The sequence below is a fragment of the Thunnus maccoyii genome, chromosome 3, assembly GCF_910596095.1.
Source record: "Thunnus maccoyii chromosome 3, fThuMac1.1, whole genome shotgun sequence".
NCBI lineage: Eukaryota > Metazoa > Chordata > Actinopteri > Scombriformes > Scombridae > Thunnus > Thunnus maccoyii.
In genome coordinates, this window is record NC_056535.1 from 14,147,005 (window position 1) to 14,255,422 (window position 108,418).

At 42.3% G+C, this 108,418-nt stretch overlaps 4 protein-coding genes across 9 annotated transcripts; 3 read left to right on the forward strand and 1 right to left on the reverse strand.

The window, feature by feature from the left end:
* Nucleotides 1–5,550: 5,550 nt before the first annotated feature.
* On the reverse strand, nt 5,551–10,767 carry fam72a (family with sequence similarity 72 member A). Of its 2 annotated transcripts, XM_042405707.1 has the most exons (5): nt 10,521–10,767; nt 10,039–10,122; nt 9,723–9,800; nt 8,914–9,038; nt 5,551–8,812 (listed from the first exon to the last, which is right to left on the reverse strand). In XM_042405707.1, exons 2-5 carry the CDS (start codon nt 10,101–10,103, stop codon nt 8,718–8,720), a joined length of 363 nt encoding a protein of 120 aa, XP_042261641.1. In that variant the 5' UTR covers nt 10,104–10,122; nt 10,521–10,767; the 3' UTR covers nt 5,551–8,717. The 2 variants fall into 2 exon arrangements, with proteins under 2 accessions (XP_042261641.1, XP_042261640.1); XM_042405706.1 differs by having other exon boundaries at nt 10,039–10,767.
* Nucleotides 10,768–10,837: 70 nt separating this feature from the next.
* srgap2 (SLIT-ROBO Rho GTPase activating protein 2) lies at nt 10,838–64,406 on the forward strand. 4 transcript variants are annotated; one of them, XM_042405701.1, is made up of 24 exons: nt 10,838–10,958; nt 12,458–12,631; nt 41,200–41,392; nt 46,559–46,721; nt 49,565–49,627; nt 50,461–50,676; nt 51,064–51,192; nt 52,175–52,396; nt 52,493–52,594; nt 52,767–52,964; nt 53,116–53,200; nt 53,796–53,823; nt 54,094–54,124; nt 54,881–54,941; nt 55,157–55,234; nt 55,352–55,486; nt 55,598–55,703; nt 57,411–57,635; nt 58,571–58,650; nt 59,037–59,235; nt 60,361–60,498; nt 60,768–61,014; nt 61,111–61,221; nt 61,304–64,406. In XM_042405701.1, exons 2-24 carry the CDS (start codon nt 12,565–12,567, stop codon nt 61,862–61,864), a joined length of 3,438 nt encoding a protein of 1,145 aa, XP_042261635.1. In that variant the 5' UTR covers nt 10,838–10,958; nt 12,458–12,564; the 3' UTR covers nt 61,865–64,406. The 4 variants fall into 4 exon arrangements, with proteins under 4 accessions (XP_042261635.1, XP_042261638.1, XP_042261636.1 ...); XM_042405702.1 differs by lacking the exon at nt 10,838–10,958 and having other exon boundaries at nt 11,823–12,631; nt 59,055–59,235; XM_042405703.1 differs by lacking the exons at nt 10,838–10,958; nt 12,458–12,631 and adding an exon at nt 40,232–40,298.
* Nucleotides 64,407–65,959: 1,553 nt separating this feature from the next.
* On the forward strand, nt 65,960–77,075 carry ikbke (inhibitor of nuclear factor kappa B kinase subunit epsilon). The gene is made up of 21 exons (XM_042407527.1): nt 65,960–66,489; nt 67,005–67,104; nt 67,342–67,479; nt 67,802–67,931; nt 68,009–68,190; nt 69,906–70,066; nt 70,229–70,339; nt 70,458–70,637; nt 71,769–71,965; nt 72,783–72,841; nt 72,938–73,029; nt 73,176–73,277; nt 73,543–73,600; nt 73,797–73,909; nt 73,995–74,071; nt 74,176–74,215; nt 74,313–74,414; nt 75,953–76,049; nt 76,308–76,399; nt 76,495–76,566; nt 76,655–77,075. The coding sequence occupies exons 2-21, from the start codon at nt 67,006–67,008 to the stop codon at nt 76,719–76,721; spliced, it is 2,169 nt and encodes a 722-aa protein (XP_042263461.1). The 5' UTR covers nt 65,960–66,489; nt 67,005; the 3' UTR covers nt 76,722–77,075.
* A 1,424-nt stretch (nt 77,076–78,499) lies between these two features.
* Nucleotides 78,500–106,766, forward strand: rassf5 (Ras association domain family member 5). 2 transcript variants are annotated; one of them, XM_042407349.1, is made up of 6 exons: nt 78,500–79,792; nt 93,414–93,532; nt 102,466–102,579; nt 103,452–103,785; nt 103,882–103,997; nt 104,182–106,766. In XM_042407349.1, the coding sequence occupies exons 1-6, from the start codon at nt 79,003–79,005 to the stop codon at nt 104,323–104,325; spliced, it is 1,617 nt and encodes a 538-aa protein (XP_042263283.1). In that variant the 5' UTR covers nt 78,500–79,002; the 3' UTR covers nt 104,326–106,766. The 2 variants fall into 2 exon arrangements, with proteins under 2 accessions (XP_042263283.1, XP_042263284.1); XM_042407350.1 differs by lacking the exons at nt 78,500–79,792; nt 93,414–93,532 and adding an exon at nt 95,992–97,016.
* The last annotated feature ends 1,652 nt before the right edge of the window (nt 106,767–108,418 follow it).

Consider the following 108,418-nt stretch of genomic DNA (forward strand, 5'->3'; position numbering starts at 1 on the left):
GTGAAACAGAAAATATAAATATACACTTTTTCACAGTTAATTGTTGTACTCACCATTGTCTTTACTCCAACATGTATCTGTAACATTGAGGTATTGTATCTGGCTTTCACCCTGCCCAGATCGCCCGACGGTAGCTTCCATAAATGGTACAACTACACCATCTAGTGTCAAGAAGAGCAGCTTGCAAAGAGCAATTTGTTTGGAAACCAGAGTATCAGATTATTGCTTAATGAGCCTTAAAGGTACAATCGATGATCCAAATGTAAGCAAAAAATGCAGTAATTGGCCTTTTAATACAGAGACTAGTGTTATTTGTGTTTTCTGTTGCTGTTCATGATTTGATTGCATTGCTGTTTTTTGTCAACACTGCAGCAAAAAAGGCAAATATAATAATAATAATCAATGTAGAAATACACAAAATGCTTATTTTTCTATAAGTCAAGCTTTTTAAATATGCATGTCAAGTGTTTTGGTAAATATTGCATATTATGTTGTGCTACTGTGGTATTTATGTGGTTCTGCTGAGCTCACTGGAGTCAGGCGTGCATGTTTCCTTGATTTAAGAAGATTTATATTGCTTAATAAAGGGTGTTATATTTCATTTTGACTTTCATAAAATTGCATTTGAATATTTAAAGGTGTTTTTGTTGACACAAGAAGCACTGGGACCTGAGGGATTAGAACTCTGTTCTTGGTTGTGCAAAGTCACAAGCAGCAATTTCTGCTCTCTCTTCAACTATCCTTCCCCTTTTTTCAGACTGTTGTGTCTCACAGATATTACATGTTTTGTGTGTATTTGTTTTTTTTCCCTTCTTTTTCACAATGCTTATCACTACTTCTGTGATCTTTTGTTTTATCTGTTTAGGTTCTACCATCTACAGAATGAGCTGCTGCATTTTTCTCATCTGTGATGAATGTTCAAGTTGCTAGCCTTGAGTGATCACATTGCCTTTTCTGAGTGAGTTTCATAAAGTTAAGCAGGATATCTCCTTCATCAATGTTCTAGGATGACTTTCGTCCACTTTTGGACCGATAATGTTCCCTCTCTCTTTTCTTTGGTTTTGTGTCATATATAATTGCAGATGAAAAAAAAGAATAATATGGGGTAGTTCTGACTACATAACAAAACTGTTCAGTATTAACTTGTTAATAAAACAATTATTCTGTAGAGAGAGAATAAAACCGCTCCTCTTCAATTAAAATGCTGTCTTTTTTCTGTTCCAGCCTTCTATCTGTGAAGGATGAATCAACTTAATTATAATATTTTATTATAATAAATATAATAATAATTTAATAATACAAAGATGAAAACCTGTTAATTATTACACAAGTAAATATGAAGGAAAAATAATTTGGAAATTTCACCATTAATTTTTCCCCTCCTCATTTATTCAAACATTTAATTCTTGTTCCACCATTTACCAGTAATATGTTTCTATTTGTTCATCTCATTATATTACAATATCTATCTCTGCCTAAGAGTCCCTATGATTTTCTCTTTTTATGTTTATTTATTTGTAATTTACTTAATAGATGTTTTATTCTATTATTTAAAATAATGGAAAAGTCCCCCACCTATTCAATCTTTAGCAAAGGACCAAAATGTTTGGGCATATGTAACCATGACAACCTGACTTTTCACCATAATCCCTGTGACTAACATTAACCACAGTCATATCAAGAAAATCTTTTCTTACAGGTCACAACAGTGGTGATGAGAACCTACAAAAGCCACACGTTCAGCTTACATGCAGGTCAATGAAAACACATAATGGTCAGCACCTACCATTGAAGGGAGCCCTGTGTATTCCACAGAGACGCAAGTGTGTTTCTTTTTTAAGCTTTATTCTAGGTGCCTTAACTGTCTGTAATGTAAAACAAATGTTTACAAGTGCATAACTCTTAACAAATGAAAAAAACTAAAAACTAAACTTGTATTTAAGATGACTCACCAGAGGTCAGCTGGTCCATGTGAATGAGATTCTTATATTATTTATGTATTTGGACTAGGTTGTGTCTGTTGATCCTTCTGTGTGTGTTATTGTACATCACATCCAACAGAGAGCGCCAGAGTGCTCTATGAGAGTTTTTACTGCAGTCATCAGGAGATACCGGACATGTATACTGGATTACTGTAATGAAGTACTACTGAATATTTGAATATTGTTAAGTCTGAGTATTTAACTAAGTAGTTGCTTCTGTTTTTGTTAGTATCCAGATGCTGTTGATTTTAGTTGCATCCATCATACGCACCAGTTAGTTTTGTTCCACCAGTTAGGATGGGACAAATTACATCTTTATTATTGTCTGGTGACCTGACATTATTCCCAGTATCGCTCCAAAGAAGTCTTACCTGAGCAAAAGTCTAATCAACCCATTATTAAAAACAAGAGGAATTCTTTCTCCTATGTTTTTCCTCATATTAATGAGTTATGTTTGAATTTGGCTTTAACGAATCCATTGACATAAATTTTATCATGTTATCATTACTCAGCATCAAAAAACTGTAAAATGTTTGATTTGCAGCAAGGATCGTGTTCTTTCATTTGGAAAGATTTTGATTAATGTTTATTTAATTACATCCTTGAGCGTTTTTGATTAAGCAATATGAACCTTCTCTATTTGTTTTAGTTTAACCTGAGGCACTGAATATTTGAGTGGTAACCTTCCTGCTTTTTTTTTTTTTTTACATCAGACATATGGACATGTCATGGCAGGAAAATCACAGGTGTAATTGATAACATTAATCATGGCCCCATCCCATTAGTTGTTCCAGTTCCATGCTTGCTCACTGACATAAACATAACAGAGTTGTTGTTTATGTTTTTAGTTACACCATTGCTTCCTGCAATTAAAGTCCAAATTCTACTGTGAAAGAAAAAAAGGTCAATCTCCATGTTTTCTTAATTAGTTGATGAGTCTATGAACATGCTGTCATTTAAAAAAAATAAAATAAAATAATGCTAGTGAACACCAGAATTATTGTAGAATGCACCTGAGTGTCAGTTTCAATCAGCCCATTAAACCCACTGTCCTAAACTGGTGGGGCCAATTGAATTAACTGCACTCAAGGAAACATTAGCCCCACTCCATGTCATGTGTCTGGCAGCTGTTTATGTAAAAACAATCGTACACCTGCACATTTAGCTGCTATATGTTCCACACACCTGTCCAGCATTCACCAGACTCTAAACACACTCTTCAATCAAACAGCTGTCACGTTAACTCCATACCTGTCTGCTTGGTTTCCTTCCTCAGCTCCCCGCCATCTGCGTGACGCAAGGATAGTCAACCTGTTCGCTGGCCTGACAATCTGTTTGACAATACACGCATTATTTTTTTTAAGATGTTTCTTTCATTATTGTGTATGTCTATGAATTGCAAGCAGGTCAACCAAAGACTGATGTTCCCTTCTCTGATTGTTTAATTTGAATAGGTTTTAGACACATGAAGAAACTTTATTTACCAATAAAAAAACAAAAAACAAAGATTATTTGTGTGGCTGAATATGTTTATTTTTTGATTACCAGCCTTGTTAATCAACTTGGGACTCCCCAGATTTATCCTGCAGCCCCTTGAGGAGCCCCGACCCCAGGTAGGGAACAGATAACAGGTGTATTCTGTTAATAAGTGATATTGTTGAGATCATGGAAGCCAATACAATTATTTTTTTATTGATTTCCAAAACTAAGTTTACTCACTCATTACTGTATTACTGTATAAAAAACTTTCCTGTAATTCCGAACCATTATATGAAGTGATTTTACCCCTCAAAACCACATTTTGTGAATGTTTGCACTTGAAAAACAGCAAATTATTCATCATTATTGACAACATGTCACATATTTCACTTGACCATTCATAGCTACTTTATCATGCCTCTCTGTGTTGTTTATATGAGTTGGATACCTGTTAGGCGTGTATTTGCAAGTTGTTCTTTGCTTGATTACTCAGCTTGGTTGTCACTGAGGCAGAGAGAAAGCATAATGGGTCTAATTGATCCCTTATTTGTCAAGGGAAAGTAATCATGCACTGAGCGTTATGCATACATTCTTTTATTCAGCAACACCCTGTTTCACATTCATGTCCTCTCCTGTTGACCACTGGGTATTGTGAGGGTTCATTGACAGTTAGTTGAGAGGTTTTTAGTTCCCTATTACAGGAGGAACCCTTGTTTCCTGTCCCCTGATATTTGGATCTCTGTGGAGAAGTTGCACAGAAAGCAACAGGCTGTGACAGCTCATTAAGTGGTATCAGATAAAACAAACATAAAGCTGATGTGTGGGCATGATTTGTAATTTGGGCAAATGCTACAACAACATGTGAAAACAGGGCAAGCCACAACTATTTGTTGCTGTTTCTTTTTCTTTCTTTTTGCCATCACTACCTAAATTGCCCTGTGCAAGTCCAAACAGCAGCAGCAAAAATGCTTTTCAAGAAGGTATGAAAAAAAACAAATGACCAAACTTCAGTCAGATCACTCCAAAAAAGGTTTAGTTTTCTTGCCACATGTGAAGTTTCGAAACTCCACGCTCAGTTCTGAAAAGAACACAGTGCACATAAGGACAAATTAGGTAAAATTAGATGATGCTCTAAAAACACACACAGATTGCAAGTATTTTAGGTTAAAGTCATTTTTTCTCCTTTTGCCATCATCAGAGCTGCACAGCCTTTTGAATGACACTGATGATAGAGCAACTCCCCCATTAGAGTACACACAGACACACACCCTAATACAACACAGGAACATGGGTACTGTCTGAGAGCCAAAACAGAGAACACAAAGTGATGCAGGCTTAAAACATCATTCACTGGAGGATTACCTAGTTTCTTAAGTGTTCATTCATTTCTTCTATATTATACTTTTTTTTTAATTTAATACTAGTGCTGCTTCTGTCTACTCGAAACATAGCACATATTGCATGTCTGTCCATCCTGCAGGAGGGATCTCTCCTTTTGCTCTTCCTGAAGTTTCTCCAAGTTTATGTGTTCATTTTTGTGTGTTTGTTTTGTATGTTATTCAGGCAGGAAAGCTCTCTTGAGACTAACTTGTGATTTGTGGGTTATGAATAAAAGTGACTTGAGAATTTGATACATTTCCTGTCATCTGTGCACTATGAATGAGAGAGAACTCAGAGTCATGTGTTAATGATGTTACACTTGGAAAGTAAAATATAGCTCTTAACAAAGTTAGCAAAGTTTACAGCATTTGGTAATGGCATTTTTCTTCTTACTCACATAACATGATCTTCTGTGTCATGCAGTGTGATGAGAAGTATTTAAAAACAAGATAAAAGCATACAAATATGATTTTCTGGAACTTTTCCCAAAATGCTCAGTAGTGTAGCTGGAGTAAGCAACAGAGGTGGAAGCAAATTGGGATACACACACACACACACACACACACACACACACACACACACACACACACACACACACACACACACACACACACACACACACACACACACACACACACACACACACATATATAAGTAAATACAATAAAAAAGGCTTCTCAGATATGACAACAGAAGTAGAAAATTAAGATATTTTGAAAAAAAAAAGTTTATTAATTTAACAAGCATACAAAACAACAAATCAGTTTTTCAAACTACCAATGCAGTTTCAGTGCAATTCCAAAATATACATTTTCAGCAGGGCATGTTAATCAAAGTCATTCACATCAGAAACAGCCATTTAATTTTTTATTTTTTTTTTGATTATCATCATTTAATAATTGTCCTAGCCAGAGGAAGCTCGCAAGTGATACCTTCATGAGGTAAAACTGTACACATCCAACCTTTCACATACAAAACAAAGCACTACATCACAAATGAAATATTAAATACATGAACAAAAACATAAGTACTATAGCACAATACAAACCGATGCATTTGTAAACAAAGTTTGTAAACAAAAAAAAAAAGGAAGTATGTGGTTATAGATATTTGGTTTGTGGATTTAATAAATATCTGACTGATATACTGTATCCTATCAGTTTACCACAAAGACAGTATTTGGTGTGCAAGTGTAGCAGGCTGTCAGTTATAACTTTAAGGTGAAGGACATGAAATTCTGGACAAAGTTTCCCCTCCTATGTGTATATTCCATAACTAAAGGCTACAGCATAGATGAGCATAGAGGCCAATTCATGTAAAAAAAAAAAAAAAAACAACAACAAAAAAACCCCAAACACTTCCTTTATCCTTTTCCTTCAATTAAGAAGCTACATTCTTGCGTTTTTCGATAATGTTTGCCGACAATACAGGCAAAACTCATTCACTCACAGAAGGACAGTTGACTTTAAGACTGGATCATAGTATTAGCAGGGCACAGCAGTGAAATAACAAGAGCTCAAAGGATGGCACTGCCATAAAAGGACCGATGTGAGTGAAGTCCCTTGAGACTAGAGGATGAAGCTTGTGTCTGGCACAAAGGGCTGAGCAGAAGGCCTGGTCAGTTGGTGATGATGACCAACTAACATACAGCATCTACCTGGAGTCCACAGCTTGACAAAGGTTCATTGTAAGCAATCACATCATGAGTAAGGCCGATAGAATACTGAGGGTTGAGAGTTTTGCGGTCAGCTGCACTGATTTAAGCTCAACTTCAGAACAAATAACTTAAAAATGTGAAATGCCATTCCGTAAACTGGCTCGAAATGACATAACTTATCTCTTTTGAGGAGTAGCATCTATAAATTCAATAAATATTGATATGTTCCATGATTCTTTGGAGTTGACTTTTTTTTCCCCTCTCTTCAGGTGCTACAATTATGCTGCTATATACAAAACTGAACAGTTGTGTAACAAAACAGAGCACGGACACCCACGGAAATCCACTTAGAACTCCTGTTTTTCTAATTTTGCTTAAAGATCCGCATGGAAGAATGTCGCAAAAGTGCACCTTTGTAAATGTCCATTCTAGCTTTCCAATATCATCAATCTGAGAACTCATCACTTCACCTATGAGTTAAAAAAAAAAAAAAAAAATCATCTTTAAATTCAGCTGCTCCAGGCCTTTACGGAGGCACACCCTATGCATAAGTTAGTATGTTAGTATCAGATACTGCTACAGTCAGATTCATCTGGGTGTTAAACACATACTGCTGCTGTCAGGTGTGTAACAAACACTATTAGCATATCAAAACATATCACTGATAGAGCGTCAGATCGTATAAGGTAATCTATATCAAATACGCCCTTAAAAGCAAGGAACTTATAGATATCATTTAATAATTGTGCTATTTCTCCAATATATGGGATTCAAAAAAAGCCCTCAAACTTTCAGTCAGCACCCAGCCACACGGAGAGAATACAAGCTTTTAACAAACATGACTGTTAATGTGAGTTTTTTTTTTGCTTATTACAGCGTCTTCAATGAACAGATTATAACTGCCATTAAAAAGAAGGTAGGCGAATTGTGGTTGCCTTGTAATAAAACTGGACTTAACAGAAACAGCGTGAAAAAGCACAGCATTCACTGGTTAAGTTCCATCGACTTATCGACTTATCAAACCACAGTCTCAGCTTTTCATAAGGCTGATCAAAACCATGAGCTCAGTGGAGACTCTGTGATGAAAGGTAGAATTGCACAAGATGAAGGAGTCTGTTATTTTCAGTCTACTTCAGCCACGTTTTATATAGTCCACGCAAAATACACAAATAAGAGAGAAAAGAATATGTGTGGCAACGTGTGCGTCTGTGCTTTTAACAGTGAAGAGTGGTGAGGAAGGCATGGTCACTGGTTAAAGAGTAATTCAACACTGAATTATGTAGGGACAAAAACAACCGCTATGCTGTCGTCTGCGAGTTAGGAGCGTGTTGCGTTTCTGGCCAGACCGCAATCAGTGATGTCATAGCAGGTGTTTTCCATCAGCTGTTAGAAGCAAAACACCTGCTGTAACATCACTGATTAGGGTGTGGCCAGAAGTGCATATTATTTTAATATAGAGCAGTACAGCGGCACTTTTCTGTCCTATGACCCTGTTTACACTTGGTTTTAAAATGTGTCTTGGGCGATTGGATCACAAGTGGACAGCACTAAGTACAAGTGGAAACGACCACCAAGACGCATTGTGATCCGCTCACTCAAACCATTTGCCGAGGTGGTCTGGGACGCATTTTACCACATATCTTTTGTAGTGTAAACGTTAATGCATCCTGATGCGTCCTGACAAGGACGTAACAGGAAAATATGTCATCAATGCAGGACGTGGTGGGTGTTTTGGTGACAGCGTGCAAACGCCAAATGACTTTGTCTTGTTGATCTCAACATTTGGAATAGTCCATACATGTATATTAGTTCTTGAAACATTTTTCTTTTTTTCCATTTTTCTTAGCTAGCCCGTGCGAAACAAATCTGGCGCTTGTGTGGTGACAGACTGATGTAATAACTGTTTGTGGGGCCCTTTGACCTTCTAGCAGAAATGACGCAGGCAGTAACAAAATCTAAACACAAGTGGTTAGCTGGACACTTTGGAGACATATGTAAGACACAGGTGTGAACGGCGATTTGTCTCGGCTGTCCACTTGTGTTCGGATCACTGAAACGCATTTTAATACCAAGTGTAAACAGCCGATATGTCATTCACTGTTAAATGACCCTTTAAGGCCTCTCTTTTCTCTCCTGTCTCAGCATGGTTTGTACACTCGTTTAGTTCCACCTCTCCAAACGTTGGTGCTCCAGGTCTCTCAAGTTGTCCATTTCCCTCTCTACCTAATGCACTCCTCCTCTGATGGGCTTTCTGATTCCTCATTCTCACTGTCATCCAGCTCAGGAAGATCTCCCCACAGGAGCAGATTCAGACCTGCAGACACCAGGCTTATTAATCACATTTGACAAAGTAAAACTGCAAAGAATTCCAACTGATTTTTGAATTTGAGTTTGATCAAGAGGAGCTTTACGGACCTGTCGCATCCAGTCTGTTAAGAGTAGACACGGCATCACTATTGAACATCCAGAAATGGCCGTTGTTACAGGAAAGCAGGCAGGGTTTACAGGGGGCCACAACATGATAGCCCACAACATTACCACTGGGAGAGAGAATAAAGAAGAAACGTGTGTCAGCACTTTACTGTGGGCACTTCTGAAAAGTGCTAACTCCACTAGTGGGTGTCTATTATCTAACAGATGTTTGTTTTCGAGCTGTGTACAACAACAAAGGCCCGGGAATACAAAAGGGACTCCATAAAGCCTAACTCACACCAAGCTCTGCTTTAGGCTCAAATGTAAAATAAATGCCAAATGACAGAATTGAATTTGAACAACAAATGTAATGAGACAGTCATTCTGTCAAAGTGAAAGTTAACTAGTAACTATTTTGATAATAAATTTATTGTTTAAGACATTGTTTAAGTAAAAATATCAAACATTGTCTGATTCCAGCCTCTCAAATGCAATCATTTGCAGCTTTTCTCAATTTTATGTAATTGGAGATGGAATATTATGAATTTTAAAACTGTTGGTTGACAAAACAAGGCATATGAAGATTGGGGGGGAGGGGCATTTTCACTATTTTCTGATGTTTCATAGACCAACTTAACAATCAAGAAAATAAGAACCAGACTAGCAGACAATTTAAAACGTTGTTAAATGGAAAACAGCTACATGTGCAACACCTACTTGTTATGCTGTGCTAACTGGGAAGGTTGTGCTTTTCACATCAGCAGATGTTCTTCCTAAAGCAAACGCTGCAGGGTACAGAAGAGCTTACATACCACTTGAGACATGCGATGTCTCTCAGTTTGCATTTGCAGCTTTCAGTCGAGTAGCAGCTGGCCACAAAGTCAACAGTTCTTGGGTGGGAGGGTGCGTGCAACGAGAAACAAACACGGCCGTGAAAGGTTAAAACCCATACTCATTTCATATTTTCATGCAACAAACCCTGTTAATCATAGTCTGGGTTCAAATATTGTGTCACTCTTTGCACCAAATAAACAGTTAGATGTCAGTTATCAACAGTACATCTTGCCCTGGCAACAACAACAGACATAAACAAAGGCCAGCAGCATTGCTATCTAGATCAGCTCTTACCTGTTGGGTGGTATATCAGTGGAGAACAGCTCAACCTCGGTGTCTGCAAGAAGCACTGCTTTCATGCCTCTCGTGCAGAGCAAACTGTCACAAAATATGCAATTCACCTGGGTCACACACTTGTTTTTGAAATTGGCGTTTGATGTAGACATGGTTGTGCTGCTAAAATGGAGGAAGTCTCGCTCTTTCTGCCCGCAGACAGCAAATATGCGGCAGGAAAAAACAGAATCCGACACGAATGCTGATCACTATCCGTCCAAGTCGGGACAATAATGATCGATTTAACTTCGCAAGCGTTAACGCTAGCTCTGCCGTCCTTGTGCAAACATTAGCCCTTTCCTATCGAGAAAACGGAAGGCAGCTAACGTTAGCTTCTTGAACAAACGCACGGAAATATATAATATCTATTTTCACGGACCGATTTCTATGTTAAAAAAGATGGTCAGTTGGGTTAATGGTAAATACACTTTATCGACGAATACCTAGCCTGATTTACACGACCGGCTCAGCATCCATTCAGGTGTAGTTAACAGCTAACTCAATAGCTGTCAGCTTTGTTTACAACTTCCTGATATTTAAAGGCACTTCCTGAAACTATCTTTAAAAGACCCCAGACCTGACACTGATTGGATACACACTCCACAGTGGCCGACACCATTGGACACCTTCGTCACGAAAGTTTGGAATTTAATTGGTTGTAAATTTGAGTTGAAAACCCCACGTTCGAAGGTCCTGGAAGCCTATTGGTGCAAATGCACGTCATTCAAATTCCGTTCGACCAATCGTGATGTGGGAAGTTTAGCTCCGTCCTGTAAAATTAGGCGGGGCTGTGTGCGGTGTCGTCGATGAAAAAAAAGTTGCTGCTTTGACGTACAAGAAGAAAGTTTAAATGAGGTGTTATCGTCGAAATGAAAGACAAGGTTAATGCATTTCCATTGTTGTAAATAATGTTATCAGTGAGTATAGACAGCTAGAGTTATGGTATTGTTAGTTAGCAAAAAAGCTAAGGTTAGTCAGTTTTGGACTAACAGTTACATTTCTATCCAGCTACAGCTGATGATAATTTGCTGTTTTTGTTTAGTAAATACTAAATGCATGCATGAGAACATAAGACACATTGTTACCTGTCAATAACGTTACACTCTTGAAAAGTAACTTTGAGTGTTGAATTAGCTAACCCACTCTGGAATATACAATCCTCACATTGCAGTTGGCCTATCATCCAGAGTTATTAAACCTGCTGTTGTCCAATATGAATATAACTAGGCTATATAATCACCTGTTACACGACATACATATCTATGGGACATGTTATGGTCTTTTTTGCAGAAATTGTGTTTTTTTTAAAATCTTTTTTTAAACAGCTTTATTGAAACAAGTAGAGTGTACAACAAGTTTACAGCACCTCGTGTATACAATTTGAGTCTACAATCACAAATACGCCAGGGAGACTAAACGTTGTAATAAACAACAACAACAACAACAACAAAAAAAAAACAAGAGTTAAACAGATATCTTGGAAAACTTACAGTGGTTATACGTTTTAACAGCTTTTTTTGTTTGTACATTGAGATATTGAATTGTGTTGTTTGATATGGACAGTCAGCTCTGGAAAGTTTGTCGTCTTGCTTAAGAATTTGGATTTGTGAATATAAAATTTGGTCATAATAGTAAGCAAATGAATCAAATAGAACAGAGAGATTCCTGTCATATGACTCCGAAAATACATTTTTTCAAAGTAATAAAAAAGTGAGGGTAGATATGATCAGCAATAAATCGTCACAGTTTACTCTACAGTTGTTTTGTATGCGGGCAAGACCAAAATAAATGCGCCAGCGTTTCTTTGAGCTTCCCCACAAAAAGGTACAACTTCCATCAATGTCTTTCTTGAGTTTCTGCAAATAATAGCAATTGTGGTTTATGTACCCACATGAACACTATGTGTGTGTGTGTTTGCATACATGCCTGTCCTGCGCACTGGGGCTGACCAGCAGCCAGCCCCTCCATCTCCACTCGGTTCCTCCTCTCTCTCGCTTCAGGGGGGGGGGAGAGGAGAGCAGTTTAGTTTAGACAGGCGGACGGGCAGCTGCTACACAGAGACCCGCTCCTGGGGCAAAAAAAACCCTAAGAAACTTTTAAAAGTGCCCGACAAGTTATCACTGTTTTTTGTAAGGGGGGGATGAATCTCTTTTCACTTGAAGTTGTTTGCACCATAACCGGTTTTGAGGAGGCGGTGAGGCGCGGCGGCGGATGGGAACATAGAGCAGCAGCAGAAGCAGCAGCAGCAGCAGCAGCAGCGCCAAACTCACAATGCGCCCCGAGTGAACAGAGACAGGGAGACAATACAGACCCGCGGGCACACTGAGGAGCTGCAATCTCTCATCTGGGCTCTCTTTTTTCCTTTCAAAATCTCTTCCAGCGTGGCATCCTTCTCCCCTCCCTCCTCCTCTACTGCTGATTTATTGATTGATTGAGACAAAATTGACTTCGCGACGAGGGCAAGTGGTTTGATCTCCGAACTCAGCCATGACGTCTCCGGCGAAATTCCGAAAGGACAAGGAGATAGTGGCCGAATATGAAACTCAAGTTAAAGGTAAAACTTTTTTTGTAAAGCTCCTCACGTGTTAAAAGATAAGACGAGCTACATCGATGTATTCAGAGATCCGTGCTTTGTTACTATATAATGTGTTTTCCTTCACTGGCTGATTGCATGGTTTTCTCTTTCCTCGCCTCTCCTATCCTATCAGGGTCGCTCTCCCTTGTATTTCACCATTTATGAAGTTTAATTATCATAATGCGGCAGTGGCAGATCAATAATAGATTGCTAAAAGCAATCATGAATAGATCATCATGATCAGCGTGTCTTCAAGCGTGTGGTCTCTCGGCTTTAATGCAGCACACAGATGGCAAACAAAGACAGGAAAAAAACGCCCAGAAATCAGTGTTTTTGTCCAGATGTGTGTTCTATATGGTTTTAGAAGAAAAGCTTATGTTAAAGTGGAGTGTGTGTTGGTGGGGTAGACTACCCAGAGGGCTGGGGTTTCGACATGGAACAAGGCAGGGCGTTTTCTCTCCCTCTCTGTCTGTCTCCTGCATGTCTGTGCTGCTGGTGTGCGCTGCCGTCCGCTCATGCTGCAAATGTGTGTTCCTGTGTGTGTGTGTGTGTGTGTGTGTGTGTGTGTGTGTGGTTTCAATGCAGATTGCAATTAAATGATCAATTTGTGCTAAAGGCTTTCCCATTGATCACAGTTTATTGGTGTCGCCCCTACCGATGATCAAGGACATGAGAGAGCAGTAGGGGTGGGAGAGCAGATTGTAGTGGTTAGAGAGGGGTGTTCAGTTGTTAACTGTTTATTGGCTGATTGGTGTGTTTGCGGATCAGGCAGGCACACCGTATTCAGCTTGGCACTGTCAGTCAGAGTGACAGTGAGTGCTTATCAGATCTATTGGTACTGTGGTGGGTAGGGTTTGGGAGGGTTGTGAAAAGCACAGAGGTGGCAGGAAGGGGAAAGACAGGACAGGATATTGCCCTCCTCATGAACAGCCTGTTTCCACTGTTGCTGCGATGCCAGATCACCAGATAAAATGGGCCATTACCTTCCTCATCCTCACCCGCTTCTCATGTCTGTTTAAGAACAGGACGCTCATCTTCTTCCCATCCTTGTCTCCAAAACTGCCACCCTTGTGGCCTTCCTGTCCACCCGTGGAGACGCTGCCTCATGCTGCGATTTTGTTAGAGAAAGGAGTTGTGGAGAGCGTTATCATAAATATCTATGTTGTCAAACTGGAAGTTCTGGTGTGAATATACAGATAGGTGACAAATTAAAGATAAAACCAACATGAAGTGCCAGAGGAAGGTGTTGGGCCCCTACAAGCCTCCAGAAAGGTTGTAATGTCCCGTGGCAAGTATCTGCTTTCTACTGGAAGGATGAACACCGTTTTTCCAAAAGATATTGCCTCATTTTGTGTCATGATGATGATGGTGGAGAGCGCTGACCAACTTGTCATTCCAAAATCTCCCATAGGTGTTCATTTGGGTTGGGATTTGATGACTGTGTAGACCACAGCATATGATTCACGTCACTTTCATGCCCATAAAACCATTCAGTGCCCCCCTCCACCTCCCCCACCGTGCCCTGTGTGGAAGGAGGCGTCTGCATTCATTATGTGTCTCCTATCCAGGTTTTATTTTAATTTGTCACTCATCTGCATAGTGCACTTAAGAGTTTGGGCAGGGGGTTGATGTGGTCTCATATCCTAACAGGTAGTCCATGTTGGTTTGGCTCTGCTCACTGTTTACCACTTCTTTTTTAACTGCTTCCTCTTGTTTACCTGCTTATCTGCAAACTCCTTTGGCTGTCACCACAGTGACATTAGCGCTGTTGTTTCAATGTCCCGGTGGGCCGCTGTTTACTGCTGTTTATGCTTGGCAGCCTGTGTAAAGGCTTTCTGTCCATGCTGCATTGTGAGGGCTGTCTGCCGTGTTTGTCAGACTGTGGACTTAATGTTTGTCCATCGACCCTTGGCATTGATTCCTCCTGTCAGTTACTTCAGTGCTCCCTGGTGAACAGCTGTGTTGTGCTATCACTCCTTTTCTTGCTCTGTCTGTCCACGGTTTTTCCTCATTCCCCTATCTGGAATGGAACAGATGAAAGGGTAAACCTGTGCATCCACATAACTGTTTGAGGTGTGTGTGTTTTTTCCATCTGTGTGGAGGCGTCTCCAGATGTTGAGTTTCTACTGTGACATTCCCAGCAGTCTTGCCTGCCCTGAGAGACACAGACAGTCTGTCATTACCCTGCACACTGCTGTTAGAGATTCTCTAATAGAGGGTATAAAGCAGAAATACATGAGGCAGCTATACGTGTCACGTCTCTGTCTCCCTATATTTCCTAACACGTGTTTGTCTTGTTTCCCCAAATCTTGAATAGGTCTGCTCTGCTCTAATCAGGCAGCAGGAATAGTCTTTACATGCTGCAGCCATACACTGCAGCAACACAGGGAAAAATAAATGCAAATCTTCTCATGGCTCACATTCATAAAGCTCTGCAGCATGAGGGGACGACACATGACGCACACATTCAGACAGACTGTGAATAAAACAGTCTGTCTGAAACACAAAGGTTGGTCATATTGGGGTTTAAGCATTTGTCCTGATGATTTTTAAGACTCATAGCCACATTAATGTCTGTAATTTGGTGTTTTGTTTGGCTGTGCTGTGAATGATGATGATGATGCTGTGCCATTGTTCCAATGAACAATGGCACAGCATCATCATCATTCTCTGTTATCACCATTAAATTCTGCTGTAGCAATACTGTACCACTTTCACAATAGTGTTGGATTTGTATTCTTGTTCTACACACATTTAGGTATTCAGAACAGATTCCTGAGATATTTTGGCCTTGTTGTTTCATGTTTTTAAACTTTGAAACTACACTGCAATTTAAGGTATTTCTCATGATGCATCTGTGTTGTTTTGTCTACCTTCTGTACCTTTCTTGTAGTAAAAAAAAAACTGCAAAGTTAATGTTAAACAATTCCACTAAGTAGGTGCAGGGATGTTATTGGACACTGTCTTCTTACCTGTTGACATGGGAACTAAAGAATATTGCTTTTCTAAATACACACACCTACAGAAACACACATACATGCACACTAACGCTTGAATACCACCATCTTTTTCTCAGTCTGCGTTATTTCTCACAGGCAGAGTGCTGATACTCTAATATGGGATTCTGGCTGATGCAAGGAATGTTCCTACTGCGCAGTAAAAGGGTGTGTGTGAGAGAGTGTGCGTGTGTGTATCAGTGTATGTGTGTATGAACGAGACAGTGACACAGAGTGACTGAAAAATGAAAGCATGAATGCCAAAGAGAGGAACAAAGAAAGAAAGCAAAAGAGAGCCAGAAAGAAAAGAGAGAGAGATACTAAAAAGCCTGAAAGAGAAAGTGTGTAAGTGTGTGTGTGTGTGTGTGTGTGTGTGTGTGTGGGGCACAATATAAAAAGCGTAGGAATGTTCGAACACAGATGTAAATGGTTATACACGGCGCTGAAGTGGAGTTAAGGAATGAGCTTATCACCTAACATTCGTAGTTCACAGAGCACTTATTTGGAATTGAATCCAGAAAGCTACTTTGCTTTTAGAAAGACTGTGAGCTTTGTCACAATTACAGTCTCCATACAGCGTGTGCAGCCTTTTATTCAGTCAATGCACATCGAGCAGCTATCAACATCCCTCGTTTACCAATCAGCAAGCTCGCCATACTCTTTAAATTGAAGTCTTTAATTCAGGCAATGGGAAACATTTTAGTGGAAAACTCGGCAGTGCTGAGTCTTAAAAAACATCTGACACATGTTTCATTTTTCAAGTTCATTTTGGCTCAGTGCTTCAGCATCTGTCAGTGTTTTAACCATCTGGGAACATTAATAAATGGCTGCCTTTGCAAAAAAACTACCACTGTAGCCACTGATAAAACGTATTGATTATGGTGTTTTTGTGGTCTGTCAGAGAAATATATAGTGAGATACTGTATGTATGACCATCCACTCTGATGGTGTGCTGAATAACTTGTATTGATTTTTATGCTCAGCACACACAGACATACAAGCACAAAGAGGCGTCCACAAGCAGTATTTCCAAACGGATGTTTGGAGACTATTATAATTTTCCAGACTGGCTAATAAACTCATTCAGCTCTGCCGATATGATGTTGATCGGTCTCCCTGAGGAGGGATGTGTGCCTGTGGCAATAAAAATAAAACTGTCTGCCTACGTGTACGTTACTAAGCTGCACATTTACAAGGCAGCCAGAGAAACATGATTTAGGATAAATGCCTGCTTTCACTAGCACACAATAGAAAAGGTGGTGACACAGCAGTAGGTTTGTCCGCAAGCAGGCTTATGGGTCTGTGCGTGCGTATATGTGAGGCTATCAACCTGAGCTGAATGTTTCTGTTTGTGAGTGTGTTGTGTTTGTTTGATTGATTGACATTTGATCAGGAGGAGCAGGGACACTGCAGAAGGGTCCTCAGACATGAGTGGCAGGGAGGCTCTGTTTTTCATTTATTAACAGCTTTTAACAGTTAAATCAACTACTACATGGATAGCAGGAGGCTGTAAGAATAGAGAAATGATCAAACCGAGGGAAGATGGATACAGCATGATTGTTATTGCAACACGGACCCCTCTTTCTGTGGTTGACTTCACAGCAGAAAACATCGGCCGTGTGGTTGGAAGGATGTGGGAAGACATCTTTAAGCTAATCAATCAAAGGTACTTTTAGGACTTTGCGCATGTGTGATCTTTTTAACAACTCCTTGTCAATTAGAGCTGGACTGTATTGACTGAGTCCAGTGGTGCAATTACCAACCACAAGTCAATCCCACAACTCTGAACGACATCATTTACTCACTACGCACTGTACAAGTGGGTGGAGGTCTGTCAGCGTGTGGAGCGGAGAGGAGAGGAGGGGGGGGGGGGGGCAGATCAGTGTCAGTATGTGTTTATATTGTGAGCTGAATTAAAATTGCTGACGGAGCTTAAAATAATCAGTCAGGAAGGATGTTAGTGTGAAACTGAGGTTCAGGAGTCAGGCTCAAACACACACAGATTGTACAGGGAGTGTGTGATGCTTCCTGTTTAGGCCCACGGCTTTGTGTCTGGGCAAAGGAATCAACTGCCTTTCACACACACACACAACACACATTGCGACTGTGTTCAGGGTGTTAGGATTTTCAGCTCTGCAGTCAATACACTTGCCTATTAGATTAGAGAGGATCTGTGAGATAAAGTTAGAGATTTTGAAGAAGTGGATATCCTCTGTTCCCTTATAAAATCACAATAAAACAATGTGCTCTATACCAGGTGTCCCACCGTCTTTTCGGTTTGTGTGTGTACACAGTGGCGTTTGCCATGTGCTGTGTCAGCAACTGACACGATGTGGCTGAAAACACTCATTGATTTTCTGTTCCCTTCTACCTATCCACTTCCTCATTCTTCAGTATTCGATATGATAATTCACTCCAAAGCTGCTGTGGCACCTGAGAGGAAAAAAACAAAACACAGTGCTAAATTTACTAAAGCCGTAAGTGCTGAGTTGGCCTCCTTCAGTGTGGGTGCACACATACACAGAGCTCTGCTTACAAGTCTGAGTGTATTATTGCGATTTGGATTTAGACGTCTAATCCACCCGTGCCTACTCTCCCACAGTCTGTATACAGTCAATAGATGAGAGCTAAAAAAGAAGGATGTCTGCTATGATAAGTGTAGCTTCTACCAGCATAATATGCAGATGAGCTGGTACAGTCATACATCAACACCCACCTGGCATATCAGATGCTACACACAATTGCTTGATTAATGTCAGTGACAGAGAGATGAAGGAATAGATTGAGAGGGGTGGAGAGTGAATGATGAAGAGAAATAAACATGTGAGAAGAAAAACGCAGCCGGTGGAGCCAAGTGGGTAAGGTCAGAGTTCAGCTGCACGATGACTGCTGCTCATTGGTGCCAGATGTTCCAGATGCTCTGATTGGGCAACATATGTTCTGTCTGCCCTGGTTGGCTAATCCTGACACTCTGGCTGCCACCCCTTTTATGAGGCCTTCAGCACAGAGACATGTTGAGATTGGCTGAAATCTCCCCTCCCTCCTTTCAGGTGTTCCTCCTTTGATGTAGAAGTGTGTATGTATATGTGTGTGTGTGTGTGTGTGTGTGCACCCACATGAACTTGATTTGTATGCCCAGTCAAAGGATTGCCTCTTGTGCTGACATTTTGAAATACAATGAAGCTGATGTCAAATTTATTCATGCAAAATACACACACACACACACACCACATATACACACACAAAACACAAACCTCTTCAGCCTGGAAGACTTTGTAGTTACCTTCTGTGGGTTTTTTGCATAATGTCAACTGTAAAATTCCACTCAGACAGTTGGTTTCTGTGGGATGGTGAAGTTGAGTAGTGTTGTGGTGGAGAGGAGGTTATTGCTCTCTTGCCTGTGTGTGTGTGTGTGTTGGAGTAGGAGTGGGTGATATGCATAAAAATTATTACAGTACATGTGATTTTATGTCCCCAATAAAAGTATATCTCGTGCTCTTGTAAACTTTCTAGAAATTCACTTGTGAAGCATTGTACAGATAAAATAACCACATGGGATGAGTGATTTAAACACCTCACCAATTAAGTTATTTAATTACCTTGATACAAAAATCCTGTTAATTCAGTATTTTTTAGTCTCTTAAACTGTCCTACAGGTGGGTCAGTCATTACAAATGCATGAGGTCGAGCCAAACATTGTTCAAACCCACAAAACGTTTTTCATTTCTAGTGGAGATGATTCCCAAAGTTTCCAAAGATACCATATCTGTCGAGCTTAATTTTAAGGAAATGTGTCTAAAATGATGAACAAGACATCTAGAATATTTCCATTTGATGGAACGATTCAACCATAAAAAACAAGGAGGATGAGGTATGACTATTTCACTCAGTTTAAAAATCATTTTGCTTCAATTCAGTGATGGAACAAGCTGACACACAATATATCATGCAGTCAGACAGAGTGGAATAAGATGAATTTTCCAACATTAAAACTACCTGGGGGAAATAAAAGGGGGAAACTGGATATTAGGTATTGAAGCAGTTTTTCTCATTGATTCGCTGCAATGGCCTGATACAACCAGATACATTTAAGGGATAGCTAGCTGGGAATAAAGTACACAGCAAAATCTGATGGTGGACACATTTTTGTCATCTCACATTATCCAACTTAAAGGACCAGTGTGTAGGATTTAGAGGCAGCTAGCGGTGAGGTTGCAGATTGCAACCAACTGAATACCCCTCGCCTCCCCCTCCCCTTCCAAGCGTGTAGGAGAACCTACGGTGGCTGTGAAATTTGTGAAAAACGCAAAAGGCCCTCTCTAGAGCCAGCATTTGGTTTGTCCATTCTGAGCTACTGTAGAAACATGGCAGTGCAACATGGCGGGCTCTGTGGAAGAGGACCTGCTCCCTATGTAGATATAAAGGGTTCATTCTAAGGTAATGAAAACACAGCGATTCATATTTTCAGGTGATTATACAATAATTAAAACATACTAATGAATATTATATTCCATTTCTGCCTGTTCCTCTAGATGCCACTAAATTCGACACACTGCACCTTTAAAGTGTGTGTGACCTGAGCCCATAGTTAATAAAGAGGTCTTGACCTCTGTCAGGGTGCCTCATTCAAATTTCACTTTCTTTATCTGACACACACACACACACACACACACACACACACACACACACACACACACACACACACACACACACACACACACACACACACAGCAACAGCAGAGCAACCGGTGAGAGTGTGTAAGAATGTAAAAAGCAGAACCGTGCTTTGGCCTTCCCCCCTTCACACACTCTCTGTCAATCCCCTACTCCCTCTCCCTCTTTTTCAATCTTTCTTTTTCTCTCAGCCTACATCCAATGAACAATCAGACCATTGTGAAAAGAACCGCTGGTCTTCAACTCAAACGCTCTGTTTTTCTCACTCCTTCTTTCTCCCCTTCTCTTTTCTGTCACTCTTTTTTTTCTCTCTTTCTCTCTCTCCTTCCTCTCTCTCTCAAGATGTCAGTCGTGATGAAACGTGACACACACTGCCTCCTACGACAGTTTTAACCAATAATCCTCACTTTATAATTTCAGCCTTTGTGAAACATATATTGTGCGTGCATGCATGAGCTTCTACACCGGACACTGACTCACAACCAGCTGAGAGAGGATGTTTGTGTGTCTGTGTGTGATGATGAGAACATCTTTAAGAACAGAGGGATCTATATAAAGCCGAGCAGGGCAACGACAAATCCCACTCATATCCTCTAAAACAATCAATAGAGCAGACATCCAGCTGTAAATAAATAGGAGAGAGAGGCAGAGCGAAGGGAAAGAGAGAGAAAACACAACAGTAGAAAGGTTGGACAATGCTCCCGCGGGACACCAGAGGAAACAGGTTGTGTTTGAACAGCCCTCATACGTGGCCAGAGAGCAGGAGGAGAAAAAGCAAAGGAGCCTGACCAAGGAGGGAAAAGAAGGGAAGGAGGGGGGGGGGGCAGGAGGAGGGTTCTGGGAAACATGCAAGAGGAGGCCTGAATAGAAGAGAATTTTTGAGTGGTATAAAGGAGGGAAGAAACCCCGCTACTACTAGACTGTAGGATCCATCTGCTCAATTCTGTGTGTACAGTATGCACTTATATTAGCCTTTTCACTCCTCATCTCCGTCTCCTCTCTCTCTTCCTCTCTCCTTCCCCCCCTCCATCAGCAGCTTCCCTCTGCACGTAGGCAGAGTTGGTTGCTAGGGTTACTGAATTGCCCCCATTTTTCTGGGTTTGTGAGGAGCAGAGGGAAAATGAGAAAGAATAATGTAGATTTGTCTCCCATGTCTGGCTAATCAGGTTAGCACTATACACATACGCACACGCTTCAATTCAATTTTGAACCTGAAGACCATGCTCTTTTCAGGTTTTTCTTTTTTTTGGGTTTTGCTTTGCATTCCTGTTCTCCTTATTTGCTCTTCTCTACCCCCTTTTATTCCTCCTTTTCATCGCTTTCTTTCTCCATGGTGTCACCGCTGCTGTTTCTTCATCTCCCTCAGGCTGTGGGGAGGTATGCTGAGATGAAGGGAAGAGCGGTTTGATTAAAGGCAATTCTGAACTGTCACTGTTGTTTCCTGAAAATAATTTGGTTTGTCACTTTAAGCTTGATATTTATGAAAGCCTGAGGTCGCGTTGTAAAGTCGCATAAATATCAAACACTGTAAATGAGTAGCAACCAAGTGATAAGAGGATGGGTGGGTTGTGCTGGTATCAAAGAGAGAATTTCAGTATTGTGACAAGTTTATATGTGTGTGTGTGTGTGTGTGTTGGAACTGAGCAATCACTGCATGTTGGCACTCACCATTCGGGTTCACACCTCTGCTAATGCTGTTTTAATGAAGCCATTCATCAACCCTTCTCAGCTGAATCTGCAGTACACACACACACACACACACACACACACACACTCTCACACACACCGCCTCTTGCTTTCTCTCCTCTTTTCTTGTGCATAAATGTGTGTGAGGACACGGTGTTCTTCCCCCTGGTTGCTATGTGGATGCACCAGTTCTATTTTAGTTGTTCCCAGCATCAAAGCTGCTCTGGTGGAGATTTTCTCCCATACTCTCCCTGTGCTTGTTGCCGTACTCACGCCGCCTCGGAGAGAGGCTCGTTTAAAGTGCTGAGTTCTAGCTTTACTTTAAACCTTACTTTGAATGTGAGAATGCTGTAGTTTTCTTTCCCACAGTCACCTCACACACACACACACTTTTTGTACAATAGGATGATAAAAACAGCACACACTCTCAGCATCCTCTGCTTTTTGATCCTGAAAAAGCAGGAAGAGTCAGACCCTCTTTTCCCTTCTTTGGGCCCCTGATATTCCTTCACTTCACACTCAAACCAGATGCACTGGCTCTACATACAACCACACACTCATCACTTAAACAGCATGTTGGCTGTGCGGGTGATGTTTGGGTGTGTGTACCACTAACATGTTGACCTTAGCTGGAGGTTACATTCAGGTCACTGTTAGCTGGTTATGGAGCAGCAGGAAGTTGATGTGGAGATCCAGCTTCCTTCTGTCGTCTTCCTTTTCACTCATCCATGCAGGCGAACTTTTAATAGGCGGCCCTGCTGTGTACAAACAAGGAAACAGGACTGCGTGTGTGCAGAACAAAAGCAATAAAGGCTAAATGTCATACCTGACACAGTGATGACAGTCAAACTTGCATTGATCTGAATGGCTTCAAGGGCACTCTTGTTGGTTTCACTGCTCGCTGAGCATGAATCTGGCACTGTCTGACTTTGATAAACAAGTGAATCTATGAGGAAATGTGATTTAATCTAATGTTTTTGATATTTAAAGAACATTAAACAATGACCTCTATGGAAAGAGCAAGAAGGAGACACAAACAGAAAGACAGACAGTGCACAGAGTGTATGAGTTTGTAGAGAGAACTGGAACTGAATTATAACTTTAAATTATGTAAACTAAATGTATTTAATGATTGATGTGTAAGGAACCTTTTATTTGCCGAGTTTGAGTTTCTGTGAATGGTGACAAGGAGAAGACGACTAGTGACAGCAGTTTCATATGAATGTCAAACATGAGTTAAACACGCGTTCAGAGGATGTGCCTCATGTACATACTCGTCTCCAGTCTCATATCAGTACGTGTTGGAGGGTGTGGTTGCATGACTATGTTGGATTGCTTGCCTTTTTTTTGGATGCAGTACTGTATTTGTGTGTGTTGGATTGACATGTCAGTGCTGGTGCCATGTCTGATGTTGATGAGCCCAACCTGAAAATGTGGTTTACCTGCAGCAGACCTCGTGCTGGAGCTGTTGAGAAGCAGCAGCACATACCTCAGGCCTGATATTTATCACCCTGGTTTGCAGGCGCCTGTTAGCCTACTCTTTCTCTTGTTCTGCTGCTCACTGAGTGTGGCCAGGGGGAAACAGTGTCTGTGTGAAGAACATGCTGATATGTGCTCCTCACTCATGCATGTTTTAGCGTGTCCTGAGGCTGCGGAATATACTGTACTGTCAAAGTATTTCTCTGAACCTGTCATGTACGAAGACAACAGGTAGTGTTTGCATCTTTGCCATGATGCTGCGTGATAGATTTCATCTAACCATCCGCTAAGTGACAATTTTGACACTGTTGTCAGCTGATACTGAAGACAAACACATAAACTGAGTGAGCTTTTTGTTAAGTTCACCTGTACTGTCTAATGTCATTCAATACAATAGCCCTGCAATAAATCATACCTCTGTGAGGCTTCAGTTTTTGTTGACACAGTATTAGTGATGTGTTCATTCAATATTGAATCAACAGCCACTCAAGTTGTCATATACCTGGTGCAGTGATATCTGTGTGTTGGAACCACAGTAAATACAGTGTAATGCATTTACAATCCAAACTGGAGCAAGTCTTTATAAATGTGATAAGAGATTCCAACAATTGCAGTATATTAAGTATTTTAATGTATGGACAAAACGTAAGGGACATTTTAATTAAATACTTCTTTCTTTGTTTTTGTTTTCACACTGAAATCTAATCTTAGACGAGCCGTGTACAATCACCACTTCCGAAGAGTATTGGTTAGGCTATGCGTGCCAATATCAGAGTTGGAGGCTGTTAGCGAGAATCCCACAATACAGGAGCGTTTAGATGTTTTGTGGTGTGAGTACACAGAACAAAACTGTCATTATGAATTCCAAAACAGTCACGGTAAAAGTATTTTAATTGAGCAAGACGGCAAAGCAGAGTTTACAGAGCGCCTAATGAATAACAATCCAGTAGTATTCCATCATCACTGACAACAGAATGAAGTAATGTGTTCAAGGACATATCTGGTACAATTTTTTGTACTGGAGTACAAACCACACTATATTTTCACATATGCACAATGTAGCAGCGTATTGAGTTGAGGTTCAAAATTAGCTAAGCTAAGCTATGTAATAACTGCAGCTAGATGTTTTTCAACAGGTGAAGCAATGACACCATCGTATGTCGTCATCATCATCCGTTGGTACATTTTGATATGGCGACACCTACGAGGCACTATTGTATTGCTCTACTCAGGCCTGTGATTGAAAGGGAAAACTTTTCTGTCAGTGTCCCTCTCCCTGTGCGCTGGCCAGGCCCACAGTAGATTGTATAGACCATGTGCTGGCCTGCACTGTGGGATACCCCTCTCAGATTACAGCCTTCGCCTCTCCCCTCAACCCTCCCTCTGAAGACCCCCTCCCCCTTCACATTCCGACTCAGTCCATGTGCTTCAAACAGAGTGGAAATGGGAACATCCCTCCCCTTATACATGCACACACACATACTAATTCCTGTTGTGCAGTAGCCCATGCAGGACATGGGTTGGTGTGGAGATGAAGTATGCTTTCCATATAGATTATACACACTGAGGCACACTCTGTCTAGTCATTTTGTTAGAAAGTAGACATCTGCTTAGACTTGTGCTGAGCTGTAAGTTGAGTTAGACCAAGTGGTTTTTCTTGGAAAAAACACAGCGAGGAGCCTTCAGTATTGAGGTGATGGAGAATAAAAGAGGGTAGAGAAGGGGATGCCCTTTAGCACAAAGAACCTCACCATCAATCATGTCATCACACTGATGGCATAGTCGCTTGACACAAACATGTTCTGGTGCCCCCCATCACTCTTTTTTTTTTTTTTTTTCTCTCCCCCAAATCTTTCTTCTCCCACTCCCTTTCTCTCTGTGATTTCTTTCTTTCTGAGGGCAGTGTTGCGTGTTAAAGGTTGCTGTCTATGACACATATGCACATACACACAGACATTCTCTGTGTGTAAAGGTTGCAGTGGGAGGCAGCAGGCTAAGTGGCTGAGTGTGAGTAGGGCTCTTGTCATGTGCTGGTGGTATTCCCTCTGAGGAATGTAGAGGAAAGACTTTCCCAGTCTGGAGTGGTGGATTCCCACTGCTGGAGCTGAGCTTTTATTGAATCACTGTGGGTGTCTTTGTCTTACATATTCATTTTATCATCAGTTGTACATAACTTCTGAAAATGTCCTATCAGCAGCAAAATGTCAGTGTAAACAACTTCTGTCCATGCCAAAATCAAACTGGATGAATTGTCACAATCAGTGCAGTGGCAAGTAGGATCTGTTTTGAAAACGTATGATGTTGGTGGAGCCCTTGAGCAGCAATCCTTAAGATTTCTGTACTGGTTTATTCAGCAACACCTGTGGTTACTGGTGGTTCCAGCAAGGGCGTTTTAATTGTACAGGTCGCAGAGTTTTGTTCGAAACGACTCGAGTATTAGGGGCAGCAAACACATTTAGAGAGGCTACTCTGTCACGAATGCAATGGAGAAGAGCATTATGTGTATCTGTTTACAGCACTGCAAAACTAATGAGCGAACTTTTTATTGTTGTAATAAAGAAGACTAAAGATGTTTTTACGTTTTGATTTTTGTTTGAATTTAAAGATATGAGATATAATGTGTTTATTAGTGAGTTTTAGAGGTGCCGGTAGACAGAGCAAGGCTAGCTGTTTCCCCCCTGGTATCAAACTATTACTTAAAAGATTATAATTATAATGCAAGAAATGAATGAATGAATGAATTTCAGCATCCAAAAACATGTCAATACTGTAGTTAATGAGCTAAGACATGCCAAAAAACCACACTGAATTCCATTAAAAAGAAAGAAAAACAAAATTACCGTAATGTTTTTGCATGGCAGCCCTTTATTAATGCAGCTATTGTATCTCTGCACAACACGCTGACACTTAATGCCCATTGTTTTCAGTGTCTTTGTTACCCATAATGGCCAGGAAGGCTTACAGTATGTGTGAGTCAGGTCCCTAGCTGTATCCCTCTCCATTGTGTCCCGCTCCTGCTGCAGATGACAATGATGGCCACTGTCCTTTGAGTGAAAAATACATCGCTGTCATAGCTTAAATTCTACATGCATCCAAACACACACGGTACAGCTGGCCTCAGCACAGCTTCTACTGTACGGTACAGAGGCCATTTTGAATTCGTGAATTATTTTGTTGTCTTTGGTACAAGAGGGAGAATGTGTCCGATTTCTTGCTGGGAGAGGAGGGAGGGAGAGTCTGTGATTTTCTTTTTTTGTGTGTGTGTGTGTGTGTGTGAAGGAGCATTGGAAAAAAAAAAAAAAAAAAAAAAAAAAGGAGGGAGCTTTCTTATTTAGTGAGTGAGAGAGGAGTGTACAGCTGATGTCTGGGAGCTGAAGAGTCAGAACAGCAGGACTCTCCTAGATCAAACAGGCTTCCTCTGCGGATAAGAAAGAGAGCCAGCCGGGGAGAGAGAAAAACACAGGCAGGGAAGGGATAAAGGAAAGCAAGAAGAGAGCTCTTTGTAGTCTTTCAAATTGTCAAACAATAAACAGCACTAATGACCACCTTGCTTGTCTCCTTTTTAGCTCGTTTCTGTCTCCTGATGATCTGCGTGCGTGAGTCTACTGAGGCAAGTTTAGGACAGGTGTGCGCCACATGTCTCCCTCTGGTCTGCTATGACCTTAGACCTCTTCTGTTCCCTACCAGCCATAGACACTGTCTGGGGACCTGCTGACGACTCTCAAGCCTGCTGTCAAGAGGGACGATCTATGTAGATGTATTTACCACAGTCTGACAATTCCGCGTATGTGTGAATGCATGTTTATGATGCAGACGTTACGCTGCGTGTGAAAGTGCTCCCTCTTCGCGCCCTTCAACTCTGAGGCAGCATCAATAATTCAGCAACACATTGCAGAACACAGTGCTACACATAGCGATGCGTTTTCTCCCTTTCTCTCCCGCTAGATTCCTCTCAGTATTTATCTGCCTCCTGTTAGACTGTTTTTATGCCCCCATTTTGTTTCTCTTACCCCCTCCCCCAATCTGCTCATTCCTGCCCACTTTGTCTCTCTCTGCTCTCTGTCATGTTTCCATTACTGGAGCTGAGAACCTGTCAAACCTCTCACTCTTTCTCGCACTAGTTAGTGTCTATATTTTCTTTTCGCTTCCTCCCGTTTCCCTACTCTTTTACTTCAGATTTTTTTTTTTTCCATATATAAAAGATTTCATTCCTGGTGTGTCCACTCCCTTTCTTCTCTCTCCTCTGTCCCTTTCTTTTAAAACCTCTTTGAGGCAGTTTTGAGGGGCCGGAGAGGAGGCCGTGGAGGGGAGCTAGGAGGAAAGGGTGTGGCCGCCCACACTGCAGCACTCTATTGTTTTGCACTGATTCCGACACGTCCTCTCTCTGACACATACACACAAAATAGGACACACACGCTGTGAAGAGTCATCGACCCTGTGTTCCACTCTCCACTCATTGGAGAGGCGTATTCTCTCGGTATCAGGGCTGTCCGTTACCGAGTACAGATAGCTTTGTTTTCTATCATGTGTCCGAGACTCACCAGACACCAGGCTCCTATGGTGTCAAAGGGCAGAAAGATTGAGAGTAGAAGACTTAAGCACAGGGCCTGCCATAGGGCTGTCAGGAAGAGGACGTCAGACTTTTTAATCTGATAGTCCGATGCTTCCAGAAGTAGATATTTGTCTCATCCTTGACCCTCCTCCTCAGGGAGGTCAAAGCTCAGGGTTAGCTAGAGAGCAGCTACTCTCTATTCATCATCTTGGTCATGCACATTCCGATGAATCCTTGCTCGCTTGTCAATGAAGATTGAACACAGGCCTTCTGAGTTAACTGTGTCTACTTAATCATTTAGGCTGTGTTCAGACTGACAATAGTACTGCTTTAAATAAACACAAGGGGCTGTGTAGGTGTGAGCATGTTGTTGCAGGTACAGGTGAGAAGGTGAAATATAAACCAGGAAGTCCTGTTTTAATAATACTTCTATGAGTTTTAAGGCTTATGAGAAGCCAAAAAACACTTGCCAAGCAGGCTATTCTCCTTTTTTGAAGGAAGATTTTACAGCGCTAGAAATGTATCATGGCAGCATTAATTTTCTTCTGTCACTTTGTGTAGGAGGTAAATGGAAGAACTGGCACAATACTACAGTGTATTTTAACTTGCCAACACAATGCATCACTGAATGACGTACTGGTCTGCGGCAAAAGTTGAGCCAGGCTCATCAACATTTGATGACTTTGCATTTCTTTGATGGAGCCCTCTGCGGTGGGGCCCCATAGCGCCAACATGGTCGCCTCATTGAATACGAAACATGACTGGTACTACCGGTTAAACTAGCACTCATTTGGTTCAGTAAATGGTATGTTAGTAGAGTCTGTCATAATGCGAGTCAGGCTGCAGCCAGGAGCATTGCCTATAGTTTGTTCTTAGCTGACTGTGGCGATCATCAGACTGTGAAGATGCCTGTTTTGACCCATGAGATGTTGATATTTGAGCTATAGGGACAGTCATGCGGGTGGTATGTAACGCTTGCAAAGTAGGCTGTTATGTGTGAGAATGCAAAACAATGGCGTGTATGTGTTTGTGTGTTTGACCGGCACAAAGGCTGTGTTTATTGTGTGTCAGGGTGTCCCCGGGCTGACCTCAGGTGAGCGTTCCTCGTCCTGCAGTGGTTCACAAACACATCCTCTGAGAATTCTGGATGAAGTAGTTTATTTTGATCAAGTCCCATATCTGACAAGAGTGTTGTTGTTCCAGTTTTAACTTTCCAAGCACTGGTAAGATTTGCTCAAGGCTTACTTCAGTATTCTGCATTGCGGAAAACATGCAGCCTGTAACACTAAACTATACAAGGACATAGAGAGTTATTTGGGCAGTGAGCTCAAACTGACCTCGATTCGCCCTGCTGCAGAGAGATTAATTTAGTGTCCCACTAAATGAAACCCACTAAATGAGCGTACACTAAATCACACACCTGCTTTACAGGAGGCTCTTGCTGATATGCTGGTATATGCCGGTGTAGGCAACAATCGGTGTCAGTTTCTTACTTCCAAATTCATACATTTGTGCAAAGAAATGCTCATAATAAAGCAACTGAAACTTGCTATCAGAAAGCAAAAACACAAGCCAAACCTCATGTCTGGTTTTGTACTTTTTACTGACATTTTACTGGCTTCATGCTGTCGCAGAATACCAAGCTGTAAAGTAGTGTGAAAAGTGTAACGATATCCTGTTTTTTTACACTGCAGGCCAGGTCTTTATGCAAGTTCCAGGCCCTGTGCTTTTCTTTTATTTCAGTGATGTCAGGCTGCTAAGCGAAGAGGTAATCTCTGATACAACCTCATGAAGTTTAATAGTGTGTGTCTATGCTGCAGCTCATCCTGTTAGAGGATTTAAAAAACACCGTGGTGCGCTAATTCTCAACCCTGCTTCACTCGGGCAGCTGCTCAGCCCAATTTAAACAATAGATTTTGGTCATATTATTCACTTTGGTACACCTATTATGCAGGGACGTATCATTTAATTTAAAAAAAAATATATAAATAATTGGTTTGAAATGAGTTTGTCCAACTAGCATGCAGACACTGATGAGTGTAATCTGTTGTACTGTTACTGTTATTAAGCCTGCTGAAATGAAATGAGCTGTCTTATGCATTTTCTATAAGCTCATTTTCCTACTTTTCCTACTGTGACTTGAAGCCCAAAATATTCATTAAAGGGCTAAGCTCCAATGAAAAGAGTCAGGATAGAAAGCAGGCTTTAACCTAAGAGTGTGCTGAACTGAACAATGACCTGAGTTCTCTTTCATGCTTACCCCCTTTTATACCAAGCATACATATTAATCTCATGTGGACTCCATTGCACCAAACGTGATGACCCATGATATCTCTGTGTCCCAAGTTGCAGCAGTTGAGACAGTGTGTCACTACTGTATATTAGTTGCTGTTATATACAGCTACACCTGTGACACTTCCTCTAGTAATTACTTTTGTCTGAGGATTACTGTGATGACATTATGTCCTGTTGAATGTGATCATCACAGCTTAAGACCCCTCTCAGTAGTAAAAATGAAGGACCCAGTCTTCGTATTTGAAGGTGAATAAGAGAAAGCGACTTTAAACAGTAGCTGCAGTATTAAATTAACCGTAAACTAAACCAGTAGAGGTGTATGTATCTGCAGTCCGTAAAAAGTCTTTATTGCTGATTGGATAATGCAACCCACTTGATGCTGCATGCATCTCATTATGCCCTCACATGACAACAACAAAATCATCTAAAATTTATTGTACATTTTATTTATTACCTCTTAGTGAGTGTTTGTAAATTTGATAAAGCGTATGTGAAGAAATTCAATTCATGTAATTGTCCAACTTGGAAGTGAAAGTGTAAGTTTCACGCAGCACTTTTATTCTATTCTAGTGGAATGAAAGGGAAATTATAGTCAGGCCTTCTTGTCAATGATGGAAGTTTTTGTTGTTGACCAATAGAGCTCATAACATGCTCTAACTCAGCCAGTTAATGACTTTTTGCTTGGTGTTAAAGATGCCATCAGAAAGAAGACAAAGTGACAGCAAGAAAAACATTAGGCTTCTTTTCTTGCTCCTCTTGTTGGTTCACCTCAAGAGAGTATGGTTGTTTTGTAAAAGACAAAAAGGAACTAAATGTAAAAACAGCTGAAGAGTAAAGACCCAAAAGTGCTGCAGAGAGAGAGAGAGAGTAAAAGAAAGTAGAGCAGAAAGAGTTTTTTCCCAGCCGAGTCCCTTGTGTAGTTCAACAAATTTCTATTGCAGGGGTTTGTTGTGCTGAAGTGTTGCGTTGTCCTCCTCCCTGGGAGCCACTTCATGCAGCTTGGCCCACTTTCTCTCCCCCTGCCCCCCCCCCCCCCCCATGTCTCTGCAGCAGTCAGACAGATGCCTGGGTGGGTATGTGAGCGGGTGGGATTGCAAGCGAGGAAGAATTTAACTAGCAGGCTGAATGTGATCTTCACTGTGGAAAAAGTAAATGAGTAAACTGCATAGTAGCACTGAAATCATACTTATGGCTCTATTAGCTCTGCAGTTCTCAGTGATAGTATATACCGCAGCACTAAATTCTCCATGTGGCGGGGGTTAGATAGGGTGGGGCTGTGATCTTGTTTGCTCATCTTAGCTGTACCCAGGCTTGGTATATCTCCGAGGGTTGTTGTGAGAGACTGTCGCCTGGTTGAAATGGTGGCCATATTTCATTGGCTAGCCTGTCACTGCTGGAAACCCTGGCTCTCTGAGCTGTGCCTGTGCAGGACTCATTACACAGCAAGGCCACTTCTCCATGGTGTGCAAACATGTGCACACATACACACATTAGCAGGCATGAGAATGAGTTATACCTCTGGAACAGCGGGTTAGTGGAGGAGGAGGGGGGGGGGGGATTGCAGTTGCTGCATAGGCTGATCCTGATTCAGCTCTTTCTGCCTTCAGTGACGAAGGAATGACAGCCAAACACTGTACCTGTCTGGTTCTCACCTACTACACTCACTGTTACTCTAATTATGACCTGCAGCTTTTATCTCCAGCATAAGCTTAGCTTTATTGTACAACTTGTACTTTCCTAGCACACACAAGCAAGTTTTTACAGGTCAATACTGTAGGTATGTGTTTTTTGTGTCTGTCACCAACAGTCAAAACCTGAAGATATTGAACATGCAGTGATGTGAAACACAGAAAAGATTGATTGATAAATCAACCCTAACCAAATAATCAATTATCAAAATTGTTTGTCGAGTTTCTGTTGTTGAACTAATTAATTGCCTAATAGTTTCAACAGTGATACAATTGTTCTCCAATTATCTTTTAATCTTCCTCAAGAAAGACGTAGCAGCAGATGTTAAATGAGTTCATGCAAGATGAGACAGACAGTATGTCTGGATTCACAGGATTCAAAACACACAGGTACACATTTCTGGACACACGCTGACTATATTAAAGTAAGATACATCTGCATGTGCTTGGCACTCCTTTCACTGCATCACTATTTCTTGTGCGCATGCCCCATAAAAGTCTCTCCTCAGTCCTCTCCTCCCATGTCTGGGAAGAAGGTTGTACCTGATGACAGCGACAACATGACCTCGAGCTGGATGCGGTGATAGTATCTCATGTTATCGACTGCTGTTCTGGGTCTCATCCTTTGTCTGATGGAACATATTCCCCTGCTCTTTCCCCCCCCCCCCCAGCCTCGCTGCCTTCCACTGGCACTCAGATAAGGATCGGCAGCCATCAGCAGATACAGCCTTTAACTCGCGCTGCCGCTGCCCGCCCCCTCCTCTCAACTCTCACTATACCCTCTATCTCCATCTCTACCGTTTTCCCTCGGCCATTTTCGGCGTGCCACTGATGTCTCTTGGAATGCAGTGATAAGGGTTTGCTGCATAAGGACACACATGCCAGTTCAGTTGTCACGTACACATGCATCTCTCTCCCACTGGGGAGAGAGACGTTTTTGTGGGTGTGTGTGTACAGTTTTCTGTGTGACTGAAGCTGTCCTGCACAACTATTAGATGATAAAGGGAGGCTATTACACACTGTGTTAGGCTTCAGACCGCTGACGCTTCCCCGGGGAAGTGGGCTTTAAATGCATGCACACACAGCCCTCAAGGTCCCCATGAATCATTGGTGCTGACCGATCTAATTCTGACAGCGGAGAGACAGAAAGATGAGGGGAAGAAAAATAGAGGGGATGACTGAGGGACTGTTTAATCTAGATGTAGGGAGTTACACACCGTCACTCATTCGCTGGAATTATGACAAGTGTTAATAAAGATGTGAATGACCCTTTACCCACCAGATGATTTGTCTGCACATGAAAGAGGTTCACACCCATCCGTCGCTATTTGAAAGTAGTCCCATGTCTTGGATGATTCTCGTAATGCTTGATGCTTAGAGAGACTGCTGTCTAACACTGTTGAGGTTGGCTTAACTTACTACGCACACTGTCTGTCAGTCAGACAGACAGACACACACTCAGCAGGCTCCTTCCCATGCTTGTGTTGTGGATTAGTCAAATCCCCTGACTTGCTGCTAAGCTGATTAAGAGGGGTGTTATGCACTGGCCATTTGGAAACACTGGAAAGAGTGCATACACACACATATACATACACACAAACACAGTGGGACAGCTCAGATTAATATTGTCTCTCCTGCTGGTCCAGGATGGTATAATATGTGTGCACGTTTTTGTCTCTTACCTCTCTGTACTTTCTCAGACAGATGGCGTAGATCACTACACGGTCATGGTTTGCATCCGTACTGCGAACTGTGTGCGTGTGTGTGTGTGTGTGTGTGAGAGAGAGAGAAAGAGAGAGAGAGAGAGAGAGAGGGGCACAGCAAATGAGATGGAGAGAGAGAGAGAGACAGAAATGAAGCCTGTTGGAACAGACTGAAGCCCAGATGGCTGTGTCCGGCAGAGACAGGAAATAGAGGTGACACCAGGTGGATGGTACCCTTGAGGGTGGAATACGCAGACACACACACACACATTAGCTTAGAAGCCTGCAGTTTGGGAGGGGCTGTTTCAAATCATGCCGATGAATTGTAAAATAATGTGATCTCTATTTGTGCAGAAACATTAGTCAACTAATTGATTACTAAATACACTGAAAAACAATTTTGACTATTGGTTAGTTGTTTATGTGATCTAAGAGGGAAAATGCGAAACATTCTCTGGTTCCAGCTTCTCAAATGTGAGGATTTGCTACATTTCTCAGTTTTATATTGTCATAAATCTCTTTTTTCTCATAAACAATCCCTATTTTCCGGCATTTTATAGACTAAATGTTTCATTTATTGGTTGACACATAGTCGACAGATTGATTCATAATGAAAATAATCATTAGTTGTAGCCCTAATTTCATTTGAAGTCCCTGAATCCATCTACAGTCCCTGCATCTGTGTGAGACGCACCCCCCCCCCCTACACACACCCCATGAGTGCCTTTTCCAGACTGGGTTAGTAGAGCAGACTGAGGCTGTAAATGGGTGAGGAGCTAGTTAACTTTTGATAAGCGGCCTTTTTCATTATGCATAGGGAACCCCACCCCACCCCCAATCCCCAACCCTGCAAACCCTCTGCCACCATACGACAGGAATCAGAGCGTGTGATGTATTGTGTGTTGTATTAACTCTCATGTGTACGTCGCTTTGGATAAAAGCGTCTGCCAAATGAAACTGCAACAATGTGATGGCTGGAGAGGGTGTCAGGAGGGGTAAGTGTTTCACTTAGATTACATTCCTGGAAAGAGTGATGATATTTATACCAGAAGAGATGGTGATTTGGTAGAAAACTACACTCAGGCTGCAGGAATAGTTGAAACTACTTCTAGTTCTATTGTTGTTGATGTTTTCCAGCAGTTGGTTGACATGGGAGACTGACCTCCTCCAGTAGCTTTGCAACCCCTGACCCCTGACCTGTGCTCCCAGCTCAACTAGTGCAAGGAACCCCAACGAGAGCCCACATGGGTCCGACTGTGGGCCACAGATGCATCAACACATTCACACACATCAACATTCTCACACACACACTTCTCATCTTCCTCTCCCTTTCCTGTTGCTGTGCTCTTCCAGCTGCAGATAAAGCACCTCTCTAACTAGTAAAGGGTTAATGACTTCCTGATCTGGACGGAGAGGTGCGGAGTAGTGCGGAGGAATGTACCCCCACTGAGTACCCCACCCCCACAATAACTCCCCCTCTCCCTCCCTGTCACCTCCTCCTTTTCTCTGTCTCCGCTCACCCGGCCTCCTCACTCTGTCCTCATTGCTATCATGAAGTGTCCAACATGGACAAGAAATAGTGATTCCCACACTTAGCTTATACTTTGGGGGGAGGGGAACAAGATTTATTAGTAGGCCCCAAAATATTTTAACATTTTTAGGAAGTCTGTCTCTTGAAATAGTTGGAACATTTCTGATTTGATGTCTAATCTCATTTCCTGAAACTCATATTGTGATCTTTTATATCTGTTTTCACAAACCATTTTGCATTTCCTTCATCGTCATTGGTTTAATTACTGCATGTGGAGTGTTTGTTTGTTTGTTTGCGTGTGTATGTGTGTGTGTGTGTGTGTGTGTGTGTGTGTGTGTGAGACAACTGAAAGCTGAATGGTCAGAGGCTTGCTTCCTTGCCTGACTGAAAGCATCCCTTAGTACTCTGTTCTCCATTATTGTCTCGGGTCAAAAGTGAAACTTTTAAAGTACCAGAAAGACTAAATAACTTTCACTCCTCCTTTACTTATTTATGCCCAGCTGTAGCACAGAGGAGCCCTTATTTCTCTAAAACCCTCTGCTCTCTGCTCGTCTTTTTAGCTCTCCCCTCCTCTGCCACACAGAGCAGGTCTGCCGTGGTTTGGCTTTAGCCGGGTTTTCCATGTCTAAAAGTCACTAAGCTTGTTAAGTTGCCGTCTAAAGACGACACTGCTTTTCCTAAAGGTTTCAGGCTCTGGGTGAGAGAGGAAATGCCTATATAAGTTTTAGTGTGTGTCCGTGTGTGTGTTTGTTTTCAGAGGAAAGGTCCAGACCCAAGGAAAAGACATTGGCTGGAATATTTCCATTCCAGCAATAGTTTTCCCTCCAACACTTACTGTACTGTAATTCTATCTCTTCCTCTACTCCCCTCCTCACTCACTTGTGCATGCGTGTGTGTGTGTGTGTGTATGTGTGTGTGTGTGTGTGTGTATGTTGAAGCAGTGTTAGGCAGGCATGTCTGGAACTAATAGATTCCACCCTGCTGAAGAATCTTATTAGGAAATACTACCTGCAACCTGAGGCTTCAGACTACCGACCTATACAACTGCCTGAAAATCACGTCCCGTAGCCCCACCATCCATACACACACACACACACACACACACACACACACACACACTCCCCCTCTTCAACCTGCAAACCCCTGGCCCAGTTTCTCCTTTCCAGCCTCTCTCCCTCTGCTCTCTTTTCCTGCCTGGTTTCAGGTTTGGAGGGTTATATTGGTGAACTCCACAGCTGCCTGTTTTTCTTCAAGCCCTTTCATTTGGAGATATACACACACACTCACACACACCTCAGGCCAACCCCCCATCCTGCAGCACTCCGTCTTTACACACACACACACACACACACACACACACACACGCTTCCTGTAGTTGTTTTAGTATGACCTTCCCCTCCCGTGTGCTCCCTGCTGGCAATGAACTGGTCCGACTGACTTCCTGTCTCTCTGTCCTCTCTTCCTGTGTGTACTGGGATGAATGGACATATTATTCAGAATGACGCAGTGCCCCCCCACCTCCTTTACTCACTCTTTACACTGCTCTCTGTTCTTTCTCCTTTTCTTTCTGCTTCTTTCATTCTTCTGAGGACAATAGTATGAGCTCACAGTGGTACAACTCAAAACCATTACCACCCTCTTCTGCTCCCCTCCCTCCTCTCTGCCGCTCTGTACTGCAGTATCAGCCCCTGGAGCAACAAAGACCAGGCCTTACTGCATAAACACATCATGTGCGCGTGCTCACACACACACACACACAAATGAAATAAGAAGAATAGGTAATATTCTACCTCGCCACTAGCTAGATCTCCTGGTTGGGTGTCTTGGATTTCACGGAAGTAGTTAACTGGTGTATGTGTGTTCTTGTTTTCCCGCTGCTTTCACTGATTACCTGGCACAGGTTTTGGGCACTCACCCCAGCGCTGGCAGAGAGGCTTGGTTTTAAAGGATAATCCTGTTTTTTTTTTTTGTTTTGTTTTGTTTTAAACTTGGGTGTTAATTTGTAGCTGTGGCCATCATTTCAATCAGTTAAGATAACATTGTACAGACAAAAAAACAAGTAAACAAGCCAACAGTTTACCCAGTTAAACCATTTTCCGAGGAGGTAAAATGTGAATGTGAGTGCGCCTGAAAGGTCATGTCATGGCACAAGAAAGCTGTTTTAAAGGCTTATTATTACAGACAGGAATGATGGTTGAAACTGTGAACACAAGACCCATGTTGCAATAAACTGGAATTATCTTTTAAATGAACAGCCTTGTCATCCTTCACCCACTCCATCCAGCTAGTTCAAGCTTTTTCTCGAATATCCATCATGTCTACTTGTAAACAGTTGCCATGCGTGTGCATGCATATACATGTGTGTGTGTGTGTCTCTCTACCATCAAATCCAGTAATAGAGGAAGACAGATCTAGGGTGGGGCTTCCAAGACTGGGCTGGATAGCTGCCATCAAAACAGCTCAGAGTGACAGCTTGGACTTTCTGTGTCACATCACTATAAGAGTGTGTGTGTGTGTTGTGCCCATAGCCCAGGGTGTTCTCAGGTATAATGAGTACTCGCAGCAGTATGTGTGACTCCTGTATCTAGGCCAGCTCAGAAGAGCATCCAGGGCAACCATCACTTCTGTCAGCTACCAAAAAAACAGCCTGAAGCTGGTGCTGTATTTCCTGCAAAAACTAACTTTCACTACAAAAGGTTATTGCAGGAAAAACATGAGTTGTGGGCTTCACTTTATGCATTGGCAAAATGGGACTCAAGGATTATGTGACTGGTTTTGCTGTTTTTGGCTGTGGCATTATTTCCTTTTCCAGTTACATTTCCTTGTGATTATCTATCCACACGTTTTGAATGTGATGACTTGTCAGACTGGTTTGATTTGAGGCAGCTGCCTTCACCCTCAGCCCACTGCAAAAAACCCCCCCAAAAAACCCCAGCAGGCATTGACCATGGTGGAAATGCCATTATAGTGTGGTTACTCTGTCTCAATCCATCAACTCTCTATTTTAGTCTTCCTTCCTCTGGGTCAGAATAAGCAAACTAATCAATAATGGATGATAGGGAGGAGCAGTTTTGGGTGAAATGGTTTGAGGGGAAAAAAACATCTCCTCAGATCCCTGCCATTTCATGCTCATTTGTAAACTCAGATATATGCAGGATACACGCCGACATAATATCACCCCCCTCACCTACACTGATGCATGCAAAACAAACAGGTGGCTGCTATGAATGGGTAGTGAGCTGCGATAAAAACGAAGTTCTTGAAAAAGTAAAGGACATTAGTATCAACATCAACAGTGATCCGTGCAACATACGGTCACTGTCAGTTGTCTGTGGATATTGTAGGCACGTAGGTTTTACTTGAAAGCTGGATTTGTCAGCTTGATCAGTTTCTTTCCATGTGAAGTATGGCAGATGTTGTTACGAGTGACCATGGTGATTTTAGTGTACTGTGACATCACGTGCATGCCCTCTATATGTAGATAAGTACAGGGACATGCTCCAAAGATTAGCAACCATCTCCTATTGCCAATAGTTTTATGTTTGATTGTGGTGTTGGTGGAACTGGTGAAAAATGTGAGGCCAGTGCAGACAGAGCCAGACAGCCCCTCAGCACTACAGACAGAGAAAGTGGAGGAGGAGGAGGAGGAGGAGGAGGAGGAAGGGAAAAGAGAATGGAGAGCATCAGTAAAGTAGAATCCCAGAGCCTGATTACAAGACCTGCTCTCATCTGCCTGGAAAATGTGACTGGGCTGTCTGGAGGGGGGGGGGGTTTGGAGGCGTCACATTCCAGTTCACATCCCACTTCTCACTGGCTCACTGGATGATGACCATTACAGAGGGACGAGACTGAGAGGAAGACCTACATCGATCTTTTCTGACAGTTTCTCTCCTCTTTGCTGTACCAAGCTCCCTGTCTCTCAGCTAACACTCCTCTCCTGTTGGCGATAACAGCGTCTAGATGGACAAAGATTAAAAGACCTAATTTTTTTTTTAGAAATCCTTCAAGGAAATCCAGTTTAGCAGCCAATATCAACAGGGTATGGTGTGAAGAGCTCAAGGTTAGCTTTGGTTGAGTCACACAGCCATATATTTTGTAAATGGAGCGTGCTGTCAGAATCACTCTTCATCCTAATGTGACTGTTAGGGGCCCGAGAGGGGTTTCGGGGCTTAGGGCACAGCTTCTCTATTAGATTAATTTTACCCCCATTAAACCTGCTTTCTAAACACAGAGGTCACATGGGACAGCTGTCACCTCTTCTGCTCTGTGTATCCTACACCCCTCAAGCCATTTCCACACTGATCACCTTATGCCTTCTATCACCATCTTGGGAGCGCTTGTTTTCAGTTGAGGTGTTTGTGCATGTGGTGTGTGTGTGTTGCCGTCTCAGGCCGGCTAATTATAAGGCCGCCATCTCGGGGCTTTCGTGCCGCAGCCTTGAGAGGCAGGAAACTGAGTCATTTGACAGCGCTGTGCAATGAGCAAATTATACACAAACACGTGTACACACACACATACATATACACACAGACCACGAGACAATAACACATGTTGTCAAAGCAAATATCCACAACAGGTCATTAGCTCAGACACAGACTGTGTGTATGCATTTATTTGTTGCGTATGTGTGTCTTTTGTGCCATAGCGTCACAACGCCAAAAACTCCTCCGCTCTGGCCTTTTAATCAGCGAAGAATGACTGTGAGAGGGACACTGGCATGGGCTAGTAGCACCATGTTTAGGTCTGTGTTTATGACAGAGGGAGAGAGAGAGAGAGAAGTGGGAGACGAGGGGGAGGAGCGGGGTGGTCACAGACACATTTAGATATCCCACTTCTCTTTGTCGTAATGAGAAACTGCACCCTCAGCTGTAAAACACAAAGGCAGCATCAACAGTCGCTGTCGGCTCGACAGACAACTGACTCTCTGCCAGCCCGTGTGTGTGTGTTTTAATAAGTGTATGTGTGTGAGGGTAGTCTATACTGCACTGAAGCCAGGATGGAGGCCAAAACCATCCGCTTCCTCTACAGCCAGCGTTGTAAAGGTAGGACAGCTGTGGTACACCAGCCTAAAATAGAGCCATGATGCAGCTGCACAGGTTACAGATCGGAGAATCGTGTGTTTGTGTTGTTAACTCTTTAAAAGGATGTATGTGCGGCGTACTCAGCATTGGCAGGCAGCTATGAGAGCATAGCATTAATCTGTCAGCTGTCAGCACTGATCCAGCTTATCATCGTCGTGTGTGTGTGTGTCCTTGGTGTGTGTGTGTATGTACGTGTGAGTGCGTGCGTGTGGACTCTTTGTGTGTCCTCCTCTATAACTGCAGTGGGCAAGACTCTCCAGTGGACTTTTTGTATCCAGTGATTGAATATGGTTACTGAGTGTGTCTGTACTGAGTGCACTCTATTAATTTGAGGCCAGACTGGAGAGCAGCATGGAGGAGGGAGAGGGGAAGGAGGCAGGAGGAAAATGAAAAGTGATAAGCTGGGATAAATGGCTGCCTCTGGAGATCTCTGTGTGTGGAAGAGGATAGATGATTGTGCATATACATGCACACATGCATAAAAATGTGGTAATGTACATACATGGTGGGAGGGGAATGGATTCCAGCCAATACTCCAGGCTGATGTGTTACAGCTCTGCCAGGTGTTTTCACTGGAGCTTAAGACGTTAATATCTTACACATTGTTGTGGCACGTATCTTAATAATAGCACTGCATCTTCAACTGTAATGTATGCAGCTTACATCCTAGTTGTATGGATAATTGGATGTAGTTAGCATTTTTTACAGGAAAGAGGCCTTTGATTTTAGAAGTGCAGGGGAACAAACATTCTGCGTAAGACGTCCTCTGTGGCTTCAGTGTGTCTAACACCTGGATTGTGGTTGCCATGATGAAGTTAAACTCATCTCTATCTCTCTGTCACTCTTCCTTCCACCCCCGCAGAGATCCGCGCCCAGCTGGTGGAGCAGCTCAAGTGTCTGGACCAGCAGTGTGAACTGAGGGTGCAGCTGCTTCAGGACTTGCAGGACTTCTTCAGAAAGAAGGCAGAGATTGAGATGGACTACAGCCGCAACCTGGAGAAGCTGGCAGAGAGGTTCCTCACCAAGACACGCAGCACTAAGGACCATCTACTCAAGTATGTCACAAACACTCATAATTCACTACCACACTGTGCTGTAACAACTGATGTTGTTGTGCACAATCTTATCAGTTTTGCCAAAGACAGCAAATATTTTTTAATTTTCCCAAGTAAGATGTAAATATGCAGAAGCACACTTTCTTTATTTAGCTGTCTAAATAGCATAGAACCTTTTGGTTACTGGTGACTTCCTTCCTGGGAAAAGAGAAGTAGAGGCAGGCAAAGAAAATGAAACACAAGGATGGCTGAAAGGGGTAGTGAGGTCATGTTGGTATGTTCCAGTCTGTAAAGTACTGACCTACATTTAAGCATATCTCAAAGACTTCACATCTCACTTACTGCTTCTCAGTTTGATCTAATGAAACAGCTCGATCCAATTATATATCTTGTACATTTCATTAACATGCTCATTCTGTTACCCTTGAGGTCATATGAGACTGTGTGTGTAACTTCAAATTTAGCCAGAAATGGCCAGGTGGGGATTTTGTGCTCTGACTATTTTGCAGTAGCTTGCTGTGTATAACCTTGCCCAAACAGGGATTCTCTCTCACCAAAGATGGCTGATCTTGCTCTCTTTCTCTTCCTCTACTGTGTGTCTGTCTCTCTCTTTTTCTCTCCCACTCACTCCATCAGAGATACATATGGTGCATCCAAATACGCACTGGAGCTCATCAGCTTTAGCAGCATGGTGTGTTCTTGTATAATTTATCTGGCAGATTTTGGTGAGAGAGAGAGAGAGAGAGAGGTCTGTTTCCCTGTGGGGAAGAAGGATTCACTGAACTGCTAGCTAATCATAAACCACACACTCACAAATTCTGTGGAGGCAGAGTGTCCTTGTTATTTAGCTGTTAATGCCTCCTCGCGTCCTCTTCCAACCTGTGACTTAAAAAATTGTCAGAGACCAACCGTCACTGAGGATGTTCCAATCCCTTCAGTGCATCTCAGAGGAGCTGGGTGGCTTGCTGAGGAGCGGGAGCAAGAAAACCCAGGTGTATCTTATGTGAAAGTCTGTAACTGGTTGGCATCACCTGATCGATGGAGATCTGTTTTAATAGCCAAAAACACAAATTGTCACATAGACCTTTACAGCTTGTCATGTCTACATAACATTGAATTTATTTAATGTTACGTAGATTTAGATTTAGGTTCAGGTTATTTAGATTAATTTAGATTTATTTTAAGGTTAATGTAATCTTATGTATAGACAAGCAGCAGACATAAAAGGTTTGGTTACCACCTTTTTGGAGTTTTTGTTAGCCCATCACTGCAGAGGAAACACCATCTGATCGTCTGATAGACTGGATCTTCCAGTATTACCAAAACTGTTGAGAAGGACTGGACTTTTTCCTCTTCTGCTCATCTTCTCTCTCTCTCTCTCTCTCTATCTCTCTATCTCTCTATCTCTCTCTCTCTCTCTCTCTCTCTCTCTCTCTCTCTCTCTCTCTCTATCTATCTCTCTCTCTCTCTCTATCTCTGTCTTTCTCTGTCTTTCTCTGACTTCCTGTAAACCATGACCTCCTCTACAGTCACCTTTTGTTTCCCCTTTTGTCTCCCTTCCTCTTTCTTTTTTTCCTGCACTGTTTTCGTTCTCCTTTCTTTATGCATCATGTTCTTTTCCAGAGACACTCTCTGATAATTTCTCTGCTGGGGGCAAACCCACATGCATACTCACACTCACACACTCTCACACACACACAGACACGCACGCACAGAGGCACACACAGACTAAAAGGGATCGATAAGTCCTCTAAACGAAACCCCACTCCAGCCAAGAGGACAAACCCCAACACACAGACCCCCTCCAGCTGAGATCAATGCTGAGACAGTTGCAGAGTGTGTGTTTCCCTGTGTTGCACATTGGGGGAGGGAAGGAGAGCAGAGGAGAGGCGGGCGCGGGGGGGGCAAAGGACACAATAAAATGTATTGAACAGGTCAGCTATTGCAGCTGTTACAGTAGGTTTGTTCACGTCATAATCTATACAGATAAGGCAACAAAGAATACAACTTACTGACCGACAAGTGTTTGTCTTCTCCTTTCCATCTCTCTTTTTGCTCTTTTCCCACTCTCTTTTTGCTTTTCTCTTCCTCCAACATCTGTGTATTTAACATTCCCCCTGCATCTGCTGCTGCTCAGTCCGGGTGCCACGTTGGAATTTCAGCTATTTTCCGGTTATGTGTGTGTATTTTTTTGTGTGTCTGTATGTAGGTGTGTGTATGTGTGTGCCTGTGGCTGTTCCTCCGTACAGCCAAACGTTGATGCTGCTCCAAGCAATGTGGGGTGTGAGGGTTGTGTATGTGTGTTGATCCCGTGGAGACCCCTGGTATTCCTGCTATTTGGCAGACTGCATACAGCAGTGGTGGGGGGTTACTAGGTTTAACCGTATTGTGTGTGTCCATGTGTATGTGTCTGTTTGTGTTTGTGTGTGTGTGTGTGTGTGTGTGTGTGTGTGTGTGTGTGTGTGCCCTGAGGCTGACAGGCTGATTGGTCACATGGAGAGGCCCTCACAAGCTGCACACTGATTCAAAGCCTACCCTTATGCTAAATATTAGGCCAGTCTCACTGTTAATAAGCTGCAGCCCCTTACACAACCCATGGCTACAGCTACGTATTATTTCGATGTGGGTTTTGGGATCTGATTCTAAAGATCACATTGGTCGTATGACCACACGTGGCTTGAAAATTGCTGTTTTGCATCTGTTGTGGCTGTATTCATTTAAACCTAACCAGTACTTTTTCCCTACTCTTCCTCTATATATTTACATTTCTAATAGAACTGGAAAGTACTGAGAAAAATCATACACCACTTTTTCTCAGTAATCAGTTCTGAATTGGGGACACTCAACTGGGGATTCATAAAGAAACATGCTGAATGACTCCACTCGTAGATTCCTGAAAGCAAAGTGTCTACTCACTGGCTTCACCTGCATCAATACACTTAAAATGTGGTGCGAAACTTTATAAAACTGTATTAATACAGCAAATTATAAGCAGCAAGTGACAATAATTCCATGCAGGGAGGTAGCATTTTCTGCAGTATGTATAAGAATACAGTATTTTTAATCTGCCAAGTCGTCGTTATCAGTCCCCTGAATCAGCTAGTACTAGTATAACCAACTCTAGTGAAAAGAGGTGTCGAAGAGTGAACATTGAACCTGGCAGGATGGATAATATCTTCATCTTTGTTTTCACAATCACAAAAACACTATGCGTTAGTGAACTAAGACAGACTGTTTTGGATGTTTTATGTCAATGTGTGTGTTTAACTTCTGGAGGCATGCATAATGCACACTCTGGAAACAAACATCCCCCTGGGGGACAATAAAGTCTATATATCTGTTTGTCTTTATCTTACTTCTTTGCTTTCAACACACATTAGTTTCTGTTTTGACTTAAATAATGTGCTATATATTTGAAGAAGTATTCAATAAGAACAGGAACTGATAAAGAGAAGTGAAGCACTGAAATTGGGGTTGATAAAATAAAAATCGATATCCAATTGTTACCGATCAAGGGACAATACTAAAGTTATTTTTATGACTCTTATACTTGATATTTAATGTGACTGTTGAGTTTGCTTCAGTTGTAAAAGCAGCGAGCAGTGATGCTCCATTTAATGCTGTGTGCTTTGATCCTGAATATACATGACCATTTAGCATTTTCCCTCCAACATGAGTCGCCGGCAGCACGCGACCTGAAGACCATGTGACCTTTTGGGAGCCAATGACATTTCAGTGTTTACCTTGTGATAGCTGAGGGTCAGAGAGAGTTAGGTGATCAGTGAAGGGTGACATGTCACATGGAAGCAAGGAAGCTGGTTGATTGAGCAAATAGAGGAACTGCAGCCTTGTTTTGGTGAAGGAAAATGTTGTGCAACCAGTGAAGACAGACACACCGGAAAAGAAACGGACAGCACAGAGAAGTCAGAGTAAAGTGATACAAATGCACGTGTGTCCACATGACTGTTTCTCATTTCTCAATGCACCATGAGTTTCAGGATTTCAGCATTGTAATATGTGTAGGAGGTTAATTTTTTTTTCTTTTGTCTTGACATTGTTATTGTTATTACATTGTGTTAGTCATCTGACCGTCTGACCAGTGGTAGCCAGTACCAGCATATCACATAATTGTTTATGACTCATCTCATCAGATCCTACTCCTGCCACCGCGCCCCCCATCCCCCACACACCCACACACACAGACATCTCCCCGCGGACACCAGCCTCACTCTATACCCTTCGGTCAAAGACTCTCTGTGTCTGTCTGACCTTGTGTATACTTGGGTCACTGCTCTACTTTTCCTGACCTCTATCTGTCTGTGTGTGTGTGTGATGTAAATGCCTTGCAGCTCTTCGCTCTTTCTATCCAGTCAAAGCTGCTCTTAACGGAAGAAAGACCTTCTTTCATCCACTTACACTCACTCATAATCCATTTTACCCACTAGATCATCCATGGATCATCCATAACACATACTGTACACACAAACACGTACACACACACACACACACACAAAACTGTGTGCACACACTCTGAAAGGGGTTGTGTTGTAATATAGCCAGAGCATTGACAGCCTCGCATTTGTGTAATGGCTTTATGGGCACTTGAAGCAAAGACAATGAAACAGTATTGAGCTATTATACTGTTGGTAAAATCATTACAGTCTTTAAACTCATTCTCTCTCTGTCTCTTTTTCTCTTTTCTCTTTCTCCTTTTTTCTCTTATTCCTTTTCTGTGACAGCTGTGCTTGTTGGGGAGTCTAACCTCTTCCTGCTGGGTTTTGTACCCTGGCTGAATCCCCTGTTTGGGTTGGCTCACTGACACTGTGTGTGTGTGTGTGTGTGTGTGTGTGTGTGTGTGTAAGTGTAAGAGAAGGAGAGAGGGAGGGTGGCTGTTTTGTACGTAAATCTGTCTGGGCATTCTCTCCCTTTCTGTTGGTTATTCTAATGTCTTATTTCATCTTTATGAAAAAACAGCGTGTGAAGAGTGTGCTTGTCTCTACATTTAGCACGAAGTAGGCCTGTGTCTGCGTCTATCAGCAGGATGAAAGGGGGGGGGGGGGGATTCAAAAGATGAAAGAGACTTAATGCTTGTCATTTATTTGAAATATGCTTGGGGGGTCCTTGAGTAAATTTTAAGACTCGCTCTGGCTTTCTCTCTCTGTGTAGGAAGGAGCAGAGCATTTTATCTCCAGTGAACTGCTGGAACCTGTTGCTGCTTCAGGTGAAGAGGGAGAGCCGCGACCACGCCACTCTGTCTGACCTCTACCTCAACAACATCATTCCCCGCTTCGCACAGATCAGCGAGGACTCAGGACGCCTCTTCAAGAAGGTAAAGCAAACAAACGCAGCAGGGCTTTACTTTAATTGGTTGTCTTAATGGATTTGATGTTGATTTCAGTTTCTAATAAGATTGGGTATGGAACCTGCAGTGTAGTGATCATTTTTTGGTGTAACTGGTACATAGATACTCCTTAATTTTAATTACTTTATGTAAAATTTGCTTTACAATTTACTTAATAGATTTTATGTGAGTGAGTTTGTGAAGTTGGTTGTGTCTTTTTAAATGGTAGCATCCTCTGGATAATATTATCATTGTTTGAGCACATGTTTTTTTCACATCACATCAGTAACAGCCCAGTTTGTTAAACCCATTAATATTTCTGCCCTGTCCATCCTCCTTACCATCATCTCTTGTCTGTCTTGTTTGATTTATTGACTGACAGCAAGTCAGCTGAACCTCAGTCCAGGAGAGTTCATGCTGTCTGCGTCTCATACAGTAGCCTCAGTCCTGTCTCCTCTGATCTCTGCCTCGCTAGTCCGAGATAAAAACACGCTGATGGAGAGAAAGAGGAGACCTGAAGGAAGGAAAGAAAGAGAAAATTAAACTTGATAGACAGAGGGGGCTTCATGAGAGGACAAGGGAGGAAAGAGAGAGGGGATGAAGAGATTTCTCTGGAGATCAGAGCTTACTGTGACCTTGTAGAACAAATACCAAGTCTGAGTCCTCCCCGAGGAGACAGTCGGGGAGACAGACCAAATACACAAGCTGAGAGGGGCAGAGCAACAAGCAGGAATGCAGCGTGTTCTTACATCTTACGCATTTTCATCGTTTTCATCTTAATTTTCATCTTCGGTATGAGTTTCAGAGGGATAACATATCTGCAAGGTGAGGTAATTTGGCTGATTGTTACCACTTCAAAGGCTGCGCTCATACAGCTTCAGTCCGGATTCAAAGTTAGACTGAGGTTTGGGTTAAAATATTAAGGGTTAAGTTTAAGGTAAGGATCAAAGTTAATCTTGTGTCGAGGAGGGCTATGGATAGGGTTTAGGAATGTTATCAGTGGAAAGCCCTCGCAAGTATAAGTAAGATCAGTCTGTGTGTGTGTTTGGAAGGCAAAGTGAAGCAGTCTGTGTTTGGAATGTCATGGCAGAGGCTGCTGATTTCCAACCTGATAGGTCGTCTTTGAACTACATTTACAGTCTGATCGCAGGCGATGAGAACACAAACGTCTACCCTCATATCACTGTCTGACTGATAGAGCAGTCCAAAAAACCACACTTTCTCCCTTTTTCTTCTTTTCTCTGCTGGCCAGGTCATGGACGTTTATTTCTATTTTTATCTTTCTCAAACACTAGTTGTACTTTGGCATGAGGGCTGTTTCCATCATGTCTGGGTCATAAACATACTGCACACACACACACAGAGAAGGCTCTGATGGCTAATTAAGTAGATAATTAGTTCATTTATAACATTTCCAGTCAGTGGCATGAACAGCAGCAGTGCCAGGGGGCCATGACACACACAACTCATGGAGACAACCCATATTAGAGAAGTCAACACATTCATCTCAGACACTTCCATCCATTGTTGAAAGTAGTTCAGAATGATACTGTGGGTGTGTGTGAGATCTAGTAACTGTCGGAAGGAAACGCTAACGAGTCAAACAGTATTGATGGGTACACAGTCTCAACTCGGACAACAGACGTCAGGGCTAATGAAGCGTGTTAGCTGTGTTACCGCGTTGTCTCGCTGAGCCAGACAGACGACCACAGGCAAGATGAGTAGTCTAAAGGTCAAGATCCACAGTTGATAGATAGGGGGGCTCAGCCATGGCTGATTGCTTTTTGATTGGCTGTAGTCTGGCTGGCTGTCACCTAATATGAGCCTCCTACAGCACTTTAAAGAAAGAAGGTGGGGCGACCTCACTTATCCTGTTACCTCTTTCGTTTGCTGCGGTATCCTAAATCTCTTCCCTGTCGTTTTGTTTCTCCACAGCACACACCCCTCTGTTCCTGACCTTTCTGCTCTCTGTAATTCCACCTAATAGGTTAATCATCCCGATTTGTGATTCAGTTTCTTCTATAATCCCCCAAGCACTCTCTGCCACCAAGTAAACTGGTTCTTCTCCCTCCTTTTTACCTGCAAGTCTCCACCTTTACCGCATTAGACACCTTTCATCTTACAATCCTTCACTTTTTTTTTTTTTTTTTTTACTGGCTCACCTCCTGATACCCAACTACACTCCGCCCCGCTCCCTTTCTGTGCCCTCTTCCAGGAGAAGACAGATGCTCAACATGCGCTGGCAAAATCTGTTCTTGCTTTCATTCTGCATTCCTTATCCATTTTTTTTTCAGTTGACTTTTTCTCCTTTTTTTCTCTCTCCTTCTTTTAATTTCCCGTTTGCTTGCCCCCTACTTTCTCTTACCTGTCTGCTTTCAAGTTAAACTTGATTTACTGTACATACCCCCAAATCACAAATGTGCATAATGTTTACTGATCTGTGAGTTGCTTGGAGTCATCAGTCACCAGTAGTTTCTGGCAACTTCATCATCTTGCCCTCTTCTTTTAGCTCTTTGGTCTTCTTACCTTCTCTGTCTTGCTCCCTCTGCTTCCTTTCCATCACGGAGAGATCAGTATCTGTAGCTTCCCCTTCTAACCCCACATCCATCAAGTCCAACCACTACTGCCTTGCTCATTTATCTGGACTCCTTCACTCCTGTTCTGCTTGATACTCTAGTCTTGACTGATGATGGTGCAGTTGGTTAACGACATGGCTGAGTGGGTATGGATGGATGTTACTGGTTGTAGGTTAACGGTAGTAATGGTATTAACAACACGGAGCTAATGGCTAAAGCTCTTTATTCACATTAATCTAACTTTTGTCTCTCCAGAGCAAAGAGGTTGGTGTACAGCTGCAAGAGGACCTGATGAAAGTTCTTAATGAGCTTTATACGGTAAGGGAAACCACTGCCGTTACACCTCCACAATATATGAATCCATAATAATGTGTTGTAATCTCTTTCATCTTATATGGCTCAATGGGGATAGCTTAAAGAAAAAAAAACACGTTGGGCAGTCTGATTTGATTGCTGAAATTTCAGACATCAGTTCTGTCCGTCTGTTGTTTTGGTCTTCTCACGCTGTCAGGGGCATCATAGCGTCTGGTTACACATGTCCATACTACTGCCAAATCAAATTGTATTTCACTGTCCGTCTGTGTGTGTGGGCAATGTTTCTTACTACAGTGCTGCTCTGAGCAGAATTGAACAGTATAGCTTCAGCGCAGCCACGGCTCATAAAAGCTGGTCTCATACTGTAATTATAGTATATAGTAAGTGATAGAAATAGATCTGGTTTGAGTGACGCACACATGCTCACATGCATCCTTGTAGACAGCCCAGTGTGTCTGACTGCAGTATTTTGAGGAGAACAGTATAATGATAGCTCTGGTGGTGGTCACCGGAATAAGGCTGACACTGCACACATACACTTGTTTCATGTGTGTTTAACTCTTCATGTTAAAGTCATACCCCCATGTCCATGCACAGCAGTCTTGTACAGTAGAGGAGGCTGCTTGTGTGTGACTCATTCCCTGCAATATTTGGGAATGCCAAAAAAACCTCAAAAAAACTGTCTGTGTATTGTGCTGCAGTACTCCATTCTTTTCATGATGCTGACTAGCATAATGACACTTTTGATCCAGAGCCAGAACTCAGGGAAGGAAGAGACACACTGGGGGGAAAAAAAACAACTAACATTCATGTTTTCCTGCAAATCTTGTTCCCAGGTGATGAAGACGTACCACATGTACAACACTGACAGCATCAATGCCGAGTCCAAGCTGAAGGAGGCAGAGAAGCAGGAGGAGAAGCAGATGGGACGCTCCAGCCGACAAGATGACCGGCAGACGCCGCGCTCGCCCGACACCCTGGCCAGCATCAAGAGCGACGAGAAACCCGTCCGACGCTCCAGTGTCAAAAAAATCGAGAAGATGAAGGAGAAGGTGAGCAGGGTCGACGCAGGTGGGGGGAGGGAAGATGGAGGGCAACGAGCAGAGAGAGAAAGACTGTTTCAGAGTGCTCCACCTGTTGTCACTCTGACTTATGATGTGTGTGTGTGTGTGTCTGTCTCATGAATGATTTATGAGTGCACGCCTGGCTTATTGCTAACCTTGTCTACTACAGCTGGGGCCTGTCACAGCAACACGGTTCCCCACATCTTATTATCCACAATCAATACTGAGGCGTTTCACTCTAACACCTATTATCCCTCTCCCTTCCTTCCCCTTTCTCTACCTGTCATTACCCTTCTTCTTTGCTTTTTTCCTGATTTCTTTCCACTGTCTCTTTTGCAATCTCTCTGTTTCTTCTATATCTCTCTCTCCAATCAGAGACAAGCCAAGTACACAGAGAACAAGCTGAAGGCCATCAAGGCAAGAAACGAGTACCTGCTTGCTCTTGAGGCCACCAACAGCTGTGTCTTCAAATATTACATCCATGACCTCTCAGACATCATTGACGTGAGTATAAGCACATCCTGTTATGCTGTGGGAGCATACATATGTGGACAGATTGTGTGTCTGTGTGTGGGTATATACAGTAGTTGTGTGAGTGTGTATCCCAGTGTCCCTGCGTTCTACCCAGTGGTGGCCCCTCAGTCAGTCTCTTCACATTATCTTCAGTGCTCTTAATGAAGGCAGCAGACTGGACATCCTCTCTCCATGTTTTCTCTTCTTAGTCTTTTTTTTCCCCTCCAAACACTCCTGTGATTAGAGTGATGTTGTGGCCCCCTGTAGACTGCAAGTGGCCAAAACATCTCGATAACACGGAGTTCATTCCCTGCGGGATAATAACACTTCACTGCCTGCTGACTGATGGACCAGTCAACAGGAAGTGTTCATTCTGTCACACTGATTGATGGCACTGACACACTGCTTGAGTAAACGGTGCTCTAATAAATTGTCGATGGTATTAACTACAAATATTAGTTTCTTGTATTATTAATCTTGTCTATTGTAGTTTTTTATAAAAGAAAATTGAGACAATTTTGCTTTAGACCAGTCTGACAAAATGAGTATGTGCTGGTGACAGTGCCTGACAGGGTGCGAAGTAAAATAGATAGATAGATAAATAGAACTGATGAACAGAGATTCCCATTTTCATAGTGTGCATATTTTGATATAGTGTGTACAATTTGAAAACATATGTGAGGAATCTTCAGCCATTAGACCCCATTATGACATCATCGTCATATGGGGGTAGTCATGCCATGAGCCGTACAGGAATATCCCCCCCGATGGAGTCTAGACACTGGTGGTTGTGAAAGAGTGTGAATGCGACTGACTAAGCTCATTTTAGTAGCACTAAAAGTACACGTCAACACAGGGAGGCAAAACATGAGGGGCATCACTCTGACATGATTTCTTTCCACTTAAGTTTCTTACAAAAACAATGCTTACAGACTTCATGTATTTATGTATGTTTTTGTGTGTGTGTGTGCAGTGCTGTGACCTTGGCTACCATGCCAGCCTACATCGCGCCCTGCGGACCTACTTATCTGCAGAACAGAATGTAGAGACATCTAAACACACTGGTCTGGAGACACTGGAGGGAGCAGCTGAGAGTCTGGAGCCCAATGGGGACAAACAGAAACTGATGGAGACCTACAACAATGTCTTCTGCCCCCCAGCTCGCTTTGACTTCCAGTCCCACATGGGAGACCAGGTAAAGTGCCATTGTTTGTGTTTGTGTGTGTCAGCGCGAGGACATGTTTAAATATCAGTATTTTAATATGTTAATGATTGTTCTGTGTATGTATAGATGGGAGTAATGTGTGCACAACAGCCACTGGAAGGTGAGCTGCTCCAGAGGTGTCAGCAGCTGCTGTCCCGCCTCTCCACACTCAAGATTGAGAATGAAGAAGTGAGATATCTTTTTTGTTTCTTCTAATTTTTGTACTCATCTCCTACCCATTACAACTGTCATCTGTCTTCTGTCGTAATCATTCAGCTTCATATTTCATCCTATCCATTCACGGATCTGTTAACCACAGCTTTGTTGTACATCTTATCTCATCTTCTCTACTGCCCATCAGGTGAAGAAAACTATGGAGGCCACTCTGTCCACCATCCAAGACATGGTGACGGTGGAGGACTACGACGTCTCGGAGTGCTTCCACCACAGCAACAGCATGGAGTCGGTCAAGTCAACTTTCAGCGAATCCTATCTCAGCAAGCCCAGCCTTGCCAAGCGACGGGCCAATCAGCAGGAGACGGAGCAGTTTTACTTCACGGTCAGTGCCAGTTATGGTCATAGATAATTACTTTGGAGCAATATTGGGACCAAGGCAGATTGAAGTGACAGAGCTGTATGGCTTACTGCAGTTATATATGAGCATAATCTGCACACGTTGTGACTCTGGTGTCTGTCTTTGTGTGTTGCAGAAGCTGAAGGAGTTTCTGGAAGGCAGGAACCTGATCACCAAGCTGGAGGCCAAGCATGACCTCATACAGAAGACCCTAGGAGAGAGTGAGTGGGACTGCAAGAGTGTCCTTCATACCTTTCAGACATCGTCCTTGTATCCTGTCTGTGTGTGTGTGTGTGTGTGTGTGTGTGTGTGTGTGTGTGTGTGTGTGTGTGCGCGTTCGTGTATGTGTTATTAGCCCCCCCCCTCCAGTTGTAGGGAGATGGATTCAGGAAAGGTCTGATGACCAGAGGCGAATAGGGACCAGATCTGAAAGATGAGTGGTGTAGAGGGGCGCATCAGGACCCACGCAGGGAAGCAGAATGAGTTTAATATATCTAATAGTCACTAGCTGTGTGTGTGTGGAGGGCTAGGTCACAGTGACAGTAACCATATGTGGATGCAGCTGTGTGTTTAAGTATGAGGGGGGGGTGTTCCTCAGGGCCGAACGCATCCACATTTCCACAACCTCATAGGAAAATCTTTCCTTAGATCGTGTGTGTGTGTCTACTTTAAGTGGGAAGTTTGTTTCCTTGTTTCTGTCCACCTGAAGTTGTCTTCTCATGTGTCATGCTTGTACTATAACTGTTTATCTCTGTCTCCCTCTTTACTGTCATACCCTCTCTCCCCTCCCCCTCTTCCTGTTTCTCCCTCCTTTAGGTCAGAAGACTGACTGTTGCCTTGCCAGGTAGGTGTGGTGAAGGAAGGAAGTAGGCTCACACACGAGTACACTCGCTCTCTCTCACACACATATACCATAGCAGTGTTTAAGCCTGATTTCTTGGCAGCCAGGGGTATTATTTTCCCTGTCACTGTTTATAGATATTCTCAACACATGTGCATATGTGTCTGTGTGTACAAATAGAGCAATACCAGAGTTCTGTGTATAAATAGACTTTCTCTGGAGACATAATGATAGAGTGCCGTTCCTTTCTCTCCCCTCTCTCCCTCTGTGTAGTGGCCGGAGAAACTCGACAGTACGGAAGCAGGTAATATCTGTCATGAGTGTGTGTGCATGTGTGTTTGTGTTTGTTTCTGAGTGGCTGTAAGATTTACAGTCAGAGCCACTGCAGCTTTGTTTTTAACTCGAGCCACATGTTTTCGAGCAGTATCCTCCGCCCACAGGATGTATGGGCACCTCTGGTAGATGTTGATAGCACTTTGATTATTATCACATAATTCAGATTAATATAATCAAATACACACAAATATACATCTACATCGAGAGTAGAGTCAGTACAATCTGTTGGTACATTCTCATGCAATATGAAATAACACAATAATGATCAAAAGCAACTGCTCCATTGGGGAATCTCATGTTTGTGGCCCCCCCTTGTGGGTGGCTTGTGTCGTGGCTATCAACTTTCACTTTGCAGAGAAATCAATTCATCAATTGATTTCAAATCAGATTTTTAACATATCAAAACCACAGTGAGATTCACATTATCAATGTGTACATTTGTCATCCAGTATAAATTTTACAGCCTCACCTCTGATACATTTCTGGAAACCCCCAAACAAACAAAGGGAAAAAGGGAAAAGCACCGTCTCCTAGCAACAGCTACACCCACCCTCTCTCCCCCATGTCTGATACCCACTCTTCCTAAATGTGTGCACCGATGCATGTGCGTGTGCAGATGTATGTGCGACAATTCTCCTGACATGAAGTGCGCTGTGCTGTATTTCCACGCAGCTCTTTTGTCCGTCTTCCTCTATCGGGAGTAATTCCTCTCCCCCTATTTTAGGAATCAGGTGAAGCCATTCCTCTGATGGTCGAGAGCTGCATTCGCTTCATCAGTCGCCATGGTGAGGAAATTCTCCAGTGAAGTGATAGGTTTAGCAGCAGCCTTTACTGTGCGCTGATTGGTTACATTGTTGTATCATGTGTGATTGGTTCTGGATAAAATTAAATTTGGAATTTCACCAGGACTTCTTAACTTGAAACTACCAAAATACAATTAAACTATATAATACTGAGAATGTTTTCATTAAAACTATCATGTGTGTTTATGTCTGTGCAGGTCTGCAGCATGAGGGCATCTTCAGAGTATCAGGCTCTCAGGTGGAAGTCAATGACATCAAGAATGCATTTGAGAGAGGTAAGACTGTAATCCGGCAGCAAAACATGAGCATTTTAAACAGAATGTCCAGTTCTTTATTTTCTTTTCCATCTTGACCTCCGTCTCCCACCCTACCGTCTTCTTGTCCGGATGTAGGTGAGGACCCGCTGGCAGGGGACCAGAATGACCACGACATGGACTCGATTGCTGGTGTCCTCAAGCTCTACTTTAGAGGACTGGACCACGCCCTTTTCCCTAAGGAAGTCTTCCATGACCTCATATCCTGTGTGTGTAAGTGTCACATCCTTTTTGTCTCTTTGTGTATTTGTGTGTGTGTGTGTGTTTTTATGTATTTTATTGTGTGAGTAATCCCCTGGGTGTCATGGCTGTGTTATTTTCTAGCGATGGAGAGCCTCCAGGAGCGGGCAGTCCACATTAAGAAAGTTCTGCAGTCTCTGCCAAGCAAAACCCTCATTATCATGAGATACCTGTTCGCCTTCCTCAACCAGTGAGTAGCAAGACATACAAACAAAGACAATAGAAGAAAAGTGGGAAAGTAATCAACAATATGTAGTTGTTGTGTCCAAAAAAAATGGTTATAGATGGTTCTTGAATCAAGGCAGTGCTATTATATAAGTCATGTATTTCCTGGACTGACTGAAAAAAAAAACATGACATATGACATATTTGAGTTTCAGAATATCCTCAGGCCTGAGGGCGAGGCATAACATTCAAAATAGGTAAATAACGGTTGTTGAACTGCAGGTTCTTTAGTGACAAGATATGCCAATTTTCATGTGACAAATTTCAGAAATGGTGACAGCATAGGTGCTTAACAGGAGTGAATGATTCATGAAGCTTAGAAAAACGGAGAGATGGAAAGTAACATTGCAACAGAGAAACATGAGACTATGTTCTTAACACCAACCACAGAATTCAACCAACACCATTTTGACGCAGTTTTAGGAAACAAATTATGGTGTGAACTTTTCAAATCTGGTGTTTCTGGCAAGACTGCCATTCTAAAACTGCCTGTGCCCAAGATTGATACAAGATGATGCATAATTTCATGTGAAGAGCACAAAATCTGAAACTTCAATCAATGTATAAAAATAACTGCTTGATAAGCCGCCTTTCAGCAGCTAAGAACTGCCGTCATGCTCTTCCTATCTGTCATGATTGCCCCACACACAGTTAAATAAATACAAAAATAGTCTCATAAACACCAGGATGTGGTTAAAAGCCTTCATTTGGCCTTCTCATACACCAAATGTAAACATCCTTTCGCCTTTGTGAAAAGTCAAAGAAGAACCCCAATGGGAGTATTTCTACCATGTCATTCCTTAAGGAGCTGAAAGCTTTCTTCTTTGGGAAATGATTCAGTTTCGCACTTCTAGTCAAGTTTATTTATCTAGCCCAACATCCCATATAGTGTCTCAATGAGCTGCACGGGCTTGCATCAGCTACAAACCCAAGCTCTCTGAAAAGATGACGACAAACTCCACAAAAAAGCATTGGTGCATGAGGGAGTATTTGCATAAGCATCAGGGGAGGCAATTCAAATAGAGACACCCCCTACTCTGACAGCAGGGGGTACATTAGGAGCCATAGGAGGGCTTGAGTCATACTAATCCAGGGCGATGGTTTTAATCCAAAAGTAATATCCGAAAACACTTTTTTCTGCATGTGTACTTTGTGTGGTGCAGTATTGGTTGACTATAGACACACGTTCCACGCTGTCTGACCCTCCCTAAAATCCACAACAAAGCCTTTTAATTAAAGTTACATAGCAAAAAGGAGAAAAGACAAAAAAGAAAATGGGATGTGGGAGACCTGAAACTTGAGACTCATGGGTAAACCAAGTGGTCCCAGACAGCTCATGTGGAGACAGAAGAGGAGCTTCGTCTTTTGGTGAAGTGATTTACAGTCACCCCAATGCTCCTGCGTCATCTCACACAGCGAAACACTCACGCACACACATCATCAGAGTCTCTCCATCCCCACAGCTCACAAATGAAGTAATGTATTAATGCTTGCTTAGAAGTTTACTGTTGGACCTCAAGCAATCCGACACATACAGTTATGCATTTGCAGATAATGCAGGATAAAAATGACATTTCATGGTTGTTTGTGTGCATAGTCAGTTTAGTGTATGTTTAAGAGAGATGGATGATATAATGCCCTCTAGATGACTCTTCTTTCCCTTCCGCCCCAGCCTGTCTCAGTACAGCGAGGAAAACATGATGGACCCCTACAACCTTGCCATCTGTTTCGGTCCCACCCTGATGTCTGTCCCTGAGGGCCACGACCAGGTCTCTTGCCAGGCCCACGTCAACGAGCTCATTAAAACCATCATCATCCACCACGACACCATCTTCCCTGGACAGCAGGACCTGCAGGGCCCCATCTACAGCATCCCTGGAGCTGGTGATGACTTCTGGTGAGTGCTTGGGAAGAGAGGGGGCTCAGAGATGACGAGGAGGCCAGAAAAAGGGCGGGCAGGTGGTTGATTTAGAGGCTGCCGTGGATTGATTGGGGGTTCAGCTTGTCTGCCTTGCTCAGGGCCAGGGGGCCACGAGGATCAGCTTACCCTCCCTCACACAGGAGATTAAAGTACCGCCTGACCACATCAGCCTGTGAGAGCACAGCACACACCACAACGCATTCAAGGGCCAACTTTCAATTTTATTGTAACGACAAGCCTCGGCACCAGTTATTATGATTACTGCCAGTCAGAGTAGTTGTTAAGACTGTAAGCCACACAAGAGGCGAAGCTCTCAGTCTCTGCTGTGGAAAGTGAAGACAGAAAAATATCATCACACTGACTTGGCTTGGCTTTGTTGCACTCAGAACCATAGCTACCACAGAGGAGTTTACATTCTACAACTTTAAAAAAAAAATGCACATGGTGGGTGTTTATTTGACTGATTCCAGTAATATACTGCAAAAAAAGACTACTTAAAGCCAACAAAATAAATTAATAAATCGCGACATAATGGATTCACTATTTATTCCACTTGTATTCCTGGCAGTGTAGAGAAGGCTTTGAAACAGCATTTAGATCTTCATTTCGGGACCAAAAATTTACAGAACAAGAACATAAATAAAATCCTGGCTATAGCCCTGGATACACCCAAACTCATCTCTAGATCTTGCAGTGCTCTCAGCTACATTTTCAAACTGTTATGTCAAGGACTGTACAAGTTTGTAAGATGGTCATGATCTCAGCGTTTAGCGGTGGTGTGGTACATATGAGCCTATGTGACTGAATTGAGGAATATGAGCTCAGGCTGTGAGTCATCAACACATGTTGTCAGTCTAAGACTCTTGTAGTTCTGTCTTTTTAACCCCATCTGCCCTCTGTGTCTACTGTAGTGACAGTCCACACTGTGAGCCCCCCCTTGTGGAAGAACCGGCACCTGACACCGTGTCTGTCAGCCACAACAGCGAAGATGGTGCATAACACACACACACACACGTGCACAAACACATACACGTAAATACAGTAAATGTACTGCATATACATAATTAACTTGATGAAGCCAGTTTCCGTCTGTCACCAGTTTATGAGATCTCACCCTGCTTTTCTCACCAGTTACTGTGGCTTTAACCTTTTAAACCAGCTCACATTCTGCTACCTGTAACTTGTTATTTATGCTGCTTTGTTACTGCTCAGCCATTTTTTAACATTTGTGCTGTCACCAAATACAGCAGCACTAACCAGCTATGCACTAATCTGGCTTCCCCTCTCCTCCACCACCTTCTTTTTCTCTCTTATTTGTTGCCGCCTCTCTGTTTCTCTGTCACTTCCTGTGTCTGTCCACCATTCTCTGAATCTCAGGCTCCTTGGCTGTTTCAGAGTCCGACCCGATTGAAGCCATCGCTCGGTTCGACTACTCTGGCCGCACCAGTCGGGAGCTATCATTCAAGAAGGGTGCCTCCCTGCTTCTGTTCCACCGAGCTTCTGATGACTGGTGGGAGGGACGACACAACGGAGTGGATGGACTGGTGCCACACCAATATATCGTGGTCCAAGACATGTAAGATGTGTTCCAATGGCTTATCTTGATCAAATATCTGCATAAGCAACAGAAAAACATTTGAAGGGAAATTCCAGTGTTTGCCTGGGTTTTAGTCTCTTATTTTTTTCTAATATGAATATTGATCATGATAATATTTTCCTCACTGGCCCTTTTGTTGAGTTTCTGGAAATGGCATCGACAAGAATGATGTCCAAGAGGGCAAAGGACCTACAATAAAACAGAACTTATCTCAAACATTTGTTTATTAATATGACTAGGGGAAAAAAACCCCAAAGTTCCTCTGGAAATCCCCATAGCCATTTTAGAAATGACAGCAGATCAACTTCCTGGTCAACTTTTACTGCCATATCCATATGGGTGCAGTAGTTTGTTTACATTAGAGTGAGGATTATTTATGCTTTTGTGCATACTAGAGAGGTAGTAACAAATGCAAGAGGATGGTTTATGTTTGCAAGTATTCCAACTGAAATACTAAAATGACATGGCCACCCTGACCTGATAGTGACCCATTGAAGGTCACTAAAAGATAAAGGGAGACTCCAGTTGTTCCAGTTTTCTTATTGCTCTACAGCAGCTATTCAGTTTATTACACCATGGGTTTTTAGGGGAATACTTAAAAGACAATTTCTGTTGAATCTAAGTTTTTTGTAAAACTGTAGGAGGCTTATGCTCCTTGTACTAACCTTTCTTATTCTTGACAGAGACTGCATCTCCCATTACTCTACAATAGAGGTGGTGAATAAAAAGTTACCTCGACGCATAGTCATAATGGACAAAAATACAGGAATAACACCAGGGATGACAAATGCAGGAATTTTGCTTTAAGTTTCTGTTTCTTTTCTTCTGGGTAAAACACTGTGTTTATCAGAAATAGTGTTTGTATTATTCATTTCCTGTTGCAGAAAGATAGCTTCCATTACTGCTTGTGCTTCCTTAGACCACTCTACTGTGGCCTGTTTGGATATGAGTCAAGAGCCTGGACAATAATTGCTAATCAGAAGTGAAATGGCACCAGTCAGCTTTGTCTTTCAGAAGTAATGCATCAGTATGTGAGTCAGTCCCTTCTCTGTTGGCTTTATAGAGCACAGCAATGATTTATAAACTAAGGTTTGATTGTTTCAGGTCTGATGGGGGTCGGGGAAGTCCAAAACCTGATGTGGACTCCAGGGACCTACTGGAGGAGAGGGTGTCCACTAGAGGCAGTGCTGCATCTCCTACTGGAGCTCATGTGGCTGACATATACCTGGCTAACCTGAACAAGTGAGTTTCTAATGCAGATAGTCATAAGATTTTTCACATATGAAAATCAGTTTGGGTCCAAAAAACTGTAAAAGCCAAAAAAAGAAACCAAACCCAAAATCTTAAACAAAAGAGTTGTTTTTTAGTTTGTGATTTTGGTTTCTTGTTAGTGTTTTTGTTGCTGCTGCTGTTGTAGTTTTTTTTTTAGACTTTTTTGTCCTGGACTGTCTTCTTACTGACCCATTTAGACACAAAACACGTAACATTACTGAAATGTTTCTCTCATTCAGGATGAGGAAACGTCCGGAGTCTGGGAGCATCCGAAGAACATTCCGGAGCTCAGAGAGCGAAAGTACAAGTCCAGGAGCCAGTGGAGGGGGAGGAGGAGGAGGAGGAGGAGGAGGAGGGGGAGGAGGGGTGAGAACAGCTTCTCTTCCTGTCGGCGGGGCTCTGGTGAAAGAAACTGGAGACAAACGACCCGTCAGCGCTCACAGCATCCTCAACTCAGTCACTCGCCACTCCTCACTCAAGACCAAGGTACTGTGAAATCTTTTAGATACAAGTTAATGTAATAAATAGAATATTTAGTTGATTTAGGGAGAAAATATAATCAAGGTCATTTTGAACATTTAGGTGGAGAGCCCACAGTTACGCAAGACGACTACAGCAGGACGCTCCAAGAGCTTCAGCAATCATAGACCACTGGACCCGGAGGTCATAGCCCAGGTGGAGCACAGCTCACAGGTACAGCTCTCAGTTCAGTTACTTACCACCTTGTCTGCATTTTTGTGTATGCTAACTTTAATGTCTGCCTCCTGTGTTGCAGGATATCGAGGCAATGAGCTCTGCCCTAAGTGAGCTCAGGGAGCTGGAGAGACAGAGCACCTCAAAACATACACACACCCCTGACGTGGTCCTGGACACACTGGAGCAGCTGAAAGGTGTGGGTGGTGGTGGAGGAGGAGGAGCCTCAGAGCCCTCCAGTCCACTCCACTCCCGTCTGTTGCGGGACAGTGAGGGGGGCTCCTCACACGCCCACCCACTTCAGCGGAGCGCCTCCTCGGCTAGCGACGTACCCTCCTCCTTCCGCCCCGCCAAGAGCCAGCCATGGAGCCCCCTGCCTTCTGCCACGTCTCCTTCTCTGTCCTCCTCCTCCCTCTCCTCATCTGTCCCTTCCTTTAGAGAGCTGCGCCCCCCAGCTACGAGGCCCAAGCCGGTAGTTTTCCCAAAGAGCGGAGGAGGGAGTGGCAGTCCAGCCATGGGCTCCCCAACCTCTACTGTGCCCCCTACACCTCCTCCTCCACTTGCGGGCCACACACATTCTCTCCCTCACACCCCTCCTCCTCCACCTCCACCCCAGTCTAATGACAAATCCTGCCCAGCTTAGGACCTCCTCACCACCACCCTAGCTCAAATCTGAACCACCATACTGATTCTTACAAACTAAGATTCTTACAGCTCTTCTACCAGGTGCTGGAAGCACTTTGTTTGTTTCACATAAGACCCCTAACCCACTACTCATGTGTAGCATTCACTTACGGTGTCCAGGCGTGTCCGAGACGCCATGTTCCCTTTAGAGTGTCAACAGTTTTTTTCTGCCCTTCAAAGACACTTGTTTTTCTTTGCCACCACAGAGATTCCAGGGATCACTGGATTTTAAAATCATTACCAAGGGAACAGGACTCAGGATGGACACCTACATACCTATCGCACCTGGAGCTTACATACACTAGCTTGTGATGTTTGAAATTGTGTTTGAGTGGGCGTGCAAGAGTGTTACTTGCCTTTACACACAGATCTAAGTGAGGAAAAAAAAGCACTGTTTGATTTTGTATAGTAGACGTGACAGTTTTCGTTTTTTTCTTTTTCTTTTTTAATGACCCCATGACTACCGGGGCTGGAAGGGAGTGTTTGATTCCTAAGAATAGACTGTGAAATGTTAAGCTCTCACTCTGTGTACAAATGAAACACTGACTTGCTGCTTCAGAAGAGTGAAGATAAAGGTGGACTTTTGAGATGATGAAAGGAAGGAAGAAAACTGGGCCAAATATCAGTGTAAGTCATGTGATCAAGAGCTTTATATTATCTCTTCCTCCAGTGTTCTCTAGATATGTTGGTGATTTTTTTTTTTTTTTTTAATTATTATTACTGTTCAGAACTAGTACCACAACAGGAGCATGACAGGAGCAGTGCTCTCCAAAATCTAACATCCAACAGAAATTCTTAAATGCACATATAGCAATAAAAATAATGAAAGCTGGTAGTTTGAGGCATTATGCTGTTTCTCTCCTGCAGCTCTACTCTGTGTGTAGGGGACCACTGAAACCCAGCATTTTTATGTGTAATGTTGGACTGTACACACACACGCACACTCTCTCCAAATCTGTGTGTGTGTGTGGAGTTTTGTGGCAGCTAAATACGCCTTTCAGGTTTTCCTTGCATGCTGGGGCCATAAACAGCAGCCACAATGGCAAGCTGGCTGATTGCATCAAGTTTATGTATCTGCAATACCAGCTATAGGTCAGCTTCAAAAAAAAAAAAAAAAAAAAAAAAAGTTACAGCTTGCTCCTTTAACTATATACTTCAGACTTTACAGTAAAAGGGGTTTAATTCTAATGGTGTGTATGTATGTTTAATAATCATGATGATAACTGGAAGCATGGAGCTGAGGATCCTCCTGAGTGTGTTTTTAGATAGAAGCACAACCAACCACCTCATCCGACGCGTTCTTAAGCAAAGTGTGCTTTTATTATGGACTTTTTTTTCTTCCCCGTTGTTTATTAATGGTCAGAATCTGTTATGGTAAAATGTGGAATAGTGTAGCAGTCTGGGTTCGTGCGCCTGTGGGAGCATGCGTGGATGTAGAGTATGTATGCACCTCACCCCACCACTGCCCACCCATCATAAGGGTATGCCACAAAACAACGAGGAGACACAGGGGAATACACTACTCCCTGTGTTTGACCCATATATAAAGCCCAAATACAAGGACTTACACCACAGGAGCCATTTTTATTTTCTTTTTCTGATATTATTTGTTAATATGTACCTTCAAAAAATCAGATCTGATGATGAATTAGGGAATATGTGAATAATTTTGAAAACACTGACTTCAAAAGCGGACACATGCCATTCAGGGTAAACTGGGTCTTTTGTGTTGTATTTCACATTCTAGAAAAAGTATTGAACTCCTTCTACCCAGACGTCCTAAGACTCTATCACACTTTTCCCCTCTTCCTCGACCTCTCTCCCAGAATTACAACATACTGCATTCCTGTATGCTCTCTACCAGGTAATGAATTATAACTGTAAATGTTTTTTTTTTAGTTTTTTTTTTTTTATTTCTGTATACTGTTTGTGTATTACCTGGTGTATTTGTGTTGCTCTTACCTCATCTCGACAACTGGAGGGACTGTGACTGTGTGTGTGTGTGTGTGTTGATGGTGAGAGATTAACTCACCTTATCAACACTCGCGCACTCACACACATACAGACATGCATGTGGGTGGTTGGTGTGTTTTGTCCCAGCTCCCCCTGTTTCGTCAAGGGGGGAACTGGGACCCTCTTCGATCTCAAATCAATCATCGTGCACTTGAACAACTTGGCTTGCGTGTGGACTAACTGTGTGGGGATGATTTGTCAGAATTGAATAATGTTAAATATGCATTTTTGTGTCCATTTGAAAACAGCAGAACTAAAAAAAAAAGACTGTAATGTCAAATCTATTTATAGTTGTCTCTGTATTACTGGAGAATCCTGTGTTCAGATGTACTTTGTATATACAATGTTGTACATTACAGAGGTACACTCTTTTTTTGGTACAATATTGTACAGTAATAGCAATAGTAGTTTAATCAAATAGGCCTTATATAATTCTATGTGTAGTTCTTGTAGTAGATCTGTTTTTTAATAAACATTGCTTGCTATAACGATTCTTGAATTCTTTGATGTTTCTGACAATAAAGAGAAAAATTACACTGCAATTTCAGAAAATCATCAATGTAAACGTCAATAAAAATGATATGATAGAGTTTGAGTCTGTTCAAAGTACAGTAACTTTTAAGCATTACTATGTGAGGGACCAAGAGTGTAGGCACTATTATATATGACAAAACAACTCAAGCTGTACAAACAGAAGAGAAGCCTCAAACAAAACTCAGGTCACAACCAGAGTACAGGTACATGTAAAGCCTGTCAGCCAACTAAAAACAGACACGCAGGCAAACATTTAGACACATACTGTACAGTATCTGCAGAAACAGACCAGACAGTCAATACACACAAATACTAAATCATACGTGAACATACATGAATTTTACTCACAGTAGTTAGAAAAATCATTTAACTTGTGGATCTCACAGCAAAGTATGGCTGCCTGCAGGAGTGGAAAGTACATTTACACAAGTACAAATTTGAGGTACTCGTGCTTTACCTGGATATTTCCATTTTATACTTCTACCCCACTACAGTTCAGAGGGATACATTGTACATTTTATTTCACTACATTTATTTGACATATTTGACAGCTTTAGTTAGTAGTAAATACAAGTAACTAAAGCTTACTTTGCAGATTGCATACAGAACATATGAGTTTATAAAATATGATGCATATTTATAGATTAAACTACCCAGCAGTGCATAAAATAGTTAAAATTTGCTCCATCTCAACTAGTTTCAACAGTAAAATGCTACTTTCACATAAATGCATTAACAATGAGAATTCAGTAACATATGACATTACAACAGAGAGGTAATTTATGTAAAACATAGATACATAGATTACATTTTACTATTAGTGTACTTTTACTTAAGAAATATCTTCAATGCAGGACTTTTACTTATAACCGAGTATTTTCACAGTGTGGTATTTTAAATAAGATCTGTATAAGTTTTCCAGTCTGCCTGTAAGATGCAAGACAAAGCAATAAGGTTTTAACAGCCTCAGAGAAAAATACAACCCCCAAAGGTCAACAGTCCAGTCAGTGTATTTCTTATTTTTTGTGTAAGCTGCACATGCACCTTTTGCCTTTCTTGTCATATATATCAGTCAGTCCTCTAAAACTATTATAAAATAGGCATCAGTTGCCAGTGGTAAAGGGAACCTTTAATATATGAAAATACCACGATTATAATAACATTCCGTGTTTTTAATAGTATTGTACAGGTGGGATTTTTGAATTTGTAACATTAAATTTGCTGAAATATTGTGACAATAGTCCGATTTATTCCAGTGCATGATCATCTCTCTATTCATGATACTTCTGTTAGAAACAGCCTGCATAAAACAGTTTTTTAATATTAGGGGTAGATGTAGATGCACATTGAGGAGCTGCTTGAAAGAAAATAGCCAATGATATTGCTATTTATAGACAGTTTAGTTTAATTTAACTTAATTTTATTTTGATTTTTTAAAATATTGTATGTGTGTAATTACGTCATTGCGTCACAGATATGCAAAATGGCACGTGACATCATCTAGCGACTTTTCCTGCAGGCTTTAGCTACTTTCCACTGAAAATAGTTGGCAACACTGATTGCTTTATAAGGGATTTCCGCATTGGCTTTAGTTTCAAGCCATGGTTGTTGCCTTTTGGCACAGACGGAAACGTTCAAGTTCACATGTCGCTGCATTTCCGCCATCCAAATTAAGGCCATATATTCCGCCCAGTATGCAGCCGACACTTCCTCCATCGCACAGCAGCGCTGCCAGCTGCTGCCTGTAAAGAAACTGGTGAACTCTCTTCATCCACGTTAGAGGGACATTTAAGGAAATAGTAATTATTTCCAACAACAGGCCTTACCTGTTCAGAAAAGCAGCCTTTCTGCAAGTATGCAACGCTTTCTGTCACTGCGGAAGACGTCTCAGATGTAGGCGTGTTTTGTTTTTCTGACAAGTTAAAGACTTACGGTAAATCCACGGAGCAGTTCGTGCGGTAACTGACAACGCCAACGTTTATTGTTACGCCGGGTTGTTGTGCTGCGGCAGCCTGCGTAACCAGGCTCAGCAGAAAGGTTTGTAAGGGAATTTTTCTGATTTAAAGTCACTTAAATTAGATAAAAACACTGCTAGTTGTTAACTGCAGCTACTGTCCAGGCAAAGCTAACATACAGCTAACATTTCAGCTGGTTAAATGAACCTTTAACTAGCACTTAGGTTAAGTAAGCTATAGGTTAAGTTAGTCACTAACAGAATGTGCTAGTTGTGTTATTAAAGTGGAAAGTCAAGAGATTTATATGTGATGGTGGCTCAAGAAAATCATTACAGCATACTGTTCATTTCTATGGGGACTTAGTTTGTCTAGTCATTGTAAACAGAGTTTGTGATCTTTTTTTCACTGTATTTCATGGTATTTTTGTCCTCCTAATTAAAGTTGTAAGTATGTACAGTAGTTTAACCAGCCTACCTACTTTGCCTTTGAGTCCATTGTTATCTCTAAAAGAACACAAAGAAAAAGAAGGACTTGTCTCCTTCCTGTTTCTGTTAATATTTTTCTAATTCTGTGTGCTAATTATTCTCTTTTCTCCAGTATGTCAGGAATTACAGCCAGTACAACAAACTACCTCTGGTCTATACAGGATGTCCTTGGTCAGGGGGCAACTGCCAGTGTCTACAAGGCACGCAACAAGGTAGCCACACTGGATGATTTTATCATCACAATGCACTCTATCAAGTTGCTTTACACCAAGCTCATCTACATCACACCACCACACCACAATTTCAGATGGCCTACTTTTTGGCTCAAAGGCAACACCAGGATGTGTGATAAGACTCCAGTGCTGATGTATGTGCTGTGTGACATTCTGACATGACGCTGTGATTCGTCACTGCTGATAGAAATGTGCGTATGTTTTGTGTGTGTTCAGAGGTCAGGTGAGCTGGTGGCCGTCAAGGTGTTTAACATAGTGAGCTACCACCGCCCACATGAGGTCCAGATGAGAGAGTTTGAAATGCTGCGGAAGCTCAACCACAGCAATATCGTCAAGCTGTACACTGTGGAGGAGGTAAGGTTACGATGAAAAGGAGTGATAAGGGAAAAACACAGTCAGATGAGGTAATTATCACTGTGTAAAACAGGACTGCAGCTTTATTCCATAATAATTTAACATCTACAAGGAATAGCATTTAAGCTCCTGGTCTTACACTTTTAGACACTGTGATCAGATTAGTTTCTATTGTTCCTCTAGTACGTCCATCAAAATTAAAAATTAAAAACTGAAAAAAAAAAACGTGTGTATATGTATGTGTGTGTGTATATATATATATCCCAGTATGTTTGCAGTATAGGGAAGTGCGGCTCACCTCTTAACCTCTCTCTGTTTCTAGCTTCCCTCTAAACAGAAGGTGTTGGTGATGGAATATTGTTCAGGAGGAAGTTTGCTCAGCCTGCTTGAGGAACCAGAAAATGCCTTTGGCCTGCGTGAAACAGAGTTTCTCACCGTTTTGCAGTGTGTCGGTGGGTGTGTGCATCTAATTTTGTTCAATAACTTCATATACCTAAAATGAATTATTCCTCTGTCTCTGCTCTTTCAGTGCAGGGAATGAACCACCTGCGAGAAAACGGAGTCGTGCACCGGGACATTAAACCAGGCAACATCATGCGTCAGGTCGGGGAGGACGGCAAATCTGTTTATAAGCTGACTGACTTTGGAGCAGCAAGAGAGCTGGAGGATGATGAGAAGTTTGTGTCGGTCTATGGGACTGAAGAGTATCTGGTAAGAAAACAGGGACACTGATAAATTTGACTGTGCAGTCAAAAATTACTTCCTCCAGTAAAGTGACTTTGACAGTGTAGTTGAGTGCATATCACTGTCAAAAGCTGCACAATCCTTTCAATATGTTTTTTGGGGGGGTTAATCCAAATATAACATGTACTAAATATAGTAAAAATAAAAGAAGAATCTATAAGATTATTCATGAAAAGGATGTAAAAAATAAAATAAAATCTTGAAAGCCTTTGCTGCTTTGCTAGTAGAATTTCCCTTAACTTTGCTCCAAATTTAATTAAAAATCTGACAACTTACACAGAAACATAACTCACAGGGTGAAGGTGATAAACAACAAAAGCGATGCCCACTGTTGGAAATTAGATTTTCATAAACCACTTTAATGTCTCAGCAGCTGTGTTTTTGAGATTTGTCTCCACCATATGGTGCACCAAGAGTTCTCTTATATCATCATTACTACAGGTTAGCTTACAGCCAACCTTTGCACAGACTATTGTATTCATATTCTATTACTGCTGCCCCGAAGAACATGAGGTGACTTCATGAACAGAAAGTCTTTTTATTGCTTCGGTGGAGGGGGGCGTTGCTGAGAGTGTATTCATCCTCAACTAATGCCCTAGATAAATAAAGACATCAAAGTCAAATGAAAAAGAAATTTAAATAATAGTGCATGAATAAAAAAGTGTGCTCAATGTGTCCTAATGATGGGTAGTTATAAAATTATTATACATTAGTTAACCTTCTCTATCTGCAGTTTTCCTGCAGGGAAACCTCTTTTGGCAATAATAATAAAAGATGTATGTTAGTAATACATTTCACCACTGTGCCCATTTTTAAAGTCAAGGGTGCCATCACTATAGTTGTATTTTTTCCACTAATTCAGTTTCTTCCTTTTATACTCTGCTTATGAGCTATAACCTACTAAATCATGCTACCTTTACTACTATAAAAGCCCTATTTCCTCACTGAGATATTGCTTATCCTCCATCCGGATCTAAATCTCTATCTGTTGCATGTAATTGGTGGTTTGTTATGAACCCTATCATTGCATGTGAATCTACTCCAGCTTGATTTGAAAATCCTGTGTTGCTAAGGATCACCAGTGTAAAGTTTCACAGCAAAGACAACTTGACTGTGTTGAACTGACTTTGTGAGAAAAGCCATGTAAAGCCCAGATCTTGATACCTAGAAAGCAATTTGCATTAACAACACTAGGAAGCCCTCTAGTGGACCAATGATGAACATATTAGTTCTGAGGATATCAAATAACTGAACATGGAAATGGTGCATATAGAGAACAATTTGACACATCAACAAACAATAAGAATATATTATATGTCATAAAAGTGTATATGTAGTACATATAAATACTTACCTACTTACAGTCTTTCTTAAAGTACATGGACAAGGACATGTGTAAGCCTATTCGTTAAAGCAGTTATACATTTCTCTGTTACATTTCTGCATACTGTCATTTCTAATATGAGCTTCCCTGATAACAAGAAAGAGGTTCCTGTGGAAAGTATACAGGGTGGGGAAAAACATTGCTTTCATTTGACACTTAGATTATACTCAAGGGTAGATCTTATCTGTTACCTGCTAACATATGAGGGTGTAACGTCTGTATATCCACCTCTGCAGACTTGCTTGTGTCTTACTGTGTGTGTGTGTGTGTGTGTGTGTGTGTGTGTGTATTTATGTAGCACCCAGACATGTATGAGCGTGCAGTGCTACGTAAGCCTCATCAGAAGTCCTATGGAGTGAGTGTAGACCTGTGGAGTATTGGTGTGACATTTTACCACGCTGCTACTGGGAGTCTCCCCTTTGCGCCGTTTGGAGGACCCCGCAGGAACAAGCCCACCATGTACGCATACGACCTTGCAGTCAGTAGTAGACTAGTTAACATTTTTTCTGTGTAAATAAAAGAACCACTTCGCTTTTTAACTGTGCTCAGAATCTGCCCTTAGAGAAAAAAGTTTTGATGCCTGTTGTTTATTCAATTTGACTGCCCATCCATTATCCGTAGGTACAAAATAACCACAGAGAAACCTATGGGGGCAATAGCTGGAATACAACGAGCCGATAACGGACCGATAGAGTGGAGCTACCACCTACCTCACAGCTGCCAACTTTCACAGTATGTCACTTCATAAAGAGTGTGTGAACATGATTATGCACAGTCATTATTTAATAAGAGCACATAATGTTAATTTTTACTTAATCACATCTGTCTCTCTCTCTCTCTCTCTCTGTAGGGGTCTGAGGGTGCAGCTGGTTCCTGTGCTTGCAGGTATACTTGAGGCTGATCAGGAGAGGTGTTGGGGTTTTGATCAGTTCTTCACAGCCACCACAGACATACTGCAGCGGCAGCCAGTTCACCTCTTTGCTCTGCAACAGGCCATGGCACACAGTATCTATATACACCATTACAACACGTAAGTGTGCACAGGCGTATTGTCACACATATTACTCTGATGAAACACCAATAAAGCAGTCTACAGATTAGAGGACTGTTTAAAATCTGAGTGTTTCATGCCATGTAACAGACTTGAAGCAGATTTTCAGTCACAGTGTCCTGGCAGGTTTGTATTTTTGCTGCTGTACAACACAGAAGTCAAAATGAATATTTTGTGTCATTTGAGCAGCAGAGGGCGCTGTTGTATAGAGAATAGCGTCATCTGTTTACAGATGAGTTCTACTCTTAAGGTTTTCTCCTAATTCATTTATAAAAATTGTGAGGCCCTAAAATAAAGCTCTGTCATACACCTTTGTTCACATTCATAAAACTGGACTTATGGCCATTAGCTACTACAGCTTTAGATCTATTACTGAGATAACCAAACCAATTACATGACTTTTCATCTAATCCAAGAAAGTTAAGGCGTTTCAGATTAAACTTGTAATGCTGACCCCCTTTATGCAGAGGTAATATATAGTCTGCTTTCCAAGGGTTCAGGATGCTTTCTGCTTTGACAGTCAAATGTAAGATAAGCATTCAACTAAGAATGGAGTTACTAATAATAGAGAAAATATATAGTATTTGATCATTTGAGGAACATGATGGGATGTGAGCTGAATCATGGGTGTAAATAATTAGGTTAAATTTGATTTAGGTGATTAATATTAAAATTCAATTTTTATTTAAAAAAAACACACATCTCTGGATAATGTTGAATTGTTTATGCAACCATGGAAAGGTTTAAACAGAAAAATTAAATAAAAACTTTATTAATTAACTGTAGTAAAACAAACTAATTGCAACCATTACATAATGAAACATGTTCAGTTTTACTTTTCTTTTAGTACAGAGTTAGTGGTGTTTATTTTGTTGGTCACCGGCTTTCCATGCATCGTTGCTCATGAATAAATGTTGCGATCACACTTTGATTATCTCCACAAACATATATTCAAATTAAAAGCCACCTGCGCTGGTCATTGTGGATGCACCAGTAAATTTGTGCAGAGCAGTGCAAGATGATACTGATGATACTGATCTTAAAAAAACAGAAATTTAAAAAGGCGTCTAATGGCCAAAAATACTTTCTCTCTCCTCTCAATCCACCCAGTGTGTCAGTCTTCTTCGAGGAGGTGGCGGCTCAGACTGGTATAGGAGTGCAGCAGCAACATCTGTTGTATCTGGGCCATGACCTTCCTCTGGAGGGCAGTATGAAGGTGGTCAACCTCCCGAGCACTTCACCTGACCAGCCCCTTATTCTGCTCAGTGACGGGCTTGAAACAAACACCAGCCTGCCATTCAGAGAACGTAAGACAAAGACGCACACACATCTTTGAGTTCTGGAGCTTTACTCTTCTTAATTCTTTGCTTCCCCTTTGGAGATATGAAAGTGATGTTGTTGTGATATGATGATCTGAGGTGTTTTCCAGAAACTCACTCACTTACACAAGAAATAAGAATCTTTGTGAATCAGCTGTTTTCCACTGGTTGTATTGAGTCAGGTTTATTTTTATGGCAATCCCAAATGTAGACAAAATTAAAAAAGAAAAAAAAAACACTAATCATATTTCATATAATGTCTGCTGCAATTATAAATGGATAAGGCTGGCATGATTCCATAGTTTTATTACTGTCAACAAATCCCATGAAAATGCCACAACCAACAATTCGATAGCCCGTCTTTACTTTGTTTAATTTCAGCATATTTGAAGACAAGTCTTTGAAAAGGGGTTACATATACTCTCAGTTTTAGAAAATTCAAATGTATTTACTTGAACAGCTGGGCGCTATAGCTTTTAGCAAACATTACTCAAACAATAGTAAATAGTGCATCTGTTGGGGACTATTTTCAGCAGCTGATTTGGTGCTCCAGTGATTATTTACCACAACAGGATGATGATGATGATGATGATGTGGGATTGACTTGAAGTAAACGTAAAAGTGCCCATGTTCATCATAATGAAGGAACATGTCACCAGGTGCAGCGATGTGACTCATGTACATCTTTTTATGGGATTTCATGACAATAAAATATAGAATATGTGCAGCTTTAACCTTTGATGTGCAGCCACACACACACATGAATATTCATTTTTGGGGTATTTGTTTCTTCTCTCCTCTGTAGCAGAGACTCCTGTCATCCCATGCAAGTTTGACGTTGTAGCAGACTACAACTTCTCCAAGGTAGTGCCCAAGTTAAACTATTTTTTTTCTTTATTTTATGTATCATAAGCCTCCTACCCATCATCATTATCTCATTTAATCCCCTTTTCTTTGTAGGTAATAGTGGGAGTGGTCCACCAGTATCTGAGGATAGTACAGTTGCTGCACACACATCGAGAGCAGCTACTTCATGGATACTACAGCTACATGTGAGACATACATACTCAAAGAAGGATTTTTTTTTTCACTGAATTGAATGATGCATCTCAGTGGTTATGTAATGACTCTTGTCAAACTCTTCTTCCCTCCATTTCTCCTCCATGTTTCCCTCTTTCACGCTCGTATCGTTCCTCAGGATGAGGCTGCGCAGGGAGTGCGGAGAGGCCATGCATAGTATTGCAATGATCACCATTAGACTGCAGTCCTGTCTCAGCATAGAACACAGGATTCACATGCTGTGAGTTTATCTACACACATTTTGAAGCTAATAAAGGGAATCTTTTATGTCACACTTGCTATAGTTTCTGTTTGAGGCTCAACAAACTGAATTGGTCAACATTAAAACTTGGTTTTGTTATATGAATATAGATTCTGAGATCTGTTGAGATTTGTTGACAAAAATGTCTCTGACATTTCTGGTATTGTCATAATCCAACCCTATAACTTCCTCCTGTTTTTTTCCCTTTCTCCTTCCAAATCTGTTATATCTTTATGTTTCTTAGAGAACATTATCCTTCAGAAAACTCAGGTTCAGCTGATAACAGTCACAAGCTGCAGCAGGTGAGTGTCGTCATGGAGCCACATCACAGAAACCTGCTTATGGTGGGACAGGGGCTTTGGGTGTTGCTTTTTTCACATTTGTATCCCATAGCACCTTAAAGGGGCACTGCACATTTAACACATGAAGATCAGTTTACTGGTCATCGTTAGTAAGTTTTTTATTTGGTATCAGAGTCTGTGGCAATTGTCCCTGCAGGTCCACGAGCACCTGCCTATATACACTGCTGGCATCCAAGAGTTTCAGAACCGGCTGGATCACCTGCACATAGAACAGGCCAAACTAGCAGAGACCCTGGCCAATGACAAAAGGTACTCCAGGAAAGCAGGGAATCACAGCTTCAGGTTGGGCTCATTGGTTTGTGATGTTTGAAGTTTGACCTCTTGTCTCCTACAGCTGTCAGAAGATGGAGATGCTGCTCCAGAAGATAACAGCAATTCATCAGCACTACCGTAAAGACAGACTCACCGGCAGTATGTGTGCTTCTCTTGTTTAATATACTATATATTTATTGCTCTGTTTGTGCATTGTCATGTTTACATTACCGACATTAACTCATTTCTTATTTTCACCACAGAGCTGGCATATAATGATGAGCAAATTCATAAGTTTGAGAAGTGAGTATGTGTCCACGCAGCCGCTGTCCTGCTCACCCAGCCAGTAAAGGATGTTCTTCTGAGCTCCTGTAATCTGCTTGTCACTCTTCCTTCCCAGAATCCACCTGTCATCCCACATTAAGCGAGTGAAGTCTCTCTTCAGAGAGGACTGTGTGCAGAGATACAAAGAGCTTTTGGCCTCAACAAGGACATGGAGCAGGTCAGAGCAGGCTCTCAACTCAGATTTTTTAAGGCCTTTTCACACCTGAAAGTCCAAACCAAGGTTCATGTTTTTGTTACATTGTATACATTTGATCCTGTTTTGGTTAGGTTTCACATGGCAATTATGCAAGCGCACTAAAGAAGTTTACAAGACATACCTACATCCTGTTATCATCACCTACGTGGGCTGCGTTCCCCTATACTTGACATTGTTGGTTTTGTAGGTGGGCGTGCATGTGATGAAGGCGTAATGTCAATTCGGCGGGTAGCCTTCTATCACCATTTGAATTAATCTAGAAAAATGAATGAACAGATTCATTTAGTTGCCACTATAATAATATTTTTATGGCACTACTTTATCTTCAGGTGGCATTGCTCTCCTGTCCTCTCATATCCTCTCTCTCTCATCCTCTCCAAAAATACCTGGAGAGTTTACTTTTCATAACTTGATCTCTTCCTCTCCCCATGTGCTGCCGCGGTTCATTTTTTCTTTTTCCACTTCTGACGATAGTCTGCCGGAACTTCCTGTAATTGGTCCAAAAGTCTGAACCATCCAAAAAATGTTTTCACGCTAGAAATGAACCGAACCACGGTGCAGTTTGGTCCGGACTACGGTGTGAGGGAGGTTTCACACCTGTAATTTTGGTTCTGATCAAACTGAAAAGTTTTAAAGTCTGGACTAAACAAGATCGCTGTGAAAGGGCCCTTGATCTCCAGAAACCATGTAAACTTTGGACCAGAGTCACTTCGCCTGTGTTAGATAACTGTTTGTTTGGTTCGACAGCCATTCACATACAGATGATGGAAGCTTACATGAAGAAGATTAACACAGGACAGTAGGACATTGCTATTCAGCAGTCCCTCTCAAAACAGATTAAGTTGGTAGTCTGTTTCATTAATCCCACTTCACATTTGTTTACCCAGTGACATTGAGATTGTACATCTGGTTACACTTTACTTTCTAAATCTTGCCTTTCCTTTCAATTTTGATCAGCTAGACAATAGACTATTTCATATTGATCTGTGGATAACGTACATGGAAATATATGTACATTGTGTATATTTTAAATTTTAATATCATATATGACCTGGTAGGTATGATCAACACTAAATACATTATTTCTCAAATTTCCAAATATATTGTAATTCCTTTTTAAACTTTTTTCCACCAATTTTAAGAAACCTCTTTATTTAACAGATACAAATGATTGGATTCCCCAATTTTGAATCAAACAAATAATTACAGCCTTACTAATTCATATACTGTCCAAGGTTATGGTGAAGATTTAGTAAGTAAAACCTTGAATAAGGTTTGTGTTAAATAAATATCATTTGATTGCTATTAATAATGTATCCAGATTAGTTGTCAACACACCTTTTCTAATTCATAATTGGTCATGTCAGATTTCAGTGTTCACATTTAATTAACAAATTTAACAATTTACCATTTTGAATTGTTTTCCCAATCAAGCAGGTACTGGCACTGTAAAGACGGTAGCTTTGACTTACTGAAAAGTGTCCCTGCTGTATTTGCAGTGTTTTAATGGAGATGCAGACCAGACTGCAGGACTTCAGCTCTTTCTCCGTAGGCTTGTTGGCAGACTTGGAGATGAGCGAGCAGCGCCAGAATAAGGTAAACAATTCATTTTTTTCCCGTCGAAACTGGTCACTGTGCCTTTTTAGTCTGTGGAAGATTGTACTGTAACATTATGCACCATCACGTGCAGTTTAATATACACTTGTTAGCATTCCACTAACATATCTTTTTTATTTAATTTTTTTTTGTCCGGTAGATTCGTGAGTGTATTTTTTTCAGTGGTCATGTTAGTGATGTCACTCACGTAGCATCTCAGTGATGTGATGATGTAATGTCTCAACATGTCCACCTCAGGCTCTGGACAGAAACCTGTTCACTCTGCAGTCCAAGAGAGCAGGACAGCAGCCTGCAATCGCACCCAGGGACAAGGAGCAGATGGTATCCAGGTGTGACTTTGTGTGTGTGTGTGTGTGTGTGTGCGTGTGCATGTGTGCGTGCAAGATAGAGACAGTTGCCCTGATAACATTTATCTTTGTTCTAGGATGCACCATCTAAAGGAGGAAATGGAAATTTTGGTCAGGGAACTACAGTGTAACAACAGTATTATAGAGAGGTCAGTTCAATAACCAACTTCTTGTCTTTACATGTCAATAAGTCAACAGATGATACAGAATGATGTTATTCTTTGTTTTGTTCTGTAGTCTGGGAACAGTGAACTCAGCAGCAGCCGCTCTGGAGCCGAGCTTGGCCAGACCCTCTACACTGTGACACAAGTGCAGCGTCTTTGCATCTCAACTCACAAATACACTCTTTCTGACAAACACCTCATCTTTTTAAACTGCCACTCATGAGCAGTTATGGACATTGTGCTGGATCTTATGTCTTTCTTATGAAAAGGAAGCGACTGAAGACAAATCTCAATTTAGAGATAAGATGGGAAAAGAGGAAATGCTACTGATGGATTTTTCTGTCAGTGTGTTTGTGTGTGTGTGTGTGTACGTGGTTGACGACTGAGTACATCAGTTCAATACAAACCTCATTAATGCCTTTAGTGTTATTGTATTTTTAATAGGCTGCCACAGTGATGGAGTCTCAGGATAAAGCCAAATGAATGCAAAGTCAGCTGCTTGAGTATTTTTTTTTGGGGGGGGGTTTGGCTGTGTTTCCTCTTTGTCCCGCAGACGTAGCACTGCAGAATCTGGCAAACCTTTACATTTAACAAGATAAACTCTGTATGTTACTGTCTGTGCGTCTGTCTGTGTGTTTGTTAAAGGAAGGGCTTTTTGTTGATCATTCAAATGGTTTCACATGATTTAATTTCTTACTTCAGGCATATCATTGTGATTGATTAAATCAGTGACTTCCAGCATCTCCAAGCACACCGCGCTGTTGCTTTGAAGTTGCATTTTGCCTCTGTTTATATTTAACTGGAGTGATAAGTTACTTCTCTGTATTTTATCGTAGGTTTCACTTAAAAAGAGAAGAAACGCAGTCAGGGAAACTCAGCGGTCTGTCTGTCTTTTAAACAAAATTACATAAGGCTAACACGGTCCAGTGACAGATTCACAGTATGAAATGACATTAACGAGTGACTCACAAGGTGGGGAAATCCCAGGGTTTATTTGTTTATAAATGGCTCACATTATGTGTGGGGTTAGGTGAAATTCTTTAACATACTTGACTTTCACTCTACTTATAAACTTTAGTACCAGATTTAATCATTCATTCTTTTTTGTCTAGAGAAATAATATCATCTCAGTCAGTTGATGAAGTAATATAGGTGGAAAAGTGAAAGTAAAAATCATTTCATGTCCCCTCTTTTAAATTCACAGCAGCAACACACCTCTGTGAGGATGAATCACCAAGTTCTGAAAAGTCAATAAGGTCACAAATTGCTTTGGTAACAGTACAATCTCATATTTAGAGTGTACTCAAATTACTTTAACATTAAAGTCGGTGTGGGGAGGTATAAAAGGTCTCGAACAAAACAGAAAACGAGTGTGCTGTTGTGACACTGCAAAGTAGAGTGAAAGTAGCATGAAAATGAAAGTTTTTCACTCTGTGTAGGACTGGTTTTCTAGTCCTCGGGGGCTTCCTCGGCGTGGTTAAGGGGACGCGCGCAACTGTCTGTGGTTTTGAGCCGCTCATATGACGAGCTCCTGGCGAAGTGGAAAATTTGATAACTTTCCTGTTACAAGCCCACACAAACAAGGGTGATGCTGTGTTTTTATTACTTAGAATTTCACACAGTTTTACATCATGGCAATAGTCAGAGCTGTATATACCTCACGCTCACCTAAATGATTTGCTGTGTCAGTCCCGTTTTATACTTTTCACTTCACTTTCATGAGCAGTTAGAGGTTTTCTGCTGAGATATTTGTGTAGCTTTTGCCTGAGCCCTCTTTAGCACCTTCAAAAAAGTAAATAATAATTGATTACACACATGAGAAAAAGTTCCATAGTCCAAAACAGGTATGAGATGTCAAAGGCTTTGCTTTAATTTTTTACCATATTTTTTTCTTGGCATCATATATTTTAAAAAAAGAAAAAGAAAATCCCATATCCTCATTATTTTTATGTTCTATGTCTCAGTTACTTCTAAGTCCAGTCTATGGTCTCTCCACAGACTCTTCATCTGTGATTGTGGTTTCTGGCTTTCGCCAGTTATTTTCTGTAGTCTACTTTTAGTAGGCTACAAGTGGTTTCAACGGATTATTACTAAATTTAGAGTAAATGCCTAGTAGCAATAGTCAACAAATCAAATAACAGTCAGATGAGTAATAAGAAAGTTAAATGTTATCCAGTGAAGTAGGCTACTTAATATTTAGGTAATGTCAAATCAAACCTACAGTATGAACCAGGGATTATTGCGCGCTCCTGTCGCTTTAAAAGGGAGCGCGCCCACAGTTTTTAAAGCTGTCAATCCCCTGCGTCACTACTACACGCTTGTCGCGGGCGAGAGTTGAGTTTACATTCAGGGCACGGAGTGAGAAACACTAATACACACTCTAAACAGCCAAACATACACACATCTCAGGGGAACAGGACAATGGCGTCTGCGAGTGTGGTGAGTCCGCAGCTCCTGGTATTGAAGAAAATCACCCTGCCGAGGAAGTCATCCTTGGAGAAGATGATGTTCAGGAGAGGCTCGGGGAGCGGCGGAGAGTGCGCATCGGTCACTGCTCAAGGGGAATCGAGAACTCATCCCTTGTCTCCGGGACCAGTGGGAGAAACGGCGGTAAAAGGAGGAATACCCGGTGAAGGATGCAGAGCTTCGGCCGCCCCTGCTGCGCCACGTAGCCCGGACCGGCACAGAAAGGAGGGCAGCACGGATTGCGAAAGGCGCACCACAGGCTGGACACGAACAAGTCAAAGCGGACACATTACCAGTGACTGCAACAGCAACACTGAGTGCGACTCCAACCACAACACAGGTGGTCGGAGGGGATCTCTCATGAGGTCGGGCATCAATGTCATGTCAAGCGCATCGCTTGCGAATGGGCACAAAGGAGCGCAAAGGCGCCGGAACTCGGCACACGGGAGACGGGACTCTCGGAGCGGAGACAGCGGACATCAGAGCATCTCCTCCTCTCCGTCGACGCAAGAGGAGAGCGGCGGTCTCCCGCTGGAGCGCCTCACACAGGGCAGGACCGGAGTCGTGAGGCTGGCCCGCCACGAACGTCCTCGCCGGGAGGCCTGGTCCATCTTCCCTCAGGGGGTGGACCCCCGGGTGAGGACAGAGACGGGAGAAGGACACCGGTTCGAGGCCAAGCTCGTTAAGCAGGCTTGGTGTGATTCCTGTCCTCGTCAGATCACTGCACAGGCACTCAGGTGTCAAAGTAAGTAGATGATGGTCCACCTGAGTATTTTGTCAATTCCCGAACTTCATGTGGTAGACTTTGACCTGTTGGTCCAATAAGCGACCAGCCAGTTTTGATCAAAACCTCACTTTTTCATATGCTGTAAATCAAACACATACATTTAAATGCCAACAATAGTTGCATCAGTTTGTGTGTTTATTGTCTTTTCCGTTTTGAAACGAAACGGTTAGAAAATACTTCACTGAGGGCAGTTTTGTAATTGGTTTCTGTTACACTGCTGGATTATTTTATGATGAGCATAGGGAGCCGGGAGCTTAACTCTTCCATACTGGTTTCTGTGTGTGTTTGTACACAAAAAAGTGTGCATGTGCCTTTGAGAGTGAGCCAGTATGACGGGGAAGGACATTACTGAGCATTTTGCTCCACAGACACAGCCAAAAACTGTCCATGGAAAGCCCATTATCTTGTCCTTCCAGCTTTGCCTCCCAGAGCTCTCACTCTGTGATTTGCAGCCTCTGCTCAGAGACAGGGAAAGACAGTGTGAGTGGTGCATTTTGTGTAATCCAGAAACACAACGGAAATGTTTGTAAATCTCACAGTTAATTGTGAGATTTATTGTTTGTGTATTTAATGGTATACTTACGGCCATTATACACAGTCAAGTGTAGTTTCTGGGGTCACATGAATACCGCTGAGAGCCGCTCAGGCTCTGATGACATCACTCTCACCTGCACTGCTCTGGGATTCATATAGTTTTGGCCAAGCCAATTTGACCTGGCAGCGTGGATATGTGACTCGTATACACACATGTGCACACATACAGTACAAGTCAAAAGTATATACACGCCTTTTACTAGAAACATTGAGTTCAGTGTCTTAGTATCAGCTCCTTTGTCTGCACTTAGGTGTGTGTATATAGTACATGCATGCACGATGCGTGTCTGTGTGTGTGTCAGTGAGTGCATGCTGCTGCTGACTTGGCATTGTGTCAGCAGCACTCTGTCATGGGGAAGCTGCGGCTGCACAGCAGTTTGAGATAAAGCAAATTGAAGGAGGGATTGAAAGTGAGGGAAGAAAGATAGAGAAACGGAAAGAGGAGAGACGGAACAAGAGAGAGAGAGAAAGAGAGGGTGACAAGTAGTTGGAAACAGGAATGGTAAAAAATTGTGCAGAGTCAGAGGAGAGGTGGAGAAAGGCAGGATGATAAAAATGAGGAGAGACGGAGAGCTAGGACAAGAGAGATGGGGAGGAAGGAGTGAGGGATAAGGGGAAAAGAACAAGAGTTTGTCCAGCACTGCGGAGCTGTCTGATTTAGTGTGTTATCAGCAAGAGCTCAGTGGAGCGAGAGCAGAGATTACTGAAGCACTATTCACTCACACACACACACACACACACACACACACACACAGAGTCATGAGTTTCTTTATAACCCAAGAACTTCACTGAGTTTTTTTTTTTCTCTCCACTAGTCCGTTTATGGATCAAGCTAATTAGCAGTAGCTTTATGCTGCCAGCAGCCGACCTCTAGAGTAAATTGTCCCTTTTTTTTTTTTCTCGGAAAACATCAGAGGTGAGTGCGGTGTACAGTCATGGGGGTCATTTATGACAAGCAATACAGATTTAGGCATTTCAGGGTATTTTTGCGGGGACAAGCGTAACCAAAACAGCCAAAATAGAAACAGCACGCACACACACATGCTCTTCTTTCAACTACACCCAGCAAATGACAGGGAGTGAGAGAACGGGAAGCCTCGCAACCATAAACAACCATCATTCTGTGCCTTTGTCTTGTTGTCTTTAATTCATCACCATGCCTCTATCTGCTTTGGCTTTGCTGCATATGAAGCTTATAGAAAATGCAGCTTGTTCCCCCCCCCCCCCCCCCCCCCCCGGGACAGTAGAGAGCGTTGTGATGTGGCCTTTCCCCACAGTGGAATCTGTCAATCCAGCCAGAGCTCCCAGTCTCATAGTCTGCCGCTTTGTTTTTCGTCATCGTGAAGTCCTTTGACTTTCTTTCCTACTGCTGGCTTTCGTTCGGATTTGTGCTTTTTTATTATCTTTATTGCTCCTCTCGGGAGTTAGATGTAGGTTTGATTTCGTGGTGCGTCCAAGCCACAGCAAGCCCCTCGTTATATGAATAAATACACACTACACGCATACAGACGAGAGCCGAATGTGGCACCAGAGCCTAATGGGGCGTAAAATAATGAAGCATATGACCAACATGTCTGATAAATGTGACAGTCTAGACATTTATGAGCTTTGTATGTCTGCTTTACTGACACTAATCAGGCTCATTTATTCATGGTCTTTTACTCCTAAAAAATGTTGTAAACAGATATTAGAAAAGCAAACTGTACAGGGAAGCTCAGTGTGTAACAGTGATATAAATCTGTACAGTAGATCTGGGTTGTATCCCATTATTGGTTGTTGTTTATTACTCCTCTCATGGTTTGATTCGTCATCTCTCCATGTTGTGCCATTGGTCCAGGGAGGCAGGGAGTGAGGGAGGGGAACGGCAGCCTCCTTAATCCCGGCTCAGGGTGTCTCCTGCCCGGGATTATGTCTCCGGGATAGAGAGGTTGGGATTACAGACTGGCAGACAGAGTCAGATGTCAGATTGATATTTAATTAAAGCTTTCAGGGAACCATGCTGTTGTGGCGCCCGTGCTCTGTCACAGCAACAGCACAAGACTCTTGGCTTATATACACAATTTGGGGTAACACTTTATCCCCCTATTTAGCATCTCAAAGCAGCATATGAACAATTAAAAGATCATTTATAACACACTACAATGTAGCTATAAGCAGATTTAAGGACATAATGTGTTTATTAGTGTATTTATACACAATTGTAACGTCTAAAAATAGATTTAAAGCCACCTGAAGTACACTGTAAGTATTGCGTGTAATCAGACATCATTACATATGATGAGAGCTATGTTGTAATTGTGTTGTCAAGTATTTGTTATTTTGTTCTAAGTGGCCATGTCTCACTGCGTACTTTGATTTGTTATTGGTCTCTGCTCTTTGTGTCAGAGCACTGTACAACAAGGTGAATGTCCCAGAGATCAGAGTTTCTCGAAACTTGATTTCACAACAAGAAAAAGCACAATGAACCATGTTTCATTACATGAGTAATGTAGCTCACGTACACATCTCAGAATTATTTATAGTAGGAATGAAGTATTAACTGTATTCGTGTTTAAACATTTGCAAACAGAGTAGAGATCCTCATCGTTACAGATCATCTACAGCAGCAGATGTGGGGTCGTCTGCTGGTCACCGCAGAGACAGGGATGGACACACACACACCTAAACACACACAAACATTTGCCATAGACCTTCAGTTACCCTCCCAGCATATTCTTTATGCCCCATGGCATTCCTGAACTCTCTATAGGGGATGTATTTTTTTTCTTCCTTAAACTCTTCCTTATTTTACCCCATCCTCTGGTCTGCACAGTACAGGCCTTGTCTCAGGAACCTTCTCGTCCGTTTCACATCGGTCCTCTCAAAGCTCCATTCACAGTGAAAGAAGAAAACACGGGAGGAGGGTTGTGTTAAATGGCTCATAACCTTCTTGTCCCGGCATACCATTGCCGCTGCCGCTCTGCCAGACCTGCGATGGATATAGTTTTAACTAGAATTCAGCCAAAACATTCCTTCTGAGCTCATGTGTTTCAGCTCTCTCCTCACCGTGCATCGCTGCTCTGCTGCATGTATGGCAGAACAGTGGGGATTTTCAACCAGGGCTATATTTAGGTTGCCCTTGGTGGATAGTGATAGCAGGACTGCAGAGGAAGAGGTGGTTAGAGCAGAAAGGACAGGACAAAGACATTCTTAAAAACATGTTAGTTGAGAGAGAGTTAGGGATTTTGGATAATTAGAAAAACGCACCTGACATCATCCAACGTAAACACAACAGACACTGCAGAGGTGATATCAAAGCATAACCTCCTTACGGTATTGCTCGTGATTATGTCATACGCTTGTGAGCGAACATCCTCTTCCTCTAAACTCTTCGATTTTAGAAGTAGGGCAGGAGGAGAACTCCCAGTGGCCCTCTCTCTCTCTCTTTCACAGTGCATATTAATAACTGACGGACTGCGCATCACCTCAACCCACACACACACACACACACACACAAGCACCCAGACACACACTTGATGTGATGCATGTCCTTCACACCGGCAAGATATGACACTGCGGGGTTAGACAGGGTGGCTGAGTCACTTCCCCTCAACCAGGCTGTGGGTTTCACACCGAGGAGACAGAAAAAGCGAGGAGAAGAGGGAAGGTAGCGTGGATAAGCAGCTCTGCAGTGGTTTGTGACATTTCTGCCTTTATTGTGTGGAGATCTCACCGTGGCCTTCACTACTGAATGAAGTGTATACAGTCGACCGCTGAGGGGACGGGAAAGGAGAAAGGCTCCTGTTGCTGGAAAGAGAGGAAAGAGGGGGAACAGAAAAGCCAGGATTGGGTCTGCATTTGGGGGTCTCTGTCTCTTTAAGCTGGCTGTTTGTTACTGCAGAGTGTGTGGGTGCTGCAGTAGAGAAAGAGAGAGAGAGAGGGGGAGAGAGAAAGAAGGGAGAGAGAAAGAGAGAGGATGAGAGAGCAGTGATAACAGAGAAACGATAGGACGTCAGAGGGACAAGTAGCACAGCAGAGATTCAGGGCTCATGTCCGCACGCTTGGGTGTGAGGAGGAGTGCTGAGGTGCAGGCCAGAGAGGAAAAAAAGAGTGAGGCTAGTAGAGAGGTGAGAGCTTTAGGGAGCGTGTAAGGAGTACAGGTGGAGGGGTGGCAGAGCGAGTGGAGAGGGGGCTGTTTATTCGGAGCGTGGCACCGGTGGCAGAGTGGCTGCGCTGGGATGGCAGAGGGGGGCACTGGGGGGGCTGGCGCTGGGGCAGTCCTCAGAGGGACAGGGGCAGCCAGGGGCAGGACAGGAGGGCCAGCGAGGGCTACGCGCACAGGACGGTGCCTGCCGGATGGTGCCACCATGCTCCATCCATGGCACAGATAGCACCTCTCGTCCCGGAGGAAGGGACAGGGGTTGGGGTTGAGGTCGAATCCGGGGACGTTAAAGCGGTCGGGGTGGGCAGAACATTTCTCGGCCAGGTGTCTCTGCATCTTGAGGAGGTCAGGGGGGATTCGGAAGGGGAAGTCGGCAGCGCCTGCTTTGGACAGGTGTCACGCAGGCTGGGGAGGCTGCTGAAGAGGCTGCCTAAGTCTCGCTCCTGGAGCGACAGCCTGAGGATCCTCCGAAGATCATCCTCCAATGGATCGCTTCTCACCACCTCAGGTATGAAGAGGGGAGGAGAGTGGAGTGTGCGCAAGTAGAAAAACCTGAAAAATGAGATTTAGAAGTTGCGTAAGAAAGCTGATCAGTTTTGTGGTGATGAAAATAGGGGTCAGTATTTTGGAGCAAAGGGGTATGATGAGTAGACACTTTTGCCTTGTGTCAGGATGAACAGGGTTGGCCTCAGAGGCCGGCTGTGGGCCAAAATATTTGGGTATTGTGTGCATCAATCTGCCTATCTGTGAACTGCAATGCCCTCCAGCCCTGTTATTCTTTGTCTATATGCCCCCCCTCTATCGGCTGATCTATGTTTGTTTGCTCTTTGTGTAAGAGCACATAGTGTCTATGTGTCTATGATCATGTGTTAGCAGTGACGACAGAGGCTAAAGATTGGCAGAATAGTCCAGTAAACTGGTAATATTAAAGCAGCAGTGGTGATCTACAGTGAATTTGTCTCTCTCTTTCACGTATATACACACACAAACACAGAAAATCTACACATTTTCAATCTGTCTAGAAAATCCTATGTAAGTGGATTATCATATTGACTTTCATATTTGTAACAGGAATTTGAGATAAGAGTGAAGCTGCTGGAGGCTGCATGGCATCGATTTTTCCCATGTTTTCTCCAAATAGAGGACTGGCTAATGCAGGATTTTTTGGGGGGGGGGGGGGGGTGATGATGAATACATAATGTATCATTAACACAAAGTGTGGCTCGAGTGAAAAGAGACAGGGAGCAAAAATGGACGGGCGCTGCAGAATTATTGATTCATTCACAGCAAGAGACTGACAGCTGAGTAAAAACAAGATTTTGCTGCAGCTCTTTAGTGTTTAAGTGTGTGTATGTGTGTGTGTGTGTGCGTGCCTGATAAGACCCTGACCAAACATGACTCAGGGAGCTGCTCATCAAGAGCTCATCACTCAACCTGAGTGACATGACGTCACGCTGCGGTCTCAAAAGCTTCAGAAACGTCAACACCAGCTACCGCAGACAGATAATGGATATTTTTAGATGGTGTTCTCTGTAAGGGAACCCAGTCAATCCTCAGTTCCTCTTTCCTTGTGTCTTCTATCTATGATTATTTCCTGCCAAAGTCGTGGTCTTGGATGACGCTTATATAAATATAATAACTTGATGACTGTACTCGCACATATTGTGGCCTTCATTACCAGATGGAGTTTGCTCAGTCGTCATGGCAATGGTTCAGTTATCATCTTGATAGCAGGTGGTTGTATATGGTTCTACACATCACACAGTGCCAATTGAGAAAATTCCATTTCATCAGCTGATGAAGGCCATGAGATGTGGCTGAAAGCACCAGAAGAAATATAGTAAATGGACCTTGAGTTAATATTTTGTCAACAGTTTGATTGTTTTATGTGATTTTGCCTACATGTCAAGATCAGAATAATGTTTTTATCTGTATTTTGAAATTGCATGAAGCTGTACAGCCCAGTCCTGCCACACAGATGGTCGAGCAGTTGGAAAATACAGAACACTTCTTGGGAATTTTTGCGATTGCTACAATTAGGTGGCAATCGAACAAGACAGCAATAAACTTACAATACTTACAACAAAGTGACATACACTCAGTGTTACTTTCTGTGGAGATTCTGGCGTAAGCAGTCCGTGTGAGGTTGTTCCAAGAGCCATGTTTTGGTTGTTTGGTTGTTATTTCAGAATGACTTCAAGAGCCAAAACAAAAAACAGCTGCTGCTAATCAAGAATGGATTGTTGCTACAATGCATTCTTGATTAACTTACTCATCATGAAAATATTTCATCATCTCAGTTCTGTTAACCCTCAGAAGAGCATCCATCCGAAATTATGATAGGAAACTACTAAATGATGAAATAATGATGTGATCATCAGCTTCAGGAATGTTCTCAAGAGTCAAAAACATACCCCTTTAAACATTCGGCTGCGTCCATTTGCAGCTCAGACGGAAAAAGCCTTTCAAAAACAAATTAAAGCTGGGCTCTACTCTTGTTTGGTTAATTCTGGGGAGCATCTGTAGCTAGACAGATGGAGCAATTGGGAAAGAGTAAGATAGAGACCCTGCAGTGATGGGGATAAAGAATGTCAGAAATTAAAATATGAAATTACTTCTCACACACAGATGTCAAGGTGAACGGGGTCAGATTTTATTTAGGTTGGGACAGATTTGTTTGGTCATCTCCGGTAGGTCAGCATATGAAGTGCATATCCTGGAAGCTCATTTAGTGAGTAAAGGAGACAGCATGTAAGAAAATGGAAAAAAAGTGTAATATTTGATTTAATGATGGACTGAGAGATGGAAAATTGTAGTATGAGTAGCATGGTGTGTATGTGTATGAGCCACACAGTAGGAGAACATGTATAACTGCTCCAAATGAGCTCTGATGGGATCAGACTGGATAAAGCCCCCCCAAAGACCCCAAAGCTGCTCTTAATTCCCTCGTAAGACCTGCAGAGCTCCCTTTAGGTTCATTAGTGACCGTGTTAATATCTTTGCCCCCACATTATAGCTACCTATCCCCTATTTACCCCCTCCTCCCTTTGTCATCGAGACAATGAGAAAAAAAACTAAATGTCTCTCTCTCAGTCTCTCTATCTGGTGCCATACAGACATCCTCCGTGACCTGAGAAACACCACTAATCTGTGTCTTTATCCTCTCTTGTCTGTCCCACACCCACTGTCTCACAGAAAAAACAAACCACCCACATCCCCTATCTTCCAGTCCTCTTTCTGTCTTGCACATACATACACAAACAGCACTTAGTCCAGTTTTCATCACACACAGGAACATCTCGGGTTACAAGAGATGATGCAGAAACAGGACAATTTTCTGCCTCCTTGGTCTTCCAAAGCACGATGGGAATGGAGAGGAAAAAAACAAAAGAAAGACATTTTGGGAGACAGAAAACAGAAACATAACCGTGGAAATTTTTCCCTCTACAAAGGCAATCTGAGCGCCCTCTTTTGAGAGCATAATTGTCGTCGTTTAACGCACTGAAATCAAAGCTCCTCCTTTCCTGTCTTCCCTCGCAGCGGGTGTTATTGACCCAAGTGCAGCAGAGGAAGTTAAGACAGCCACCACATATAGATCTCTACATAGTATAGATCTAAGCTCCGTTATCTCTTTTCCACTGCACTGATGGATTCTCCCAGCGCTGTTCATCTCTCCATCTCTTTCTGTTTCTATTTGCATCATCACCCCTCTTTGTCTGGAGGCAGTGTCATTTTAAAAGCAGTCAGACTGGAATGATGGGATGAGGGGCCAAGGAAGAGTGTGTGTGCTCATCTCCTGCCATAGAGGAGCAACCGAGGCCAGTCTACCATGGCGAGTGCGACACATAACACCACAGCCCTTCTTCCTGTTGAGACAACACACACGGGCTGCAGAAATTATGGCTCTGCGCAGTGGGAAGAGATGCTGATGAGTGTTTATGGCTCTACTTCATTACAGTCATCTCTTGGTGTCTTGTCCTCACATGCACATGCGTGTGCATGTTTATGTGTGTTCCCTGTCATTAAATTGTCTACATTTTATAGTAGCTTTATTTCACCAAGAAATGCCTCTCTGAGATTGAATATCTTTTACAGGACTGCCCTGAGCAGCAGCACATAGTAGTTACAAAACATAATACAGACTCAAAAGGAAAGTAAAACAGAAAAATAGAAAACCACATACACAAAAATAGAAATACACAAGAACTAAAGTATATCAAGACTCTAAAAAGATATAGTGGAATTATAAAGACCTGTTGATAAGGATAAAAGAATGAAAAGATTCAAAGCTCTGCAGTTCTTAAAAGTATCTTAAAAGGCCAGTCAAATAACACAGTCTCTAAACACTGACAGCTAGATTAACTCGCCTTCATATCATAAATACTTTTAAAAGAGTCCAGTGAAGCAGGTTCTTGAAGTTTAATATGTGATTGAAGCACTTTCCGATCAAAGGGAGCAGAATACATTAAGGTCCTCTTCCCTGGTCCAGTACGGAATTTAAAGGGGACATATTATGCTTTTATGATTTTCTGTCATTTTTATACTGTTATAATAAGGGATTTCTATATTAAACATGGTCAAAGTTCCAAAACTTTAGGTGACCGTATTTAAAAATGTCATCTTGAAGTCAAAAACCAGGGCTTCAGCCTGATCTGAACGCTCCGTTTGCAAAGTTACCTCTACTTCCCCATCGAACATCAGATCATTTATGCATTCCCACATATGTCCGTCAGTTCTGTAGCCTTTGTTGCTAAGGTTCTTCCATGGGTTGTTGACGTTGTCCACTCGCATATTTTGCATCAGAATTCTGGCTTGAACATGTATGGATGTATTTGAGAAGTTTATATTTCAAGTAAAGAATGAGAAAAAGATCGTGAGGGGGTCCTTAAAGAAACAGGAGCTAACGTCCTGTTTCAGACAGAGGCTGAACTGAGGGGCTGCATTAAGGGCCAGTATGAGATAAATAAGGATTTTTTTCTAACTGTAAATCATGCAAAGATCTTCCAACAGAGCCCCAGAATATAAATATAGACCTGGAAATGTGCATGAAGAATCAAAACAAAATACAGGAAGTAAAAGGTAGTTCCCATAATTTGGAATATATATAAAATAAGATAGCAAGAATACTATTGAAAATCTACTGAACTGGACCAATGAATGAGTCAACTTTATTATAAAGAATCCAGTGATGGGAGTTCCTCAAACAAAACCTGTTCCCTAAGTGGACCTGAAAACAACTTCTCCTAAAAATCCAGCTGAGGGGAATCTGCTTTTTTTCTTAAAATTCAAGCAACTTCCCCATCCGACGTAACACTGTACTTTCCACTGGTGAATACAGGGAACTCTCTGCAAGTCCGAACATGGAGTCCAGAGGGGGATTTTTTGTCTCAGGCACTCAAACTAGTATCATGCTAGAAAAGTCACACAAGAAAAAATCTCCAATTTGCTGACTCCTCGCCTCTCTTACTTTCGCTTTCATGCTTCTCCTTCGTGTTTCTCTCTGATTGTGCCTGTGTCAGCATGTCTGGATAACCTTCAGAGCTCTTCTGGGTCACTGGATCACTGCTACACTTTCTCCACCCGCTCATTAGCACTCACACAGGCATGGCACAGCATCCCAAGGAGGTACATGTGATACTAGGTGTGCGCATACATCCAGGATATACACAAACTCATGCATATACATAAGAAAACATCTGAATTGCTTGACTTTTACAAGTTACAGAGGCACATTGAAGCTACTGAAAGTAGTACCTTAAATGTAACACTTATTATAATCTTAAAACTTAATTCTCCAAATTCAAGTCCATACCTGTGGTCAGTTCAGTGTAAAACAAGGATGTAAGTACAAGACACACTGCCCTTGTCAGCACAAATATATCATACCACAAATTTCTGTCCAAAATGTTTTTTTGTACAAAAATGCTGAAATGCTAATTTCTCTGCGTGCTAATGTACATGTGTCAGTGAGAGACAGCTTGCATTATCAGTGTGGGAATAATCTGGATCCTAAGTGAACCGAGACTTGCTGACAGTGGTGTATCACAAGGTAGGTGTGTCTCAGGAAAGTTTCCACCTCTGAGCATTCCTCATGTTTTCCTTAGAGTTCGCCCAGCAGCAATTCCTGTCTTCAATATGAATTATCAGGTTAACGGTGGAGGGCGGTGTCTTCTCTCTTAAGTCACCACCAGCCAACACCAACACTGATTGCTGTCTTGGGAATGACAGCAGACGCTAAAATGATATGGCTGGCAATTTACAGAGCTTTCGTAGCTTGTGCTAATATCACAACTACTTTGTACTAAAGTTCTTTGAGAAGTTTCAAACGTAGGACAAGTCAAGAGGTTGTGATATGTAGCACAACAAGCAAGCTAGCAGTTATATCTTTTAAACTTGCATTAAATCATTTTTTGGCCACATGGGGGCAGCGGAAACAATCTGTGAACACAACACTGACTTCACATTTTAGGTTGATAAGGCGACTTGGTTAGCATACAGTTGTCTATCACAACCAATACATACAGAGCAATTTTAGCATTCACTCTGAGTCTTTTTTTTTGGCCAGCTGGTGAATGTAACTCCAAAATTCACTCTGTTTTAGGTCTGTTTTTGGTCTCTACTGAATTCTGAGGAAAATATATGGCTCTTAAGCTGCTTAATGCTCCACTATGGCACCAGCAGGTGCCTGGACACGTAGAATATAGCTTGCTGACAAAATCTGCAGCCAAAAACAATACTATGAGAGTGAACCAAAACAGTAACGTTGTGCACCAGAAAACCAAAGCAATGAGTTTAATGATGCTAAATAGCTCCATAGAGCTTGGAGGAATTGAACAGTCAGGTAATAATACTCTTCATAATTCATCGTTATTATAAAAATCTAAATTGTAGCTGCTTTAAGTTTGGTTTATATGCAAGCGAAGGCACAGTCTCTAACCCAGGATAAAAATGGGTAGAGTAAATGAAGGAAAACATGGCAGGAAAGGAGTTTCTTTCCTCCTTTCCCCTTTGTGTTTCCTTTTCTCTTCTCTTTCTACAGTGACCTCTAAATTTTCATGAGCAGAATATCCCTTATCTGAACTCTCCTCTTTCCTAGACACATCCCTGCTGTCAGCGATACTCTGCAGCCCTTCCCTCTCAGTCTCCCTCTGCCAAACCTGTGTCTGTCACACACACACACACACACACACTTATGTCTTTCTCTCTTAATGCGGTGACCTCTAAACTGTCACAACCAAGGTATCCTTTATCTGAACTTGCTTCCTTGCTAGACACATCCCTCCTGTCAGTAAGCCCTGTCCCGTTTCTCTTTACACTTCTTCTTATCCATGCTTCTCTGCGTTACTGAATTTCAGCAATCAGGCTCACTGTATTCCAGCTTGTGCAAGATACATGAAGCATTTAATTCCTAAACAATGAATTTGTAAAAAAAAAAATCCTGCAGTTCTGGGCATGATATCGGTGATTATTTTAAGGTTCATAGCTAATTAATAACTCAAAAAGCCTCCATGCAGCATTCTACCAGTGACCTTATATAAGCAAGCTCTTCTCTTTCTACAGTGGTCATCAAGAAGCTTGTTACCATGGTTACAGTTCTGATGCTGCGTGTGAGAGACGCAGTGTTGTCCCTCTCTGTGTAGGATACAGACAGAGCCACTACTATCAGTAGACAGGAAAACAACCAGGCTTAGCTTAGCTCATACATGCAGGAAGGACAGCATTGACTGCAGCAACCAAGAGGTGCACTAGAAAACTACACAGCAAATATTTTTAAGCAAGTAAGCGACAGTTGAAATGATTTAATGTTTTTATTTATTTATGTTGTACGGAGTTTTATTTAAGAGGCCTTCCTGTATGAGGACCATAAAAAGGGATCTGACTCAGAGTTTCCCCCAAACTGCAGTCCTCTCTTTTATCCATGTGGTTTTAAAATCTCTCTTTTTTATTTAGCACAGATTTTACCAACAGAGATGTCAGATGTGAGGCTGTGCGTGTCACTGGAAAGCCTCTGGGTACAATAAAGTCTGCACAGCAATAACAAGCCAAGGCTGTCATATGTGGAACCAACTAAAAATTAAAGTACAACAGTCTGGGGAAGTTCTGGGGGAAGTACGTAAATCTATTCTTTTCTGGCTGAGCTGTAGATGGGAGTTGACTGTGCCAGCGCTGCTATACTGATACACTTTGTTGGCCTTGAATGTATAAGTGGACTGTCCATTGTTATAAAACATTATGTCTATTACATCATGTGTTTGTTTCTGTTATGTTCAATGCTGGACTTTGTACAGTAGGTCCATTATAAATTGTGTAATGTCTCTGCACCAGAAGATATCATGTTTCTTTGAGACAATGGTACATAGCAAAACATTTCCTGCCATCTGTAGTAAATGAGATGTAACAACAGAAGTGGATCTCAAAGTTGCAACCTACAAAAAGTAGTTGCTCAACTAATTTTCCATGTTATAACAATAAGTTGAGAGGTATATTTTATGTGTGCAGAATTAAATCTAGATACACACAAACAGGTGTTGTCAGTTACTTTCTTTATAGTCTAATAACTTGTAGGTGTGAGTCTGGCATTAGCCACTAGATGGAGCTAGCTTGATATGTAAAGGGAGCTTTTGCAGGACTACATATGTTTGATTCAATGACTTTGTTCAGGCTATCTAGTTTAACTTTCACACTTACAGTTGACTAAACAACATTCCACTCTCTGACACGAAATAGCATGGAGGAATATTGTCAATACACAAACTGTTGGATCGGTGTTTGACAGTGTTTCATTCACTACTGCTAACTAAGTATTACTCTTTTCTCTAATTGGTGTGTTTTTGTGCTCATCAGACTGCAGCTACACCTGTCACCTGGAGTGTGAGAGTCAGGTCCAGGTGGACTGCAACCAGAGGGACAGGAAAGAAACTCCATCTCCCAGAAGCCATTGCTCCACAGCTCATCAGCACAAGGTGAGCATTTCATATACTAATAGTGTAACATACTGTATTAGTAGGATTAGACTTACACTGATAAATAGCACAAACATTCATCTATGATTTACTGTAGTGTCAGTGTTAGTGTGTGTGTGTGTGTGTGCGTCGTGCAGAGGTGTACATGAGCCAGGACTGGGTAAGGCAGGGTTCATTCTTTTAGCAAGCCTTCAGTTTTACATAATCATCCTCCTCTTGCACAACATGCCTCTCATCCTCCTCGGCTGTCTGCTTACGAATTTATATATGCACTCATTTGCTTTTTTTGGTCACAGAATGTTCCCGGGACAGAATATGCTATGTCACATCAGCATCCGATGTACCTTCCTCTCTCTCCTCTGCCTGTTCTCTTACTCTCATGGCTTACGCTTACGCTCCTGTTGGTAGTCTCCCTGCAGCCTCTGTCCTGCAGTGTGCCATTGATTTATTCAATCAGTGATTTCCTTACTTCCTCAGCTTCTTGGATTGTTCTGTGTGCTTGTGGAATATTTCAGTATTTTGAAATATAACAAGGTGTCAAGTGACACAGTTGAAACTGATCGGTGATTCAAGCAGACTTTTGTACATCAAATCTGAAATTTCAGCCATGCTTCCATACTCTCATACTGTCCGAGACATGAGATATATCTACCAATACAGTAATTATGTAAAATTCATCCTCAAAATAATACTGCTCCCACTCTTTGTGTAAGCACGTGTGTGTGTGTGTGTGTACAGGATTCTGCTCTTGGCATCCCAGCCTCAGTCACCCACGCAATGTGGTCCAGCACACACACGCACACACACACACACACACACACACACATCATGCATGAGAGAGAGCTGGATAACCCTGCAAGCTTGCAGCAGAATGTTGGCAGCTACTCTGTGCCCAAGGGGGCAGATAACACAAAATTAGATCCCTGGTGATGTGCCAGGTAGTACTCTGCTTCTAGAAAGAATGAGCAAATACACACAATCATGCTGACCTGAAACATGTCAATGGAGATGGCAAGAACTGAAGCAAGAGAGGATAATGTCTGTTACTAAATGTCTTTGTCTGAAGTGCTACTACTCTCAGCAAGTTAAACGGGTGTGCAGATGAAGATAATGAGCTAAAAGTCAGAATTAAGCGAGCGTTGATGATGTCATGTCTTGGAGGTATATGAACCAAGAGCTGACACTCCCGTTTGGCTCATAGAGGACATTTGTGCTGCAGACAAGAGGAGAGATGACAGTTTATTTCCTGCGGTTCCCTACTCTCCCTTTTGCTCGCCATTATAGCTGCTCCTCTGTGTGTTGTGCAGTTGTATTCTCTTTCTCCTTTATCTTTACGGGTCCTTATTATATGTGCATCAGCAGAAATTGATCCCCTTTCCCACCAATACGCACAGACACTGCTGCAGTCACACATACATGAAGCACACAGACCTGGTTTCATCGACTTGAAGCCAGCAGGAGTGTCGTTTAGCGTGTGTGTGTGTGTGCGTGTGCCTGTGTGCGTGCGTGCGTGTGTGTGTGTGTAGCATCCCACCCCCTGTGTGCGCCCTTCTCCCGTAGTGATTACACTGATGGAAGCAAGGAGCAGAGCTGCAGGTAATCAGTCTTCAAACCTGACAGACACCCGATGAAATGATGACATACAGTCCCTGCCATCCTAAAGCTCTCCTGCAGCATATAGGTTTACGTACAGTGTAATCCTGTCTGAGTAGATTTTAAAATCATATTACACACACAGAAACAGCGTGTGCAGACAGATGCACGTATGCGCAATCAATCTCAGCGGTGACGGGGGGCATTAGCAGCTTTTTGATGAGAGGGTCACTGGCGGAGTCAGAGGGCAGATTGAAGGGTCAGTGTAAGGTTAGAGGTCGCTGTAATCTCTATTGTGAGGGCAATCATTCATTATTTTCTTGATCTCACTTTAAGTACCACAAGCCCACCTCTCCACCAACAAACTACCGGTGATAGTGCAGCTGTGGAGTTTTTCTGCACTGTATCTTTCCCTGATTGGCTTGACTTTTAACAGATTAGTCCTAATTATAGCATGGGTCTACATAAAACCCACATGTTTACGATGGTTGTGATGGTTTCTAGTGAATCTCTGCATGCTGCAGCAGAACGTCACAAGCAGAGCAGCCATCTTCCCCAGTCTCTACGCTGCTTCCTGTCAGTGCAATTCTGCTGCTCTCATGTATGTAAAACAGGAGCTGTGAGACTTCATATCTCTCACTCATCAGCGTTTCTCTCTCTACTTACCCATGTCTCTCTCTATCTCTCCCTCGCCTTCTGTAAGAGGAAGTGGCCGTGCTCTGCAGGGTGCAGTAGCTCGCAGGAAGAGAGAGAGAGAGAGAGAGAAAGAGAGAGAGAGAGAGAGCAAGTGGAGGGAGAAAGGGGGAGGGTGTTTGCACTCAACCACAGATGGTTGAGCAAGGCTGCAAGAGAGTGAGGGAGGAAAACGTACAAAGACAGAGAGAGAAGAGAGGAGAGGGAGGACAAGAGTAAGAATGAGAAGCTGAGTGGGAGGCATCTGTCTCTCTGGTAGTATTGCCAAAGCAACGGATAGAAGTGGAGAGAGGAGGAGCTCAGGGTTTGTGAGCGTCTTGTCGCTGCAACCAAAAGATCTTCTGTCGCTGTTTACTCTGGATGGATGCTCACACACATAAACGCCGGCATAATTGAGCTGCCGCTGCTCCTACAACAACCGGGGACTTGAACCAGACCTGTAGCCGTGTGTTTGATCGCTGTTGTGTGAGACACAGAACAGGACGAAAGCAGGATGTGGTATTGCCTACATGTCTGTATGAGCGTTTGTTTGCGGGTATAACAGGTGCTCTCAGGTGATCAGCGTTAACTTGAAACCAAGCTGTAAACTGACTCCATGATGCCAGTATGTGCCTGTGTGAGACAGTTACGTGCTGTGTATGAGCGTGTGCATGTTTAGCTGCGAATGACCAGGTGCATATATGGTATCTGTGTGTGTGTGTGACACCGGCGTCAGAGCAACACACACACGCGTCAGGAGGAAGTGACACGTCTGTACTCGCTCTCGGATTTCCTGGTCCCCTCTCCGGTGGCACGCCAAGCGCCGAATCTGAGTCAAGCTCACCTGTCTCGCCCTTACAGGTGGGACTTTAACTCTCTGGATGCCTCAGCAGAGGAGCACTGCCTTTTTCCTGGATGAGCACAGGACGGTTACATGCGTGTAGACTCTGACCGTGGCTGAGTGTCACATCAGCCCCGCATTTTGAGATAAACCAACACTTCCTCAAGCCCTCAGCGTGCTGGTCTGGTGCTGCTGAGCTGGTGCCAGAGGACATCCCCGGACCTCTCCATGACTGTCAACACAGTGCTGACCCCCTCCATGACTAGCAGTAACAGTATGAGCAGCGGGTACTGCAGCCTGGACGATGAGAGCAGTGAAGACTTCACTTTCTTCACAGCCAAGACCTCGTTCTTCCGCAAGCCCAAGCATGCAGCGAAGGTACAGAAACGTTACAAGACTCTGACACATAGATTGATTATATGATAGGGGTAAAACAAACACAGATGGGTCAGGCAGATCGTGTTTCACTTGGGCTGAGAAACAAACTGCCATTTCTATCAAAAACATGCATCCAAAAAGCAGAAGTATTAAGAGGAAGTGGTGATGTTTGTGCACGCCTTAGTAGGCCTGTAGGTGTGTGTGTGTGTGTGAATGTATGTGAGAGTTTAGGAAGAGGTTACTCTCATACATCTATTGTGTAACATTGATCTGCCGTCCTGTCAGCCTTGTTCATCAACCTTGATGCCTTTTGGCAGCTCGTTTATCATGTGAGTGGCTAGCAAAGATTTAGCATCATAGTCTGAAAACACTATTTAGAGGGTGAAGGCGAGAATGTTCCGGATCATACTGCGGGGTGGTTTCATCTCAGACTGTTAACAACAGTCAGCAGAGATAATGCGTTTGAAGTGTTTTAACACAGATACAGAGTTAATGACAGCCTATAGATTCCATAGAGGCTTCTTCTCTACAATGCGTGGGTGAGGTTTCTGTGGAAACTAAGCTGGTACTTTTGCATTAGAATGTGTTTGCATGTGTGAATGTGAATGTGTGTGTAGGGCAACTACTTAACTGTAGCAAACCATTTTCCTTGTTACCATAGCAACTGATGGTTTTGTTAGCACTCTGTACACACTTCCTGAGATTTGGTTTTGGTCTACAGTACATTTGCACGTAATTGTGTCATGTTCCAAAACAGCATTATATACTACTGGCTCTGCAGGGTGTTAGGTGCTGCTTCTTTTGTTGTTGGGGCTTGTGCCATGGTGCACAGTATGTGATTGATTGATTTTCTATAGCAAAACAGAGAGAAAGGATAAAAAGAACGAGAGTATCTAAGTGTTTCTGGTTGAAATGACTGAAACTACGTTGACATTTACATTCATGCAAACATGCTGAGCCCTCTTCTTTCTGCCCTTGTCCTGGCAGTGCCTTTGGTGTCTGATTTGGAGAAGGTATAATCTCTGAATAATTGACCAGCTGTGTTGTCAGCGTGTGGAGTTAGGGTTGCTGCCATGCTGAGACAGAAGGGTATTGGGGTTAGCTTGTTTGGAGCTGCCAATGCAGATATTGCCAGCTGATGGAGCCTTATTTCTCTGGTAGCCCAAGGAAAATGGTTTGAAATATAATATTAGCAGCACTGTCAGCTACTGAACAGAGGAGGTAATGGCTTTCCATCCTCAAACTGCTAAGAGTCTTCTGAGCAGAACAGCTAAAAGTATCCCTGCAGTGCACTGCATCTTCCTGGAGCTAGTGTCCTGTTTTTTCCCCCCTCTGTTTGAATATGAAAAGGAGATATGCAAAGAAGTGTGTGGCATTCTGTGAACAGAGGTACTTTGTATATAAGGCATTCAGTATCGGTCACTGTGTAAAGCCTGCTTGTGCCCACTTACTTAAACAGACACACATCAATACACACAGGGAGACACTTACATTCATCAAAACTGTGAAAGGGGACTTCAGATCCTCTTTTCTTTATGAATTATTTCCAGAGCTGAGCCTTTTGCTCCAGATAAGCCGGCCAGCTTTAATGTGTTTTGTGTGCATGTATGTGTGTGTGTGTGTGTGTGTGTGTGTGTTCACTGTAGAGTAGTGGGTATGTGCATTTTTCTCTGGTCTGCTTTATGATGCAGTGTAAATGAACAAGGTACATCACTTTTGGTGATATAAAATATATTCCCACATACACATGCAGGTCACACACCATATAGACAGCCTCATACATTATACACAGCACACATCTGACAACACTGGTTGGAAACAAAGATTGTCTGTTGTGTGTAGAGGTGGACTCAATATTGTACTCATGTACTGTATTACAGTAAGTATGGTTTTGAAGCACTGGTGCTTAGCATGAGTATTTCTATTTTTTACAACTTTACACCTACTCCTACACTACTCTGTATTTCAGATACACTCTCAGATATCAGATTTTTAAGTGCATTACTTTTTTTTTCTGAGGGCTGTAGTTGCTAGTGACATCACAGATAAATACCATCTGTACAAAATGCATGATAGACAACAAACCATAAAATATGATGAATAACAACAGTATAAAAAGAAATTAGACTTAGCACCACTGAGACCAGATACAACATCAAAACACTGCCAACAAAATAACTTATATAAAATACCACTTTTTACATTGTGGAAAAGATCAGTATGTACTGTATGTGTGTGTTTGTGGGCATGCATTTGTACTTGTATTACTCATCTAGTGGGGACATAAACTGTTTACATAGTCACGTTGTGGGGACTCACCTCACAAAGCAAGTCTCCATCATGTAAATAATTAAATTTTAGGGTGAAGACTTGGTTTAAGGTTAAGGTAACTAAGGCATGTAGCGGTTAATGTTAGAATAAGGGTGCTAGAAGTGATGGAAACACGACTGCGTGTATGTGTGTACTCTTGGCAGTGGCACACAGCAGTCTCTGAGCTGTGAAATAGAATCAGTGTGTGTGTTCCTGATCATGCGTCTCATCCTCGACACTTGACCCAGTAAAGGCGTTTTATTCAACTCACGCTGTGATCAGTATGTGTGTGTGTGTTTGTTTTTGTGCGTTGTGTGCATGTACATGTCCATTTGTTAAAAATATGTCTACATTTCTTATTTTGTATCATCTGAGTATTGTGAGTTTAGTTCTTACAGCACTCTTCATGTCCTCAGACTTACTGGCCAGTTGTAATGGATCCCAGAGTCTACTGTTACCTGAAGATCACGATCTCAATCATACACACACACTTGCAGGTTTGACTGACAAAGTCAAGAGTGACTTCAAGTTAACAAAAATGTGGTCAGATAATAAACACGCACGCACACATACAGGTTTGGCACACAGATTAATACCGATTACTTAGCAGAGACATTTCAAGCAGTCATATGACCTCTCTTGTCTGATCTCATCAGAGTGAGAGCATCGACAATTACTCATGTCACCCCGAGCAGTGCGTGTGTGTGCATGTTTGCGTGCATGCTGCACATGTACGCAAACATGCATGTGTTTGTCACCCTTATGTAACAAGCCTGAAGCTTACACATTTAAGCTGCCTTACATCTTTCTGAATCACTCTAATAAGCTGGATGACATGGCCTGCGTCTGTCTCCGTCACCTGCAGTGTCATTACTGGCAGGAAGGTGACAAAACATTTGGCTGGAACACTTATTTTCAAATATTTTAGTTTGAGTCATCATATGACTTGAGTAATGAGAACATATTCGTACATCGGCTGTGTCATCAGGTGCTTTGTTTACTAGGGTGCTCCATGCCACACAATATGTCTGTTCAGTGACAATTAAAGAAATAAAGTGTGAAAATGAAAGTTTGTTGGAGCACTAAATACAGCAAAACCTGTTGGTTTGGTGTATGATTTTGGAAAAGTTTAGATAAAACACATAAGATACTGCTTTAACCTACAATCAGATAACTTGCTATGTTTCCCCAAGAAGTAAAAACAGTCTTGTTACCTTGCATATTGATAGTCATTAGTTAACATAAATAGTTAACATCTGCAAACAATGATCTATTGTGGGAATGTGAAGCACTTTCATGTCGTAAATTAGATCACTTCACAAGAACATTGACCAAGGTGCTAGTTCCCCTATAAGAGAGATTAACCACAGATAGTCCATGTGAGGACTGCGCAATCGTACACAGCGTTCACATCTTTCTGTTTCTGTCCGTGTCTTGCCGGTCATTCGCTTCTCCATGCCCTGGTCCAAGTCAGGGTGGTGTCCCAGGACTTTGTGGAACTCACAGGGGCGGAAACTGCACTATTGTCCCTCTCTATTGTCCTCTGGCCAGTGGTCACTCTCACTGGTATGCAGAAAGGGAGGGCAGGGCAGGGCACTGCCTCGGATACATTTAGAAACTCTTATACAAACACAGGAATTCCTGCAAGGTTCTTTTTCACTTTGTTGCCTTTGACTAGGAAGGAATTTTAGATGCTTGTCAACTCCTCCATAGCCCTCAGATTCTTTCCCTAACCTCTGATTGCACTGACTGTACACACTGTTATCAACAGAGTTTCATTAAATGGATGGGTTATTTTAGTATTTGGAGACTAGGGTAAGGTAGGGTTGCCTCCTAATTAAAAGGGATTTCAATGACTGATTTTGGTTTTACTTTGCCATAACAGACTTGGCTTCTTTCACTGTAGTTTCAGTGCAGTGTGGGTGTTTACCATGATAGCAGGGGCATAATTGCACAGAGGAGTGGCTGATAATAAGCACAGAAGAGAGATAAAAGCAGCAACAAAAACAGCGAGCTATGTTGCAAATCAAGTCATACATGCAAGCACATTCTGAGTCCTGACATTTATCTCTAGCCTTGAATTTTAAATGTTATAATGTTATTGTGTGTGTGTGTGTGTGTGTGTGTGTGTGTGTGTATAATGTTTATTACCACAAGGTGCCCCAGTCTATATGCGTGCATACACACAGATACACACACATACGCTCATGCACACTGCCTCTGTGTTTAATGAAATGGTGACTTCATCACACAACCTGAGGACTCCCCTACAGAGATGATTCCTGCCCTGCATTTCTCTTTCTCTCACGCTCTCTCACACACACACATAGTCTCTCTCTCTCTGCCCCAGAAAATGCAAACGAACAGGAGAAAGAAGAAAAAAAAATGCTATTGTGAGATAGAGAGGATGCATCCCTGTACTATAAATAACCCAGTCAAACTCTGTGTTGCTAAGGCTGGCTCAGCAGCCTCTCTTTCATCATTCCTTACCCCTTACTCCCTTCTTTCACTGCCTCCCTCCTCTTTGACTCCCCCTCTCCCTCCCCTTTCTCTCACATTACTTTTTCTGCCATCTGTCTCTCACTCTCAGTCACAGAAGGAAAATGAGTAAGAGTAAAAAAAGAGGCAGCTCTGTCAATGTTCTTGTGCTGTGATGCTGAATGTGTGATTTGCTCCATTCACAACATTTCCTGTACTCATGTAGAGCACACGAGCTGGAGAGTTGTGTAAGCATGCTGAGGAGGAAGAGATAGCAAAGTGTCTCCATGAATCCCCATCAGCTACAGTCAGAGCAGCAGCTCTTCCTCTCAAGGGGTATAAAGATGGAGTCTAGCATTGTTATCTAGGAAGACCACAGAGTGCAGGGACCAGGCAAAGATGCTGCTGAGTCTAGTTTTTAACCAAATATGACACCTGATACGCCAGTCAGTCCACTTTTAAGGTGCACAGAGTGGAAGGGCTACATATGATTATATCTTTTCATAAACTTGAGCAAAGCAAGCAAGAGTGTTTGTTTTCAACACAACTGATGTGAGAGGTAGCACCATCTGCTGGTTAAAATGGAGCAGTGATGATACCAGCATTCTTGACACTTTTATTACTGACTTTAATGCTCTCTCTCTCTCTCTCTGCCTTACAGACGCATGAGGCAAAGGAGGAAGAGGAGAGAGGGACAAAAGACCTGTCGGAGGAAGAGGTGCGGACCAGGATAAATGCATATAACGCTCAAGTCTCTGAGAATGGCATGAAACTGGTGAGTTTTGAGCACATTATTGCTGGTGAATGTATAATGTCAAGCTAACAATGAAAGTGGATGTTTCGAGCTTCCTCGCTTTCTTAATTTCATGAATAGAAACAGGAAGTTGAGCTGGGGCACAGTGTTGCGAGAAATAATACAAAAGTAGGATATCAGTATGAAAGAGATTAGTGGTATTGATTAGAATTCTCATCCACAATAAAAGGTGCATACTGAAGTCATCATTAAGGATACATGATTTCTCAGAAAATGTCAAATAGAAGAATATACATTTTATGTCTGTTGGTTTTTATTGATACAGTAAATATGTAGTGAAATAAATCAATTTTCCATGTTTTTGTGACTCTAGCAGCTAGCAGCTAGCCTGGCTATGTTTGAAGGTAACAAAATCAGCACCTTGAAAGCTCACTAATTAACATGTTATAACTTGTTTGTTTAATCCACACACAAAATAAAGTGTAAAAAAAAACAAAAAACAAGTTGTGGTTTTATAGGGGATTTGCATGGGTCTATTTCTTAGAGAGGCGCAGGTACTTTCCAGAGTATTATGTTAATTAGTGGGCAAAGTAAATGCTGGTAGGCAGATTTTTTTAACCTTTCGACAGAGCCAGACTAGCTGTTTCTCATTCTTTATTGTTTTTGTGCTAAGCTAAGCTAACCAGCTGCTGACTGTAGCTTCATATTTAGACATGAGAGTGATATTAATCTTATCATCTAACTCTCGATAAGAAAGAACAAAAATGTCAAACTGTTCCTTTAATGACCCACATTCAGTACTTCCTTTCAGTCCCACTGCACTATAATACACATATCAACACTGACATGTTATCCCCTCTTGATGTCTGTTTCTTTCTCTCTCTCTGTTCCAGGCTTCAGACGGATCTTACACAGGTTTCATTAAGGTCCATCTGAGGCTCAGTCGACCAGTCACAGTCCCCGCTATAGAGGCGGAGAGCACAGAGGGAGCATCCAGGCAGACGGGTGGCCGCAACCGAGCACCGTCAGAGGACCACAAAGGGACGGACTGTGGGCAGAGTGAGAAGAGAACATCCTTCTACCTACCAAGCGACTGTGTTAAGCAGCTCCACATCAGCTCTGTGACCACAACCAGACAGGTCATCGAGGGCTTGCTGAAGAAGTTCATGGTTTTGGACAATCCCCGCAAATTTGCATTGTACAGGCAGACGCACCGAGATGGGCAGGGTGAGGGAAAAACACTCCTAGTTTCTGGCTCATTCACAGAAAACACCAGATGAAATAGACAGCATTGAAAAAATGTTTTTTTTCTCTTTTTGTCAGATCTCTTCCAGAAGCTTCCTCTGTATGAGCGACCTCTTCTTCTGAGATTGATAGCAGGGCCTGACCCGCAGCAGCTCAGCTTTGTCCTTAAAGAAAATGAGACTGGAGAGGTGGAGGTGAGAGAACACACATTCACACATATTTTTCTCACACTCAATTCAATTCTTACATTCTTTATCTGGCATGAAAGGGGGAATTACAAGCTGCTTAGGCGATATACGGTTTGAGAGACGTTCATAAGGCTAGTAACAAAAAAGTAATAATTATGTGCAATAGTGTAATAATCTGTTTCTTCAACAGTGGCATGCATTCTCTGTCCCTGAGCTACAAAACTTCCTGGTAATCCTGGAAAAGGAAGAGGCAGAGCGTGTGCGAACAGTGGAGAATAAATACTCTGTGTACCGACAGAGGCTACAGCAAGCCCTACAAAAACATGACCCCTGACCCCCTCACCTGTTACCTTATGACCTCAACCCAGGGAGAGACTGACCCTTTGAACGCTGACCCCTCAAGACCCCGTGATCTATTCAGAGACTGGAGCCGGAGCTGAACTTGTCTCCAAACTCCACATATACACAAAAACATACATGCACACACATCCACAGATGCATACCCTTTCTCAGGACGCATACAAGTCCCCCCCAGCCCCCTACCCCCACCCCCACCATGCATACATTGGCTCCCTGAGGAGAGAATTAGGGGGTTGAAAGCGACGCGAAAGGCTGCAGGGTGTGTGGACTGCTAGCAGGTCTTCATTGCCAAGGACACACACACAGAAAGATCTGTAACTCCAGTTTGAGATCTTATTTGGGACTGAAATGAATCAGTGGTGTTTTTAAAGACTCCCTCTTCTTCTTCTGCTACTGCTGCTGCTACTGCTACTGCAAGTGTTACTTATGCATGAGTCTCTCTCAGCTCATCCCCTCCCCACCTGCACACAGAGTTAGAATTAAAACAGAAGGCATGATTCCCTTTTCAGCATCTCTTTGGAATGGACGGACAATCATACTGAGTGTTTGTTTTTTTGTTTCTTTCATTGAAAGTTTTGAACTGATGTATAGAATCTCACAACGAGATGTATTATTTTTGTTGCTGGAATATGAGATGTGTGGATTTGTGCGAGAGGTGTTTAGAGTGCGGGTTCAAGCACTGTCTTATCAGTGCTGATGCTTAAGTAAGAAGAGTTTTGAGTAAGGTGTTAGAACAGAGAGGAATGCAAGGATAAGAGAGCGAAATCCATTCTCTGATTTTTCTCAGGGAGCCTGTGTTGAGCAAAGAGAAAAGAAGGAAAGAGAAGCCTCTTCCACCTTAAACCATCCCATTTTAGCCCACTTGGTCCAAAATCTCCACCTGTTGTATCTGTTTTTATCATCTCACATTCCAACTTTAACAAAAAGGCTGTCAGGTGCTTCGCTGACAGAAAGATCTTCAATCAGACCCAGTTACCACCCCTCGCCCTGCTCCTCCAAACAAACAAACACACACAAAACTAACCTCTCCTCAGATGATAACTGTGATTTCATTGTCATTTCTCCCTTCTTAAATCCTGATCTCACCAACCTTGTATGAACTCCACCTGCCAATGAAGCCCTCTGAGTGAGGTGATCCACATACCTTTACCGACTTATCATTTTCCTTTTACTGTCCTTGATACATGGCTTGTATTTGAGTGTGAGAGGATTTTTTTTTTTTTACACCAAAGCTCAGAGGGACAGATCTATTGAGAGGATTTTAAAGTGATGAGAGATGTTTATTGAATTAAAGGTGGTGTATGTAAAAAAATGAAACCAGCTTCTGTTTTGCACATGTAGATGCAGGTCACTGAACAGCCCACAATGGGGCTGGGCATGCATTTCTATTTTTCTTTTCTTCTATCTGCACACCTTCCACCCTCCCCACACCCCAAAAAAACAAACAAAAAATATATGAAATTCATGATAATGGCTATGATGTACCAATGATGTGTTTGCAATGCATATGTATTATGTAGACACTGGAAAAAGAGTAACAAGGTTTAACTTTGTTGTTGTTACGATGAATATCAATATTCTTATTCTTTTGGTATCATTCCTTCTGGTTGGTGTGTGTGTGTGTGTGCTCATCTAGGGCAGTGAGGATAATGTGAATAGTGTTTTATATAATGAGTGTCTGTGTGTTATCAGCGCTCCCTCATTTGGCCTCACTTATTAAGTATTAAAACATGCATTGATATGCACATGTAATATACTACATTACAACTGCAAATTAGGTTGTTGGATAAAAAAAAAAAATATTCGGCATGCACGTATCATCAAATTAATGCATTTAACCAAAGCATTTAAACAACTTTCACATACTCATATGTTCCGTCATTTATTTCGTAGAAAAACTGATAAATGAGGCCAATTGTCCATAAGCACATGCTTCTCAGTCAACCCAAAACGTGCTCATTTTTTTAGCACCACCACCCAAAGCCCAAGCTGTTCCTGCTGGCAGTGCCTTTTGTTTCATGTGCCCCTGTGTACCTATGTACAGAGTGTTTCTGCACACAGGTGCCTGAGTGTATGTATGGGTGCTTTTGCATGTGTGCAAATTTGTGTTCGTTGGGTGGTGTTGTACATGTCATTTTTCTTTCTGCCCCTTACCCTTAACACTCATTTGTCTTTCCAGCCTACCCTACATGTATGTGCGTATGTGTGTGTGTGTGTGTGTGTGTGTGTGTGTGTGTGTGGTGTATGCCGTCTGCGTGTTATTTATTTCATGGTTCACACCATCCACATGTCAAAGGATGTTGAGACTTAATGCTTTTTTGCAATTTATTTTGTTTTATTTGAAGAAGTGTGTATAAATATATCAGTAGAACTGTACAGAATATCAAAATGAAATAAAAAGATCATCCCTTTATGGAAATGTTCTTGTGTCTGTATCCTTGTGTCTGTTGCTCCTACATGGTTTTACTGGAGGCCTTACAGCGGTATGAAACCTTGCTCGGGGTCATGTCGCTGAGACCTCTTTTGCATTTTAAGTTGACTTATATTTCAGTGTTTCTCTACGTCATGGCTCACTGTGTGTAGGTCTTCGGCTTGAGCAGAGACACGCTTCATGTAGGTCTTTATCGCATTAGTTTCTCACACGTTTCTCAGAAAACCATGATGTGTGTCCTTGAAGAAAAGCCCTGACAGATGTTTCTCAGTTATCTTAAGTAACTGGGCAGTTCTATAGAAGCGGGTTGGCTTACAAAAAGCAAAGAGCTCATACACTAGTTCCACTTCCCCATTTTGGTCTTCCCGGCAGAAGTTGCTTTCGACTACACACTAAATTCCAGCTATCAATGAATAAATTCATTAACATGTTGCAGAGTTAGATAAATGCAATTTATTTGCTTGTTTACACATTAAGAGAGATAGATGTGCACATTCTGCTTAGCGCTGAGCTTTTACTTCACATTTCTTCCAGCTTGTATTGTTTTCAAATCACCAGCAGGTGGCGATACTTCAACCAAACAGCAAGTGAACATTGAACATACTGTATAACTGTATTTTTGTGTGATTTTGTTTTCATATGTTCTGATGTGATTGACAGGAAGAATAATTTCAACTCAGCTGTGACACTTACATTTTCAAACAACAATACTACCCCTGATATTGTTGATTTTAGGTGGATTCTGTGGTCAAAAGGCATTCAAAATAAATTGTTAAGCCAATAAACCCACAGGTGTCAGTGTCTGTCTCAGGGGTGTGAGACCAAATACAGCCAGAACACCCAACCCCCCACAAGGACCTATAGGGAGCTTTGCACCTGGTCCCATCTTTTGCTGTGGTTGTAAATTCACTAGCTGTGATTAGAGTGGTGTTTGGTCCTCACACTTACACCTTGAACCCCTTTTGAGAGGAAAGTCCAATGAGCAGATCAATTTATAGGTAGTGTGACCCTACTCCCTCTATACACCACCATCTAAGAATAAGCAGCATGGTCAAGCTGGCCTTAAGGCCTGAAACTGTGTCATTATGCTTATTTATGGCAGCAAATATAGACAGACCCCTCTTCTCACCTCTGAGAAAGAGCTAAGATTAGCATCACCCTCCGGCCAGCATGTATCACTGTCTGAATTTAGCCCGTTCCCCTTCTCATGCCGGCCCGATCTCACTCTGTCTGTCCTCTGCCCTGCTCCTAACTATATCTAGCCCTGTATAGATCTCCATACCCTCTCCAGTTTCAATCCACAGTTCAGCTTTCCTGAGAGGGTATGCAAAGTGAATGACCAAAAGCACTGTGTGGGTCTGAAGAGAAGTCATACTTCGCCCTAGGGCTGCAACTAACGATCACTTTCATTATAAGTTATTCAGTTATTTTCTTGATTAGCCTAATCGAGTAATCGTTTGATCCGAATGTCAAAAAATAGTGAAAAATGCATAGTTATTACCTCCTAAAGGCCAAGTGGACCTCTTAAAGGATAGGTTCACATTTTTTCAAGTCTTTCCAATGCCCTAATGAACACTGACACATTTTTTTCTTGCTGTGATCATTCCTCCTGCTCATACGGGTCATTAAGAGATCA

Coding starts and splice junctions, on each gene's coding strand:
- rassf5 (XM_042407349.1), top strand. CDS start 79,003: ATGGCGTCTGCGAGTGTGGTGAGTCCGCAGCTCCTGGTATTGAAGAAA. Junction 79,793..93,413: donor ACAGGCACTCAGGTGTCAAA/GTAAGTAGATGA, acceptor TGTGCTCATCAG/ACTGCAGCTACACCTGTCAC. Junction 103,998..104,181: donor ATGAGACTGGAGAGGTGGAG/GTGAGAGAACAC, acceptor TTTCTTCAACAG/TGGCATGCATTCTCTGTCCC.
- fam72a (XM_042405706.1), bottom strand. CDS start 10,190: ATGTCTACATCAAACGCCAATTTCAAAAACAAGTGTGTGACCCAGGTG. Junction 9,801..10,038: donor ACTGATATACCACCCAACAG/GTAAGAGCTGAT, acceptor CTCCCACCCAAG/AACTGTTGACTTTGTGGCCA. Junction 9,039..9,722: donor GACATCGCATGTCTCAAGTG/GTATGTAAGCTC, acceptor TCTCTCTCCCAG/TGGTAATGTTGTGGGCTATC.
- srgap2 (XM_042405701.1), top strand. CDS start 12,565: ATGACGTCTCCGGCGAAATTCCGAAAGGACAAGGAGATAGTGGCCGAA. Junction 53,824..54,093: donor ACTGACTGTTGCCTTGCCAG/GTAGGTGTGGTG, acceptor CCCTCTGTGTAG/TGGCCGGAGAAACTCGACAG. Junction 55,704..57,410: donor CTGTTCGCCTTCCTCAACCA/GTGAGTAGCAAG, acceptor CTTCCGCCCCAG/CCTGTCTCAGTACAGCGAGG.
- ikbke (XM_042407527.1), top strand. CDS start 67,006: ATGTCAGGAATTACAGCCAGTACAACAAACTACCTCTGGTCTATACAG. Junction 73,910..73,994: donor ACCCTGGCCAATGACAAAAG/GTACTCCAGGAA, acceptor TGTCTCCTACAG/CTGTCAGAAGATGGAGATGC. Junction 76,567..76,654: donor AACAACAGTATTATAGAGAG/GTCAGTTCAATA, acceptor TTTGTTCTGTAG/TCTGGGAACAGTGAACTCAG.